The 125,209-nt window shown below is 42.0% G+C and overlaps 5 protein-coding genes and 1 long non-coding RNA gene across 7 annotated transcripts; 4 read left to right on the top strand and 2 right to left on the bottom strand.

Annotated features, from left to right (window-relative positions):
- Positions 1-28,297: 28,297 nt before the first annotated feature.
- LOC138975146 (dynein regulatory complex subunit 2-like) lies at positions 28,298-48,620 on the bottom strand. The gene is made up of 10 exons (XM_070347807.1): positions 48,519-48,620; positions 47,548-47,726; positions 46,745-46,997; positions 39,008-39,231; positions 38,083-38,280; positions 36,971-37,048; positions 35,233-35,373; positions 34,000-34,152; positions 31,895-32,112; positions 28,298-29,072 (listed from the first exon to the last, which is right to left on the bottom strand). Exons 2-10 carry the CDS (start codon positions 47,683-47,685, stop codon positions 28,976-28,978), a joined length of 1,500 nt encoding a protein of 499 aa, XP_070203908.1. The 5' UTR covers positions 47,686-47,726; positions 48,519-48,620; the 3' UTR covers positions 28,298-28,975.
- A 140-nt stretch (positions 48,621-48,760) lies between these two features.
- Positions 48,761-97,629, top strand: LOC138975143 (ESF1 homolog). Of its 2 annotated transcripts, XM_070347804.1 has the most exons (4): positions 48,761-49,218; positions 55,340-59,357; positions 80,834-81,156; positions 97,472-97,629. In XM_070347804.1, the coding sequence occupies exons 1-2, from the start codon at positions 48,834-48,836 to the stop codon at positions 57,046-57,048; spliced, it is 2,094 nt and encodes a 697-aa protein (XP_070203905.1). In that variant the 5' UTR covers positions 48,761-48,833; the 3' UTR covers positions 57,049-59,357; positions 80,834-81,156; positions 97,472-97,629. The 2 variants fall into 2 exon arrangements, with proteins under 2 accessions (XP_070203905.1, XP_070203906.1); XM_070347805.1 differs by lacking the exons at positions 80,834-81,156; positions 97,472-97,629 and adding an exon at positions 65,533-65,696 and having other exon boundaries at positions 55,340-57,684.
- On the top strand, positions 70,694-73,410 carry LOC138975145 (uncharacterized). The gene has a single exon (XM_070347806.1). The coding sequence runs from the start codon at positions 70,724-70,726 to the stop codon at positions 72,422-72,424; it is 1,701 nt and encodes a 566-aa protein (XP_070203907.1). The 5' UTR covers positions 70,694-70,723; the 3' UTR covers positions 72,425-73,410.
- LOC138975147 (uncharacterized) lies at positions 74,258-74,506 on the bottom strand. The gene is made up of 2 exons (XR_011458524.1): positions 74,388-74,506; positions 74,258-74,301 (listed from the first exon to the last, which is right to left on the bottom strand). It is a non-coding gene; the product is annotated as an uncharacterized lncRNA (long non-coding RNA).
- LOC138977024 (tripartite motif-containing protein 2-like) lies at positions 84,104-85,209 on the top strand. The gene has a single exon (XM_070349914.1). It carries the CDS (start codon positions 84,139-84,141, stop codon positions 85,207-85,209), a length of 1,071 nt encoding a protein of 356 aa, XP_070206015.1. The 5' UTR covers positions 84,104-84,138.
- A 5,207-nt stretch (positions 97,630-102,836) lies between the features above and the next one.
- Positions 102,837-104,814, top strand: LOC138977023 (uncharacterized). Its single transcript, XM_070349913.1, has one exon. The coding sequence runs from the start codon at positions 102,837-102,839 to the stop codon at positions 104,550-104,552; it is 1,716 nt and encodes a 571-aa protein (XP_070206014.1). The 3' UTR covers positions 104,553-104,814.
- The last annotated feature ends 20,395 nt before the right edge of the window (positions 104,815-125,209 follow it).

Here is a 125,209-nt window from a genome sequence, read left to right as displayed (position 1 = left end):
GACTTCGCCAATCAGCAATAGGACATTTTTCGTATGGTTACAATTAGGCTGAGCATGTATCGATATCGAATATCATTAATGGCGTTTTCGGCGAAAATATCAATTGCTGTTCACCTGGTAGACGGAGTCCCTGAGACATTATACCATATGTCCTTTTTCACTAAGAAAATACAAGTACGGAGGAATCTCTAAGGTCTGACTAACTTAAAGTGCAAGTGACCTTGACCAGTAGGGTAAACATAGAGTCTTGATCGGTCAGCCAAACAGTGCAATTTCGGTATCGTATATCATTAAAGTATAAATGGCCTTGAGCAGTAAGGCAGACACAGAGTCTGGGTTAGCCAAGTTGTGCATGTATTGGTATTATATATCATTAAAGTACAAAAGACCTTGAGCAGTAGTGCAGACGTAGAGTCTCGGTCAGCCAGGCTTTCCGGCAGCTTGACCTTGACCCCGTCAGTCTCGGTCTCCTGTCGCACCATCTCGCTGGCCGGCTTCTTGCGGTACCTGACCTTCATCGTCTTCGTCCCCGCGATCTCAAGGTCAACCTCCGCCACGTTCTCGGTCAAGGTCACACCAAGGTCAAGGACGCTATTCTCCATGGACTGAATGTTTTTATTTACCTTCGAAAGGAACAAACAGAAGCTTTGTATTAAAAACAATATGTTCCCCCTCTGTGCACAGTTGGGATTTTGTAATAAATTAATTTTGTAAATGCAACCATTGTGTTGTTTTTAATCATACAAGATTCCCACTGTGGACACAGAACAATCAGGCTGTTCTTTGTTGGTATGTGACCAAGTGACCTCTCTCCCCTCTCTGACTCTCTCCCTCTCTCTGACTCTCTCCCTCTCTCTCTCCCTCTCTCGCTCTCTCTCTCTCTCTCTCTCTCTCTCTCTCTCTCTTTCTCTCTCTCTCTCTTTCTTTCTCTCTCTCTCTCTCTCTCTGTCTCTCGCTCTCTCTCTCCCACACACACACACACACACACATAGACACACACACACACACACACACACACGCTATGAGAGCAGAACTAGAGGCTACAAGGGGTAGGCAAAACAAAGCTAAAACATGCTGTCAATGGTTGTTTTTACTGTACATATATATAGTGCATGGGATGTTGAGAGCCTGACGAAATGACCTACATTTGTTGTCTGCGAGCACGTGCCGTCACACTTTGACAGTGAATACACGATCTTGTCAACCGTCTGAATCACCTCTGCAAATACAGGATAGTGCATACATTTTACGCAGACAGACCGATAGGGATTAATAGATAGATAGATAGATAGATAGATAGATAGATAGATAGATAGATAGATAGATAGATAGATAGATAGATAGATAGATGAGGCATTGCACATCGCTCAGACCGCACAAACCATACAGTCCTGGGCCCGCTACACAGCAGCTCACAGTATACGTTCTGTACGTTCAGCGTATAATTTCTGGTGGTATCAGCGAAAAATCCTTATTGGAACTACCAGCTGAACGTATACGGTCTCTTAGACTCTTTGGATAGATAGATTGACGTGACGTCACACGGAAAGAACGGAAACTCGCAGTAAAAGAACAAATTCGCATATTTCAAAAACAAAATTTCCGAGGTCTGGCTATTCCTAATCACACGTCTCTCTCTCTCTCTCTCTCTCTCTCTCTCTCTCTCTCTCTCTCTCTCTCTCTCTCTCTCTCTCTCTCTCTCTCTCTCTCTCTCTCTCTCTCTCTCTCTCTCACATGGGGTGGAAGATGAATACCGTCTCTGGGTCTGCACATAAAGTTGACCCGTGTCCGTCGCTTCCAACCATAGCTACTACCGTATACGCTGACAGTACACACAGAATACGTTCCCCTACTGTACTGCAAGATAACATACATACGTTATGTCTGCTTATACCGAGATGCAATGGGTGCAGACGATACGCTTACATGGCATTTATCACATACGGATCTAACTGCTATACGGTCACAAAATAGCTTGTTGTAACCTTACAGAACACCACCATTAACTGTTGCCCCACAGAACACGCCCCTTTGCAGATTTCACATGAACATTAATTTGTAGGATGCTTTCTCCATAATTACCCCTTCCAGTTTGCGTTCTGTCGCCATCGGACCAGGTGGAAGCGTTGTTGAGCTTGCTGACTGTGGCAGTCACTATATCCACGTAGCTGTTCTGTTCACAGACATAGAAACACAGGTACTGAGGTAGGCGTATAGGGCTGGAGAGAGAGAGAGAGAGAGAGAGAGAGAGAGAGAGAGAGAGAGAGAGTGTGTGTGTGTGGTGTGTGTGTGTGTGGTGTGTGTGTGTGCGTGTGTGTGTGTGTGTATGTGTGTGTGTGTTTACGAGAGTAATGGCATAAACAAACAGAGAGAGAGAGAGAGAGACAGAGAGACAGAGACAGACAGACAGACAGAGACAGAGACAGACAGATGGACAGATAAACAGGCATACATACAGACAGACGGAGAGAGATAGAGAGAGGGGGAGACAGTAGGGAGAAAAAGAGAGAGACTTTGTTTACGAGTATGTGGTAGAGTGTGTGTGTGTTCGTGCATGCATGCGGAAGGTCGTGTGTCAATAAACGATTTTCGGAATAAATTCCGTCGACTTTGTATGGGTTTTGAAAGAGGGAATACCCAAGGTTGCTTTTCCTCTGTCAAATAACTTCACTGGGCACGTGCTTCCGATACATCCCTCGCTGGTGATTAGCCCCTTCAATGTTTGTCAGAGAAAAAAAACCAAGGGCATTTTCTGGTTCACAATCCATACAAAGCCGACAGAGTTATTTTATCGTTCACAACCCATACAAAGCCGACAGAGTTATTTTCTCGTTCACAACCCATACAAAGCCGACAGAGTTATTTTCTCGTTCACAACCCATACAAAGCCGACAGAGTTATTTTCTCGTTCACAACCCATACAAAGCCGACAGAGTTATTTTCGTAATTCGTCTATTGCGCTGATAAAGGCTATACTTGCCTTGTGGCAAAAGTGGAGAACACAAATGTATTTTAGTGAAAGAAAACCCGTACATACACAATTAAGAAACCAAGTTATTTTTTGGGAATTCGTGTATTAACACGAAGATGTTACTTGAGAATGTTGAAGTAACTCATACCACTGCTGTAAAGTCTGTAGTGAGATTGGTGGCGCCATCTTGAACATCGCCGAGGGTGGTGCCGATCGTTGCCTTGGCCGTCACTGTATCGCTCATGTTTACTGCGTGGATCTGTTTCAGCCCTTCTCTCTAAAAACCAAAGAGTTAACACAATTCCAAAAACAGATTGACTGCTAAAGTTCAAAAATCAGAATGAAAAAACCTCGCCTTCATCTTGCAAGCGAGTTTCATCGACGACTTTGAGATAAGTCCATTATTTGTATCATGAGTGTTTGGCTGTCTGTGCACTTAAAGGCTGCCATATTCGTAGCGTTCATTAATTAATTCATATTGTTTACATGTGCCGATAATGTTATAAAACTGTACCTAAGGGGATATAACAACGATTGGCTGTAGCTTTCGAACACAGAAAAAATTATTTCAGTATTGCAAAGTGGTGTTGATAGTGTCGAATGAAAACAGAACAGTCTCAAACGCCATCTTTGGTTTACGAAACGTCACGAAGTGACGTAAACGGTCTAAAAATAGCCCAAGTCCTGGAGAACTGTTGCTAAACAATGCAATAAAGAATTAATTATTTCTCGTAATTGGTAAGGACTTCAAACCTAAAACTTTGCAGGAAGCTTAATTTATACATCCCCGCAACGATGGGAAAAGCCTTGGAAGTAATTAAACTAATTAAATAGGACTATGTCAGCCTTTAAAAGACCACTGGGTCGACGTGCTATGAACGTAACGTTTTGTTTTGTCAATAATTAAATGTTCCAATAGTCTAAAATATTCTTGGTTTTTTTATTCACACAGGGTCACGTTCAGATAATGGCTTTCTAAAGAGTCGAACTCCGCAAGAAAAATAAAAGCTGTGCTTCCACTGTATCTCTCGTGTCTACGGACTGATCTGTTTCAGCCCATCTTTCTTCTCTCATGTCTACGGACTGATCTGTTTCAGCCCATCTTTCTTCTCTCATGTCTACGGACTGATCTGTTTCAGCCCATCTTTCTTCTCTCGTGTCTACGGACTGATCTGTTTCAGCCCATCTTTCTTCTCTCATGTCTACGGACTGATCTGTTTCAGCCCATCTTTCTTCTCTCATGTCTACGGACTGATCTGTTTCAGCCCATCTTTCTTTGACCGAGTGCACGAAGCACAACAATCACCTATTTGGAGGCAAAGCCAGTCAAACTGGATTGAGATTTTAGAGCTAACATTTAAGTATGGCGTTCCAAACAGAAGGATTCCGGAAAATAAAGATGTGTTTCCACACAGCGACGCAATGGCGGCGCGGCATCGGCGCAAAGTTGGCGGTAGCGTCGAAACCTCACGTGCAACAATTGGAATAAACAAAGTTTGTTGAAGCGAAATTAATACATTTAGTCAATCTTTCGACTACTGAAACTGAACGCACAGCAATTGTTTCATGATATCTTTCTATCACTCCATGGAAATCGTGCCTACAGCGAGTGGCCGCCTGTCGATCGCTTGAAATGGCAGTGCATGTATAGCGCAGTAGCGCTTGTTCTACAGAGGAAAGCGCGATTTTCTGTATTCTTATGAACTATCTGAGCTTGTCCTCCGAAATCGGCGTATGGCTGCCTAAATGGCGAACTTAATTAAAACGGTCATACATGAGAAAAAAACCTACTGGGGCCCATCAGTCGTGTGTCGCCTTATTAAAACCGTGACCCACTTACCAATTGACAGGTCGTACCGTTGAAGCCAGGTTGACAGGTACAAGAGAATACTCCAAGCGGCGCCTCCTGACAGGTACCACTGTTGGTACACGGGTTCGGGGAACATGGGTCGGAGGCTGGGGACAGGAAACAACTACATGTAACAGTATCGTATGAGCGAACCAACAAACCAACAAACAAACCAACCAACAAACACACAAACAAAAACCAATCACAACAAAGCAGCAAACAACAATCAAAAAGGGTTATTTACACATTGAAAAAATAAAATGCAATACTAAACTCTCAAAAGAACCTCGATCTGTTGGTCCTACAATGGAATATTAGGATGCACAAAAGACAGATTTGATAATAAAGAGAAATAAAAAAACCGCGTCTTAGGTTTTGCTAGCTTGCTCAAATGAGTCTTGGTTTTGGATCGTCAAGAGTCAGTAAAGAAACTCAGAAGGATTACAGAAGAGAGGGACGCACTTAATCAATAAACACGAATTGTAGGTTATAGGATCGTCAAGAGTCAGTAAAGAGACTTAGAAGGACGCACAGAATCAATAAACACGAATTGTAGGTTATTGGATCGTCAAGAGTCAGTAAAGAGACTTAGAAGGATTACAGAAGAGAGGGACGCACAGAATCAATGAACAAGAATTGTAGGTTATTGGATCGTCAAGAGTCAGTAAAGAGACTTAGAAGGAATAAAGAAGAGAGGGACGCACAGAACCAATGAACACGAATTGTAGGTTATTGGAACGTTGAGTTATTTACACACTCAAAATCGTTACGTTTACAGTACGTCGACCCGGTGGTCTTGTAGGTCGACACAGACAAACACTTATGATAAAAATAATGAAATTATCTCAAAATCGTCGATGAAACTTGAAATTACCTTGCCGGCATCGTGCAAGCAAGTTTCATCGACGAATTTGCGACAAATTCATTATTTGTATCTCACGTGTTTGTCTGTCTGTCGACTAATAAGACCAGCGGGTCAACGTACTGTAAACGTAACGATTCTGTGTGTGTAAATAATGAAAATATACCAACGTTCCAATAACCTAAAATTCTTGTTTTATTTTATTCTGAATTTTGGAACATTAGCAGGCTATCTGATTTTCGGCAGAGAGGGACAGGTGGAAGGTCCGTACCTGTTGTAGATAAGGCTCTCGTCGTGGTGGATGAACGACTCTGAGTAGTTGTGGTTGGGAAATTGGGAGTGGTGGTAGACAGATTGGTAGTGGTGGTGGTGGTGGGAACATTGGTAGTGGTGGTGGGAAGATTGGTGGTGGTGGTGGGAAGATTGGTAGTGGTGGTGGGAAGATTGGTAGTGGTGGTGGGAAGATTGGTAGTGGTGGTGGGAAGATTGGTAGTGGTGGTGGGAAGATTGGTAGTGGTGGTGGGAAGATTGGTAGTGGTGGTGGGAAGATTGGTAGTGGTGGTGGGAAGATTGGTAGTGGTGGTGGGAAGATTGGTAGTGGTGGTGGGAAGATTGGTAGTGGTGGTGGGAAGATTGGTAGTGGTGGTGGGAAGATTGGTAGTGGTGGTGGGAAGATTGGTAGTGGTGGTGGGAAGATTGGTAGTGGTGGTGGGAAGATTGGTAGTGGTGGTGGGAAGATCGGTAGTGGTGGTGGGAAGATTGGTAGTGGTGGTCGGAAGATTGGTAGTGGTGGTGGGAAGATTGGTAGTGGTAGTAGGAAGATCGTTAGTGGTGGTGGGAAGATCGGTAGTGGTGGTGGGAAGATTGGTGGTTGTGGTGGGAGGATTGTTCGTGTCGGGAGGGAGATTGGTAGTGGTTGTAGTGTTGACTTGACGCACTAGCAGCACGACAAGCAAAAGCATGCCGTACCAACACTTCCACACAGATGGAGTCTTCATGGTCAGGTTTGCTGTGGAAGGAAAAATTGTGCACGCAATATTTTTAACTTTGCATTTTATTATGGGAGCCAGGAGGCCCCCATTCATACGGTTAGTTTCGAGGTTGACCATGGGCAGCGCCATTTTGTTGTGAAATACGTCATCAGTTTGTGTACACAGGAAGTTGTGACATCCGTCACCCTATGGGAGGGGTGAAGGCAAAATTGGTCATCACTGAGTTTGTGTAACACAGGAAGTTGTGAAACACGTCACCATATGGGAGGGGTGACGGCAAAATTGTTCAACAAAAACATCATAGGTCGAACTGTGCACGGTCAACCGCAACAAACTCAAACCATTCATACTATACTGCATTTGAGTGATTTATATACCAACATTTTTATGTCTTATTTTCAGCATAGGTGTAGGAAAAAATCATGAACCAAAATGTTACTTATTTTCTAATTTAACATTTGTTTTACAAATGTGACCATGGTCTTTCAAACATACAGTGACATTAAACATTGTTATGTTAAAAATAATAAGAAAAAGAAAAGATTTTGTGCACAAATCAGAAAATACATTGTACATTTTACCTACAGGCCAAACAAGAGATCCAAGCAAGTTGCACTGATCTAAAAATATATTTTTAGATCAATGGCAAGAAACAAGAGATCCAAGCAAGTTGCACTGATCTAAAATTATATTTTTAGATCAATGGCAAGTTGTCAAGAACAGGCGCTTGCATTTGGTTGTGATCAATCAGAATAATGTAGGAATAAAAATGTATGACAGTTTGGTATGATGACATGTAATTCACATATGCTGAAATATATTACTAGATGATTACCCGCTTCGCCGGGTACCGGCTTCGCCGGGAAGAAGTAGAGCCGAATACGAGGCTGCGCCTGGGACCCGGCTTTGCCGGGTGTACGCCGGCGCACGAAGGAAAGGAGATAAACGCGCAAAACACTGGAGACCTTCTAAAAATAGTAACGTGCAGTGACCTTCTAAACATAGTAACGTAGTAACGGGAATATGGATTGACGCCACACGGAGGAAGGGAGATAATCGCGGCTGAAAACACTGGAGAAGATAAGGAAGAGTTACTGGTAGTGGATCCCGACAACAAACAAAAAAACCAAACAAAAAATCGGTTCAGCGCGCACAGCGCTGCGCGCTGAGAGCACGTGTTGAAATATCTCATCGATGAGGTTGTGTTCGGGGTGTAGCTGAATACGGTGTCCAAATTTGAAAAAGATCCACCGAGAACTTTGGCCGTGCATCGCGAACAGACAGACAGACAGACAGACAGACAGACACTAGTCGTATGTATCTATATAGATACATCATATAATATTAATATGGCTGTTGCCATGACCATGAACCCCAAGAAAGGTTTAATGTTATGTAAATCAAAATACCAAAATCAAGCACCTATTAATCTGGTGTACGGCGCGGGAAGATTGAGGCCTTTGTTAAAGGCATATGTACTCGATGACTATACACGCTAATTGCTTTACCAACAGCTGGAGACATGCTAAATTAAGTTCCCTGCAAAATATTGTGGTCTAGGACCCCTTCAATGTTGAGATATGTTAATTTTCATTTTGATCTGGATCGTCCTATTTATAGATTTGGCAACACATGTAACGTTGATGCAAGGGAGCTAACACCGCGGCTTTGTTGACATCCTCACTTTTTCAGAGGCTAGAACAAGCTGTAATGCATGTATTATGGTCCGCGCATGGTGACATATCGTCATTATATGGTCTTATGGTGCGTTTGACATCGATTATGGGCAAACTACACTTTGTAAACACGGGAGCGCGTACATATGCCTTTAACGTTCAACGTTGGCCAATAATGATTTTAACAAAGTTGTGTCGTTTTGTATTATGTTTTATTTTGTTGATCAATTGATAAATATGTCTTCCCAACATATTACAAATCAAACAGAAATAGAGTCTCAGAGAACTACAATAATAATTGTTGCCGTCAAAACCTTGCAAGGCCTCAACCGTTCTCACGAGATCAGTTTCATTTTTTCTCTCTCTCTCTCTCTCTCTCTCTCTCTCTCTCTCTCTCTCTCTCTCTCTCTCTCTCTCTCTCTCTCTCTCTCTCTCTGTATGTATGTATGTCTTTGTCTGTGTCTCCCTCTGAGTCTCTCCGCTTCTGTGTTTCTGTGTCTGTCTCTGTCTATGTGTGTGTGTGTGTCTCTCTCTCTCTCTCGCTCTCGCTTTCTCTCTCTCTCATCTGACTCTTGGCACACAGGTCAAAGCAGAAGTTAACTTGAGTGCACGTGTACCTAGCAGGAGGGGGTGATTTCTTGAATTAGCTGAGGGCGGTAAACATTTGTCTCAAAGCAGAGGTTGGGCTATTTTTAGACCGTCAACACAGACAGTACAGCGTCGTCAATCCCCGCGTGAAGGAAATCGCTCACCTTCCACGTCCAAAACGTAGTGATATTGACACGCCAGATTAGCGCAGTAGCGTATTGTGCTAAGCAGGAAAGCGCGCTTTTCTGTATTCTTGTTAACTTCGCAATTTCCGGAAAACATCCACTTTCACTATGAGACTGTTCTGTTTACATTCGACACTATCAAAACCACTTTGCAATACTGAAATAATTTGTTCTGTGTTCGAAAGCTACAGCCAATCGTTATTATATCCCCTTAGGTACAGTTTTATAACATTATTGGCACATGTAAACAATAGGAATTAATTAATGAACGCTACGAAAAGGGCAGCCTTTAACCTCCCTGTTGTCACTCAGCATTTTTTTTTAAATTCTCATCCACACTTTCAGCACTTCCCCCACCCGCCCTCCCCATCTCAGATGTAATTTGTAAATGACGTTTTCAGCCTTCAATCCACTATTTAACATAGTAAGTCAAGCTTTTCAATTATTAATAATTTCTTTGATGTTTTGCTAATGTTCAGTTTATTATTTAATAAAGATCTCATGGTTCAAAATTTCATATTGTTTTTTCAAAAACGTGCGCGTGTCCCATTTCAAACTAACCTCACTGATGTGAACTCCATTATTACTGTCACATCTGTTTTACAAATTAAACCCATAATCCAAACCAACGCGCAAACACACACACACACACACCACAACTACACACATATGTACTCGTTACCATTAGCCAACGCTCGTCACAACACTGTCAGTCTCAAGTCTAAATAATAATAGTATAAATCATAACTAATTTTCTTCACACCATCATAGACATAATGTTGCCAAAAAGGCACATGAACTCAAGCAAAAGCGTATATAACGTGACCCAAACAGATGTAACATTACACGGATTGTATGACATCATAGCTAGTACTTCTTCTTCTGCGTTTGTGGGCTGAAACTCCCACGTACACTCGTGTTTTGCGCGAGTGGAATTTTACGTGTATGACAATTTTTATCCCGCAATTTAGGCAGCCGTACGCCGCTTTCGGAGGAAGCATGCTGAATATTTTCGTGTTTCTATAACCCACCGAACTCTGACATAGATTACAGGGTCTTTTCCGTCCGCATTTGGTCTTGTGCTTGCGTGTACACACGACGGGGGATAAGCCACTAGCAGGTCTGCACATAAGTTGACCTGGAAGATCGGAAAAATCTCCACACTTAACCCACCAGGCGGCCGCGGCCGGGATTCGAACCCTCGACCTTCCGATTTAGAGGCCGACGTCTTACCACCACGCCACAGCGCCCGTCCCATAGCTCGTACTGATATAGATAATTAACCAAAATCAATACAATACAAAGAAAGGAGAGACGGGGAGGAGGGAGAGAAAGAGTGAAAGTTGGTTGGTTGGTTGGTTGGCCGTTGGTTGGTTGGTTGGTTGGTTGTTATTTTGTATTGTCTCTTAGACTGATATTGCTTTTCGAGGCCGATGCAAGTGTTTCCTGTCTCAGTTCACGCGGCAAGCTCCATGCTAAAAACCATTAACAATCAGGTCTATCACTGTAAAATGGAGGTTCTAAAAGTTCATACCTTTATTTCACATGTGTTATTTCAAATCTTGTTACAAACTCTTGATCTCCTTTAACAAATGAACAATAGAGAGAGAGAGAGAGAGAGAGAGAGAGAGAGAGAGAGAGAGAGAGAGAGAGAGACAGAGAGAGAGAGAGACAGAGACAGAGAGACAGAGAGACAGAGACCAAGGGAGAGACAGGTCGGAAACAGAGAGAGAGAGACATAGAGACAAGAGAGAGAGACAGACAGAGACAGACAGACAGACGCTTAGACAGCTGAAACAGAACACTGTTAAGAGAAATACTATTAGCCTAACTGAAAATAATTAGCAAGACAGTCTGCCAATTAAGAAGACGGACAGAGATTGATGAGCACAGAATGGATAAAAGAAGGGAACCGGACAGACGTACGTATGTATGTAATTGTAAGGAAAATGGATGAAGAAAATTTAGCAACATGAAAGAAAATTAAGCCGCACAATATAAAATCGAGCCTCACTAAAACAAACAGCAAAATAAATATTTACATTTTCATTCACACTCAGACACGTGGACACGCGGACACACACACACACACACGCACGCACGCACTCACGTACGCACGCACACACACACACGCGTAGATTTTTTCAATCGCTCTCTCTGAGTCCTCTCTCTCTCTCTCTCTCTGGTATGTGGGAGGTGTGTTTATAACCTGCCCTGTTATATAGTGCTATATGTCTTATGTAAAAACAATGTCCTGTTTGTATTATTGTTATGTACCACGCCTGAATTTCTCTATGAGATAATAAAGTATTCTTATTCTTATTCTTATTCTCCTCTCTCTCTCTCTCTCTCTCTCTCTCTCTCTCTCTCTCTCTCTCTCTCTCTCTCTCTCTCTCTCTCTCTCTCTTTCTCACTGCTAAATCACACTCCGTTACCTTGCGAACCGAATCAAAGTTGATCACCAACAGCCACTGTGCCTCTCAGTCCCACTGTGTTCTCTCCCTTTGTCAATCACACTCTCAGTGAGGTGTGCACCAGTAGTTGGAGTGACGATGTCATCTGAACTCGGGCAAAAACTCCAGACATCATGATAAAGCTACGGCTATTTCCAGCGTCCCCGCCTCTTTCATACACTACAAATAATGTAGGGAGGTTTAGTGAACGCGTTAAAACGTACTCGTCGCATGCAGGCTGAGCGCGACTGAGACAGCCTTTCTGCAAGTTATCTTGCTTTTGTTTTAGCGTTCGTGGACAACCACTCCAGCGTTCACTCGTGATCCGCAAGAATAGGGGACTTACGTATACGTGTAGGACCTTTTTTTCTGTCCTCCTTTAAGGCAGTCATGTTTCGTTTTCGGGGGATTTCAGTAGGTATGAAAGGATCGGATCTAAAAACAAGTCGCGTAAGGCGAAAATACAATATTTAGTCAAGTAGCTGTCGAACTCACAGAATGAAAGTGAACGCAATGCCATTTTTCAGCAAGACCGTATACTCGTAGCATCGTCAGTCCAACGCTCATGGCAAAGGCAGTGAAATTGACAAGAAGAGCGGGGTAGTAGTTGCGCTAAGAAGGATAGCACGCTTTTCTGTACCTCTCTTTGTTTTAACTTTCTGAGCGTGTTTTTAATCCAAACATATCATATCTATATGTTTTTGGAATCAGGAACCAACAAGGAATAAGATGAAAGTGTTTTTGAATTGATTTGGACAATTTAATTTTGATAATAATTTTTATATATTTAATTTTCAGAGCTTGTTTTTAATCCGAATATAACATATTTATATGTTTTTGGAATCAGCAAATGATGGAGAATAAGATAAACGTAAATTTGGATCGTTTTATAAATTTTTATTTTTTTTTACAATTTTCAGATGTTTAATAACCAAAGTCATTAATTAATTTTTAAGCCACCAAGCTGAAATGCAATACCGAACCCCGGGCTTCGTCGAAGATTGCTTGACCAAAATTTCAATCAATTTGGTTGAAAAATGAGGGCGTGACAGTGCTGCCTCAACTTTCACGAAAAGCCGGATATGACGTCATCAAAGACATTTATCAAAAAAATGAAAAAAACGTATGGGGATTTCATACCCAGGAACTCTCATGTCAAATTTCATAAAGATCGGTCCAGTAGTTTAGTCTGAATCGCTCTACACACACACACACACGCACACACGCACACACGCACATACACCACGACCCTCGTTTCGATTCCCCCTCGATGTTAAAATATTTAGTCAAAACTTGACTAAAAACAAAACAAAAGGACGTATACGTAAGCGCCCGAAATATAGACAACAACAAGTGAGAGTTATGTGGGAACCATTTTAGTCAATCTGTCAACCAGAAACTTAAATATCAAGACTAAAAACCAGTCGTCACGAAGACTACAAATAGTAAGTCTTGGCTAGTAATACCCGAAGACCGAGACGGGCCACGCCTGTCTCCCCGAAGCATGCGAACCTTATTAACCTTTTTTCTTTTAATTGAGTGTATAATTTCAGAGTAATAATAACAAATGTAAATATGTTTGGATTCAGGAAATCATAGGGAATACTTTTGGATCTATTATTAAAATGTAATTCACAAAGTCATGAATTAATTTTTAAGCTTTCAAGCTGAAATACAATCAAGTAGTCTGGACTCAGTCAAAGATTGCTTGACCAAACTTTCAATCAATTTGGTTGAACAATGAAGTCGGCACAGTGACGCCTCAATTTTCGCAAAAAGCCGTTTACATAGACAGTTATCGAACCATTGAAGACGAAAAAAAAAGAAAAAATCCCATCTGGGGATATCGTCCAGAAAAACGTGTAGACTAAGTTTCTTTAAGATATGTCATGTAGTTTTCTCAGAATCGCTCCACAAACACGCACGAGCGCGCGCACAGACACAGACAGACACAGACACAGACACACACACAGACACACACACACACACAGACACACACACACCCCCACACACACACACACACACACACACATTCACCACCACCATCCACGTATCGATTCCTGGTCTTTTTGAAAATATTTAATCAAAACTTGACTCAATGTTATAATTAAAAAGTAAATTAATTTGTTTGAACATTTGGGTGCCACACTGACGTCTCAATTTTTTGTTTAAAGGACGAATGTGAAGTCGTCCGTTTTTGTGTTGAAATAAGTGACATTTAACAAAATAAAGAAAAATATAAATAGAAGAAAAAATGTATGACGTTTCCTGCAGAATTTATATAGAAAAGTGCATTAACATCTGTCCAGCAAATTATTTTGGGGATTGGGGGGTGGTGTGGGGGTTTTGGGGCTAGGGACCACTCTACACACACGCGTTAAACACACACACACCTACACACACACACACACACACACACACACACAGGCACACATGCACACACACACGCACACACACACACACACACACCTACACACACACACACACACACACACACACACACACACACACACACACACACACACAATTGACCTTAGGGCTGCATAAAAAAATACAGTATAACTAAAATAGAATGTGTTTCCGTGAACATCGGTCAGATTTTTTCAAATGCGCTATTGCTCGCAAACAATGTACAAATACATCTAAACCTCCCGAAAGAGAACGTTCTCGTACAGCTAAACACGTTGAAGGGGCGTACATTTATAATCAACCTAGCAACCAACCAACCCGAAACAGAAACAAAAGGCTGAAAAAGCCTCATAAATAGTGCGTGGTAAACCGCGGTACCTGGCATAAACCACATTATTCTGGGACTTTCTATGCGTCCAGCCTGAAACTGGATACTTCGCTCTTAGTCTCCGTGTTCCATTCCCTATAGGTGAGAGGCCGGGGGGGGGGGGGGGGGGGGGGCGTGAGAAGCGCTGTTTAGAGCATGTAGGGGAAGGGCTCCTAATATGGACCGGCTCCCAATGACGGCACTAATGCTTAAAAAAATGATTCTGAGAAAACAGCGTCAACTTTTCCAAAATGGTGTCGAATGTTTATAACATATGAAAATAATCATTTTATTGCAAGAAAGAGGTTGACAACGACAAAATTACATTACACAACGATTATAATATGGTGTTCAAATTACCTAATAAAGCTGAGAACCCAAAACACGTTTTTGAACCAAACTTCCGTCCCATCTCTGGCCTTAAATAGCAAAGGAACCAGAAGAATCTAAAGCTCATGCAACAAGTTAACCATTATTACATAAATAAACATATTATTTTCTTTCTAAACACTTCTTAACTCCTTTATTTTGTGAAAACAAGTTTTCATTGAAATTCCAAACTTTGGGCATGTACTTCTAACCCAGCGGTTGCTTTAAGAAGTGGCGATTCTGTGGAAACGCTTTGGTCAGACTTTCAAAATTCTTCCTACTTTGAGTCACAATTGATGTATAAACGTGTGACAGCACAAGATTCCTTTATCAGTGTTTTGTAGGGACTTAAATAAAACTGAAAAAGAACGGAACATTTAGATTTTCTTTTTTTCATTACATGCCACAAACATTACGTCATTTGCACAATGACGTCATGGCATTGACTTTATTTTTTGCGATGAGTAAACACTTCAAACATATGCCGTTAGTTTTGCTTCAGACTTTGTACACCAAAAATGCATTGTGAGCAAAATTATGTGTCTTTTAGAAAGTAACCCCCTTTTTCTAAGTTGAGCATTTTTGCAGACAGTGACCCCCTTTGGAGACACATTCTGTTATGAAAGCTGCCATTAGAAGTTCTTTTGAGGCCTGTTTAGGATGGCAGAGGTACACTACTTCACAAAGCAGCTTAGCATATGGAGGATTCCTAAATGATAACAATTCACCTGTTTGGTCCACTCAGATCACGGACTAATTGACGTGTAAACACTAAAAGAGATGTTTTCTTCTTCTTTATTTGGTGTTTAACGTCGTTTTCAACCATTCAAGGTTTTATCGCGACGGGGGAAGGGGGGAGATGGGATAGGGGAAAGGGGGGAGATGGGATAGAGCCACTTGTTAAGTGTTTCTTGTTCACAAAAGCACTAATCAAAAAAATTGCTCCAGGGGCTTGCAACGTAGTACAATATATGACCTTACTGGGAGAATGCAAGTTTCCAGTACAAAGGACGTAACATTTCTTACATACTGCTTGACTAAAATCTTTACAAACATTGACTATATTCTATACAAGAAACACTTAACAAGGGTAAAAGGAGAAACAGAACCTGTTAGTCGCCTCTTACGACATGCTGGTTAGCATCGGGTAAATTCTTTCTCGTCCCAACCAATACTAATTATGGGACTCCCCCTAACCCGCGGGGGGTGAAAGAGATGATGACAGGTCACGAATGTTGTGAATTTTGAGACTCTCTGAATTTGCAGGTTCGCTAACTCCAGTGTTATTGTGAAAATTGCTGAGTGTGTGTGTGTGTGTGTGTGTGTGTGTGTGTGTGTGTGTGTGTGTGTGTGTGTGTGTGTGTGTGTGTGTCGGTGTGTTTGTGCGTGTGTGGTGCGTGCAGTGGTTTGTTTGTATGTGTGTGTCACGTATGTGAGTGTGTGCAGTGTGTGAGGTGTGTGTGTGTGTGTATGTGTGTGTGTGTGTGTGTGTGTGTGTGTGTGTGTGTGATACTATAGAATTAATTTTGTCGAATAACGTATTCCTTTTGTCTTCATGTCGTCAACGCTTTACTAAGCGAAGTTCTTTTTCTATTTATTGTCTCATTATTATTTGTCATTCCGTCCAGTATAAGGGCCACACAATTGACGTTGACCGTTTATTTTGCATTTGCATGTGAGAGACGATGTTCGGAAATAACTCTGTCGGGTGTGTATGGGTAGTGAAAAAGTGAATGCTCTTGCTTTTAGTGAGGCAAGCTTTCCACAGTGACATTGCAGGCCAGTCATCAGCGAGGGGTGTGTCTGAAACATGTGGACAAGGAGCATAATTTACTCTTATCCTACACACGTGAGAGAGATACCCGTGAGATAATAATCGTTCAAATCACACGTGTGTATATCATGTAAATGAGGTCATGTCAAGCAAGTCTGGCAGGGACCTGTTTTTCCACTGCCGCTATGATGTCAAAGTCACCGAGACAAACGTCATTATAGAAAAAAAATTGCGCTCGCTAATTACCCTCGATGATTTTTTTAAAACTAACACGTCACGCCACACTTTCAGAGTGACGTTTCTTTGCTTTGACGTAATAGATTGCACGAGGGTTTAGAAGAGATCCAGGTTCCAAAACAAGCGTCTTCAATCTAGCTGCCTCGACTGCAGGACATGTTCAGTAAAATACACGTAAGTACAGTATGTAGGATAAACAGAATACTACATGGCTTGCTGTCTCGTACCAGATTTACACTCGCTGCTTGCTTTTTCAAATAGTGAACAACTCGCTTTCGCTCGCAGTTCAATATTTAAAAAAACAAGAAGGGCAAAGCCCATACGACTCACATGCTTTACACATTTTTCCTACCAAAATACATGTGACCTTGACCCAAGGTCAAGGTCATCCAAGGTCATGCAACACAAAGCTGTTAATTAAAGACATAGGAAGTACAATGGTGCTTATTGGCTCTTTCTACCATGAGATATGGTCACTTTTAGTGGTTCACTACCTTATTTTGGTCACATTTCATAAGGGTCAAAGTGACCTTGACCTTGATCATATGTGACCAAATGTGTCTCATGATGAAAGCATAACATGTGCCCCACATCATTTTTAAGTTTGAAACAGTTATCTTCCATAGTTCAGGGTCAAGGTCACTTCAAAATATGTATACAATCCAACTTTGAAGAGCTCCTGTGACCTTGACCTTGAAGCAAGGTAAACCAAACTGGTATCAAAAGATGGGGCTTACTTTGCCCTATATCCCAGCTAGCAAGCTTTCGTCGGCCGACTGACGATTTCAGTCGGGTGACGTCGTCATATGTCGTGTGTCGTCGTCCGTTGTCGCGCCGATACCGTTTGACTGTGTATAAATGTACGTAATAAACCCCGACATCGGCCCGACGCAATGTTGCTGTCGATAAAATTATGCAGAGTTACGGGAGATAACAAATTGATGATCATTATTTTAACATTTGTTACGTCCCCTGTTCAAGCGTCGGTCCAGCAACGGCGTGACATTATGAGACTGACCATGCAAATGCGAAACTAAATTATTCATATTTGTTGACTTTTTCACATAGGAGTAGGATAATTAATTGTAAGTTTTATTTGCATATTTGCAATCAAATACAGCATGAGCTCAAATCATGAGTTTTACATTTTAAAAATACGCCATCATTTACTTGAAATATTCAAATAGCTTTCCTTACGGTAAACAAGATTGAGTGTGCAAATGGCTGCTGCTTTCCCGCGTGAGCGAATTTTATTTGTTTTCTTAGTTCAAGTTAATATCGAAAGAAGAGACATTTTTGGGAATGTTGGACAGCACATTGATGATATGTTATCCGAGACGAATGTCGCCTCGGGATCTCAATCTGAGTGCTGGTCCCAGTGCCACGTGGTGGCGGTGAGAATAGTTGTGTAGCCAGTGAGTCAGGCTCTTGGCAATGACAATCAGATTCAGACGTCAACTCGAGGACAACCGACGGATGGAGCGAGTAAGTGATTTCGGGTTTTTTTGGCTCTCAATGTTAGTTTTGCTGTTACAGTGAGGGGGGGGGGGGGGGGGGGAGTACATACTGCTGTATCTTATTCTGTATATGTAGATGTAGGTGTGTTTTGTCCTGTTACAGTGGGGGAGGGGGGTGTTGTACACACTGCTGTAAATATAGATGTAGGTGTGTTTTGTCTTGTTACAGTGGGGGGGGGGGGGGGTGTGTGTGTACATACTGCTGTAGATGTAGGTGTGTATTGTCCTGTTACAGGGGGGGGGGGGGGGGTAACATACTTCTGTAGCTGTAGGGGGAGGGGGGGTACATACTGCAGTAGTTGTTGGTGATTTTTGCACTGTTACACTGGGGGGGGGGGGGGGGTGGAGTACATACTGCTGAATCTGTAGCTGTAAGTGTGGTTTGCACTGTTACACTTGGGGGGGGGGGGGGGGGGGGGTGTACATACTGATGTATCTGTAGCTGTAGGTGTGACGTGTATTGCATTGTAACACTTGGGGTGGGGGGGGGGGGGGGGGGTGTACATACTGATCTATCTGTAGCTGGTGGTGTGTTTTGCACTGTTACACACTTGGGGGGGGGGGGGGGTGTACATACTAACTGCTGAATCTGTAGCTGTATGTGTGTTCTGCACAGTGACACTGGGGGGGGGGGGGGGGGGGGGGGGGTTGTACATACTGCTGAATCTGTAGCTGTAGGTGTGTTTTGTACTGTTACACTTGGGGGGGGGGGGGGGGGTGTGCATATTGATGTATATGCTTGGCGCTGGTGGACAATATTCACTTTTTTGGCCAAAAACACACTTTTTTGGCCAAAAACGTACATTATTGGCCAAAAAGTGTGTTTTTGGCCAAAAACATGTTTTGGCCAAAACTTTTAAGTGCAAAGTTTTGGCCAAAAAAATATTTGGCCAAATCTAAAACATTTGGCCAAATCTTCACTTTTTTGGCCAAATGTTTTAGAGTTGGCCAAATCTTTTTTGGGCCAAATCTTTTTTTGGCCAAAACTTTTGCATTGAAAGTTTTGGCCAAAAAATAGTTTTGGCCAAAACTTCATTTTTTGGCCAAATCTTTGAGTACCCCTTGGCGCTGATAGACAATATTCATTTTTTTGGCCAAAAACGCCAGTTTTGGCCAAAAAAGCAAAGTTTTGGCCAAAAAAGTATACTTTTGGCCAAAAACGCCAGTTTTGGCCAAAAACGCCGGTTTTGGCCAAAAAACGCCAGTTTTGGCCAAAACCAACAGTTTTGGCCAAAAAATTATAGTTTTGGCCAAAAAAGTGAAAATTGTCCACCAGCGCCAAGCTGCTTGGCGCTGGTGGACAATATTCACTTTTTTTGCCCAAAACACACTTTTTTGGCCAAAACTGGCGTTTTTGGCCAAAAAAGCAAAGTTTTGGCCAAAAAAGTATAGTTTTGGCCAAAAACGCCAGTTTTGGCCAAAACCGCCAGTTTTGGCCAAAACCACCAGTTTTGGCCAAAAAAGCAAAGTTTTGGCCAAAAAAGTATAGTTTTGGCCAAAAACGCCAGTTTTGGCCAAAAAAGTGCGTTTTTGGCCAAAAAAGTGAATATTGTTCACCAGCGCCAAGCAGCTTGGCGCTGGTGGACAATATTCACTTTTTTTGGCCAAAACACACTTTTTTGGCCAAAACTGGCGGTTTTGGCCAAAAAAGCAAAGTTTTGGCCAAAAAAGTATAGTTTTGGCCAAAAACGCCAGTTTTGGCCAAAAACGCCAGTTTTGGCCAAAACCACCAGTTTTGGCAAAAAAAGTGTGTTTTTGGCCAAAATAGTGAATATTGTCCACCAGCGCCAAGCTGCTTGGCGCTGGTGGACAATATTCACTTTTTTTGCCAAAAACACACTTTTTTGGCCAAAAACGTACATTTTTGGCCAAAAAAGCAAAGTTTTGGCCAAAAAAGTATAGTTTCGGCCAAAAACGCCAGTTTTGGCCAAAACCGCCAGTTTTGGCCAAAAAAGTGCGTTTTTGGCCAAAAAAGTGAATATTGTTCACCAGCGCCAAGCTGCTTGGCGCTGGTGGACAATATTCACTTATTTTGCCAAAAACACACTTTTTTGGCCAAAACTGGCGGTATTGGCCAAAAAAGCAAAGTTTTGTCCAAAAAAGTATAGTTTCGGCCAAAAACGCCAGTTTTGGCCAAAACCGCCAGTTTTGGCCAAAACCGCCAGTTTTGGCCAAAAAAGTGCGTTTTTGGCCAAAAAAGTGAATATTGTTCACCAGCGCCAAGCTGCTTGGCGCTGGTGGACAATATTCACTTATTTTGCCCAAAACACACTTTTTTGGCCAAAACTGGCGGTATTGGCCAAAAAAGCAAAGTTTTGGCCAAAAAAGCAAAGATTTGGCCAAAAAGAGATTTGGCCAAAAAAGTGAATATTGTCCACCAGCGCCAGCAAATACAAAAGATTTTGCCAAAAAAAGATTTGGCCAAACAAAAAAGATTTGGCCAAAAAGTGAAGATTTGGCCAAATCTTTTTTGTTTGGCCAAATCTTTTTTTGGCCAAATCTTTTTGTGGCAGAAGTTTGGCCAAATCTCCCGTTTTAGCTAACATAAACAGTTTTGGCCAAAACTTTTACATAGAAAGTTTTGGCCCAAAAAAAGTTATAGCCAAATCTATTTTATTTGGCCAAATGTGTGGGTTGTTTTGGCCAAATCTTTGTCTTTTTTGGCCAAAACTGGCGGTTTTTGCCAAAAAAAGTGAATATTTTCCACCAGCGCCAAGCATAGATGTAACTAGCTGAAGCTGTAGGTGTGTTATGTACTGTTACAGTAGGGGGAGGGGGGGGGGGTGAACATACTGCTGTTTTTGTAGCTGTTGGTGTGTTTTGCACACAGGGGGGGGGGGGGGGGGGGGATTGGGGTTGTATACTGCTGTATCTGTAGCTCTAGGTGTGTTTTGCGCTCTACACGAGGGAAGGGGGTGGAGTGTTGTATGTTTGGTACTGTTACAGTGGTGGCAGCGGGGGGAGGGGGATGTACATAATTCTGAATCTGTAGCTGTAAATGAGTTTTGTACTGTTACAGTGGTGGGGGGGGGGGGGGTTGGGGGTTGTACATACTGCTGTAGCTGTAGGTGTGTTTTGCACTGTTACTAAGGGGGAGGGGAGGTGTACATACTGCTGTAGCTGTAGCTGTAAGTAATTTTTGCACTGTTACACTTGGGGGGTTGTATATACTGCTGAATCTGTTGCTGTAGGTGTGTTTTATACTGTAATACTGAGGGGGGGGGGGGGGGGGTGTATACGGCTGTATCTGTAGCTGTAGGTGTGTTTTGTACTGTTACAGTGAGGGCGGTACGCGGTAGGGGCGGGGGGTTCTACATACTGCTGTATCTCTAGCTGGTGATTTGTTTTGCACTGTTACACTGGGGGGGGGGGGGGGGGGGGGGGTTGTACACACTGCTGTATCTGTAGGTTTGTTTGCAACTGTAACACTGGGGGGAGGGGGGGTTATACTGCTGTAGCTGTAGCTGTAAGTGAATTTTGCACTGTTACACTTGGGGGGGGGGGGGGGTGGTGGTGGTACATACTGCTGTATCTGTAGCTGCACCCAGCCAGCAAGACATTAGCGGCCGATAGTCGGCCGAACACCCTTCAAAAAGTCGGGCAGGTGACGTCAAAAGATACGACGCGGGTGTTGGCCCGACTAACTTTTGCAAAGAGGCAACGAGGCGGCCGACAGGCGGCCGAACACCTGTACTATGGCGGCACGCATCCGGTCCGATGTTAATCGGCCCGATGGCTTGTTGGACCTGCGGCCCGACACCTTATGCCGACATCGTCCCGATGTCTTCCCGCTGAAATCGATATCTTCCCGATGTCGGCATAAGGTGTCGGACCGCAGGTCAAACAAGTCATCGGGCCGATTAACATCGGACCGGATGCGTGCCGCCATAGTGCAGGTGTTCGGCCGCCTATCGGCCGCATCGTTGCCTCTTTGCAAAAGTTAGTCGGGCCAACACCCGCGTCGTATGTTTTGACGTCACCGGCCCGACTTTTTGAAGGGTGTTCGGCCGATTATCGGCCGCTAATGTCTTGCTGGCTGGGATATCATATATAGGTGAGGTATTGAATCTCAAAAACTTCAGAGACAAGAAGAGCAAACGCTCGATCGAGTCACTTTCGCAGTTCTGAATATTATATGAGGCATCAGATGGACAGGAAGAAATTGCTATTCACAACACAATACAGATGTAAATAATTTGATGTAAAGAATAATCCTATAAAGTTTGAATCAAATCCGATGAATAGTTTCAGAGATATGATATTTCAATTTTTTTCCTTCAAGACATACCTGTGACCTTGAAAAAGGTCAAAGGTCACCAAAGCAGACGTCAAAGTGTAGAGGTCACTGGGAGTCACGTTCACATAAAATTTGAGCCCGGTCACTTTTATAGTTTCCGAGAAAAGCCCAACGTTAAGTTGTGTGTTGCCGAACAGAAAAGGCTAGTTATCTCCCTTGTTTTTCTGATAACGTTCGTAAAAGGCTACAGATGTAAATACTTTGATGTAAAGAATAATCCTACAAAGTTTCAATCACATCCGATGAACTTTGTCAAAGATATAAAATGTCTAATTTTTCCTTTGACGCTGACCTGTGACCTTGAAAAAGGTCAAAGGTCAACGAAACCATCGTTAAAGTGTAGAGGTCATTGGAGGTCACGACTAAACAAAATATGAGCCGGATCGCTTTGATAGTTTCCGAGAAAAGTCCAACGTTAAGGTGGTGTCTACGGACGGCCGGCCGGACGGCCGGCCGGACGGCCGGCCGGACAGACTAACACTGACCGATTACATAGAGTCACTTTTTCTCAAGTGACTCAAAAATGGGAAAAATGTGAAAAATAGCTGTTTTTTAGACAACATTTATGGCCCCTGCGACCTTGACCCTGAAGCAAGGTCAAGATGCTATGTATGTTTTTTGGGGCCTTGTCATCATACACCATCTTGCCAAATTTGGTACTGATAGACTGAATAGTGTCCAAGAAATATCCAACGTTAAAGTTTTCCGGACGGACGGACGTCCGGACGGACGGACGGACGGACGGACGTCCGGACGGACGGACGACTCGGGTGAGTACATAGACTCACTTTTGCTTCGCATGTGAGTCAAAAAAAACTGTGTAAATCTGGTACGACACAGCAAGCCATGTAGTATTCTCTATTCAGTTCACACCCCATAGAAATTCGACAGTCAAGTCAAGTTATTTCCGGACTTCGTCTATTTAAACGTGCGATACAATCATTGTTTTGTGCGAAATTTAGAATTTAGAAAAAAATCTCTTTGAACAGGAAGGAGTGAGGGTTCTGAATCTTGGTATGAGTCTTAGTGGAGGGATGTTAGAGATCGGACATGGTGAGCTGAACGGGACGGACCGTGACTTTAAAGTTGAAACATTTTCATCAACTATCACAGAATTGGGTTTTGTTGTGTTCGCCTCTTTCAGTTGCAGAGCTTGCAAAACCGAGACAAAGCGCTCAGAAAAAAAAGCATTAAGTATACATCCGCTCACCGACAAGCCGCCTTTCAATGCATGGTTTCCTCCCGTCACGCAATCGACTCCAACAAATACCGACAGAGAGACACAGACTCACTGACATAGACGCACAGAAAAATGCTTTCTTTCTTTATTTGGCGTTTAACGTCGTTTTCAACCGTTCAAGGTTATATCGCGACGGAGAAAAATGCTAGCGCGCACACACACACACACACCGCGCGAGCGCGCACTCAAGCACGCACGCACGCACACACACACACATACACACGCGCGCACTCAAGCACGTACACATTCACGCACGCACGCACGCACGCACACGCACACACACACACACGCACGTACTCACGCAGGCACACACACACACACACACACATCGACATATAGACACACACATTGACACACACACACACACTGACTCACTTCATCGTAAACTACTTTTTTGCAATCGAAACTAAACCCGTTTTAATTGTTCATGCATGGAGACTGGCTTTGTGACACACACGGTCCTTTGTGCCCAGCTCTCTCCTCACTTTTATCATTGATGATTTTCTGTAAATGAGCCGGACATAAATTGTTTTGCGCTCAGGATTTAAGCCACAGGTCGATTGCATTATAGATGAACACGTAATTCGAGGAGTGCGCGCATGCTGAATTAGAAACAGGTTTCCTGTGGATGGCTGCAGTTTCAGCATTGTCTCGACCCGAGAGATTTGATCGCCCATCAGCGAATTACAGTACAGTGGAACCCCCCTTTTAAGACCTCCAAAAATATGAGAAAATCGGGGTACCCACTTTCGGGCGACAGCAGACGAACACATGCAGTCCCCCGAGAGCGGCGTATGGCAGCCTAAATCAGTAAATGGCTGGGTAAAAACGGGCAAACACGTACCAACCCACGCGTACAAAATAATCGAGTGTACGTTGGAGTTTTAGCCTATGAACGCAGAAGAAGAAGGAGAAGGAGAAGAATAACAATAACAATAAGAACACACGCAGCGTATTTAGATCTACATTTACATACTTGAATCATCATTATAAAGTGATTTTGAACGAAATATATCTTTCTTTCTTTCTTTGTTTGGTGTTTAACGTCGTTTTCAACCGTTCAAGGTTATTTCGCGACGGGAAAAGGGGGGAGATGGGATAGAGCCACTTGGTAATTGTTTCTTGTTCACAAAAGCACTAATAAAAAAATTGCTCCAGGGGCTAACGAAATATATGGCGATTTGAAGTTAATGAATATATATACTGAAGCCACAAACGATTCAAAAGCAACAAGTCGCGCGAGGCAAAATGATTGTATTTAGTCAAGGTGTCTAACACACAGAATGAAACTGAACGCACTGCATTCTTTTCACCAAGACCGTATAGCATCGTCAGTCCCCCGCTCGTGGAAAAGGCAGTGAAATTGACAGGCAGGAGAGCGCGGTAGTGGTTGCGCTGAGCGAGATACGAGGGCTGTTCTGGAAGTCCTTAGAATCTCCTATTAGCGCACAGCTCACCGTTAATTTGACCACTCCATTTTCTTGAAGGATCCTTCCTGAGCTGCGACACACTTTAACATTCTGCAGAAATATCTTTCAAACATGTCGGCGCCAGCGTTTTTGCCGATACCCTGAATGACCCTCGTTTACTCTCGGACTGCAGTATCAGGGCTCTCGTAACGGTTTCCTGGGAGCTTTTTCTTTAAATGTAAAAACAGGAAAACGTCGAAAGGGGCCAATTCAGGAAAATATTGTGAACGGAACATCAGGCAAACATCCTAATCTGTTAGTAAATTGGACTGATTTGGAAGCTGTGTAAAACGGGACATTGCAATGGAGTAGCATCAGGCAATGATGCATGTACTGCTCTAAGGTATATTTACACCCCCAGTATAGGGGTGTGTATAGGTTTCGGTCGATGTGTTTGTTTGTTTGTTTGTTTGTGTGTTTGTGTTCGCATATATATCTCAAGAATGAACGGACCGATCGTCACCAAACTTGGTGAACACGTTCTCTACATTCCTGAGACGGTCCTTACAAAAATTGGGACCAGTGAAACACACGGTTAGGGAGTTATTGCTGGATTAAGATTCTACAAGGACTTATAGAGGGACATATTAATGGTCAAAGGGAAATAACCTTCTCAGTTGGTGGCAGTGAGAATGGTTATTTCCCTTTGACCAACGGGGGTGTTTTTCCTACCTCGGAGGAATTTCTTGTAAAGGTTTGGGATTGAACTATGGGGTGTGTCTGGTGGGTTAGAGATGGAGATATTTTTCCGCTCGCCGCCGGGGATCAAATTACGTGTAGACCTGCTATGCCCGCTTCAGTCATTCCCCTCCTTAGTGTGCACGCCAAAGCGCACGAAGAACAAATATGCACTGAGAGATTGTGTAATCCATCTCAGCGGTATAGGTGGATTATAAAAACTGGAAAATACACAACATCCATCCCCGCCAAAAAATGGAGCGTACGTGTGAGTGCTTGTTAAATAATTCGGGGAAATTAAGAGACCGCAGTCATGTCCAAGCCTTTATCTTGCCCCGTGGGGTATTACGGCCCATTAGCAAATGGCAAGTGCAAAACTGTCATTACAGAACGCGGCTTCACTAAATGATCTGTACATTTTACAAGGGATAAGAGCATTTTAAAATGTTTCCCGTCGTGGACAGGGTGGGCCGCTTAAGTTATTTATTTCCATCCCCCCTTCCCCTTCCACTCCTCTTATTACACCCCCGGTATAGGGGTGTGTATAGGATTCGGTCCATGTGTTTACACCCCCGGTATAGGGGTGTGTATAGGATTCGGTCCATGTGTTTGTTTGTTTGTGTTCGCATATAGATCTCAAGAATGAACGGACCGATCGTCACCAAACTTGGTGAACAGGTTCTATACATTCCTGAGACGGTCCTTACAAAACTTGGGACCAGTCAAACACACGGTTAGGGAGTTATTGGTGTGTATAGGATTCGGTCGATGTGTTTGTTTGTTTGTTTGTGTTCGCATATAGATCTCAAGAATGAACGGACCGATCGTCACCAAACTTGGTGAACAGGTTCTATACATTCCTGAGACGGTCCTTACAAAAATTGGGACCAGTCAAACACACGGTTAGGGAGTTATTGGTGGATTAAAATTATACAAGGACTTATACAGGGACATCTTCATGGTCAAAGGGAAATAACCATTCTCACTCAGTCACTGCCACCAACTGAGAAGGTTATTTCCCTTTGACGGGGGTGTTTTTCCTACCTCGGAGGAATTTCTTGTTATAAATGTATTAAGGCATACGTTTAATTGTGACTGGTGTGTGTGTGTGTGTGTGTGTATATGTGTGTGTGTGTGTATGTGTATGTGTGTGTGTGTGTGTGTGTATATGTGTGTGTGTGTGTATGTGTGCATGCGTGCGTGCGTGAGTGCATGCGTGTGTGTGTGTGTGTGTGTGTTCGGCAGAATAATCGACAACTGAAAACGATTGTGGTCGCAAAACGTTTGCAGATGTCTTGTGCGCGTGTGCGAATTCCTGTTTGTTTACCGCTTTTTGTTTGTCTGTCTTTTTGGGGTATAGAAAGGGGGTGACGGTATGTGTGTGTATGTGCGTGTGTATGTGTGTGTGTGTGTGTGTGTGTGTGTGTGTGTGTGTGTGTGTGTGTGTGTGTGTGTGTGTGTGTGTGTGTGTGAGTACACATGCCATGTGAATGCCGCGAGAAACACCAAGAAAAAGGAAAAAGACACGAAAAGAAAGCTCCATTGGCTGACGAGCAAACAAAAGAAAACAGAAAGAAGCAAAAAGGTAGACTGACATAAATGTGAAGATACCAGCAATTATTATTATTATTATGGTGAGCTTATATAGCGCGAACCACAATTAACTATGCTCTCCGCGCTTTACATATTAATTTCTGCCATGTGAAATGGAATTTTTTACAGACAGACAGACAAACAAACATTTTTTACACACAATATATAACGCATTCACATCGACCAGCAAACCTCAAGCCTGTTAGGCGAGCATTCACCTTTCGCGGCCTTTATTCCAAGTCACACGGGTATTTGATGGACATTTTTATCTATGCCTATACAATTTTGCCAGGAAAGACCCTTTTGTCAATCGTGGGATCTTTAACGTGCACACCCCAATATAGTGTACACGAAGGGACCTCGGTTTTTCGTCTCATCCGAAAGACTAGCACTTGAACCCACCATCTAGGTTAGGAAAGGGGGGAGAAAATAGCGGCCTGACCCAGGGTCGAACACGCAACCTCTCGATTCCGAGCGCAAGTGCGTTACCACTCGGCCACCCAGTCCCAATTCACATACAGAGAGAGAGAGAGAGAGAGAGAGAGAGAGAGAGAGAGAGAGAGAGAGAGAGAGAGAGAGAGAGAGAGAGAGAGAGAGAGAGAGAGAGAAGAGAGAGAAGAGAGAGAGAGAGAGAGAGAGAGAGAGGGAGAGGAGGGAGAGAGGAGAGAGAGAAGGGGGGGGGGGGGGACAGACGGACAGACAGAGGATCATACCAAAATGAAGTACTAAACACGTTATTGTCACAGTACACATAGCACAAAATGCAAAATGTTAAAATTCAAGTTTGTATTCAAACTTCAAATTGATTTTTTCATGGACACATGATTTCACAGAATCTGAAATATACAGTTCTAGTTCATGGCATTAAAACTCATTTCGTCAAAGTAACTTTTTTTCACCAGCATGCACTGTCATCAAAATGTTCTTTATCTTTCTCGAAAAACCAAACAGACTCCACAAATATCATTATACACAAAGACGCGCAGGAAACACTGAGTCTGTCTAATCTGTTTTTAAAAATAATTTTCGCTACAAGAAAACAGACTGACAAAAACACCATTTTACATAGAAACTTAGAGGAAGCAAGAAGCAAATCAGTTCATAAGAAAAGGCACATCCTTGAACAAGACCGATACAAGGACAAAACAGACAGGGCAATTGGGGGGGGGGGGGGGGGGAGAGGGAGAGAAGGAGGTGATTGGTGGTGCAGGGGGAGGGGGGGGGGACGGAATACTGACAAATATCTTGGACGAATGCAACAACCATATCCGCACAGAGAGGAAAAAAGGGCAAGAGGGTCTTGGGGAGAGGGGGACAGGGAGTGGTGGTAGCGGGGAGTGGAAGGGGGGGGGGGGTGAAAGAAATACTGACGATAACCTTGGACGGAGACACCAAAAAGGAGTACACAGATCGAGAAGTGGGGGGGGGGGGGGGGGGGGGGGGGGACGTCTATGAGGGGAGAATGTGTTTGACGACGTGAGCGGCCTCCACCACAGTTGGGATTTGAGGGCGTCGCACTCTGGGGTCTCCCACTGGAAAGTTCATCCTGAAAGACAACAACACAAGTCTTATTAGATATTCTTCTTCTTCTGCGTAATCTTGGGCTGAAACTCCCTTGTACACTCATGTTTTTGCACGAGTGGATTTTTTCGGAGGAAGCATGCTGGGTATTTTCGTGTTTCTATAACCCACCTATAACCCACTGAACTCAGATGTGGATTACAGGATCTTTTCCGTGTGCACTTGGTCTTGTGCTTGCATGTACACATGAAGGGGGATAAGACACTAGCAGGTCGGCACATAAGTTGACCTGGGAGATCGGAATAATCTCCACCTTAACCCATCAGGAGGGGCCGGGATTCAAACCCACAACCTTCCACTTTGGAGGCCCCCGTCTTACCGCAAAGCCATTGCCCCCGTCTTTATTAGATATAATACACACAACTCTGTCGTGGGCGGTAGTCACAAACCATAAGTCAATAATATAGCCACATTACTAAAAACGCAAGCATACAAGCAAAAAACCCAATATCTTCATTGATTTCAAAATGACAACAAACATACACTGTTGATGGAACAGACATGCAGATCATACAGTCATAAGGCCAAAAAAAAAAAAGTCTGTTTACGGTAACATAGGCCAACAAAATAGGGTCGGTAGGTCGAGATTTTTTATTTTTATTTTTCTTCCCCAAAAACCATATTTTTACGTTATTTTGCAAAAAAACCAAGATTTTTTTTATTTTTTTTAATTTTTTTTTAATTTTTTCCCCAAATGCCAAAAAAACGTCTAGGGTCGCGCGAAAAAAATAGGGTCGGTCGGGTTACCGTAAACAGACCTTTTTTTTTTTGCCTAACAAATAACCTATGCAGCTTACAAACAGGAAAAGAGACAGACAAATGAATCCCTTCTTAGCAGCCCTCCCTCCTCGCGACCTACACACATACAAACACTCTTTGCTCATACGTCCTCACCTCTCTTTCTCGATTTCAAGTCTGCGAGAACACATATTGAGTCACACGTTGACTAAAATGAAAACAAGTCGCATGAAGCTAAATTAGCAAATCTGTCCAACTCGAAGTATGAAATTAACATGCAGACGGCATTTATTTCACCAAAACATTATGGCTTTGTTTCCCCGCAGCCTTCAAAAAGAAAGCGCTGACACTTTCACGAAAAAAAGGTACAGAGAGTGACAAACCAGAATAGCACTGTAGCGTAAAGCACTTCACAGGAAAGCGCCCTTTTTCTGTGATCTTTTCAACTTTCTGAGCTTGTTTTCAATCCAAACATAACATATCTATATGTTTTTTGAATCAGGAAATGATAAGGAGTAAGATGAAATCCTTTTAGATCTATTACTGACATTTTAATTTTTATTAGAATTTTGCAATTTTTAATGACCAAATTCATTAATTAATTATTAAGCTTCCAAGTTGAAATGCAATACCATAGTCAAAGCTTCATCGACGATTGCTTGGCTAAAATTTCAATCAACTTGATTGAAAAATGAGGGTGTGGCAGTGCAGCCTCAACTTTCACAAAAAAATGGATATGATGTCATCAAAGTCATTTATAAAAAAAATTAAAAAAATCTGGGGATATTATTCTCAGGAACTCTCATGGGGGCACTAAGGAGCCTCTATCCACCTCAAGGATATAGACTCCAGGGTACGAATGTGTGCTTGGTGTGTGCGGGTAGTGGGGTATCAATAGGATGCCCTCCCTTGGACCACCCTAGTCTAGGGTTGTAGGCTGTGTCATGATGGTTGGTTGCATATAGCCTGTACCTGCTTGCTGCTCTGCCTGCGCTTGTCTGTGTTGTATGTGACGGCTGTTATGACATTAGCTGCAGTCTAAGCAAGGTATCCATTGTGGTGTAATCCCTCCGGACTAGATAAGTACTGCTTGTCTCAAGACCGACCTTACGCCTCCACGCTGGCAGCTCTGGAAACTGGGTAGCGCGAGCCCCCAGGCTAAGCAAGGCGGATCGGGGAGGAGGATCTGCCCCCATGACGTGCGACATCCAGGCCCCTCCAGGGTGTGGATACGCCCTGGTGTCCACGAACAGACCACCCAGCTATGGGCAAATAGCACCTTCAGGGCATCCCAACGGTGGAACAGGCGGATGAGGAAGAGAATTCCCAACGGCTGTGAAGGCGGAGGAGGATGTCCTACTGAGTAGACCAGACTCAGTTTGTAGCCATGGCAGGCAACTGGTCTAGGAGAAGCAAACTCCAAAGTCAAATCCCTGCACCGGCGGGATATCCGGGCCTCAACGGCAAGGCAGGCGGAAGAGGAGATGTATTTATTTACTTTTTCTCCCAACGGCTGCAATGGCGGACGAAGGCACTCCAGCTATGGGGAACTAGCCGGGCAGAATGGACTCGTCAGCCCAGTAAGGCAGCCATTCTTGGGGAGGGAGCAACCCGAGTAAAAGCTTCAACCGGGGTGGGATCCTCGGAGAAACAACCCCCCTTGTGCTCCCAGGGTAGGACATACGGGCCAGGAGCTAGGGGTGGGGTAACCCCTACAGAAAACCTAGAGGGCTGAAGACGGAGGTATGGAGCCTGCATGGCGCTTCTCGAACAAATCACTGTACCACGCATTATCTGCCATCGTGAGAAAGTGGCGAACGACAAGAAGAAGAAGGAACTCTCATGCAAAGTTTCATGAAGATCGGTCAAGTAGTTTTCTCTGAATCGCTCTATGCAAACACACACACTGACACAGAGACACACATACACCACCCAGACCCTCGTCTCGATTCCCCGTCCATGTTAAAACATTTAGTCAAAACTTGACAAAATGTAAAAAGAATTAAAAAGAAAAAAGGAAACGGCGGATGATTTCACTCATGCACTCACTTGACGTTGGTCTTGCTGTTGATGACGAAGAGCGGGTTGACCTGGGAGAGGATCTCATCATTGACGGAGATGCCGTCCAGATACTGCTTGAGGAGCGTCCTCAGCTGAGAGTTCTCGCCCGCCAGGGTCTGGCGCTCCTTGTCCAGGGCTAGTTTCTCTAGGAACACCTTGTTGTAGCGCTTCCAGAAGTTCTCCAGGGCTGTGTACTCATGCATCACCTGGTTGGAGAAGGAGAACATTCTTTAAACGTTTTGCTGCCTGTAGGACGTACGTCAGGACTTAATTGCTTTAACAGGCAACAAACCATTTTCATTTTAATTTCATTTCATTTTCATTACTTTATTGTCCCATCGCTGGGAAATTCGGGTCGCTTCCTCCCAGTGGAAAGCTAGCAGCAACGGAGTCGCGCTACCCAGGTGTCTGCGTGTTTAGGTGTATTCAGCCACCTGCACTTATGGCAGAATGACCAAGGTCTTTTACGTGCCATTGTGATGACACGGGGGTGGGACATGGCTTCCGTCTCTGGGTCTGCACATAAAGTTGACCCGTGTCCGTCCCGGCCCGAATTCGAACCTGCGACCTTCCGATCACAAGTCCAGTGCTCTACCATCTGAGCTACCGGACCATTCAATAAATAACATAGAAGAAGAACAACAATAAACAAACAATGTGTGCGTGTGTTCATTTACACATCAAGGGCATGTTGTAAGTTGTCAATTCAGGTATATACGGGTAGTGCTTTGTATGCAAATATTTACTGGCAGAGAACAGATTCAACAGAAAAATGCAACAAATTAAATTCAAACTTGATACCTAACTGGCTAAGTATCCTCTCATTAACTTGGATAACTAATACCTCACTCTCCTTCATGTGATTGTATTCATCATCACATCCATTGTTTGACTCGATCGAAGCACTCAATACTTTTCTTAGAAAACCACTGAGTCAACTCTCATGCCCATCTGAGTCATTCCTGTCACTGTCTAGATTTACCCTTCCTTTGTAGTCGAGGACCTTCCATTACACTAATGCTCTGGTTCATTTTTATTTTCTCACTTGCAGACTGTTGCCATGGCTATGACAAGAAACTTACTGCTGCCAGAAGATATGATGGAGGTACCAGACTTTGCCAAGGTTGTGACACCACCCTCAGGCAAATCTTAGATACCGCTAATAATTATGCTACACATAGCATGTAATCAGCACACTGTGCGTGTGGCACATGCTAAACATCAGTGCAAATTTGGAACTATAGACTCAGAACTTGGACAAAATCAATGCACTAGAAAGTTGCTACATAAGTCTGGTATATTAGGAGTATGTGCCACAAAAGTTTCAATTTGGCACTTTCGTGGCATATTATAAGATGTTTGGTGGCTTGTTGACAGACCAGCTTTTTTGTTGGTCCAAGGGGACCATATCGTCTTTTGTTTCATCTTTATCGACCAAGGCCGAAGGCCGCGGTTGATAAATATGAGACAAAAGGCGATATGCTCCCCGAGGACCAACAACAAAGTGCTGGTCTGACAACAAGCTACCAAACATCGTTTTTGTCATCATTTTGGTTGTGCAACAAAATGCACAATAACCCACAGGGAGACGAATTTTTAGAATCCAACTCCGGGCCACAAAGCATCGTCACAGTAGCACGAGATAACACGTCAAACTTGTATGTGACGTCAAACGTAGCTTGTTGACGCTTTTCTTCCAGTCTGAAAATGTACAGAGCTGCGATCATACCTGTGAATTCAGTAAATGTTGAGCATATTTCTTTTCTTTTAAGTGTTTATGACTTTTCGTTGTGGATTTTGCGATTACAGAGATAAGTTGCAAATTGACCATGAGTCGCCTCGGTAATTATCAACATTGATTGGGTCTTTGAGAGTGAATGCTTACAATCGTTGTCCTCGGAAACACAAATCCAAAGCCACGATGGTTCCACACATCAAACAATCAGCCTGATTGGCTTTTACTTTGACAAGCCACGTTTCACATGAAAGCTCAAACCCATTCACCACCTCGAGTTATTGCATGGGGAACATGAGATTTATTTACCAGGTGTTTGTGAATGAAAACTCGTGAAAATGATGACAAAGAAACTTACCGCTACCAGAGGTTCCGACGGAGGGTCCAGAAATACGACTTCCACATCATCCTGTTCCTCCTTGGTGAGCGACGAAGCGTAAAACGGCAACACCTTCTCCTCCTCCGTCTCCAGTTTACGACCCATCTCTGCCAGGCGCAGGATTTGCTCCCCCTGTCAACATTTCATATTTAGCTGAAAACAAATCTGGACATTCAGGGGTCGCATTTTACAAAATGTTTGCCCACCTGACGCATTGGAAAACTTAAAAAAAAAAAAAATTTTTTTATTTTACATGCGACACATTTTGTATATATATGCCTCTATTTTTCAAATGCAGATCATACATGGAAAATACCCTTGGCTTTCAGAAATATGAGATACATATTACCTACTGTTCAGTGATTATTTTGTCTCTTGCATAAAAGGTTGTTCCGGCATACAAAATTCAGCACGCAAACTATTGCTCCATGGCAGATTTGTTCTACCTCGATCATTGCATGCACATGCCTTGCACATTCTTTTAATCTATTTGTTATTAAAGCTATAATTCGATCTGGGTTGTCTTCTCTTCTTCTTCGTTCATGGGGTTTATTTATTTATTTCTTTATTTGGTCTTTAACGTCGTTTTCAACCACGAAGGTTATATCGCGACGAGGGAAAGGGGGGAGATGGGATAAGGGAAAGGGGGAGATGGGATAGAGCCACTTGTTAAGTGTTTCTTGTTCACAAAAGCACTAATCAAAAAATTGCTCCAGGGGCTTGCAACGTAGTACAATATATGACCTTACTGGGAGAATGCAAGTTTCCAGTACAAAGGACTAAACATTTCTTACATACTGCTTGACTAAAATCTTTACAAACATTGACTATATTCTATACAAGATAGAACCACTTAACAAGGGTAATAAGTGAAGAATTTAATGGGTGAGAAAAGGAAACTAAAAGGACTTTGGGGAGGCAGAAATAGAGAAGAAACAAGAAAAAGATCCTAATTAGGTTCACGGAATCGAGAGTGATGCGACCTTCTCTCAGAAGTTAGTAGAGAAGGCTCCCCCATCCACCACCCGGGGGACGCGCCTCTACGCCAATTAGGGGCGCGAGGGTTCATGGGGTGAAACTCTTAAACCTTCACTCATTTTTTTTGCACGAGTGGATTTTTACGTGTATGACCGTTTTTACCCAGCCATTCAGGCAGCATACACTGATTTCGGGAGACGATCTCTGTTCATTCTATATCCTTGACCTTCCCACCTTTTCTTTCTGTCGCTTGATCTCCTTGATTGCAGCACGGCTTTCCAGCGTCAGCTTCGTCAGTTTTTCGCGCTCACAGTCGCGGATCTTGTTCATCTGGGCCTTCAGTTCCTGGAAGTGAGCCTGCATCCTTTCTCGCTCCTGCACAGAAATAAATGGCGATATTATTCAAATAATTCAAAACACATTTCTAGTGAGCGAGCATCAATTCTCATCTCTGCACATAAATAAATTTACAATATTATTCAAATAAATAATTCAAAACGCATTAATTTCTAGTGAGCGAGCATCAATTCTAATCTCTGCACAGAAATAAATTTACAATATTATTCAAATAAATAATTCATAACACATTTCTAGTGAGCGAGCATCAATTCCCATCTGACTGCACAGAAATAAATTTACAATATTTATTCAAATAAATAATTCAAAACACATTTCTTGTGAGCGAGCATCAATTCTCATCTCTGCACAGAAATAAATTTACAATATTATTCAAATAAATAATTCAAAACGCATTAATTTCTAGTGAGCGAGCATCAATTCTAATCTCTGCACAGAAATAAATTTACAATATTATTCAAATAAATAATTCAAAACGCATTTCTAGTGAGCGAGCATCAATTCTCATCTCTGCACAGAAATAAATTTACAATATTATTCAAATAAATAATTCAAAACACATTTCTTGTGAGCGAGCATCAATTCTTATCTCTGCACAGAAATAAATTTACAATATTATTCAAATAAATAATTCAAAACGCATTAATTTCTAGTGAGCGAGCATCAATTCTAATCTCTGCACAGAAATAAATTTACAATATTATTCAAATAAATAATTCAAAACGCATTTCCAGTGAGCGAGCATCAATTCTCATCTCTCATTCTCTGCACAGAAATAAATTTACAATATTATTCAAATAAATAATTCAAAACGCATTAATTTCTAGCAGGGACCTATATTTAGATATGAGCGAGCATCAATTCTAATCTCTGCACAGAAATAAATTTACAATATTATTCAAATAAATAATTCAAAACACATTTCCAGTGAGCGAGCATCAATTCTTTCCTCTGCACAGAAATAAATTTACAATATTATTCAAATAAATAATTCAAAACACATTTCCAGTGAGCGAGCATCAATTCTTTCCTCTGCACAGCTACAGGGGAATCCCCCCTTTCGACACCTCCACACATCTGACAAAATCAGGTCTTAACAAGTCGCGTAAGGCGAAAATACAACATTTAGTCAAGCTAGGTTAGGAAAGGGGGGGGGGAAATTGCTAACGCCCTGACCCAGGGTTTGAACTTGCAATCTCTTGCTTCTGAGCGCAAGTGCGTTACCACTCGGCCACCCAGTCCACGCACATGCACAATACGCATGCACACACACAACATTCATAGGAATAACATATATCCTTTTGCTTTGTCCCATCACTAGGACATTTGTGTTGCTGTGTCCCAGATCGAGCTAGCAGCCACAGAGTTGCCCTACCCAGGTTTTTGCATAGGTGTAATCAGCCACGCACGATTTTTGCAGAAAGAATTAAGTCTTTAACGTGCCACAGTGGTGACATATGGGTTCAACACGAAAACTTTCTCTGAGTCTGCATATAAAGCTGACCCATGTCTGTCTTGGCTTGGATTTGAACCTATGACCCACAGATCACAAGTCAGACGTTCTACCAACTGAGCATCCAGGCCCCCCCATAACATAAGACTGGGAATTACCAACCTCCTTCAAGTACTTGTTCCTTTCTTCGCATTCTTTAGTGTTGGATGCCATCTTTGCCTTGAGCTGTGCAATTTGGTCCTAGAAACAGACATTTCTCATGCAGTGACCAACAGAAAGTTCTCAGTAACAATTTCTTCTCCAATATGGAGCAGTGTTAGTATGAATAATAATAATAATAATAAATGAGCATTTACATAGCGCAACATCATAACTTTACAATTATGCTCTTTGCGCTTGACACATTTAAAATTAAAACACAGTTATACAAGCATTTACATCTACATTCATAGTCGGCAACGCTTAATTAAAAGCATACACCATCAAACATACATTACAAAAGATTCTTCCACTAACTAAGTAATAAAAACATGAATAAAATAGGTAGTGAAAACAAGGAAATACCAGCTGAATACCCTTAATCAAACAGAACATGTTATCAACAATACTGAAAACAGCCCTAGATGTTTATAATATATACATTATCACTAAAACAACAAATACACTACATGTAGCCTACTGATGGACTGAGAAAATAAAATCAGGGGTTGTATTTCTTGAAGAGGTGCGTTTTAAGTGCTCGTTTGAATGCTTGGGGTGACTGAGAGTGGCGGATGTGAAAGGGGAGAGAATTCCATTGTGTGGGTGCGCAGAAAGTAAAAGTGCGTTGTCCGTATGAATGACAGTTTGACTCAGACTGTCAAATTTATTTATAAACACCAGGTCTTGCATGACTTCTCTAATGAAACACTTATACACTTTCAACTCAAAACTTAGGAATACTGTAGTAATTGTTAAAACATTTCTTACATTTAGTTGAAACAACTTGGGACCAATCTGCATCAGAAACAAACAACAGACAGAACAAAAAGTAAAATAAGAAAAGAGAAATGTTACTGTTTACTTCAGTTAAAATTCTTATTTTTATTCTGCATTCTGGACTTCAGTTGAAATTATGACTGCGTTTCTTGTTTTTCTTCCTTTTTTTGAAAAGAAACAATAGACAAAAAGAACAGATATAGAGATAGACAGTCAGGAAAAACAGACAGACAGAGAAAGACAGAGACAGAGACAGACAGACAGACACACACACACAAAATCCCCACTATACTCACAGATATTCTTTGAAGTTTTCGCATCTGTAGTTCAATCTCCTTAGCGCTCTTCTCATCCTTCAGCTTCAGAGCCTCGAACGCTGTTTTACGTTCCTCCGTTGTCTCGTTGTAGTTCTGCAACGCCTGTCGGAACTGCTGCCACAGTTCGTCAACCTTCATCTCCAGCTGAACACGCAGCGCATGCTTCTCCTCAAGGTTCTGTGCAAAAATGTTAATCAGAAAAATGATAATCGCAAAAATGTTCATTGTAAAAATGTTTATCGCAAATGTAACCAGTGAAGCTAGTGCCAGGGATGAGAATTCTCCTCGGATCCGAGGATTTTTTTAGAAAAGCTACACATTTCAGAGAAAACAACATTCTTCTTCCGAGAATACACGATCGAGAGAAAAAAAATTGAGGAACAAAAATCGGACGCGAGTAAGTGTGTTCAAATAAATTTCATTCAGTTAAAGGATTAAAATGAACGTTGGTTACTGGCAATACAAAACATGCATTAATTTCGGTCAGTTTTTTTTCATGTGTAAAATTCATAAAACATACTCCTAGAATGCGCCAGATTGCAAATATTTTAATGTAGATTTCAAACAAATTCTGGACCCCCCATAGTTTTCAGAGATTTTTCTTTAAATCAATCCCATGCCTGTAGTGCATGAAACACTCACGTTTGGAGGCAAAGGAGTGATTTTGGGAAAAATAAATAGCCCTAAGAAAACTGCTACATGAATGTGAAGGCGAACATTTGCAAGAGTATATTATACCAGCTGGGTGAAAACAGCCAAACCCTATCACAAACAGCTCTCCACATCTCACGGATATGTTGTCTCTATCGATATAGCTCAAGCATGCAGGTAATATAAGGTATGACCTCCACTACTGTACTTGCACAGAAACTTACAATTAACATGCTCTATCCCAAACCCTGACCTTATTCTTGATCTCGTCTCGCATGCTCTGGAAATCGACCTTGGCGTCGTTCTCCCGTTCCAGGAAATTTTGTTCCATGGCGAAAATAATGTCGGCGATGTCGTTCATCTCCTTGTTGTGCTGCTCGGTCAGCATGGCACGCTCCGTGTCGAACTCTTCGCGCACGATCTCCAGCTCCTCCGCACACTCTCGCTCCAGCGTCGCAAGGCGCTGCTTCTGAATGTCTGAGGAAGTGTTAAAAAAGATTAACATAAATACGGAGGATACGCCCCCCTCCCCCCTTCAGCACATAAAAGACCTCGTTCATTCTACCATAAGTGCTGATGGCTGTTACCACCTAAACACACATACACTTGTGTATCTCATCCAAAGTCGGGGTAAAACCCAGGTTAACCCCTCATAGCTTTGCCCTGAGGGTCTTAAAAGTGGGGTTCCACCAGGCCTGGACCTTAGCAGTCGCCCGACCGCCCGGGGCTGGTTCAAATCACATCGCTCGCCCGGTGGGTTCAAATTTCGCTGAAGAACAATCGTCAATCGAAACGGCCTGCGAACAAAGATCTCTCGCGGGCGATCTCAAAATCTGTCACTTCTCTACTGCCCACTCATCCCCCCCCTCCCCCACTTTGAGAAGGACTCAGGACTACCACCAATCAAGCCTAGACACTTTGGCTAGACAGCTACCCCCCTCCGCCTCACTTGACCGTGTCATCAACCCTCCAGTGCCACTAGCCGCTGGCGATTGCATCAGCAGTCAAAATAGCTACGCACCCCCCCATTCCCTCGATCCCCCCTCTCTGCGCTATTCACCTCTTTTTTTTGCTTCGCTAGCCAGTCCTTGAGAGACTTTCACATGTTGTGAAAGAAACAGTTTAATCCTCTCAGATAAAACTGGTCATTGACTCCCGGTAAGAAGGTCAGTGTCTCTAAACTGGGTCAGGCAGCTGTGTTCAGATTGCAAGTACCGGTCATTAACCCAGGTCTCAAGGCCAACCAGCTATTAATTAAAATGCATCTGTCTTTGATCTGACCGTCCATCCAGAGCAAACATATTTCCCCTCTGTTTTTTTCCTTAGATGTGTGAGCTATACACACTACCTGCACTGACCCAGTTTCTGTGAAATGTATAGGTCACTGACCGCAGGGAATCTCACTGAGATGGTTTTCTAAGATATGTTAACACCAGCTTTGCTGACCAACCTAGTACAAGTAGTGACAGTACTACTGCTGTCAACTATTTCCCTTCAACGATGGGGGGTCCTGATGTGGCCTATATGGTCCGCTGGACCCAAAAAGCAACAACTAACTAACTAACTAACTTCAACTAAGGAAGTAAAAAAAACCAATCTAATATATGTGATACAGATGAAAAGACAGAGCTTCAACAATAGGATAAGGGATGCAATAGTCCAGGCATATTAGAGAACAACGTTGAAGTGACAATGACTAGGTTTAAAATGTCCCTTATCAGAAAGTTCAACCTCATTCGTTTGATGTTTATTAAGCACATTTTCATATAAAGTTGGCGCTTCATACGGAAAAATGGCTTTGAAATTGACCCAAATCCTTCTTTGGGCTCTGTAAATGTCGTTTGGGGGTATGGTTGTAAAATGGTATCTACTGGTCACCCCAATGTATAAACTGAAAACTCTTTCTGCACCAGAACACGCAGAAAGGATTGTATCTGCCTGATGTCTGATGCTTTTCAAAATCCCCAACCACTAACACCTTCAAAACGGACTTTAACTGACACTGTTGTTTTTCCCTATATAATCCTTACTATTTTTCCGAGACGTCGTCGTGTTGTGTATTTAGCTTGTCACAACCTCATACATGGTCCTAAAAGTTAAAGTTGAAGAAAATACTAAAGATAAATGAAAAAGCTGACGCAGTGTCATTCGCACCGTGAATCCCCCCATGGGAACATACTAAAGTCTGGTTCCAAGTAGGCTCAATTTCCTTCTATTTCTTTGTATTTCTGCCTCGTAGGGGTAGGGGTGTTCAAACCAAAGGCACCTTTAAACCAAAATTCAAATCACACATCTTACAATACTAAGACACTCAGCAGTAAAAGGGTGTCTGCTGGTAAAAAATTCCAAACAATCCTAAAAGTACTTCACTACTAAAAGTGCTTTTAAAAAGAGCCGTTATTTTTCCCTCTATATTCAGTATTGTGTTTTCTGCAAACATGTAGTCTATTTAGATGGTTGTCGTGTGCACTTGAGTTGCTAAAGCGTTTTCAGTTGGGCATATGTCGAAAAGCAAAGAATTAGCCCTTTGAAAACCATCAGAACTGTCACACAAAAATAACATTTACCTATCTCACCAACTGACCAAACATAGGGCTTTTCCTTATGTATTATGTATTGTCGTGTTTTTTGTAGCATACTTGTGAAAACAGCCACCACTGTTGTAAATGATACTTTAAAGAGCATTATTTCATTTTTACAGTTGAAGGACAACCTGGACTGCCGTATATTACAGCTGTTTTACAATCAGCCAAAATTTTCTTAACAAACGTATGTTAAGAACAACTCCCATAGTGAAATTGAAGGAAAACAAATTGAAAATCCCCCTGCCATAGAGGAGCTAAATAATCAACAATAAACGACTGCATGGATAGCTTGATGCACGAATGCATTGCGGACATGTTTGTCTCCAACCAAGAGAAAGTTCCAAAAAATCCCTTTTGTGCTTCTTATTATACAGTGACGTCAAAGACAGCCTTTTCTGCTGTTCATACATTCAGGGGTTATGGTTACACTAAACGACGTAGTTGTAGCCATACTGCCATCCAGATTTATTTTTTCCTTGCGAGCAGTCACAGGGTGTTTGTGCTGTCTGCCAACCGTTAGATGACCCCGCCCAAGTCTGTTAAGGGACCGTTTGACCGTTATAGAACGCGTCTTTTTGATTTTTTGGCACAGTTGGAAACGGTTGATTTTTATCCCTACCATTGTTTCCAAACATTATATAGGAATGTTTTGTGAACAACGGATAATAGCCGCTACTCGCATGTGTAGCAAAAGTGAGCGTACATACTCACCCTGGTCGTCCAGCCGTTGTCCGTTGCCCGTCTTTATCTGTCTGTACTGAACATTACCTTTGGATATTTCTCCAACGCTATGAAGTGAAGAAACACCAAATGTTGCAAAATGTTGTATGACCCCAAGAGCTCAAAAAAGATACTTGAGAACCTTGACCTTACCTTAAGGTCAAGGTCACAGGGAGAATGAATGTGGTCTAAAAACTGCAAAATTTCACATTGTGCCAGTTTTCTGGAAAACAAATTAAAAACAGCGGGCTTAGTTTTGTATGGTATACAAGAAAAAGAAAGCCTTATCTTCTGATACCATTTTGGTTGACCTCGCTTCAATGTCAAGGTCAGAGGAGCCCTTCAAAGTTGAATTGTAGACATATTTTGATGTGAGCTTGCCCCTTTAACTTTACTATGGACGATATCTCTTACAAACTTAAACACTGAGTGGGGCGTTTGTTAGAATTTCATAGTGAGCCACATCTGGTCACATATCGTTAGGGTCAAGGTCACATTGACCCCTATGAAAAATGTGACCAAGCCGGGTAAAGAAATCCATGTCTCTTGGTAAAAAATCTTAACAAAGCAAAGCCCATGCGACTCTCATGCTTGACCTTTGTCTTAAAGTGACCTTGACCTTCAGGTGACCTTGAAGGTGAAGGTCTAACAACTGAAGCTGGCAAGGACATTGTACACTATTAGAACTGGTTTACAGATTTTTCCTACCAAATTACACATGACCTTTGGCCAAGGTCAAGATCATCAAAGGTCACACATCACAAGGCTATCAATTCAAGACATAGGAAGCATAAACATACTTATTGGCACTTTCTACAAAGAGACATTGTCACTTTTAGTGATTCAATTGCCCGTTTCAGTCACATTTCATAAGGGGCAAAGTGACCTTGACCTTGATGATATGTGACTAAATGTGGCTCAATATCAGTATATAACATGTGCCCCACACAATTATGAAGTTTGAAAGATTTTTTTCATAGTTCAGGGTCAAGGTCACTTCAAAACATGTATACAATCCAACTTTGAAGGTCCCCTGTGACCTTGACCTTGAAGCAAGGTCAACCAAACTGGTATCAATAGATAGGGCTTGCTTTGACCTAAATAACACTTGTAGCTAAGGTCGTCATTCTCAATAACGTGGGAGAAAATTGTGAAAATGTGAAAATTTACTGTTTTTGAACAACATTATTTTATGTCCCCTGTGACCTTGACCTTGAAGCAAGTTGTGCGCAGTGAGTTGGTTTACGACATTCACCCTTCGCTGTTATAGACAGGCACTTAGTAAAACCAAGTATACAGAGCTGGATCCTCTATAACCAAGGGGTACCGTAGAAGAAGGCAAAAGAGAAAAGGCATTTCAATGCAAGAAAGCGTTAGGCCCGTAGGACTTGTCTTACAGCTGGTTCATAAAATATACATTGAAACATGCTAACTGTATCCTTTACATGACTTTCACCTTTATGTGACCTCGAAATTCAAGGTCAAACAATTGAAACTGTCAATAGCATCATTCGATACAAATTGTTTTACACATTTCTCTTACGAAAATACATATGACCTTGACCCAAAGTCAAGGGCCAAGGTCACTGAACATAAGACCAGTAATTCAACATAATTATACAAAGGATAATGGTGCTTTTTAACACTTTTTATCAAGACACATGGTCACTTTTAAATAGTGATTTCTTTACCCGTCTTGGTCACATTTTTGATAGGGGTCAATGTGACCTTGACACTGACGACATGTGGCCAGATGTGGATCACTATGAAATTCTAACAAAGGCCCACTCAGTGTTTAAGTTTGTAAGAGATATCATCCATAGTAAAGTTAAAGGGGCAAGCTCACATCAAAATATGTCTACAATTCAACTTTGAAGGGCTCCTCTGACCTTGACATTGAAGCGAGGTCAACCAAAATGGTATCAGAAGATAAGGCTTTCTTTTTCTTGTATACGATACAAAACTAAGCCCGCTGTTTTTAATTTGTTTTCCAGAAAACTGGCACAATGTGAAATTTTGCAGTTTTTATACCACATTCATTCTCCCTGTGACCTTGACCTTAAGGTAAGGTCAAGGTTCTCAAGTATCTTTTTTGAGCTCTTGGGGTCATACAACATTTTGCAACATTTGGTGTTTCTTCACTTCATAGCGTTGGAGAAATATCCAAAGGTAATGTTCAGTACAGACAGATAAAGACGGGCAACGGACAACGGCTGGACGACCAGGGTGAGTATGTACGCTCACTTTTGCTACACATGCGAGTAGCGGCTATTATCCGTTGTTCACAAAACATTCCTATATAATGTTTGGAAACAATGGTAGGGATAAAAATCAACCGTTTCCAACTGTGCCAAAAAATCAAAAAGACGCGTTCTATAACGGTCAAACGGTCCCTTAACAGACTTGGGCGGGGTCATCTAACGGTTGGCAGACAGCACAAACACCCTGTGACTGCTCGCAAGGAAAAAATAAATCTGGATGGCAGTATGGCTACAACTACGTCGTTTAGTGTAACCATAACCCCTGAATGTATGAACAGCAGAAAAGGCTGTCTTTGACGTCACTGTATAATAAGAAGCACAAAAGGGATTTTTTGGAACTTTCTCTTGGTTGGAGACAAACATGTCCGCAATGCATTCGTGCATCAAGCTATCCATGCAGTCGTTTATTGTTGATTCTTTAGCTCCTCTATGGCAGGGGGATTTTCAATTTGTTTTCCTTCAATTTCACTATGGGAGTTGTTCTTAACATACGTTTGTTAAGAAAATTTTGGCTGATTGTAAAACAGCTGTAATATACGGCAGTCCAGGTTGTCCTTCAACTGTAAAAATGAAATAATGCTCTTTAAAGTATCATTTACAACAGTGGTGGCTGTTTTCACAAGTATGCTACAAAAAACACGACAATACATAATACATAAGGAAAAGCCCTATGTTTGGTCAGTTGGTGAGATAGGTAAATGTTATTTTTGTGTGACAGTTCTGATGGTTTTCAAAGGGCTAATTCTTTGCTTTTCGACATATGCCCAACTGAAAACGCTTTAGCAACTCAAGTGCACGCGACAACCATCTAAATAGACTACATGTTCGCAGAAAACACAATACTGAATATAGAGGGAAAAATAACGGCTCTTTTTAAAAGCACTTTTAGTAGTGAAGTACTTTTAGGATTGTTTGGAATTTTTTACCAGCAGACACCCTTTTACTGCTGAGTGTCTTAGTATTGTAAGATGTGTGATTTGAATTTTGGTTTAAAGGTGCCTTTGGTTTGAACACCCCTACCCCTACGAGGCAGAAATACAAAGAAATAGAAGGAAATTGAGCCTATTTGGAACCAGACTTTAGTATGTTCCCATGGGGGGATTCATGGTGCGAATGACACTGCGTCAGCTTTTTCATTTATCTTTAGTATTTTCTTCAACTTTAACTTTTAGGACCATGTATGAGGTTGTGGCAAGCTAAATACACAACACGACGACGTCTCGGAAAAATAGTAAGGATTATATAGGGAAAAACAACAGTGTCAGTTAAAGTCCGTTTTGAAGGTGTTAGTGGTTGGGGATTTTGAAAAGCATCAGACATCAGGCAGATACAATCCTTTCTGCGTGTTCTGGTGCAGAAATAGTTTTCAGTTTATACATTGGGGTGACCAGTAGATACCATTTTACAACCATACCCCCAAACGACATTTACAGAGCCCAAAGAAGGATTTGGGTCAATTTCAAAGCCATTTTTCCGTATGAAGCGCCAACTTTATATGAAAATGTGCTTAATAAACATCAAACGAATGAGGTTGAACTTTCTGATAAGGGACATTTTAAACCTAGTCATTGTCACTTCAACGTTCCCTTCACTAAAGTGGCTAAGATGCCTGGACTACAACTCTGCAACTCTTCTGAATCAAAAACATAAAGATCACCTGAAAACAATTCTAGGATTTTACACTTTTTTTCACACAACAAAAAACATAATTAAAAAAACCACATTTTTCTGATTTACTTTTTTTTTTAATTTAAAAGTGTGTGTACGTGTGTGTGTGTGTTTATGTGGTAAGTAAAGTTCCATAGTAAATTACTTTGTAAATGGTGTGGTAGGGGGTACATAAAGGGGGTAACTTTCAGTGAGGTTTATTGTGTGATTGTGTGACAGGGTGTGAATGAGGTTTTGTTTTCTTGTTTCTTTGTGGCGGCTTTTATTTTTAATTCTAAAACAAGGTTAATTATCATTATATTAAAACATAACATTTTTGTCATAAAGTCTTGTGTGTGTTTGTGGTAGTTATTAATAGTGCAAATCCACATGTATGCATTATAAGTATGAATGTAAATTTTTTGTGTATGTGCTTAGTACGCGACGAGTCCCTGAGGTGGTTGTAAGTAATCCGGGCTGGTTGGGGGCCGGTTGGTATTTTGGGGGGGCCGGTTCAAATTTTGACTTACCGGCCCCCCTGGCCGGAAGCAAAAAAAGTTAAGGTACACCCCTGTTCCACTGTAGTAAAGATAATAATTACATTACATTTATGCTTTCCTACAACACTCCTCATTACTAAGACTCTCCTGATTACTCAATTGAGTCAAAATGTATATAAACATAGAAAAAAATGAATAATTAAGGTAGTTAATGTCTTAAAGATGACTTCAGAATAAAACAAATGGCAAAAGAAAAGTAACATATTTGCGAACATACCAATGAGGTAGTCAATGTTCTGAAGATGACTGCGGAATCCCATTGAGTATTGCTCTTCCGCCTCGCCCAGGTCCTTCGTCAAGGACTTGATAACAGCATCCTTGCGGTCAATAACACGCTCGAAGGTCTGACTCAGGATCTCAATGTCCTTCTTCAGTTCACGCGACTTTGACTCGCGCATGATGTTACGCCACTGGTGGTTCAGTTTGTTCTGGTTGAAATGCGTTGCACGCTCTTCCTTGTTCAGTTTGTCCTGAAAAAGTGAAAGAAATCGCTCAGTATGTGAAATGATGCAAAGAAACGGCAGGCTAGTAGTACCACAAGTACTGCACATCTGAAGACATTAATTTAATTCGATACATTTGGTTGGCTTGAAAGAAATATCAATAAATAGGATCTTTCTTGTCTTAGCTTGATAACAACAAATTTTCACATAGGTATTTCTGTTTTCTTTTTCAGTGTAACCACACGCACACTCACACACACCTTCCCGGGCTGAGAGAAAAGAAAGAGAGGCTCTTCAACAAAAACAGAAGAAAAAAACTCGCTCTGTTGTGATCTATTGAAGCCGACTCGCTCTTACCTTGTGGGAGACTAGAGGGAGGCAAAGTGAGGGAAAAAGAGAAATAAAGATAGACATAGAGACCAAGACAGAAAGAAAAAGACAGAGACAGAAAGAGACACACAGACAGAGAGAAACAGAAGGTTAGGTCACTGTTTATAAATCTTTATCATTAAATACAGGCATTCACAAATCTAGAAATACACACCCAAATCCAAATGAAAAAAAAAATCAATGTTACCTTCAAGAACTGTGACAACATGTCTTCCTTTTTCTTCCTCATCTCTTCTTCCGCCAGACGCTTCTGCTCCTCATAGGCGATCTTCTCCTCCTCTGTCATCTTCGACAGCTTCCCCGACTTCTTCTTTTTTGCCGGCATCTTGGCGGCTTTTCAGAAAGCAATCTCAAAAAAGCAAAAACCTGGCGGGATAAACAAAACGTATATGAAGGTTATGAATATTAATTCATGATTGCATGTCATCTTATACCTTGTATATCAACAACAAAAAAGGACACTTTTTCAGAACAAGAACGTTCAATGGTAAGATAGAACAGTAGACTGGCCGAGTTTGGAACTTAATTCTGTCAACAGCTAACATATCTAAACTCAGCAAAATGCATGTATAACCATTTTGCAAAAGAAAAGTCTCTGCTGTTTTTTAACACGCACAAAAAACAAAACAACAACAATTGGGAGAAAAAAACACACAACTAACATTAACAAATACTTTTCAAGAGAAAATAAAATAAAACTGTTATTAGCAACTCTTGACAGTAATGCATGGAAGTTTGAGAGTGAGTAAACTCTGTGTGTGTGCGTGTGAGTGTGTGTGTGTGTGTGCTCATAGTGACAATTAATCAACATATTCATAGATGTTGAATAGATTGCAAAAGTAGCATGCAATACAGACTAAATCCTCCCAAAGAGACAACAAGGGGACTCCGTAAAAAGCCATGAGCCCTAGGCTATATGACAATCCCTATTACTACTACTTTTCAGAGCTAACTCTTCATCTACTGATTCATCATTGTTATTTTCAAAACAAAATCGACAGGTAGTCTACTAAAATTGCTTCGTGCTAAATGCAAACACGTCGGAACAGATCAGTGCTAGTAAGAAAACACAATATCTGGCTACAAGTAATATAATTTAGACGAGTTTAACCACGATCAAAATGATACAAACTAGCGCTGTGAGAGTAAAACACTTACAAAATTGAAAGTATGTCAGTCCTCGGCAGAGTAAATTCTCAAGCTGTAGCCATGACAGCACCGGAAGTAGTCGTAGTGAAAAGTTAACTCGACATGGTAGCGAATAAAAGCGTTTGAAGAATTAGACCATACTGCATTAAACACTTTTGATACCATTTCTATCAATGAATTATATAACGTTATGATAAAAGTATTCATACTGTCTTTGAAATTTGTAACTATTTGACACATTTTATTTGCAATATAAAACCACGACTTCCGGCTACTTCCGGTTTCAGTCCTACACGTGAAGAGAACGAAAGAAAACATCGCAGCATGGAAGACGTGGAAAGCGATGCCCGTTTCGCCCATACTTTGACAGATCCTCGTTTCAGACCTCCTCACATCAAGCAGAGGAAAATCAAAATCGACTCCAGGTTCAAGTCTATGTTGAAAGACAAAGAGTTCACTGTCAAGGTAACTGTCGACAAACGGGGTCGTCCGATCAGCTCTTCGACCAAGGAGAACTTGGAACGACTGTACGACTACGAATCAGACGAAGAAAAAGATTCAGATGAAGAAAAAGATTCAGACGAAGAAGACGAAGAAGAAGATGATTCAGGCGATGTTGAAAGAGAAGAGGAGGAGGGCAAGAAGGAAAACGTAGGCAGTGTTCAACCTGACTCGAAGGAGGAGGAAGGAAGTGAGGAGGAAGAGGAAGGTAAGCAAACAGACTTGTGCAACTCCAAGCAAGAGTCTGAATCTATGTATAGACCTTTTCGGTATCTGAGCAGCTCTCGCGAGACACGCTCTTTGTTATGCTTTGAACATCGCGAGAACTTCGAACTTTGGCTTGTGCAGCTCGCACGAGATCGCTGTACCGCATGCTTTGCTATGCTCTGAAGTTTGCGAGAGATCACGAGAGCTTGGAATACCGATAGGGTCTATTCGAAGCAACTAATGAAGTATCATCGGAGTAGATCTGATCAATTTCAGTATACACATAAAGTACAAGTACACTGAGCCCAAAAAGTTAAGGATATTTTTTCAGTGGTTTCCCAATTCAGCAATTGCTTCATTTCTGGCCGATTTATGTGGAGCACGTGATGCGCACAAAAAATATTGGCGGTCTAGAAGTGTAGTCTGCGCAATGATCGCGGCGGCTTTCTTGACCGCCTAGGACAACCACGCACGTTGTGAGACGTCATTCGTTAGACCTCAATACCCCAGATGTTAAACAGCAATTTTTGGGTCAGAAATTTATATATACCGTACTTTCTGGGTTACAAGGCGCTACAGCGCATAATGCGCACCCCCCTCTTTTTAAACAAAATTGTAATCCAGTCACCCATTGGGCGCAGGGGGCCCTGCAGGGGGCCGATAGGGCGCACCAAAATTAAAAAAGTATACCGGTAACAAACGGTCGAAGAATGAAAATAAGCCGCACATCAAAGGAAGAATACAGAGTGGAAATATGTGTGCTCTGTGTGTGCGGCGAGATCAAAGGCAGGTCCATTGTGATAGCTGGGTTGCCTTGTTTAGACACTGACCTTCTTCCCAGGGGTCAATGACCCAGTTTTTGCTATGAGAGGTGGTTCCCCTGTCATAGATCTGAGAGAGGGTCAGTGACCGGGGTCAGTGACCGAGTTTAACCTATGGGGCGGTCTCTTTGATGTCTTGAGAGGAAACTTGGCCAGGGTAGTACCTAGTAGCTGAAACATGCATTATCACAAGTTGTTTGACTGGTACTCAGGCGGTCTCTTTGATTTTTTTCGTATTTCATACACGGACTAGGCGCTTCCTTATACAAGACGCAGGGGTCAAACTCGAGGAAAAAAGTCGCGCCTTATGACCCGGAAAGTACGGTACATGTATTTGAAGATCAGTCTTTCTTCTGCTTAAAAATGTGTTTCTTGAATCTGAGCAATATTTGGGTATGACGTCACATGTCCGTGACCACGCCTACCCTAAAAAATGGCGTTTTTTGACGGCATGATTCACCTTCAACCGTCGAAACGGAAACTGAATAATGTTTTACATTTTTTTTACGCCAAAAGGTTTATTTGGTGTCTTACCTAACAAGTCATACAAATTTTGTTCAAATCCGCCGCGCAGTTAGGCTGATCCAACGTGTAAAGGAAAGCGACAACAATCCTGAAAAACAGCAAAACATCTAGGGTTTTTATGGTGTTTTTGCTGGGTAGCCGCAGTTGATATGCAATAAATCTAAAACTACAAATAGCAGCCTCTCCAAATTTCACAGAGTGATGACAAAAACCCTCATCTGGATATGTTCCAGTACTTAGGTCAAACAGAACCCAAGAAAGGACATTGTAACGGTTTTCCGTTAAAAATTTGGAAACGTTTGTAACGTCTAAGAAACAAATGTAACATGCACGCAACTTTGTATACTTTGCAAAGAATGGTGCCATTACATGTGTGCCGAGTTTCAAAAACATTCTTTCACGGGCTCAAAAGGTATGATCGTTTAAAAAGAGGTGAAAAATACTGCCCCTGGTGTCTTTCGCGCAACTTTTTTAAGGACTTTTTTTTATAATTTTGATTCTCATTCTCCGATAGGATGCGTATAGCAGGGTTCGACACTAGCGGGGGCGGGGGGCGGAACGCCCCAGAGTTTTGTGTTCCGCCCCAAACATTGCCGAAACTTGGGGCCCACTCCGCCCCAGGATAAATTCCAACTGACAATGACAAACCGAAAATTCCAATGCCAGAGCCAATCACTAAAAATTGCCAGTCAAAGTCGTCACTGAAATTTGCTTTACGATCAATGCCGCAGTCAAGAAAAAAAACCCATTGAAATCGTCGAAGGATATGCCACAAGGGAAATAACTCCCAGATTGCGCTCTTTAGCGTGAGAGATAAGTATCGCCTTCAAATGCCAAACGCAAAATGTGGCGACACATTCCTGGTGTAAAAAGACATGGAAATGAAGATGAAGAACAGGGTGGAGAGTAACGAAAAAAGGAGACCGATGCAGCCAAAAGCGCGAAGCGCTGTCGTAATTTCAATGTCAAATGGTTGAAAGAATTTCCCTGGCTTTAGTACGATGAAAAAAAACAGACAATGCATTGCCGCACGTGAATACTGAGAGTGGGCCTCAGACTTTTTGTTTTCCGCCCCAGCAATTTCCATCTCTAGGGCCAGTGTGGCCAAATAAGTTAGTGTCGACCCCTGGTATAGCCTTTCACGGATGATGCAAATCACTTGCTCGGTAGAAGTTGCAAAAAAGAACTTTTCGCGTGTTTTGAACACAGCTGTGCAGTATAAGAAAGAAGTAAAGAATACAAAGAATCAAATAACAGAAGAATGCAGACATGACGTCATATAATTCCAAAAATATGGCGTCAGATGGAGGCAACACTGTGTTTTTCTCATCGTCGTCTTGATAGCGGCGAGACACAATCTGGCATTTGCTGTGACGAATTTGAAAGCGACGAAATGGAGCTGTGGAGATGGACATAGCCAGGTTTTTAAGAGTCTGTAAGAGCATTGTCTCGATAGTGGAAAGTGTGTGTCCTGATCACTCAGCCACCTTGATATGAGTTTTGCAGACGTCATTGTCTAAAAATAGAACAGCAGAGCGGAGTGAGATTTTACTTTTTATTTCTTCAAAGTCATGAGGCTATATCTTTTGAGCCCACGATAGAATGTTTCTGAAACTTGGCACACATGTAATGGCACCATTCTTTGCAAAGTACACAGAATTGCGTGCATGTCACATTTGTTTCTAGGACGTTATGAACGTTTGCACATTTTTTACGGAAAACCGTTACAACGTCCATTCTCGGGTTCTGTTTGCTCCAAATACTAGCGCGAATCCAGATGAGGGACTTTGTCATCGTTCTGTGTAATTTGGAGAGGCTGCTATTTGTAGTTTTATATGTATTGCATATCAACTGCAGCTACCCAGCAAAAGCACCACAAAAACCCTGGAGTTTTTGCTGTTTTTCAGGATAGTGGTCGCTTTCCTTTTCACGCTAGATTAGCCTGACTGCGTGATGGATTTGAACGAACTTTGTATGACTTGTTAGGTAAGACACCAAATAAACATTTTGGTGTAAAAAATGCAAAATATTGTTCAGTTTAAGTCGCCGTTTTGACTGTTGATGGTGAATCATGCCGTCAAAAAACGTCTTTTTTGAGGGTAGGCATGGTCACGAACATGTGACGTCGTGCCCAAATATTGCTCAGATTCCTGAAAGGCATTTTTGAGCAGAAGAAAGATAGATCTTAAAATACACGTTAATTTCTGACCCAAAAACTGCTGTTTAACATCTGGGGTATACCACTGAAAAAGTATCCTTAACTTTTTGGGCTCAGTGTAAGTAAGTACAAATATAGTGCCAAGGAAAAGAAGAAAAATCAATGTTAGTGATGGCAAAATCTTATCAAATTTAACTCACCAGACAGGCAAGGAACTCCTTGAAAGTCACTATTTAGCCAGAAATTCCACAAGCCCGGCAAACAAAGCACAAAACAATGTTAGTATTAATTATATACACTAAATAGCAGTGGTACATACGATCGACAACACGACCGCACTCACCAAGCGTCTTGTCTGGCTTTTAATTATGCTCTGTTCTTAACAATCACTGACGCAAGTTGTAATGAAAAATCTTTGTGACGCACGACTTGAACTGTTCAAACTTGTTCCAAAATTAAACTCGCCAGCTGGGCGAGTAACCGGAAGAAAGTTCCTAGCCCATCAGAAATTTCACTAACCCGTTTCATACCACACAGAAGAACTATGATAGTAACACTGACACATGCAGTTAACCTTCACCATGCTTCGTGGGTCGTGGACGACCCAGAGCCTCATAAAATGGTCCTTATCTCTGAAACTATTCGGAGTTTTGGATTGAGACTTCATGTAATTTTCAATCACCTTACGACCTTCCCATTGCCCAACTTTTGAAAGATTATCTTTGTAAACAAACAAATAAACGATGACGTAATTTGAACTACACACCCGATGATGTGGGTCGTGGACAACACATATAGAATTACGTAAGGAATTTGACACTGGTGAGGGGTCAGAAAAATGATACAACTTGATTTTACTTTTCTTCGACATCCAGGGTACAGCTCGCACCGTTTCCAGCCAATAAAATTGTGAACATTGAGCCCCATACACCTGTGTAAATAAAAAATAAACTTCAGTTCAATAAAAACAAAAGCAACTGGCATTCCAGCGCTAATATTTATACTTTTAGGCTTGTCTGATACCAACGTTTTTGGTGGGTGTGTGCCTAAACTCCAGTGTTTTGCCTGCCCCGAGTGCGGTTGATTGAACTAAGGACCACGTTCTTGTTCATGCTGTTGGGGTCTGAATTGTGATGACTAATTATAGCAGCAAAGTCCAAAATTATAACCCAGTGGAAGAGTCATGTATCACATGTGGAAACTGAAAGCCGAGCGAACTTTTGAGATTCACTCAGTGGAATTTAGATTGTGATGCCTTTATATCTGCCTCGCTGGTATGTCATGCAACAGCTTACCAGAAAGAATAACTACATTAAACTTAATCAGGTTAATGTTAATATCTACCACCCATCCCTTGGGAAGAAAAAGAGACCCATTCTGATTCCTACCCTCCCTCCACACACACACTCATAACCTCCGGTGTCCTCCACATCCATCTCCACAATTTCACATGCGGGAGGAAAATCCCCCCTTAACAAAAATATAATAAACTAGATGATTACCCGCTTCGCCGGGTGGATCGCGAGACGGAGTATGCAGCGTGGCGGTTCGCCGGCTTAGAGCTTGACGTGATTGACGCCACACGAAGGAAGGGAGATAAACGCGCAAAACACTGGAGAAGATAAGGAAGAGTTACTGGGAATGGATCTACAGAAAAACCAAAATCGGTGCGCCGCGCTTAGAGCACGTGTTCAAAATTTTCATCGACCAGATTGTGTCTGGGGTCTACCTGAATATGCCCACCAAATTTGAAGCAGATCCATCGAGAACTTTGGCCGTGCATCGCGAACACTCACACACACACACAGACACAAGTCGTATATATATATATGTGAAAAGGTATGTGTGGTCTCCGCAACTTCAATGACCTCCCTCTCTTTACCAACCAACCCTAAACTGTTTCTGTGACAAAATTTGTTATTGCATAAAAAAAAAGAACACTATGCACACTTAGTATGGAGAAAGAACAGGCTGGCCACAGACTTATTAACCCTTACACTGGTGCAATTCTGTAACACAGGTTACATAGCCACTGGTGAATTAACAGAGAGAAAAATAAAGAAAAAGGGTCATATAGGTTTTCGCATCCATTGGAGGTACCTGTAATCGGAACCGACCAAACAGACTGAGCCAGTAGTGCGACATATTATGTCGTGACAACCAGGTGACAGTATATGTAAAGTAGCGCGACATATGTTACGACAACCAGCCTAAGGGTTAATACAACAATACTATGCTTGAGCGCTTGTTAAAAAAACCCAAAAAAAACAGCGTACTTACTTACCCTATTTTATACAGAGACATGCCATGTAGCAAGAGAGGTTTACAAATGATTTCTGTTACTAATTTTGGGTCGATTTATTTTTACCTTCTGTTTCAGTTGTAACTTGTATACTGTGAAATCTGTGTCTACATTTAAAAAAAATGAAGACCCCCATCCCCCCAAGATTACCACCTTGTTTGTCAAGATTATCATTTAAACAGGTGTGTACGTACCTCATATAAAATAAAAGATCCATTTTGTCAGATTTCAGAGGGTATTACTATTAAACCAGAGGTTTTACTGTATAAACTGTTTTGTGCTACCTGTTAATGAAATCTGTGTCTGTCCGTTGCAGAGATTCCTCAAATTACAGAAGATGGCCCCGACTACGCCAGGGGGGGAGGGACGCTAGAGTCATCAGACGATGATGATGATGACGACGACGATGACAAGGAGGTGGGTGAGGACGGTATTCTGGACCACCACTGGAACGAACCTGAACTCGACGCTCCTGAGGCAGGGGAGACAACTCACCGACTTGCGCTGTGCAACATGGACTGGGACAGAATCAAGGCCAGCGATCTTCACGTCCTCTTCAGCTCCTTTGTGCCACAAGGGGGCGCTCTGCGTGCTGTCACCATCTACCTGTCGCAGACGGGGCAGGGGAAGATGGAGGAAGAGGCAAAGCTTGGCCCGAGGGAATTCCGGGAGGGGGAGACAGAGGAGGAGGGTGGGGGGAACCGCGGTAAAACGGGGGGTCTCAACCGTGCAAAACTGCGGCAGTATCAACTCAACCGCCTCAAGTACTACTTCGCCGTTATCGACTTTGACAGTAAAGAGACGGCTAACGCAGTGTATGAGGAGTGCGATGCTATGGAGTATGAGAAGTCGTCGTGTCGTGTCGACTTGCGGTTTATCCCCGATGAAATGACATTTGACGAGACAGTGAAGGAGGCTTGTACAGGTCTTTCGGACTTGGCGAGCTTTGAACCCTCCACTTTCACAAGCACAGCTCTGTGCCAGGCCAAGGTCGAGGTCACCTGGGACGAGACAAACATCGATCGTCTGAAGAAAACCATGAAGATATTCACAGAGGAGGACCTAGACAAAGAACAGTTTGACGACCTCATCGCTTCGTCTGAAGAAGAAAGTGGAGACGATGACAAAGACTCAAAGAAAGGCAAAAAGAAAGGCAAGAAAAGTCGGAAGAAGAAAGTGAAGAACTACAGAACGCTTCTTGGTCTCGAGGGTGGCAAGAAGTCGAAGAAGAAAAAGAAGCTTAGCACACTGCCTGTAATTGGTAGTGATGATGAGGATGATGAAGATGATGAGACAGAAGAGGTGCAGCTAGCTTCAAAGAAAAAGAAAGACAAAGGTAACAAGAGCGCAGGTGAAGAAATCTCCATGAAGGAACCTTTCGAAGATGAAGACGAGAAGCAGGAAGGGGAGGAGGGAGACATGCAATTCACGTGGGAACCGGCCGCCAACCAATCAGCGCTGACGAAAAAAGGGAAAGAGAAGCTGACCCCTTGGGAAGATTACCAGCGTAAGAAGAGAGAGAAGAAGAAAGGGAAAAGAAAGGAGAAGAAGAAGGAAAAACTGAAGTCGCAGGGCGTCGAGGACACCACAGAACTTGGCTTCGACGACCCCTTCTTCAACGACAACTCCGACGGCGAAGGAAAGAAGAAGAAAAAGAAAGAGGGGAGGCGGAAGAGAAAGCAACGTGAAGAAGCCTGCGTGGAAGAAGAAAACGAGGAGACGAGAAAAGAGAAAGCGGCGCTAGGTTTGCTTATGAAGGACAGTGATGAGCACCTGAATCACTTCAGCTTGGAGAAGATCATGGACGAGGAGAAGGCGGCCAAGAAAAAGAAGGGAAAGAAACGGAAACAGGCGGAGACGGTTAACGCAGACACTTTTGAGATCAAGGTGGACGAGTCCAGGTTTGGCGACCTGTATACCAACCCCGAAATGCACATAGACCCTACCGCACCAGAGTTCAAAAAGACAAAGTCTATGACGACTCTGATAGGTGAAATTTCCAAACGACGAAAGAAAACGTCGTGATGCTGACTGTGTAGATGATGATCATGATGAAATAATTAGGTACAGGATTAGGTAAAGGATAATTACAGTTCTTATGACTTTGGTTTGAACAGTTTTATTCAGATAATTACAAATAGCAATGCCGCATACAATCAATGAAATAAATGGAGCACAACCAGCAAAGTTTATGAATTTAGTTGATGGCTTGATAATTTTGAATGGAGAAATTTCAAAAAGGTAAAATGAAAATCTCTTGCTGCATGTTTATTGACTGATAGGTATAAGCAGGGATGGCCAAATCTCAAAATGTTCTTGCCAGCCGGGCGAGTAACTTCAAGAAAGTTACTAGCCCGACAGAAATGTCACTGGCCTGGTACATACCACAGTTGATCTGCAGTGTTTATATGGCTTGAAAACTCGATATTAAAACCAAAAATGTTGCATTTGACCAGACCCCCCGCGGGTTAGGGGGAAGAATTTACCCGATGCTCCCCAGTATGTCGTAAGAGGCGACTAACGGATTCTGTTTCTCCTTTTACCCTTGTTAAGTGTTTCTTGTATAGAATATAGTCAATGTTTGTAAAGATTTTAGTCAAGCAGTATACATGTAAGAAATGTTAAGTCCTTTGTACTGGAAACTTGCATTCTCCCAGTAAGGTAATATAGTACTACGTTGCAAGCCCCTGGAGCAATTTTTTGATTAGTGCTTTTGTGAACAAGAAACAATTAACAAGTGGCTCTATCCCATCTCCCCCCTTACCCCGTCGCGATATAACCTTCGTGGTTGAAAACGACGTTAAACACCAAATAAAGAAAGAAAGAAAGCATTTGACCAGGATTTTCATTGGCCAGCTGGGCGAGTTGCCAGGCGGTTTCTACTAGCCCGGCGAAAGTTTTACTGGCCCCTGGCGATTGGGCAGACGATTTGGTCATCCCTGTGTAAGGTTATTAGTATTACCCCATTTATGTATTGGTTGATGACTCGATCTGTTAAAGGCTTGGATGGGAGGTATTGTAAAAGGACAAAAGAAAACTTGTCCGTGCATATTCACTGATTGTTATTTATTAAATAATTGGAGTTGTTATAAGTTCATGACTCTGTTGAAGGCTTTGGTGGGCGAAAATTCAAAGGGACCACAACGTTGCAAGCCCCTGGAGAAAATTTTTGATTAGTGCTTTTATGAACAAGAAACAATTGACAAGTGGCTCTATCCCATCACCCCCCTTCCCTCCGTCGCGATATAACCTTGAACGGTTGAAAACGACGTTAAACACCAAATAAAGAAAGAAAGAAAGGGACCACACACACCCCAATCTGTTGGTGCCACCCCCCCCCCCCCCTCCCCTTCCCCACCTTTTAAGACCTAAAATATCAGAGAAAATTAGGACTTAAAACGGAGGCAGTCATAAATAAAAGGGGATACATTATCAGTCAACCAATCAATATGAGGCTTATATCGCGCATATTCCGTGGGTACAGTTCTAAGCGCTGGGATTTTATTTTTAATTTGTTTAAAAAATTTTATGCAATTTATATTGCGCACATATTCAAGACACAGGGATTTATTTATGCCGTGTGAGATGGAAGTTTTTTACACAATACATCACGCATTCACATCGGCCAGCAGATCGCAGCCATTTCGGCGCATATCCTACTTTTCGCGGCCTACTATTCCAAGTCACACGGGTATTTTGGTGGACATTTTCATCTAAGCCTATACAATTTTGCCAGGAAAGACCCTTTTGTCAATCGTGGGATCTTTAACGTGCACACCCCAATGTAGTGTACACGAAGGGACCTCGGTTTTTCGTCTCATCCGAAAGACTAGCACTTGAACCCACCACCTAGGTTAGGAAAGGGGGGAGAAAATTGCTAACGCCCTGACCCAGGGTCGAACTCGCAACCTCTCGCTTCCGAGCGCAAGTGCGTTACCACTCGGCCACAACAGAGGTTATGAACAGTACAGATGAAAAAGCAAGTTCTTAAAATGGGGCAAATCTAAAATGTTGGGGTCTTAAAAGGCGGGTTCCCCAAATCTGTGGGTTTTTTTTTTTAAATGAGGGATTCTTAAACCCGTGGTAAAATTAAATGTACAGAGGTGATGAACAGGAAATCTCAGAAAAAGAGAGGGTTTTTAAAAAAAAGCTGGTCCAGCGTGAGACGAACTATGCCCGCCTATGGCATGGAAAAGAATACACAACGACAAATAAATCAAGCAAACACAAGCTAAACAGTTGAGTTTGCAAACTTCTTGAAAGAATAGCGTACATAATCAGCAGCAACAATGACATTAGATCCAAAGCGACAAGAAGGCATAAGTACACTACAGGCACGTTTCATGATATTGAGGATTGCAGTTTCCCCCTCACACACAATATTCCAAAATAATAAATAGTCAAACAGGGGCCAAAAAACAGTTTGCACCAAGAGTTCAACTTTTTATCTATCCAAAACAGTAAAAAAAATTATATGAACATTCGTATTTCCAAGATGATTGGCGTTCCAAGACGCTATATCCTAAAAACCCCAAAACATGCTTTTACAACTTCAGTGCATAATAACTGCCCAAAGGTGCTGTTTAAAGCAACCATTGATAATAATTTGTAACATACTCCTTGAACACATTAAGAAAAATGGTTAACTTGCAAATAAAGGGACAGCATTGATCAGAACAATGGTAAGATAAAGGACGCTACTTATATTTTGTACATTTTTTATCTTTATCGTTTCCTGTAGACCTCAGAAGTTCTAGCCAGCTTAAGAAATCATTCTGAAATCGAAAAACAAACATCTATACATTTTGTACGCGAAGTAGATTGATATTTGACACAGTCACACAGACATACGTGGGCTATGGGGCAACCCTACCCCCTAAATTTGAAAACGGGGTCAATTTCTTAACTGCATGCATTCAGCAAAACAATCCCTAAAAAAAAAATTCACAAATGAACTTATGACTTTAGAAAAGCATTCAAAAATGCATATATACAACGCTTTTTCTTTGGTCCCAATTCAAGGGGGGGTGCTATTCTCAGGTAACACTGTGAACGCTCAAATGAGACTTGGTCACATGTCAAAAAAAATAATCCCCCCTGTTGTTCATGGTTGGTTGGTGGGATTTTTTTTTATCTGAGCCATTGGCAAGCATGAAATGTCATCAACATTAGGAAAGACATAGTATCTCCCATTGTCTTTTGCGCGCAAACACTTCACACAGATCTCCTCTCGATCTGGCCCATCGGGGAAATGGGTTGACTTGGGGATGATCACCGCCCTGTATCTCTCCACCTTTCCATCCATGCTGACAAAGTCAGCGGTCACAAAGTCCCCAACTTGAATGTCTCACTGTGGGACAAATAACCTGGTTTTCACGACTGGCACCACATGGTTGGCTGACCACGCGGCATCCAGTGGCGTGTTGTGGGTAGACGTCCATTGGACATAAATTGGGAAGGACGTCGCTGGATCATCTGGTTTGCATACTTTGTTCATGTACAACATTTAGTCAAGCTGTCGAACTAACAGAATGAAACTGAACTCACTGCATTTTTACAGCAAGAGCGTATACTCGTAGCATCGTCAGTTCACCGCTCGATGCAAAGGCAGTGAAATTGACAAGAAGAGCGGGGTAGTAGTTGCGCTGAGAAGGATAGCACGCTTTTCTTTATCTCTATTCTTTTTAACTTTCTGAGCGTGTTTTTAATCCAAACATATCACATCTATATGTTTTTGGAATCAAGAACCCACAAGGAATAAGATGAAATTGTTTTTAAATCGATTTTGGAAATATTGTTTTAATAATAATTTTTATATTTTTAATTTTCAGAGCTTGTTTTTAATCCGAATATAACATATTTATATGTTTTTGGAATCAGAAAATGATGAAGAATAAGATGAACGTAAATTTGTATCGTTTTAAAAACAAATTATGTTTTTTTACAATTTTTAGGTTTTCAATGACCAAAGTTATTAATTAATTTTTAAGCCACCAAATTGAAATGCAATACCGAAGTCCGGCCTTCGTCAGAGATTGCTTGGCCAAAATTTCAATCAATTTGATTGTAAAATGAGGGTGTGACAGTGCCGCTTCAACTTTTACAAAAAGCCGGATATGACGTCATCAAAGGTATTTATCGAAAAACAAGAAGAGCAAACGCTCGATCGAGTCACTTTCGCAGTTCTGAATATTATATGAGGCATCAGATGGACAGGAAGAAATTGCTATTCACAACACAATGAGTCACGTTCACATAAAATTTGAGCCCGGTCACTTTTATAGTTTCCGAGAAAAGCCCAACGTTAAGTTGTGTGTTGCCGAACAGAAAAGGCTAGTTATCTCCCTTGTTTTTCTGATAACGTTCGTAAAAGGCTACAGATGTAAATACTTTGATGTAAAGAATAATCCTACAAAGTTTCAATCACATCCGATGAACTTTGTCAAAGATATAAAATGTCTAATTTTTCCTTTGACGCTGACCTGTGACCTTGAAAAAGGTCAAAGGTCAACGAAACCATCGTTAAAGTGTAGAGGTCATTGGAGGTCACGACTAAACAAAATATGAGCCCGATCGCTTTGATAGTTTCCGAGAAAAGTCCAACGTTAAGGTGGTGTCTACGGACGGCCGGCCGGACGGCCGGCCGGACAGACTAACACTGACCGATTACATAGAGTCACTTTTTCTCAAGTGACTCAAAAATTAAAAAAATATCCGGGGATATCATTCCCAGGAACTCTCATGTCAAATTTCATAAAGATCGGTCCAGTAGTTTGGTCTGAATCGCTCTACACACACACACAGACGCACAGACACACACACATACACCACGACCCTCGTCTCGATTTCCCCTCTACGTTAAAACATTTAGTAAATAAAATAAAAAAATTAAAAAAAATGGGATAGCGGCGAAACGGGATTGCGCCAAAATGGGATGCGGTAGTAAGATGACGCTTGGCCTGTGAAATGTCGCCAAAATGGGAAGGCGGCAAAACGGGATTGCACGTAAATGGGATATTGCGCGAATTATAAACGAAGGAGTAGGCCCTAAGTTTCTCGTACGAGATGTTTACTGGGAGTAAATATTTGGGGAGTAAAAATTCAGTTCCTTGTGGAGTTCTTTTTTCGTACAAGATTTTTACTGGAAGTTTACTCCGGAGTCAATTTTTCGTGGAGTAAAAATTTCGTGTTACACCGGTTCATGACCGTTGTGGTAACGAGCGCACATTGCTGTCTCCATATTGTGTTCCTACGAATCGAAAGTACGATCGCCAAGCCCTTCTGTCATTGAAGGCAACGTTCGATATTTCCGTCTGTCAGCGTCGCCAACGTTCGACAGATTGTACTACTGTTACTCACAAACTTTCAATTTACACAATGAAATGCCAATAACATGCAAACACAACAATGGGAGACGAAGGGAAAACCTACTAGCGATTGAAATTATGCAAACGAACTCACAAATCCCTCACTTTCCGAATGCAAACGCTGCAAATCCGTATGCGTGCGTCGCTGTGTCGAACGTTGGGTTGACGAACGTTGCTGACAGACGCAACAAAACTTGATCAAAAGGCACTAAAAACGATTAAATGTTTTACTCACTGGGTATCGCATTCCTCTTTTTATGGGGGCGAGGACGCCCCCATTCTATACGGATAGTTTAGAGGTTGACCATGGGCAGCGCCATTTTGTTGTGAAATACGTCATCAGTTTGTCTACACAGGAAGTTGTGACATCCGTCACCCTATGGGAGGGGTGACGTCAAAATTGTTCATCTGTAGAAAGTTGTGAAATCCGTCACCCTATGGGAGGGGTGACGTCAAAATTGGTCATCACAGAGTTTGTGTAACACAGGAAGTTGTGAAATACGTCACCCTATGGGAGGGGTGACGTCAAAATTGTTCAACAAAAACATGATAAGTCGCGTTGTGCAGGGTCAACTGCAACAAACTCAAACCGAGCCATTCATACCTAGCTGTATTTGAGTGACTTATATACCCGACATTTTTATTTCTTATTTTTAGCACAGGTGTAGGAAAAATCATGAACCAAAATGTTATTTATTTTCTAATTTAACATTTTTTTTACAAATATGACCATGGTCTTTTAAACATACAGTGACATTAAACATTGTTATGTTAAAAAAAAGAAAAAAGAAAAAAAGCTTTTGTGCACAAATCAGAAAATACATTGTACATTTTACCTACAGGCCAAACAGTGTCTGTTGGCAGCAAAGGGCCCAGCAAGTTGCTATTTTTAGATCGATTAAAAGTTGTCAAGAACAGGCGCTTACATTTGGATGTGTCCACTGATAGTAGGTTTGGTTGTGATCAATCAGAATGATGTAGGAATAAAAATGTATGACAGTTTGGTATGATGACATGTAATTCAAATATGCTGAAATGTAATATTATACATGATATAATATTATTATGGCTGTTGCCATGACCATGAACCCCAAGAAAGGTTTAATGTCATGTAAAATCAAAATGCCAAAATCAAGCACCTACTAATCTGATCTACGGTGCGGCTTGGACCAAATAATTATGGATGGACACGCAACTCGCTCAGCCAGCCAGCGCTGCGAGACTTACAGCGGCCAACTTCGCCGCGGCGCGCTCATTGGCTCAGCATTGAACTTGCGTCAAGGCCGATGCGCGTAGATTCCCAGAATGTTTACTTTCGGTTAGATTCTTCGACAGCATTCGCAGATGTGACTGCCGTTACAGAGGTGAGTAAAACTGACCATCGAAAGGAAAATAAGATTCATATTGGTAATACTAATAACATACTTGCACAAGCATGTATCTACCAAAACTGTATGGGAGCACATAGTTGGAAAGGCGTGGTGAAGCGATCAAATCGAATCGTCCGTCAGCACGCGGTGTTCTTCTGGAAAAGACCGAAACGACATGTGACGTCAGTCGTTCAGCCCGCGAGCGGTGGGATTGGGGGGGGGGGGGGGGGGTTCACATGGTTTGTTTGTTTCAGAACCACACCCATATACACACATTTCACATGTAAACCATTTGTCCGACCCCTGTCGATATTTATCGACTAAGTTCCTTGTTCTTCCTGCAGACGATATGAAGCGGTTGAAACGTCGTTTCCGATGAAAGGCTCGGTTATTTCCGTTAAAAACGAAGTTTGCCGAACGTGTGATTCAGTCTACAGACACCGGTCGGATCACAACAAAAATGTTCATTCTTTGCGATTTTGTGATACTGTTGATGTTACACCTGCTTTCCAGTGAAGAACATCAATAAAATGATGTTCACAAGCAAGAATAACAGACAAAAGCACGCGATGTGTAAAATTAGGCTTTGCTTTTCAAACAAAGCACGTGTTTTTTTTTACTGACAGACACTTTTGGTGGCGATTGAAAATTTTTCCAGAAACGGTTTTATGCTCCCATTTGATATTTGTTCCCTATTTTATCTAGTCAGAGACTAACCTTGTGCATTAATTGAATTAATAACCCCATTATCATAAGTTTTGTGTGTTATTTTCGTGTCTGCTTGAATCACACTTTGAGATGGGGTCATGTGACAGAAGGAAATGGTGTCTGTCAGGATTCACACGTTCGCTTCGAAAAACTCGCTCAAATAATTGCTCAAACACAAACATTTTAGCTTTTATTTATTTTTTTGTATTGCAAATATCATACCAAGCAGAAAAAATTATGAAAATCAACACAGTAAGCAAGTAATTTGAAGGCAAAGTTTACACACATCAAAGAGTCTGATTACCGTGAAACCTGCCTACAGTCAAACCTGTTTATAACGATCACCCAAAGTGGTCGTTATGGGAAGTCAAAGGTGAAATATATTGAGCAGAAACACTCGCCTAGGATCCTTGGGAGTGGTCGTTATGAGCAGGTGGTTGCTTTCGAGAGGGGGTCGCAAGGGCAGGTTCAACTGTACAGCATTTTGCAAGCGTTCACTGTTAGCTGGAAGTGTCTGTGACGGGTGTTCGAGAGTAGGCCTGAATTTTGATGTGTGCGTAAGAGGAAGTGTGTGTGAATGTATACACAGTGTGTTTATTTAAAAGCTTGATATGTTGACTCTTCTGCTGCTAGTTTTTCAAATGATCGATTTGTTAAATGGAATTGACGTGTTAACGATTTATTGACGTGGTATTATTAAAATGATGGAATAGTTGAAATTATTTTATATGTGATGTGTCTGTGTGATTGAGTGAATGTGTCTGTTCATTGTGTGTCTATGCGCGCGGACTGTGTGTGTGTGTGTGTGTGTGTGTGTGTGTGTGTGTGTGTGTGTGTGTGTTTTCACATCCCTAGGTTCACAGAACGAGGATTTCACGGTAGAAATAAATCATCCCACAGAGATTATTGACTTGCATCACAATAGTTCATGGCTTCGTGTGCAGACAAATATTTCATATAATTGTATTAGTACTGCCAAAGTTTTGTATTGTAAAGATTTTAGTCAAGCAGTATGTAAGAAATGTTAAGTCCTTTGTACTGGAAACTTGCATTCTCCCAGTAAGGTAATATATTGTACTACGTTGCAAGCCCCTGGAGCAATTTTTTTATTAGTGCTTTTGTGAACAAGAAACAATTAACAAGTGGCTCTATCCCATCTCCCCCCCCCCCCCCCTTTCCCCGTCACGATATAACCTTCGTGGTTGAAAACGACGTTAAACACCAAATAAATAAAAATAAATAATAAAGTTTCATAAACACATGTGAGAACAACATATGAGAGAACGAAAACCCGGAACGTTCACTCTCTTTTCCAGAGACATCGAGGTAGCACAGCAATGATTCACAAAATGGCGATCGTGTTTACAGGACTAGCACATTCACATCACTGGTCGTACTCAAATGAAACTTTGGCACTTTTTGTGTCAATCATAATTTTCTGTATGCATGCGAAGTCATGGGTTTTTGTGATGTTAGTCAACAATCCTAATTAATTGATTGGAATCCTATGACGGGGTTTTAAACTCTTTTCGGATCATTACATCACATCTGAAAAAATACCTATAACCATCCGAAATTGTACTTAACGTACGTCTTGTATGTATAGGCATAAGATCCTGAAACTTTCAGAAACCAAGAGGACTTTCCCGAAATACAGCGCTTTTTGTCATGGTACCTTCAACTGAATTTGACGCAAACATCTCCCGTTTTTGACTGCTCATGCGACCGTCACGTGCATCAGTAGGAATGTTATTACCCCCCGCGGGTTAGGGGAAAGTATTTACGGATGCTCCCCAGCATGTTGTAAGAGGCGACTAACGGATTCTGTTTCTCCTTTTACCCTTGTTAAGTGTTTCTTGTATAGAATATAGTCAATGTTTGTAAAGATTTTAGTCAAGTAGTATGTAAGAAATGTTAAGTCCTTTACATTCTCCCAGTAAAGTTGCAAGCCCCTGGAGCAATTCTTTTATTAGTGCTTTTGTGAACAAGAAACAATTAACAAGTGGCTCTATCCCATCTCCCCCCTTTCCCCGTCGCGATATAACCTTGAACGGTTGAAAACGACGTTAAACACCAAATAAAGAAAGAAAAAGAAAGGAATGTTATTCCAGATGTGCAAGATAACTAAACAAAGCAAACCGTTCTGGATAGATAGTCGAGTCTCCTGGTGTGTAAAAATGGGCAAGTTGAGCATAATAATTTATGAACTTTTGTCGAGTTTTAATTGGTACGCACCGTACGTTTTATTCAGGTGGATTTTGGGCCGGGTACCCCGATTTTTTTTAGCGGCGGTCACGTGATCCCTTAAAAAAAAGAAATCTTTGATAATGATCCTAAATTTGTGTCAGACAGTCAAGTGGACGGACTGCCTTAAATAACATAGAAAGTTTGAATAGAATAAAAAAGAATTATTGCTTCACTTGGAGCCTGTTCGAAATGTGTTGCAATAATTGTTTGGCACAGTTTATACAACGTGTATGTGAGTAGCTACTTTAGAAGAGTAGTACGGAACGCCCAAATTGACTTTATAACCAGTAAAATCAGCCGGTAAATTTCGGAGAGTTTGAGGCTCTCATTGGCCCAAATTCTTCCGGTATTGTTACGAGGGCCAATCCGGTGCAGAGATACCCGGTAGATTAGCAAATTTACAAAATCTACCGGAAGATTTAACCACCTAGTCAGTTTTGAAGTTCCATAGAGTAGAGTTTTCGCACCCTAACCACGTGACCACTCTGAGTGTCATGTGTCTGTGGTTGGCACCTTTTATGACACATTAATTCAGCTTCCTTGTCACAACTATTTCAAATCGGCTTCGACCATCTTGCGGTATGATATTTGTACCGTACTTTAAACGAATATTTCCCTACAACATATGATATAGAAAATGTGTATACTTTTTTGTGATGAACAGAAAAACGGCGTTAGCGTGTTTGTGCGCGTGTGTGTGTGTGTGTGTGTGTGTGTGTGTGTGTGTGTGTGTGTGTGTGTGTGTGTGACTTTGTTTTTCGCCTTTATTTCCGTCGTTGACAACGAAACTATGCGGAGTTTATGCTTGAGACTTCAAATAATCCTCAAACAACATTATTAACTTCCTACTGACCAAATATGAAATCAGTTATTTCGTTTGTAAACAAGCAAATACACCATAATATAACAAAATACGAAACAAATTTTGTCCATGTTAGTGAAACAGCTGTGTTGTTAGTACTGAATGGCTTTAATCCAGGGCTCCCCAAACTGTGCGCCCAGGCGTCCTGTCCGCACTAGAAGCCGAAATCACGTACTACTTGTAGAAGTTTATTGAGGGGGTCGCGGGGCGACACATATGAAGAGCGGGTCCCGGGACGCACTTCATTTCCGCTATCGTGCGAACTGAAAAAGAGTGTGTGTTTTTCATTAAACAAGTTATAGTTGAAGTGTCCTCTTAGAATATTCTGATGAAAAAGACACTTCATATTAGACCCCGACACTTCATATGACACTATTCGTGATAACAATGCGTTATATGAACACAGGGGGTTTGCCGGGACCATGACATCTTGGAACCCTCTAAACCTCCGCTTAGGGGGTCCATGGACCCTCTAAACATTAAGAGTGGGGGTCACCGGACCCTCTAAGACGGGCGTCCGTGGGGCGCCCTGTTTAATCAGTCTGAGATACCCACAAGGAGAAATGGACACTGAATTTCTTGGGCTAAGGCAAACCATCCTGAACTCAGGTCAAAAATGAGTTACTTCCGGCTTCGGGTCTCAGTCTATGAAACTGGCAATTGCCGTGGACCGATGATTATCAGAATGAAGGCAAACATGCACTCAAGATGTTTAGCACAGCACACACTTCAGACCTGGCTGTGTACACTTCCTGTTAGCTTGGAAGAACGGTCTGACATTCCTCGGTGTGGTCTATCTTGCACAGTCAGTGCTTGCAACTCGAGGAGAAAAGTCTACCGACGGGACTCGAGTAAAAAGGTAAGATTTATATATGTATCTGTGGATACTAATACCAAAGAAGGATACTTTAGTGGTATCTGTGCTTCGTGGCTAAACTAAATTACTGAATAATTGACGCCTGAAAGACCGACCTTGGAGGTGACAGTCAACCAGGTGTATTTCACAACAGTCTCATATTAGCTTAGTTCCAACAAACGTTTTTAGAAACATCTGTACAGTTTATTTGCACATGCAGATTTTTCTTTTTAAACCAAGAATTAACAAACCAATCTTGTTTTATTTTCATTCTGAATTTTGGAAATGTATGTCTATTTGTTTTTGGATTTCTGTGTACGCCTAGATGTATATTGTTTTCTTTGTACGCCTAGAAGTATATTGTTTTCTTTGTACGCCTAGATGTATATTGTTTTCTTTGTACGCCTAGATGTATATTGTTTTCTTTGTACGCCTAGATGTATATTGTTTTCTTTGTATGCCTAGGTGTATATTGTTTTCTTTGTACGCCTAGATGTATATTGTTTTCTTTGTACGCCTAGATGTATATTGTTTTCTTTGTACGCCTAGGTGTATATTGTTTTCTTTGTACGCCTAGATGTATATTGTTTTCTGTGTACGCCTAGATGTATATTGTTTTCTAACATAAAAATATCTACAATTTAACTGTTTAAAACCCCCTTTGGCCAAAAAGCTTTAAATAAATAACATTTAAAATGAAAAGCGGTCACATACAGATTTGCACCAAAATGGCGATAGCTGGAGACCTTCCTTCCAGAAACTCAATACAAGCTTATGAGGCAATGTCAATGTTGACAGACGGGTACAGGTGGTTAACATGTTACTGCATGAGTTGAGTCTAGTCATTCATTGAAACCAATCTTTTGACGTCTGTCACAAACTCACTCTGCACAGACACCACACAAGTGCAGCCATTCGCTCACACTGCTACTGATCAAACACTGGACAAACTCTTCGATGTAAGATACAAAATGATATTTCATTGCCGTCTGAAAACTAAACTCTGAGAACTTGATGGAGTCATCGATGATTTCAAAACAAAGTTAAGATTTAGCTACCAATAATTTACTATCTCTGCTGTCTCTCTCCCTTTGTATGGATTGTCTACAAACTTCTTAGAGAAACATTAAATGAGATAGGTTATAAAAACAAATTTGCGCACTTTCTACAAATGGATTTTGCTGAATCAAATTACATTTCAAATTGCTTTCTAAATGTCTTTCTAATAACGTACTTGATGTCTTGGAAATGTTTTTTTTTTTAGAGTACATTAGTAAGGGCCACTTTTAAAATATTCACATGCTAGTTGAAGTAGTAGTAGTAGTGTGTGTGTGTGTATGTGTGTATGTATGTGTATGTGTGTGTGTGTGTGTGTGTGTGCATGTTTATGTATGTATGTGTGTGTGTGTGTGTGTGTGTGTGTGTGTATGTGTACGAGATGCAACAAGCTTCCAGACAAACGCCCACTTCAATGTTAGATTGTTTGTTTGTTTGTTTGTTTGCTTAACGCCCAGCCGACCACGAAGGGCCATATCAGGGCGGTGCTGCTTTGACATTTAACGTGCGCCACACACAAGACAGAAGTCGCAGCACAGGCTTCATGTCTCACCCAGTCACATTATTCTGACACCGGACCAACCAGTCCTAGCACTAACCCCATAATGCCAGACGCCAGGCGGAGCAGCCACTAGATTGCCAATTTTAAAGTCTTAGGTATGACCCGGCCTGGGTTCGAACCCACGACCTCCCGATCACGGGACGGACGCCTTACCACTAGGCCAACCTTACCACTAGGCCAACCTTACCACTAGGTCAACCTTACCACTAGGTCAACCTTACCACTAGGTCAACCTTACCACTAGGCCAACCTTACCACTAGGCCAACCTTACCACTAGGCCAACCTTACCACTAGGTCAACCTTACCACTAGGCCAACCTTACCACTAGGCCAACCTTACCACTAGGTCAACCTTACCACTAGGTCAACCTTACCACTAGGCCAACCTTACCACTAGGCCAACCTTACCACTAGGCCAACCTTACCACTAGGCCAACCTTACCACTAGGCCAACCTTACCACTAGGCCAACCTTACCACTAGGCCAACCTTACCACTAGGCCAACCTTACCACTAGGCCAACCTTACCACTAGGCCAACCATGCCGGTCTTCAATGTAAGATGTTTAAATATTGAAATAGTTGCTTTATGAAGGTTTTGGAGCAACACTTATTCTCTTTATTTTCATTTCAGGTTACCGAGGCTTTGACCCTTTAGCACAAACACAATCACCATGGCAACAGGCGGAACCCCAGCCCACGAGGAGAGAAGGGAAGCTCTGACGTGTTGTCTTTGTCTGGAGATCTACACCTCCCCAAAGCTGCTCCCCTGCTCTCACTCATTCTGCCTCAAATGTCTGCAGGACTTAACGACATATCTTAAATCCGAGTCCTTCCCCTGTCCTCAATGTCGAGAGCAGGTTACAGTCCCTCCGGGTGGAGTGGCCAACTTCAAGAACAACTTCTACCTCAATCTTCAAGACCTGGACAAAGCACGGGACGGAACGTTGTGTCTGACCCATTCCAACGAGAAACTGGATCTGTACTGTGAAGACTGCAAGCTAGCGGTATGTCGAAAGTGCATGCTGACCGATCACAAGCTTTACAGCACCAAGGATCTGTCGGAGGCAGCCAGCGAAGCCAAGTGTGAGCTGAAACAGAGCCAGGTTCGTCTGCAGAAAGCGGTGTCCTACATGACTGACGAAGTGTCGGCAGAGAGCAAAGAGCTGAAAGATGTGCAGGACAAGAAGGCAGCTCTGCAGGCAGCCGTAACAAATAAGCGCGCCACTCTCGTTGCCATGGTGAACAAGATATGCGATGACACACTGGCTTCCCTCGACACAGTCAGTTGGGAGATTGAGAGTCAAGTCAGCAATGAGCTGGACATCAAGCAGAGCAACCTGGATGAACTGAGTCAACTGCAACAACAGACACAGCAAGCCATCGACAGCGGCACCAGCCTTAAACTGCTCACTGTTGCCAAGGAGATGAGAGAGGGGCGGGGCAGTCCCCAGGCTGTGACGAACCTGACTCCAGCCAAGAGAAGATACGCCTGGCGACCCGTGCTGAGCCGTGCAATGGCGGAAGATACTATGAAGCAGTATATCACAAAGTTCTTCGGCAGTGTCCAGAAAGTCCAGATGGAAGCGGTAGCACCAGAGGTCACGGTGAAAGAGTTGTTTCGCTGTGGAGACGGGGATGACGCGGAAGTGTTCAGTCTCTGTCCCAATGATGATGACACGGTGTGGGTATCGTTTGCAAAAGAAGATGCACCATGCGAAAGATTTGACATAAGAGGAGCCAGTGTAATGACAGATACGACTAACCTCGGAAAACAGTCGTTTAAATGTAGAGGTGGATCAAAGGGTTTCAGCACGACACTGAAAAAAAGAGATTTAATGCAAACGTTCGACAAGTCACAGAAGAGAACAATCTTTTATTTAATCAAGACTTCAGCCTACGACGCTAACATTAGAACAGTCAAAGAAACATCAGAATACCCATTCAAAACAGAACACACACTACTCTTCAGCATCAAGGCTGGAACTCACCGTGCGTTCGACGTGGACAGCAGAGAGCAGGTGTTTGTTGTGGTGGAGGAGGCTCAGGCACCTGGCGGTCAGCGTAAAGTCCTCCTGTACCGCCGTGACCAGCACACTCCCGTGTCCACCTACACTCCTCCCACCGCCGCCTGTCGGCCGTCCGACGTGTGTTGCTACAGGCTGGGGGGCAGGGAGGTCCTGCTGGTGGCTGACGAAGGCACGGACAGTGTCCACGTGCTGCACGTGCGGGGCGATGAACTCAAGTTTGACCGCTACCTGGCCCCGGGCTGTCCCCTCTTGGTGCAGCCCACAGCTCTCAACACGGACACTCAGGGTCGCCTGTGGGTGGCCTGTAGAGGGGGCTCCATCCTTACATACACTTCCATCGAATGAAAAAAAAGTATTTGTTTAAGCTCATGAACAGCCAGAATTTCGACTTTCAAGTTAAAGTGATGTTTCATTCTACTTGATTTCTGAATATGATAGAAACAGAAAGATGTAGAATAAAAATAATGATAGGAGACAGGTACAGATTTCAATGTATGACTCTTTACTTATGATATCGTAAACCATTCATTAATGAATTATCTCTGTGGAGTAAATAAAGCTTTCAGTCTGCCAAAACCGGCAAATGCGATAAGTAACGCAGAGATCCCCAAGCAACTCACCCCAGGTACATGTACTATGTTCACCACACAATAAAATAGCAATGGGGATCGAATGTTCGCACAATATGTACAACATCGAGTTCTTTTGTTTGTTTTGCTTGATGAAGGAATCATTGAGAAGCTGACAGGTAGCCTTGCCATCGGGCAACTACTGAAACCATGCCTTCGGCAGAAACGTATTAGGTCGTGCGGGTTGGTTTTTGATTTTAATTATCTCTTAGTTGTTCCTAACTAAATCTGTTGTTGTTGAAGTAACTCTGGGTAACTGAGGATTTGTATTATATATCTCTTGTTCGTCTGTTGTTGGACTGCTGTTCTCAATAACTGAGGATTTGTATTATATATCTCTTGTTCGTCTGTTGTTGGACTGCTGTTCTCAATAACTGAGGATGCTGTTGTTTTTGCACCGCTCAGTAACTGAAGATTTGAATATCTTCTTTTCGACAGTTGGTGCACTGTTGGTTTAAGCGTGTTTTTATTAATTTCTTGTATACATGTTATATACAGTAACAACATTAAGAACGTTAACAAGCAGACTGCTTATGGACACGTTCCAAAACTAATAATCAATACACATTCTGATAACAAGACATGGCGAACAAGTGATAACTTCAACCCTTTTCTTTCAAAATATTTCATAATATTTTATACAAATAAAGAGAGAGAGAGAGAGCGAGAGAGAGAGAGAGAGAGAGAGAGAGAGAGAGAGAGAGAGAGAGAGAGAGAGAGAGAGAGAGAGAGAGAGAGAGAGAGTGCTTTGCTACATCTATTGCTGTCACTGTTAATATAATATCAGCCTGCACTGTTGCTCTGACTTGCGCTGCTGTTGCCGCTGTATAATATGTACCTCTCAGTTGCTGAAGGTCATTTTGTATATAATATTTGTTCTGTCCAGTTGAACTGATTGTAATGTTTGCATTACAGGAAGCGCTCAGTGACCGAGGCTTGCTGGTGGTGGCGGTGCATCTTTCTTGTGGGTCGTTTTGTAGACTTCAGTAACCTAGGCTGTGTAGCCCAAGGCCCGAGTGTATTCTGGGCCGACAAAGTTGTGACAATCGTGAGGTTGCTATCCAAGGCTGACTAGAGAAGAAAGGGTAAGGTAGCTGACAACCAATCACACGTGTGTTGGTCGCCACACTGCCTTTTGATTGGTCAGGTTGTTGTGTGGTCAGGTGGTCATGACGGGGTTTCAGCATAACTAGCAGCTGATGCAAACTGCTGGCTTGTTGTAGTGGTTGTGGAAATGTTGTGTTTCTGTTGTTGTTGCTTATCTTAAAACTTCTTCTGTGTGGTACTAATAATCCAGTTTTTGTGTGTGCTTGGTGCTTTTGCATAGTCTCCTGATTTAGAAGACTTATAATAGCAACGTATGTTTGTCGTTGGAATCCACAAACAAGAACGGCCAGTTTATTTTCAGACGAATCGAAACATTCACGATTACGTCGACCTATCCGTGCAGTCGACAGACATAAAACAATTAAGGAGTCAAATGAAATACCTATTCTCAGTATACGTTGAATTCGACCTCAAGGATGGCGAGAGGCAGGGATTTTTGCAGGCGTATAAAGTCAGTATTCTCGGATGACTTCGGGTTCCTTGCACCTAGCTGGTTGCCCTTCTGTTGATGACTTCGGGTTCTTTACACCTAGCTGGTTGTCCTTCTGTTGATGACTTCGGGTTCCTTGCACCTAGCTGGTTGCCCTTCTGTTGATGGCTAGTGTTTCAGTGTGGACGGTTCTCTGTAACTGAGGATATATAGTTGTTGTATTGGTAGTGGTTGTACTTGGTCAGTCTTTCCCTCGTTGGTTGACGTCGTGGATGTTGCTGTTGTTGATGCAGTCGATGTTACGTGTGCATCCATTGGTGATGGTATGCAGTCGTTTTCCCAATCCAGCCATGGACATTTTGGGGGTTTGATTGTGGTTGTAGAGGTTTTGTGTTTCTGTTGTTGGTTGTAGAGGTTTTGTGTTTCTGTTGTTGGTTGTTGTTGCTGTCAAGTTGTTCTCTGTTGTATCCTTTCTTCCAGCTTCTCCTCACTGGTATTGAAAAAACAATGAGTTTGTTTGCGTTGTTCTTTCACATAGTCTTCTGATTTGGAAGACTCATTTCAGTAAATTATGGCTGTTCCAGGAGTATGATTTGCGGCTGCATTAATCGGTATTTGTCTTTCTTTCCTTTGTTCCTTCTTCCTTTCATTCTTTCTCTCTTTCCCTGCCTTTGGTTCTGTGTCGTAGTCAGTGCTTGTATAAGTCACTTCAGAGTACAGAGACCAAGGCTAGCGTTTTTCTGTGTGGCTGCATTCCTTTCTTCCCCTTCTATTGTCTTGTTTTTCTGTTTTCTGTCTGTCTGTCTGTCTTTTCTTCTTCCTGTTCGTCTTCGTCTTTCGGTTTTTCTGTTTTTTGCTTTGTTTTGTTGTTCCTTTTACCATTATGTGAAAATCAAGGGTCTGCCTCCTGTAAACCATTCTCTTGAGCACCAAGGTCTGACGAGGGAGGGGCTGAATCATGGTCAGTATATATTGACCAGTTCTCTCTTCATCTCAATTATCTTCACCTGTCCATAAAGTAGACCCCAAATTTGGTCTTATTGAGTTTTAAATGCTTTACATCAGCCTGCCTGATTGAATCTTCCCATGCAAGTTACAATTTGCATCAGCGTCGAACAGTTGTACTTCAGATTCAATGTCCTAAATAATGTGGTTTATTAATTAATTAATTATTCATTAAGATCAGAAACCCGGCAAAGGGGGAAAACACAGATCCATACAAAACGGTTTTCACGCCAGTTGACAGGTGCAGAACTCGCGAGAATTTAAATAACACAACCTTCTTGACTAAGTAAAGTTAAACAAAGAAAAATATGTGTACAAAGTATTAAGAAACCAAACATCCGCGTGAGTTTATTTATCCCAATCGCTTTGCTTTTGAGTAATTCATTAAGAAGTGTGTATGAAAATGCTGTATTCAAATAGAACACTTGTATTGTATTCGACTTGTATTCATTGTATTCTATTAACATTTTATTCAATGTATCGTATTCAAATCGTAAGCAAATGTGAGAAAGAATAGAGGCTGTAATAATCTTGAAAGGCTGGCAAGAAAAGAAATGTCTTTATGATAAAAAGTGTCTTTGAAACGTCGGCTGATTTCACTGACAAAATGTGTACTGTGCTTTGTGGGCGATGGTCACTGCTTAGTGTAATGTTGTTGGTGTTGAGTGCGAGAGAGTTTATACAGCAGCACAAGCACACGTGAACATGAGGCTGATCCAGTTCAACAGTGTAATATCAAACAAAGAAAGGCACAGATCTGTGGTGTGAAGTCGTTGGACCTCGTGCAGACATCGCATGTAAAGTTCCCGGATGTACATCTAGATCCTGCGCAAAGATGCGCAAAAGCCTAGGACACTACATCCCTCCTCACCTCTGAATAAAAACACATTTGTAAAACTCCGTTGAAAGCAAAGCTGAAAAATAAAACAAGTAATACATCTCTGACCGACACTTAGGTGAGATAGGATGAAGTGAAATTAAAATAAAAGAAACGCATGCAAACTTTAAATTTTAAAACTAACAAATGAAGCAAAAGTCATTTCGCAAAATTGAATCCGCAAAGGTCATTCATAGTCTTGCAAGTACTGTGGCAGACGCCGCACCCTGGACGACCTTCTGGGTAAGTCAGGCGGTGGCTCAGGTGACTCAGGTGGGCAGGTATCAAACTGTGGCACAGTGGGTTCTACATCTTCCGGCTCTGCATCAGGACTGACTTCGGGCGGCTCTGCATGAGGAGGCATTTGCAACGGGATCTTCTTGAAGAACGAGGAGTTGCGTGTGACCTTGCGACCCCCTCCATCAGCAGTGACCATGGACCCTTTGCGTGAGGTCACTTTCATGGGGGTTGGAGAGTAGTGAGGGCAGAGTTTGTTTTCTGGGCGCTGTCGGACGAGAACTGGGTCACCGACTTGAATGTCAGGTTCTGTAGCTCTGCGCTTCACATCAGCATATTCCTTCATCTTCTTTTTGTTGACTTCATCCTGAAGTCGGATCTTCTTGTCAAGCTTTGTAGGGGACGTCTTCTTGCTGATTTCAGGCAGCTTGATTTTCATCTTCCTGTTGAAGAGCGCTTCAGCGGGGCTCACCCCAGTCGTGCTGTGGGGAGTTGCACGATAGTTACGCAGAAACCGATACAGTTCCTGCTTCCAGGCTTTCTTCTCCACTTGTGCTGCCTGGACGGTCTTCTTGATGGTGGACATGAAGCGTTCAACACCTCCGTTTGCTTGAGGCCACAGAGGTGTAACTTTGCGATGCTGAAATCCCAAGTAGTCCGCAAACTGTGCAAAGTCATGGCTGTTGAAAGGCGGACCATTGTCGGACTTGACAATGTCTGGGACGCCGTGGCGAGCAAATATTGCATCAAGTTTTGGGACTGTAGCCTTGGCGCTGGTCGAAGTGAGGATTTCAACCTCTGGAAACCTGGAATAAGCGTCAATAGCAACAAGGAGGTATTCTCCAGAGGGGAAAGGTCCACAAAAATCAATGCTGACTTCGGACCAGGGACGATCTGGAAGGGAGGTCATCTTGAGGGGTTCTGCGGGGTGATCTGGGGTTGTCGAGAGACAAGCAAGGCAGGACTGGACTTTCGTCTCGACAAGACGATCGATGTGAGGAAACCACACCTTTTCTCGTACGAGCTGCTTCGTTTTGACCATACCCTGATGGCCTTCGTGGGCAATATCGATTGCTCGTGACTGTAGGCTTCTAGGGATCACAATTCTACTCGAACGCAGGAGGACGTTGTGTTCGTCACTGAAGGAAAGTTCATCTCGGACAGTCTTGAAGATGTTGAACGAAGTGATGTCAATGTCAAAGTCATGCGGTGTGCACCACTGTCCGGACTTGAGAGCTCTAGTTACTGCTTTGAGCGTTGGGTCAGTTTTCGTTGCTTCAGTGATTTCTTGCAGAGTCATGGCCTTGGGGACAGTGTGACTCAACAGGAAGCTGATATATTCGTCTGCTACTTTAGACTCATGACGTGTAGTAGCGTTGGCGTTTTCAGTGGGATGACGACTGAGATAGTCAGCTGGGTTGTCACTCCCAGGTCGATACTTGAGAGTGAAGTCGTACGCTTGCAGTCGAAGATTCCATCGTTCGATGCGACTCGAGGTTCTTGATGTGGGCTTGTTGTAGATTCCCTCTAGTGGCTTGTGATCTGACAACACTGTGAAGTGATGACCGAAGAGGTAGAGATGATAGTGTTCGCACGCCCAGACGACTGCAAGGGCCTCTCGCTCCGTTTGAGAATATCTGGACTCCACGTCTGTCAGCGCACGGCTGGCGTAAGAGATGATGTGTGACATATGCTTGTCGCGTTGTGTAAGAACAGCTCCGATGCCGAAAGGACTGGCATCCACCAGGACCTCTGTTTCAAGGTTGGGGTTGAAGTAGGACATCGTTTTCACTCCTGTTAGTTCAGTCTTAAGGCGGTTGAAGGCGGCTTCTTGGTCTGGACCCCATGTCCATTCCACGTTGCTCTTGGTCAGATCTCTCAAAGGTTTTGTGATGTTGGCGTAGTCAGCGATGAAACGTGAGACGTAGTTGGTGAGACCGAGGAAGCTCCGGACTTCTTTGACGTTGGTTGGAGTCTTCATGTTTTGAATCGCTGTCACCTTCTTGGGGTCTGGGGAGACGCCCGTCTTGCCGAATATGAAGCCGTAGAACTCAATCTGATCCTTGTTGAATTCACACTTGCCTTTGTTCAAAGTGAGATTCTTCTCCAAGAGCCTGTCGAACACCCGTTTCAGCGCTTGATCATGTTCTTCTTGGCTCTTGCCGTAGATGAGGATGTCATCTGATGTGTTGAGAGAGCCAGAAATGTCTGTCAGCAGTTCAGCGATGTGATTTTGGAAAATCTCAGCTGCAGACGTGACACCAAAGTTCAGGCGTTTGTAGCGGCGAAGCCCTACATGTGTTGAGAACGTTGTTATGTTGCGCGATTCTTCATCCAACTCCAACTGATGATAGCCAGAGTTAAGGTCAAGCTTGGAGAAGACAGTGGCTTGGTTGAGCTTTGACAAGATGTCGTCAATCGTAGGCATGATGTGACGTGTTCTCTTGATGGCTTGATTCGGAAGGCGCATGTCGACGCAGATGCGAATCTCTTCTGGCTTCTTCGGCTTCGGTGCGACGACGATCGGAGACACCCAGGGCGTTGGGCCGTCTACCTTTTCAATGACATCAAGCTGCTCGAGTCGTTTGAGTTCAGCTTCAACTTTCTTCCTCAGGTGAAAAGGGATTCGACGATGAGGTTGCGCTGTGGGCTGAACTGACTCATCTACGTAGAATTTGACCTTGACATCTTTCAGCTTCCCCATCCCTTCAAAGAGTTGATGAGTGTCTTCGACAAGATGATCAGCGACCGTTTGGGGTGGTGCTGATGTTGATGTGGCAAACGTGTAGTGTAGGAGTTCAAGTTCTTGTGCTGTCTTTGCGCTGAGAAGATTTCCACATCTGGCGTGTGGTGTTGACTGAACAACAAAGAAGGTCGTGGTGACCCTGGTCTTCTTGTACGACACTGTCGTCTCGAAGGTTCCTCTGACCTTGAGCGGCTGGCTGGAGCCGTAGGCAAAGATGTTGGTGGAGGTTGGCTTTATTTTCAGCGCTGGGGCATTGATTTTCCGGAACACGTCGTCATCGAGGATGTTCACTGATGCCCCCGTGTCGATGAAGAAGGGAACAGACTCCCCGTACATTTGAAGGTTGACTTTGGGCGTCTTGCTAGTGACAGATGAGACCCCATAGGCATACTCTGACTCTGAGCGTTCTGAGTCTGACGAATGTTGACTGGGTGAATCTGCCCGTGTGTTGATCATGCGAGCGTCGTGCGATGCGTTGGAACGACCTTGAGGTTTCGAGCGACAGACCTTGGCAAAATGTCCCATCTTCGAACAAGATCTGCATTGTTTGTCGCGAGCGGGGCAGCTCGTTCTTGAGCGACAATGACCTCCACACCAAGCGCAAGGACGAGAACTGGTTGTGCCTCCGTGTTGGTGTGACCATGTCTGACCACGGTTTTCTTGAAACGGCTGCTGCTGACTCTGAGTGTTGCTTCTTCGTCCGCCTTGCTGGGGGTGCTTGTTTCTGTAGACTGCATTCACAGCCTCGTCAGCTTCCATTTCTGTTGCTTGTACGTCAGAAATTTCAAGTGATCTTGCTGTCTTGAGAAGATTCTCTAACTCCATTTCATCTCGCAGACCTCGGCGGCGCAGGCGTGTTGAGGTGCAGCCTTGCAAGATTTGACTCTTGAGTTCACGATCTGTGTTGGTGAAGTCACAAGTTGCAGCAAGAAGTCTGAGTCTTGTGCAAAAGTTGTCAACAGTTTCACCAGGTTCTTGTTTCATCTGACGAAATTTGAAAACCTCAAACTCAACATTCTTCTTTGGTTCAAAGTAGGTTGATAGAGATGTCTTGACTTTGGCGTATGAATCATCAGCATTGCCCTCATCTTCTCCCTTCTGTGCAGCCGAAAATGATTCAAAAATGTCAAAGACTTCCTCCCCAGCATAGTGGAGCAGTAGAGCTTGCTTTCTGGCACCATCAGTAATGTTCATTGCTGTGAGCAACACTTCGAATCGTTTCAGCCATTTCTTCCATCTTTGGCCTACTGTGTGTTCAGTGGAGGATGAAAAGACAACAAACTTGTCGAAAGTTGGAAGAGCAGTAGCCATGTCGACAGGTGCAGCAATATTTAAGTCTAGATTTACTGCCGCTTCGTCGTTGTAACTGAATGTTCGGCGTACCACAATGACAGCGTGACGTCACTTACCTGTGTGTCGATCTATTTTCACTGTTTTTCTCGCCGGAATGACTCGTCGCCAGTGTAATGTTGTTGGTGTTGAGTGCGAGAGAGTTTATACAGCAGCACAAGCACACGTGAACATGAGGCTGATCCAGTTCAACAGTGTAATATCAAAATAGAAAGGCACAGATTTGTGGTGTGAAGTCGTTGGACCTCGTGCAGACATCGCATGTAAAGTTCCCGGATGTACATCTAGATCCTGCGCAAAGATGCGCAAAAGCCTAGGACACTACACTTAGTTTGACTGATTTTAGCGACAAGAAGGCATACGTACACTACAGTCGAACCTGTTTATAACGATCGCACAAGGGACCGACCCAAAATGGTCGTTACAGGCAAGTGGGCGCTATGGAAAGTCAAAGGTGAATTATATTGAGCAGAAACACTCGCCTGGGATCCTTGGGAGTGGTCGTTGTGAGCAGGTGGTTGCTGTCGAGAGGGGGTTGCCAGGGCAGGTTCAACTGTACAACACTTTGCCAGCGTTCACTGTTAGCTGGAAGTGTTTGTGACGGGTGTTCGAGAGTGGGTCTGAATTTTGATGTGTGCGTGCAGTGTTTGAAGAGAGAGTGTGTGAATGTAGACACAGTGTTTGTGTGTTTAGAAGGTTGATATTTTGATCAATTTTAACTTTTGTTGAATATACTTGACTTGGTATTATTAAAATGATGGAATAGTTGAAAGTATTTTATATGTGATGTGTCTGTGTGATTGAGTGAATGTGTCTGTATGCGCGCGGTCTGCGTGTGTGTGTGTGTGTGTGTGTGTGTGTGTGTGTGTGTTCACATCCCGAGGTTTACAGAACGAGGATTTCACGGTAAAAATAAATCATCCCACATAGATTATTGACTTGCATCACAATAGGTCATGGCATCTTTACTCACTGTCCATTATGCCGGTTGACAACGAAACTATGCGGAGTTTGTGCTTTAGACTTCTTATAATCCTCAAACATTAACATATCAACTTCCCACTGACCAGATTATGAAATCAGTAATTTCGTTTGTAAACAAGCAAATAAACCATAACAAAATACGAAACACATTTTGCCATTTTTGTGAAACAGCTGTGTTAACAGTACTGAATGGCTTTAATCGGTCTGAGATACTGCATGACTCGGACAAAGCGACACTGAGTTTCTCGGGAAAAGGCGCACCTGTACCCAAGGTGGATTTTTGACGGTACACCCTAGCTGGTTATACTTCCTGTTAGCTTGAAAGAACGGACTGATATTTCTCGGTGTGGCTTCTCTTGCGCAGTCAGTGATTTCAACTCGAGTGCGAAAGTCTACTGCTGGGACTTGAGTAAAAAGGTAAGGGTCTTATATCTCTGTTGATACTAATAGCAAACTGTTGTGGTATTTGTGCTTTGTGGCCAAACTGACTTTTCTGAGAATCGACGCTTGAAAGAGCGACCTTGCTAGTGACTGTCAACCAGGTGTATTTTACAACACTCTCCAATGCTTAGTTCCAACAAACCTTCTTAGAAACACCTGAACAGTTTTTTGCACATTTATAATACAAAAAAACAAACAATCACAAGAATGGTTCCATTTACAAGCCAATCTTGTTTTTTTATTCTGAATTTTGGAACTTTGACATTCTATCTGTTATTCAATTTCCGCTTTGAACGTGTACATACATTTTGTTCAGACTTGAAAAGATAGCCAATGTTATCTATTCAAAACCCTCTTTGGCCAAAAAGCTTGATGTAAATAAAACTCAAATAGAAAAGCGACCACAGTTTTGCACCAAAATGGCGATAGTTGGAGACCTTCCAGAAACTCGAAAGACTCAGGGACAAAGTTCATGTCAACAGACGGGTACAGGTGGATAACATGTCACTGCATGAGTTGAGTCTAGTCATTCGTTGCAACCAATCTTGTTTACGTCTGTCACAATCTAACACTGCATAGATACCACACCATTGCAGCCATTTGCTTACATTGATACTGACTGGTCAAAGACTGGGACACCTCTCCAAGAGAAAATACAAAATGATATTGCCATGTGAAAACTATTTTTGACGAACTTGGAGTCATCCATGATTTAAAAACAAAACTAAGTTAGCAACAGCTGGATTTAGCTACCAAGAATGTACTCTCTCTCTCTCTGTATCTCAGTCTGTGTCTCTCTTTATATGGAATGTATGGAACTCACTACACAAAAACTTCTTAGAGAGACGATAAATAAGAAAGGCTATAAAAACGAACTTGCGCACTTTCTACACATGGATTATGCTGAATCAAATACAATAGTTTATTGCTGACTAAATTTCTTTCTATTTACTAGATGTCTCAATAATGTTTTGTAGAGTACATTAGCCTAAGGACCACTTTTAATAAAATATTCACATGCTAGTTGGAGTAGTATGTGTGTGTGTGTGTGTGTGTGTGTGTGTGTGTGTGTGTGTGTGTATGTGTGTCTGTGTGGTGTGTATGTGGCGTGTGTGTGGCGTATACGTTTAGCCTGTGTGGAATACGCTTTGGCTAAACGTTAAACATACATCAATGACTAGATTTTCTGCACGCCTATTCAGTGTCGCATTCACAGCCGCTCGCCAACTGACAACCGAAGTCAGAAAGGGTGAATATCGTATGACGAGTCGTTTGTACTTTATTCGAGTCAACGGTGCGGGGGGAAGGGGGGGAGGATTAGGGGGGGGGGGGAGGCGGGTTTGCAAAGCAGTTCTTAGCTTTGATATCACAGAAGCGAACCTCAGTCCCGGCGCCCCCACCCCACCCCCCTCTGCTGTAACCTTTGCTCTTTGATCAGAACAACCCTGTGTGCAAATAGCCCTTAGGGAAGATTGTTTAGAGGAGTTGAGGGGGTGGGGCTGGGGGGGGGGGTTGAAGAACACAAGACAAACATATTTTAACTGTCCAACATCTCTTTTACTTGAGGCATATCAAATTGTAGTAAAGTCTTTTGTTTGGGCCTGGACACATTGACTCAAACAAGAATAAAAAGATTCCGAACGGCGAATATTTTTCTTTCCTTCCGTCATAATCTTGCCCAAAACCGATGAAACCGTTTCTGCAACCAAATGATATTGTTGGCAGTCGCTCCGTTGACATTAAAACCACCACCACCACCACCACCACCACCACCAACAACAACAACAACAACAACAACAACAACATCAACATCAACAGCAACATAAAATGGTTAATGCAGAGTACAGGTCGACAGACAAGACCTCATCTCGTTTTTCAAATCATTACAAACCCCCATACAACTGAGGCACCACACACGTTAAAAGAAAGAAATGATGAAACAATGAGTGTGTAGCATCATACCATGAACAAGCTTGCACGGTAGGAATAGAAAGCTTGGAAAGGTCAGCTCACATAACTTAGCAGATTGGCTACACTATAAAACAATCTCCTCTATGAAAGTTCACACACAAAAACTATTAACAAGGAAATAACAAGATGCAACAAGCTACCAAACAAACACCCACTTCTATGTTAGAGTTTTAAGTATTGACATATTTGGTTTAGGATGGTTTTGAAGCCAAGTTAAACTTATTATCTGTATGTTTACTTCAGGTTGCGGAGGCCTTGGCCCTTTAGCACAACACAATCACCATGGCAACAGGCGGAGACCCCGCTCACGAGGAGAGAAGGGAAGCTCTGACATGTTCTCTTTGTCTGGAGATCTACACATCCCCAAAGCTGCTCCCCTGCTCTCACTCCTTCTGCGTCAAGTGTCTGCAGGACTTGACGACACACCTTAAATCGGGGTCCTTCCCCTGTCCTCAATGTCGAGAGCAGGTTACAGTCCCTCAGGGGGGAGTGGCCAGCTTCCAGTACAACTTCTACCTCAATCCCCAAGACCTGGACAAAGCACGGGACGGAACCTTGTGTCTGACCCATTCCAACCAGGAGTTGGATCTGTACTGCGAAGACTGCAAGCTAGCGGTGTGTCTCAAGTGCGTGCTGACCAAACACAAGCTGCACAGCACCAAGGATCTGTCGGAGGCAGCCAGCGAAGCCAAGAGTCAGCTGAAACAGAGCCAGGCTCGTCTGCAAGATGCGGTGTCCTACATGACTGACGAAGTGACGGCAGAGAGCAAAGAGCTGAAAGATGTGCAAGACAAGAACGCGGATCTGCAGGCAGCCATTCAGAAAAAGCGCGCCACTCTCTTTGCCATGGTGAACAAGATCTGCGATGTCTTGCTGGTTTCTCTCGACACCGCCAGTTGGGAGATTGAGAGTCACGTCAGCAAGGAGCTGGACATCAAGCAGAGCAACCTGGATGAACTGTGTCAACTGCAACAACAGACACAGCAAGCCATCGACACCGGCACAAGCTGTAAACTGCTCACTGTTGCCAAGGAGATGAGAGAGGGGCGGGGCAGTCCCCAGGCTGTGAAGAACCTGACGTCAGCGAAGAGAAGCAACTTCTGGCGACCAGTGCTGAACCGTGAAATGACGGAAGATGCTATAGAACAATCAGTTACAAAGTTCTTCGGCAGTGTCCATATAGTACAGATGGAAACAGTAGCACCCGAGGTTATGGTGAAAGAGTTGTTTTGTTGTGAAGACGGGGATGACACTGAAGTGTTCAGTCTGTGTCCTTATGATAATGACGTTGCCTGTGTGGGTGTCGTTTGCACGACGAAAAGGAAAGGACGATGCACCATGCGAACAATTTGACATAAAAGGAGCCAGTTTAGCGACACAGAAAAATAGGTTTGGAAAACTGACGTATAAATGTAGAGGTGGATCAAAGGGGATGTGGACGGCAACGGAAACAGGAAGTTTTCTGCACACGTTCGACAAGTCCCAGAAAAGCACAACCTTTAACCTAATCAAGAGTTCGGCCAAAGACGACGCTAATATCGAAACATTAAAAGTAACATCAGTTGACCCGATAAAAACAGAATCCACACTACTCTTTAGCATCAAGGTTGGAACTCACCGTGTGTTCGACGTGGACAGCAGCGAGCAGCTGTTTGTTGTGGTGGAGGAGGCTCAGTCACCTGGCGGTCAGCGTCAAGTGCTCCTGTACCGCCGTGACCAGCACACTCCCGTGTCCACCTACACTCCTCCCACCGCCGCCTGTCAGCCGTCCGACGTGTGTTTCTACAAGCTGGGGGGCAGGGAGGTCCTGCTGGTGGCTGCCCAAGGCACGGACAGTGTCCACGTGCTGCACGTGGAGGGCGATGAACTCAAGTTTGACCGCTACCTGGCCCCGGGCTGTCCCCTCTTGGTGCAGCCCACAGCTCTCAACACGGACTCTAAGGGTCGCCTGTGGGTGGCCTGTAGAGGGGGCAACATCCTCACCTTCACTCCCATCGCGTGAAGAATTCCTTTTGTCCATTTGTACTCAAAGCGAGGTTTTGGCCTTGTGGTTTCAAACTTGTTTTCAATAGGCGATTTTCGGAAATAACACCGTTGGGTTTGTATGGGTTGTGAAAGTAAAAATAAAGTGACACGTGCTCCTGTCCACGTGTTTCCGACACACTCCTCGCTAGTGATGAGCCCCTGCAATATGTGTCCGACACACCCCTCGCTAGTGATGAGCCCCTGCAATATGTGTCCGACACACCCCTCGCTAGTGATGAGCCCCTGCAATATGTGTCCGACACACCCCTCGCTAGTGATGAGCCCCTGCAATATGTGTCCGACACACCCCTCGCTAGTGATGAGCCCCTGTAATATGTGTCCGACACACCCCTCGCTAGTGATGAGCCCCTGCAATGTGTGTCCGACACACCCCTCGTTAGTGATGAGCCCCTGCAATATGTGTCCGACACACCCTTCGCTAGTGATGAGCCCCTGCAATATGTGTCCGACACACCCCTCGCTAGTGATGAGCCCCTGCAATGTGTGTCCGACACACCCCTCGCTAGTGATGAGCCCCTCCAATGTGTGTCCGACACACCCCTCGCAAGTGATGAGCCCCTGTAATATGTGTCCGACACACCCCTCGCTAGTGATGAGCCCCTCCAATGTGTGTCCGATTGAAAATCAAGGGCATTCACTCTTTCACAATCCATAAAACCCGTCAGAGTTATTGTTGGAATTCGTCTATTCAGTTGAGAAACCAATATCGTGGCTCATGTACATACATTTTACTCTCTTCTTTTCGTTTGTATGTACGTAGATGACGGTCCGTACTCCAGCTTACGCTTAATAGACTCTTATCATAATTCATTAGAATTTCAGTATGCAGAAAGTTAGCTCGATGGCGGACATACTTAACAACATTAACTTGATTTTCAAAGATGATAAAAAGACTTGAAAAATCAAGTAATAGAGGACATGTAACGTCTACTTATAAATAACGTCAACCATTCATTTGTGAAATATCTCTGTGAAGTAAAAGCCAAGGGTCTGCCGCACAAGGCAACTGCAGCCAGGAGATCCCGAAGCAAATCACCCCAGGTCATATTGTTCATCACTAACACGAACTAATAGGGTGTCGAATTTTTGGACAGAATTAACAGAATCGAGTTCTTTGGTTGGTTTTTGTTTGATGAAGGAATCATGGAGAACGTGATTGGTAGCCTTGTCAGGGGACAACTATCGAGACGATGCCTTCAGCAGATATGTATGTGGTCGTGCCGGTTGGTGTTTTGGTTTGATTATCCAAGTTAACTGTTACTATACTCAAGTTAGCTGTCAGTAGTAGCTGTTGTTGTTGAAGTACCTCTCCGTTACTGAGGGTTTGTTTATATCTCTCGATTCGTCGGTTCTTGGACTCATGCTCTTAGTAAGTGAGGCTGCTGTTACTATTGTACCTCTCAGTAACTGAGGGTTTGTATATGTTACAGTCAAATCGGGAAATCAGGTATTTCACGAGAATGTCTGAAAGTTTAGGCATTCATGGTAAATTCCTGGTTTGATCAGGCAATTCCGGAAATGACTGAATTTTTTTAGGCACTATACATCTCGTGTTCGTCTGTTGTTGTACTGCTTCTCTCAGTAATTGAGGCTGCTGTTACTATTGTACCTCTCAGTAACCGAGGGTTTGTATATATCTCTTGACTCGTCTGTTGTTGTACTGCTTCTCTCAGTAATTGAGGCTGCTGTTACTATTGTACCTCTCAGTTTCTGAGGGTTTGTATATATCTCTTATTCGTCTGTTCTTGGACTGCTTCTCTCAGAAAGTTAGGCTGCTGTTACTATTGTACCTCTCAGTAACTGAAGGTTTGTATACATCTCTTGTTTGTCTGTTGTTGGACTGCTTCTCTCAGTAAGTTAGGCTGCTGTTACTATTGTACCTCTCAGTTTCTGAGGGTTTGTATATATCTCTTATTCGTCTGTTCTTGGACTGCTTCTCTCAGAAAGTTCTGAGTGACCGAGGCTTGCTGGTGGTGGCGGTGCATCTTTCTTGTGGATCGTTTTGTAGACTTCAGTAACCTATAGGCTGAATAGCCCAAGGCCCGAGTGTATTTTGGGCCGACAAAGTTGTGACAATCGTGAGGTTGCTATCCAAGGCTGAGTTGAGAAGAAAGGGTTGGGTAACTGACAACCAATCCCACGTGTGTTGGTCGCCAGACTGCCTTTTGATTGGTCAGGTTGTTGTGTGGTCAGGTGGTCATGACGGGGTTTCAGCATAACTAGCAGCTGATGCAAACTGATTGGTTGTTGTAGTGGTTGTGGAAATGTTGTGTTTCTGTTGTTGTTGCTTATCTGAAAACTTCTTCTGTGCGGTACTAATAATCCAGTGTGTTTGTTTTGCTTGGTGCTTTTGCATAGTCTCCTGATTTGGAAGACTTAAAATAGCAACGTATGTTTGTTGTAGGAATACAAAAAAACACGAGAATAAATTGTTTTAGACAAAACGGAGCATTCACGAGTACGTCAACCTAACGTTCTGTGCAATAAATAGACATATACATATTTAAATGGTTAAAGGAAAGTACTATTCTCAGTATACGTTAAATTCGAACTCAATCTGGCGAGAGGCGAAAGGTATGTTGTTGTATGAGTTCTTTTTGTGGGTGTATATATAGTAAGTATTTTGGAATACTCCGGATTCCATTGTATTTTGTTTGTGCTTCCGTTCTTAATTGTGGTTTCAGTTTTTAGTTTTATTAGTAACTGTGGCTGTAGTTGTCGTATTGGTAGTGGTTGTACTTGTTCAATTTTTTCATTGCTGGTTAATATCGTGGATGTTGTTGTGGCTGTTGGTTTGCCGTCGATGTTACTTGTGCATCTATTTATGATGGATTCATGTTTTTTTCCCAATCCAGCCATGGACATTGCTGGGGATTTAATAGGTGTAAAAGAGTTTTGTATTTCCGTTTTTTGTTTCTTTGCTGTTCATTTTTCTTCCGTTGTAACATTGTTTTGGCTTATTATATCTGGGATGGAAACCTAGCTTGTTTCTTTGCATGGAGCTTTCATATATAGTCTTCTCATTTGGAAGATTCATTTCAGCAACTTATATTGTTGCTTTTGTGGCTGGATAGAATCGGTATTTGTTGGAAGACTTCTGATTCCCTTGTCTTTGCATTTCTTTTAATTACACCCCCGGTATAGGGGTGTGTATAGGTTTCGCTCGATGTGTTTGTTTGTTTGTTTGGGTGTGTGTTTGTGTTCGCATATAGATCTCAAGAATGAACGGACCGATCGTCACCAAACTTGGTGAACAGGTTCTATACATTCCTGAGACGGTCCTTACAAAACTTGGGACCAGTCAAACACACGGTTAGGGAGTTATTGGTGGATTAAGATTCTACAAGGACTTATAGCGGGACATATTAATGGTCAAAGGGAAATAACCTTCTCAGTTGGTGGCAGTGAGAATGGTTATTTCCCTTTGACCAACGGGGGTGTTTTTCCTACCTCGGAGGAATTTCTTGTTTTTGTTAGTTCCTTCTCTCTGTGTTTCTTTCCCATTGTCCCTATATTTACCGTTGTGCGTCATTACCAATTCAGTGCCCCATATGGCTTTTTGACCAATCAGGACGGATTCTAGGTGACCCTCTAAATGTTATAACGTTCAGGCAGGGACCCTTTTTGTTTATCAAGCTAAAAATTAACAAGACAAAGTAAAAATTGAAATCAACAATATCAGCGTGATTTATTCTAAAGAATGACACTTTAAATGCTGTCAGATAATACTCTCTTTATCTAAAATATACCGAAAAGCGATTTTTGTCGGTGGGTGCTTTAAGACATGTCTCACAAACGATATCAGCATTCGCCTAAAAGGCACATGCATGATATCTTTTTTCTCGACATGTCTGTTATCATTTGCTAACAGTCAGCATATTATGAATAACTCATATAGTTGGTGCGTGTATAAGTAACTTCGGAATTCAGATCACATGTGTGGTCAACAACTGTAGGCGTTTGTTCTCTCTGGGTGCGCATTCCTAAACTACTGTGGATCCTATTAGTGGCTTCCTACATAGTTTTTTTCCCGATCGCTCTCCAGTCCACCCAGCTGGAAATGGGAACCAGATCCTAAATGATTTAGGGCCGGGGAAGGAAAAGGCAGCGAGCGAGAGGAGATGGGCACCGCCCTCATAAAGCTGGCCCCAGAATAGTTGAGATCTCTAACATCTCTCTCCCCTATGACCAGATGGTTATGGGCATACCTTTACCTTTTTTTAATATATTTTATTTACATAGTTTTAGTTGTTTGGGTCTTAACGGACCCAGCAAGCAGTGGAGTGAAAATTGAGAGTCTGCCAAAGGCTGCAAGTGTAGACAGCAGATATGAAAATCGGATATTTTGTTGTCCCAGATTGTTATAACTTTTTGGTATATGTTTTTTTCGTACAAAAAAAATCCCTTTCTGTCATGCAATCTTCATGATTGTCTTCTTCTTCCCTGTTTTTTTTATTTTTTTAATTATTATAATTTTTTTTTTTTTGGACCTCAGTTGCATGCAAGGTTGCTTCAACCCATCTTTTTTTGCCTCTTTCCCTGTTTTCTTTGTCTGTCTTGTTTCTCTGTTATCTTTCTGTCTGTCTTTTCTTTTGCGTGTTTGTCGAATCCAATTTGTGCTTTTTCTCATTGTTTCTGTTGGTTTTCTTTTCTTAACAACAACAAACTTAAACAGAAACAACAAGAAGAATTACAGGATGGAAATGACGGACAAGAATTGTGAAAACATTAAGGGTTTGCGAAAGGTTAATGCAGGTCTGAGTGTAGCATAACGTATGAATTTGTTTTTGAGTGTGCCATATTTTTTTCTGAATAAAACACTTGAAGGATAACTCATTATATTTAGTCAAGTTTTGACTAAATATTTTAACATCGAGGGGGAATCGAAACGAGGGTCGTGGTGTATGTGCGTGTGTGCGTGTGTGTGTGCGTGTGAGTGTGTGTGTGGTGTGTGTGTGTGTGTGTGTGTGTGTGTGTGTGTGTGTGTGTGTGTGTGTAGAGCGATTCAGACTAAACTACTGGACCGATCTTTATGAAATTTGACATGAGAGTTCCTGGGTATGAAATCCCCGAACGTTTTTTTCATTTTTTTGATAAATGTCTTTGATGACGTCATATCCGGCTTTTCGTGAAAGTTGAGGCGGCACTGTCACGCCCTCATTTTTCAACCAAATTGGTTGAAATTTTGGTCAAGTAATCTTCGACGAAGCCCGGACTTCGGTATTGCATTTCAGCTTGGTGGCTTAAAAATTAATTGATGACTTTGGTCATTAAAAATCTGAAAATTGTAAAAAAAAATAAAAATTTATAAAACGATCCAATTTTACGTTTATCTTATTTTCCATCATTTGCTGATTCCAAAAACATATAAATATGTTATATTCGGATTAAAAACAAGCTCTGAAAATTAAATATATAAAAATTATTATCAAAATTAAATTGTCCAAATCAATTTAAAAACACTTTCATCTTATTCCTTGTCGGTTCCTGATTCCAAAAACATATAGATATGATATGTTTGGATTAAAAACACGCTCAGAAAGTTAAAACAAAGAGAGGTACAGAAAAGCGTGCTATCCTTCTTAGCGCAACTACTACCCCGCTCTTCTTGTCTTTGCCATGAGCGGTGGCCTGACGATGCTACGAGTAAAATGGCATTGCGTTCAGTTTCATTCTGTGAGTTCGACAGCTACTTGACTAAATATTGTATTTTCGCCTTACGCGACTTGTTTTTTTTGTTACTGCGTATGCGATTTTACGTGTGTGTGTGTGTGTGTGTGTGTGTGTGTGTGTGTGTGTGTGTGTGTGTGTGTGTGTGTGTGTGTGTGTGTGTGTGTGTGTCTGTGTGTGTGTGTGTGTGTGTGTGAGTGTGTTTGTGTGTAAAATATATCAATGGCAAAAGATGTATGACCTTTCATTGCGAAAGAAATAGCAAGCAAACACTTGACCTGATACGCTATCCTTGTTAGACCAGAGGGAAAAGAGAGCAATGATGAATTCAATAGTCTCGACATCAAACCCAAAACCTTACCACACACACACACACACACACACACGCACACACACACACACACACACACACACACAAATAGACACACACACACACACACACACACAAACACACACACAGACACACTCACACACATACACACTTTTTGAATTCGTAACTCATTTTTCCTCTATCTGTTTTCCAAAACTCTGTGTGTGTGTGTGTGTGTGTGTGTGTGTGTGTGTGTGTGTGTGTGTGTGTGTGTGTGTGCGCATGCATGTGTGTGTCAGTTTGTGTGTGTGTGTGTGTGTGTGTGCGAGCGCCTGCGTGTGTGTGTGTGTGTGTGTGTGTGTGTGTGTGTGTGTGTGCGTGTGTCTGTGTTTGTGTGTGCGTGTGTGTGTGTCTGTGCATACCTCATGTTTGCTTGTCTGTCCGTCTGTCTGCCTGTCCGTCTATCTGTCTGTCAGTGTACTGTTTCAGTCCTCTCCTTCGCGGAAATGCTGACTACAGCTCATAGTCTACTCCCATCAACAACCGTAACAACCCATGAGCTGTGATGTGTGTTTATGTAATGAATACAAACGCTTCCCACACCTGGAGACTAATGACCAAATGACGGCCGATCAATCGATCTCGCCCATCACAACCCACCGACAAGGTCTCTGTCCATGCATTCAGTTTTTTTGACTGCAGCTGCTGGTCGAGATGCGGATGCGATTTGATTTAAAGATGCAACGTTATGTATTGACTCAATGACTCATTATTTTGTCTCTAAGAGCACATGTATTATACGTTATTTGCGTGTTTGACCAAAATATGACATTTTACACAGATCGAGACAGTCATTGTTCTCCGAGACCGCGCTAGCGGTCGAGGTGAACAATGACTGTCGAGATCTGTGTAAAATGTCATATTTTGGTCAAACACGCAAATAACATTTATGTATCGATCGAATTCCTTTCAGGTACTTATGACTTTGTTGTTGTTTTGACGATTGAACGAGCACACACACACATGCATGCAATCCACATGTATGCAATCAAACACATAAGCTTCATATTTGGGCGTTTCAGGTTGACCGAAACTTCAAAGGAACTACAAAACACACGTCATGTACTCACTTTGTTGTTGTTTTGACATTGAACAGCACACACACATGCAATCAAACACATGACGTTTTTTTTTTTTTTAGTTCCTTTGAAGTTTCGGTCAACCTGAAAAGCCAAATTATAAAGTTTTGTCGGCCTCTGACGTCACATGACTCAAAGAAGGGAAATCCAATCTCCAATCGATACATAGTCTTATGTATCGATTGGAGATTGGATTTCCCTTCTTTGAGTCATGTGACGTCAGAGGCCGACAAAACTTTATAATTTGGCTTTTCAGGTTGACCGAAACTTCAAAGGAACTAAAAAAAAACAACGTCATGTGTTTGATTGCATGTGTGTGTGCTGTTCAATGTCAAAACAACAACAAAGTCAGTACATGACGTGTGTTTTGTAGTTCCTTTGAAGTTTCGGTCAACCTGAAACGCCCAAATATGAAGCTTATGTGTTTGATTGCATGTGGATTGCATGCATGTGTGTGTGTGCTCGTTCAATCGTCAAAACAACAACAAAGTCATAAGTACCTGAAAGGAATTCGATCGATACATAAATGTTATTTGCGTGTTTGACCAAAATATGACATTTTACACAGATCTCGACAGTCATTGTTCACCTCGACCGCTAGCGCGGTCTCGGAGAACAATGACTCTCTCGATCTGTGTAAAATGTCATATTTTGGTCAAACACGCAAATAACGTATAGTCTTGTTGTGCTCCTTTGTAAAAACATTTTTTTTTCATGGCTTTGTAAATTTGTATTTGAACATAAAACACTGTTTAAACCATTGACTCTTTGTCAGGACATGAGGTTTTTAGAGCCTTCTTGATTTTACAGCGACTGTTACACTTTAACGTAAATGATTTCAAACACGGAGAGTTCCCTATGAGTTGAGAAAGGAATTAAACTTGCACCGGTACCGCATAGCCATACCGGTTGAAGGGACGTTAAACAACAACCAACCAAACATTTTGCTGGTCGGTCGGTCGTCGGAAAACGGGAACTGTCGCACAATGAGAATTCATCACACACAAACAAACAAATAAAAATAAAACTTGGAAGAATAGAACAGTTCGCAGTCAGGGCGTTGATATTTTTGATATTTTTTTGGAGGAATGGTCTTATTTTCTCCCATGTAAAAACCTGAGCAGATCCGAGATGATGAGCCGAACTGAGAGGGAGCGCGCCTTTAAGCTAATTAGTGACCCTCCACCACAGATTGAGTCGCATGTCACCTTTGCATGATTTTCATATTTTTACATTTTCCTAAAGAGTGTGTTATGCTCTATCCAGTGGTGAAAACCGTTTTAGAAAAGAGCGAAAACTGTTTGAGTTATAAGCCTGTGACTAAGGTGACCCTCACACTGTTACCAGACACTCCCGGGACTTATATTAAGCCTGGCGCAGAACCGCGCGAGGTGACATGCGACTCATTTCATGGTGGAGGTCATAATTTATTCAGACAACATTGTGCGATTGTTCAGCTTGGAGCCTGTTTATTATGCAGTTAATCTCTGTGTTAACACTGTTTTTGAATTCAGCGTAGCTCTTGTATATGTGAGTTTTCTGGTAAAAATAAGCTTGGTAAATAGCGGTTATAACGAGCGTAGCTTCACAAAACGTCCATGTGATTGATGACAACGTGGTGAGAGTTGCAACGGGTGTTTACCACTGTGTGTGTGTGGTCGTGTTCTTTACTTCCCTCTTTCTTCGTCAAGTTTGCAGTGAGTTTCCTCACTTTGTTTTCATTTTCATTTCATCTGTGTCAGAAGCCTATCATAATAGAAGCAGCTAGGTACTATTACCAGCAGTCGATAGAGCTAATGAACAATGTTATCTACTTATAGCATTTCATCCACTTGTTTCTGTGCGTATTAATTTGTGAGTTCACAACACTTCTCTCTGACAGTCTATGAAGCACCGTCAGTGTATGTACTTATGCAACACAAACTTATGGTGGTCATCTTGCCAGGACCATTCCAGTTACCAGAGAGACTAAGATGGTACTCTTTTAATTGCGCAAAACAAATATTGTTTCGCCTTTTTCAGTCATGCTCAAACACCCTTGAAGATGATACAAAGTCTGTGTGTATATTGTGCAGTTCAAACAATATCCATGATACAAAGTCAGTGTGTATATTGTGCAGTTCAAACAATATCCATGATACAAAATCAGCGTGTCTATTGTGCAGTTCAAACAATATCCATGATACAAAGTCAGTGTGTATATTTTGCAGTTCAAACAATATCCATGATACAAAGTCTGTGTGTATATTGTGCAGTTCAAACAATATCCATGATACAAAGTCAGTGTGTATATTGTGCAGTTCAAACAATATCCATGATACAAAGTCAGTGTGTATATTGTGCAGTTCAAACAATATCCATGATACAAAGTCAGTGTGTATATTGTGCAGTTCAAACAATATCCATGATACAAAGTCAGTGTGTATATTGTGCAGTTCAAACAATATCCATGATACAAAGTCAGTGTGTATATTGTGCAGTTCAAACAATATCCATGATACAAAGTCTGTGTGTATATTGTGCAGTTCAAACAATATCCATGATACAAAGTCAGTGTGTATATTGTGCAGTTCAAACAATATCCATGATACAAAGTCAGTGTGTATATTTTGCAGTTCAAACAATATCCATGATACAAAGTCAGTGTGTATATTGTGCAGTTCAAACAATATCCATGATACAAAGTCTGTGTGTATATTGTGCAGTTCAAACAATATCCATGATACAAAGTCAGTGTGTATATTGTGCAGTTCAAACAATATCCATGATACAAAATCAGCGTGTCTATTGTGCAGTGCAAGGTATATCCATGCGTATATTATGCAGTGCAAACAGTATCCATGTGTATATTATACGATATTTGTATTTTTCACCAAAATATGACATTTTACACAGATCGAGACAGTCATTGTTCTCCGAGACCGCGCTAGCCGTCGAAGTGAACAATGGCTGTCGAGATCTGTGTAAAATGTCATATTTTGGTCAAAAATACATTAACATTTATGTATCGATCACAAAGTAAGGTTTTATTTATCATTTGTAAAGCTAAATATGTCAGTTAGGATTACGCTAAGAATCATATTTGACCACCCCCAGTACGTAAAAACAATTGTAAAAAAAAAGTTAATAAGGCGACCCCCTTTTTTCTTTGCACAGATGTGTTCATATTGCTTAGAGGAACATGTGCAGAAAATGTGTAATAGATTTAAGCTGCGGTTTGAACACACTAATAACCCCTTAAGTACGCACTTTAAAATGAGGGAATCTTAGAACCGTGGTAAAATTAAATGTACAGAGGCGATGAATAGGAAATCTCAGAAAAATAGAGGGAGTTTAAAAAAAGTTGGTTTAGCGTGAGACGAACTATGCCTGTCTTGCATATTAAAAAAATATCCAACGACAAATAAATAAAGCAAGCAAAAGCTAAACAGTTGAGTTTGCAAACTTCTTGAAAGAATAGCGTACATAATCAGCAGCAACAATGACATGAGATCCAAAGCGACAAGAAGGCATAAGTACACTACAGTCAAACCTGTGTATAACGATCACCCAAGGGACCGACCCAAAGTGGTCGTTACAGGCAAGTGGTCGCTATGGGAAGTCAAAGGTGAAATATATTGAGCAGAAACACTCGCCTGGGATCCTTGGGGGTGGTCGTTATGAGCAGGTGGTTGCTTTCGAGAGGGGGTCGCCAGGGCAGGTTCAACTGTACAACACTTTGCCAGCGTTCACAATGAGCTGCAAGTGTTTATGACTAGTGTTCGAGAGTGGGTCTGAATTTTGATGTGTGCGTGCAGTGTTTGAAGAAAGAGTGTGTGAATGTACAGGGTGACCCAAAATGAGGGCAACCCATAACAGTACTCACAACTGCTACAAATGTGAATGGATGGAGTTTATTTTAACACACATCAACGTAAGATGATAACAATTGAGTTCGGAAAGTTGGAGTCATTTCGGTTGGGTGGTCCGCATGTTAGCGACGTTGAAGGATATGCTCCAAATGTCCACCGCGTTAACGGAGACACTCCTGAATGCGCCGTGCAAAATTGTCCACCTGACCTTAACCCCCCCGATTTCTATTTGTGGGGTTATTTGAAAGACCACGTCTATGAGGACAACCCCCAGACAATCATGGACTTGAAAGCTGCAATAACAACAAAGATCAGGAGGATTCCAGGGGCAGAGTGTGTCCGCGTGGTGGACAATTTTGCACGGCGCATTCAACGCGGTGGACATTTGGAGCATATCCTTCAACGTCGCTAACATGTGGACCACCCAACCGAAATGACTCCAACTTTCAGAACTTAATTGTTATCGTCTTACGTTGATGTGTGTTAAAAAGAAACTCAATCCATTTACATTTGTAGCAGTTGTGAGTACTGTTATGAGTTGCACTCATTGTGGGTCACCCTGTATACACAGACACAGTGTGTGTGTGAGTGTTTGGAAGCTTGATATTTTGATTAATTTCAACTTGCTTAATCATCGAGTTGACTCTTCTGCTGCTGGTTTCTCAAATGATCGATTTGTTAAATGGAATTGACATGTTTACAATTTGTTGAATATACTTGACTTGGTATTATTAAAATGATGGAATAGTTGAAAGTATTTTATATGTGATGTGTCTGTGTGATTGAGTGAATGTGTCTGTATGCGCGCGGTCTGCGTGTGTGTGTGTGTGTGTGTGTGTGTGTGTGTGTATGTGTGTGTGTATGTATGTGTGTGTGTGTGTGTGTGTGTGTGTGTGTGTGTGTCACTGTGTGTTTGAGTGTGAGTGTGTGTGTTCACATCCCGAGGTTTACAGAACGAGGATTTCACGGTAAAAATAAATCATCCCACATAGATTATTGACTTGCATCACAATAGTTCATGGCTTCGTGTACAGACAAATGGTTCATATAATTTTATTAGTGCTGCCAAAGTTTCATCTGAGTATATCAACTTGCAAAAAAGTTTTGTAAACACATGTGAGAACAACATATGAAAGAACGAAAACCGGAACATTCACCCTGCTTCCCAGAGGCATCGAGGTAGCACAGCAATCATCACACAAAAATGTGGAAGATGGACCTTGGAGGTGACAGTCAACCAGGTGTATTTAACAACACTCTTAAACGCTTTGTTCCAACAACGTTTCTTGGAAACATCTCAACAGTTTCTTTGCACGTGTAGAATTTTAAAAAACAAGAAATTCCTCCGAGGTAGGAAAAACACCCCCTGTCCTTACCATTCTCACTGCCACCAACTGAGAAGGTTATTTCCCTTTGACCATTAATATGTCCCTCTATAAGTCCTTGTAGAATCTTAATCCACCAATAACTCCCTAACCGTGTGTTTGACTGGTCCCAATTTCTGTAAGGACCGTCTCAGGAATGTATAGAACCTGTTCACCAAGTTTGGTGACGATCGGTCCGTTCATTCTTGAGATCTATATGCGAACACAAACACACAAACAAACAAACACATCGACCGAATCCTATACACACCCCTATACCGGGGGTGTAAAAACAAGAATTAATGAACCAATCTTGGTTTTTTAATCTGAATTTTGAAACATTAGCAGTCTATTTGTTTTTGGATTTCTTTGTACGTGTATATGTATATTTGTTTCTAACTTGAAATCTGAGATTGACAATTTTAACTGTTTAACCGCTTTTGCCAACAAGCTTGATATAAATAAAACTCAAATTAAAAAGCGTCCACAAACCCATTTGCACCAAAATAGCTTGCTTGCTAGCGACCTTCGAGAAACTCGATACAGGCTTATGAGGCAATGCTAATGTTGACAGACGGGTCCGGGTCGATAACATGTCGCAGCATGAGCTGAGTCTAGTCATTCGTTGCATCCAATGTTTTTCACGTATGTCACATGCTTACACTGCACAGACACCACAACAGCCATTTGCTCACACTGACACTGACACCTCTTCCAGGTATAATATACTTTTTCTTCACGGGCGTGGGCTGATATAGTTACAATGCAGCATTTGCTTATTTATATCACTAGTCACTTCAATAAAAGGTTATCTCATCTCATCTTATTCTTAAGAGTGGATGCGCGCGCCTGTGTGTGTATGTGTGCTGTGTTTATGTGTGTGTGTGTGTGTGTGTGTGTGTGTGTGTGTGTGTGTGTGTGTGTGTGTGTTGTGTGTGTGTGTGTGTGTGTGTGTGTGTGTGTGTGTGTGTGTAATAGCTTCGTATACGTGTAGCCTGTATGGGATACGCTTTGGCTAAACGTTGATATTAGCAACCAGCTGTAAACATCTATATCAATGAATATTGCTATTTCATATCTTACGTAGATGTCCATTGGTCAATTTGACAAAACTGAGGTCATTGCAAAATGTAAAAGTGATATCGACGACATTTCCGTCGATATCAGTTTTGATATCGACGACCTCTTTATTGCTTCCCCACTTCAAAAACAAAAATGCATAAATCTTAAAACAAACAAATATATATGAAAATGTAATTATCCCAGAATTTAGTTGAGCAAGTGACTAATTAATTTTTGAAAGAAAAGACATTTGGAAATACTGGAAAGTACAAGTAAAGAGTGAGAAAAAAGAAATAATAATCAGAGGGAGGGATATGGAACAGCCAAAACTGAGACAAATATGTCTCGATTTTGATATTACTGTCTCAACAGACCATAGCAGATGATATTATCATCACACAGTCCGTCAATATTGGGTACTAGAAGTTCTGCACGCGTATTCAGTGTCGCATTTACAGCCGCTCGCCAAGTGACAACCGAAGTCAGAAAGGGTGAATTGCGTATCCTTTTTTGGCTCACGTAAGTGTAGCCTATGCGATGATAAACTTTGTCTGTCTGTGCGTGCGTGCGTGCGTGCGTGCGTGCGTGCGTGCGTGCGTGCGTGTGTGTGTGATAGAAACTTTAACATTTCCGAGTCTATGGATAAAGCTCGCATAAGAAGATTACGTCTCGGTCAAAAGTGTTTGACGTGTGTGATAGAAACTATTTGAAGACGTCACATTATGACGTAAGAGGGTTGGAGGTCACGCAAAGGAATTACTGAAAGTCTCGGTCATTGTTATTGTGAGCGGGCCGAGACTAATTGGCAGATCCAGGGTCTCCCTTTCTTGCACAGTTTCACCCACAGCTCCTGTGGTTTCACATATGCTTACTGTGAGTGTGTGTGTGGGTGTGTATGTGTGACAGAGTGATTGAGTTTGTGTTACTGTTTGTCGATTTCTTACGTGAGCCTTGAAGGCTTCGCCTCTTGTTATCTTTGCTTTATTCAACGGTGCAGGGGGGGGGGGGGGACTAGAGGGAGGAGGATTAGGGGGGGGGGGGGGGCGCGTTTGCAAAGCAGTTCTTAGCATTGATATCACAGAAGCGAACCTACCAGCGGCCCCCTCCCCCTCTGCTGTAACCTTTGCTCTTTTATCAGAACAACCCTGTGTGCAAATACCCTTTTGGGAAGATAGTTTACAGGGGGAGGCATATTATATTGTAGTAAACTCTTTTGGGCCTGGACACATTGGATCAAACAAGAATAAAAAATATTCCAAACGGCGAATATTTTTCGATCCGTCCGTCATAATCTTGCCCAAAACCGATGAAACCGTTACTGCAACCAAATGATATTGTTGGGAGTCGCTCCATTGACATTAACAACAACACCACCACCAACAACAACAACAACACCAGCAACAGAACATGATTACTGCAGGGTACTGGTTGACTGAAAAGACCTATATGATCTCGTTTTTCAAAGTATGACACGCCCCTATCAGGGCCGGACTTAATTTGGGTGAGGGGGGGGGGGGGTACAATTGTGGCAGGGGAACATCAGTTGAGAGTGCGAAGGCCAGGGGAGGGGGGAGGGGTGGGGGGTCACGGGCAACAGGAAAAAACCCTTGGATCCGGCCCTGCGGCTACACCACACACGTTGAAATAAATAAATGATGCAACACTGAGTGTGTAGCATGAAAAACCTTGCTAGGAAAGGTTTAAGATCCTTGGACTGTGGTTTACAAATGATTTGACAAAAATGGCAGAAATGAACATGATGGATAAGTTCAATGAAGCCAAGAAATTATTCAATATTTGGATGAAACGTTCTAGTACACCGTTAGGCAGAGTTGCAATATTGAAATCATTAATACTGTCAAAACTGGTCTATTTGTGGATTCTGCTTCCAAATCCACCACACAATATGATTCAACAGTTGCAGAAGATGTGTTTTGATTTTGTTTGGGACAGAAAAAGAGATAAAATGAAAAGAACTATTGCAGTACACTCCGTGCAAGAAGGAGGTATATCTATTCCAAATATAAAAACATACATTATGTCTTTAAAATTATTGTGGATGAGAAAAATTTTTCTTGGTCCAAAGTGGAAGGAAATTCTCTTGCGCAACTGTCCGGAGGTTGAATCAGTCCGAAATTTCGGACCCAAAATATTAGCAAGAACAAATGTCAATCCTTTTTGGAGAGATGTTTTTGAAGCATATTTGGAATATTATGGAACATTGGAAGTTACAACTAAAGATGAAGTTCTTGCAGAACCTCTGTTCTTCAACAACAAGTTTAAAATTGGTAATAATTCCTTTCATTGTAAAAATTGGTCAGACAAAGGTGTTTTTTATGTGAAAGATTTGTTACAAGAAAATGGAGTGTTTTTGGATGTGGAAAGCTTTAACACAAAGTATTCACTTTCTGTCCATTTTTTGGAATACTATGGATGTATTAATAGTATAAAATCATACTTGCTCAAACATAACACTGTTGTGGAAGATAACCAATGTATGCCCTGCATAAAGGCTATTAACTGTATTACAAAGGATTCAAAAGGATCTAAGGTGTTCTATGACGTGTTGATAGGTAAAGCTTGTATTCCAAACGCATGTACAAACTGGGAAAAAATACTAACACAAACACCAGTTGAATGGCCAAAAATATTTAACGTTACTAGGAAAATTCAAGAAACAAAATTGAAGTGGTTTCAGATAAAAATAAATAACCGAATACTTGTAACAAACTCAGTCCTTAAGGAAATGAAAGTTGTTAATAGTAATTTATGTAATTTTTGCAAAGTTGAAAAAGATTCGATTTACCATTACTTATGCAAGTGCCAACATGTCAGAACCTTTTGGGCTGAGTTTGAACAATTTCTAAAAAGGAAATGTGACAACTGTATTAGACTAAACCTTACTGATAACTTGATACTTTTTGGTTTTGACAGTAACATAAAGACAGATCAAGGCTTTGATTTCATACTCTTGAACGCTAAATTTTTTGTTTATAAATGTAGAATCAATAACATCAGACCATGTTTACGTGTATTTTTGAAAGAATTATCTTATCTATATAAAATTGACCAATATGTTTACAGTATTCATATGAAACAATATCAGTTTACCCTTAAATGGGCTCCATATAATGCATTATTAGCTGCCATATAAATTATGTATTATGTTGTTTTGTCAAATATTTATGTACCTTGAATTGTTTGACAATTAATTCATGCATGCCTGAATAAAAAATGTTGAAGAAAAAAAAAAACCTTGCTAGGTAGGAGTGAGAACACTGAAAGGGTCAGCTCACAAAACTTGGCTAATTGGCTACACTATAAAACACTCTTCTCTATGAAAGTAAACACAGACAAAAACTACTAACAAGGAAATAATAAGATGCAACAAGCTACCACGCAAACGCCCACTTCAATGTTAGATTTGTAAGTATTGAAATATTTGCTTTAGGAAGGCTTTGAAGCCAAATTAAACTTATAATCTGTATTTTTACTTCAGGTTGCCGAGGCCTTGACCCTTTAGCACAACACAATCACCATGGCAACAGGCGGAGCGCCCGCTCACGAGGAGAGAAGGGAAGCTCTGACCTGTTCTCTCTGCCTAGAGACGTTCACCTCTCCAAAGCTGCTCCCCTGCTCTCACTCTTTCTGCCTCAAGTGTCTGCAGAACTTGACGACACATCTTAAATCCGGGTCTTTGTCTTGTCCTCAATGTCGAGAGCAGGTTAAAGTCCCTCCGGGTGGAGTGGCCAACTTCCAGAACAACTTCTACCTCAATCTTCAAGACCTGGACAAAGCCCGGGACGGAACCTTGTGTCTGACCCATTCCAACCAGGAACTGGATCTGTACTGTGAAGACTGCAAGCTAGCGGTATGTCTGAAGTGCGTGCTGACCAAACACAAACTGCACAGCACCAAGGATCTGTCAGAGGCAGCCAGCGAAGCCAAGAGTCAGCTGAAACTGAGCCAGGCTCGACTGCAAGAAGCGTTGTCCTACGTGATTGACGAAGTGACGTCAGAGAAGAAAGAGCTGAAAGATGTGCAGGACAAGAAGGCAGCACTACAGGAAGCCATTAAAAATAAGCACGCCACTCTCGTTGCCATGGCCAACAAGGTCCGCGATGTCTCAATGGCTTCCCTCGACACGGTCAGTGGAGAGATTGAGAGTCAAGTCAGCAAGGAGCTGGACATGAAGCAGAGCAACCTGGATGAACTGAGTCAACTGCAACAACAGACACAGCAAGCCATCGACAGCGGCACCAGCTGTAAACTGCTCACTGTTGTCAAGGAGATGAGAGAGGGGCGGGGCAGTCCCCAGGCTGTGAAGAACCTGACGTCAGCAAAGAGAAGCAACTTATGGCGGCCGGTGCTGAACCGGGAAATGACGGAAGATGTTATCGAACAATCTATTACACAGTTCTTCGGCATTGTCCAGATAGTACAGATGGAAACAGCAGTTCCCGAGGTTACGGTGAAAGAGATGTTTTCTTGTGGAGACGGGGATGACACTGAAGTGTTCAGTCTGTGTCCCAAGGATGACGACACTGTGTGGGTGTCGTTTGCACAACGTAAGGCAAAGGACGATGCACCATGCGAAAGATTTGACATAAAAGGAGCCAGTTTAGGGACACATAAAAATAACTTAGGAAAACAGTCGTATAAATGTAGAGGTGGATCAAAGGGTATGCGCACGGCAACGGAAACAGGAAGTTTGCTGCAAACGTACGACAAGTCCCAGAAAAGCACAACCTTTAACCTAATCAAGATTTCGGCCAAAGACGACGCTAATATCAAAACAGTCAAAGTAACATCAGAAGACCCGTTTGAAACAGAATACACACTACTCTTCAGCATCAAGGTTGGAACTCACCGTGCGTTCGACGTGGACAGCAGCGAGCAGCTGTTTGTTGTGGTGGAGGAGGCTCAGTCGCCTGGCGGTCAGCGTAAAGTCCTCCTGTACCGCCGTGACCAGCACACTCCCGTGTCCACATACACTCCTCCCACCGCCGCCTGTCAGCCGTCCGACGTGTGGTTCTTCAGGCTGGGGGGCAGGGAGGTCCTGCTGGTCGCTGACAAAGGCACGGACAGTGTCCACGTGCTGCACGTAAAGGGCGATAAACTCAAGTTTTACCGCTACCTGGCCCCGGGCTGTCCCCTCTTGGTGCAGCCCACAGCTCTCAACACGGACACTCAGGGTCGCCTGTGGGTGGCCTGTAAAGGGGGCGCCATCCTCACCTTCACTCCTATCGTGTGAAGAATTCGTTTTGTCCATTTGTACTCAAAGCGAAGTTTTGGCCTTGTGGTTTGAAACTTGTTTTCAATAGACGATATTCGGAAATAACACCGTTGGGTTTGTATGGGTTGTGAAAGTAAAAATAAAGTTGCACGTGCTCCTGTCCACGTGTTTCCGACACACCCCTCGCTAGTGATGAGCCCCTGCAATGTGTGTCCGACACACCCCTCGCTAGTGATGAGCCTCTGCAATATGTGTCCGACACACCCCTCGCTAGTGATGAGCCCCTGCAATATGTGTCCGACACACCCCTCGCTAGTGATGATCCCCTGCAATATGTGTCCGACACACCCCTCGCTAGTGATGAGCCCCTGTAATATGTGTCCGACACACCCCTCGCTAGTGATGAGCCCCTGCAATGTGTGTCCGACACACCCCTCGTTAGTGATGAGCCCCTGCAATATGTGTCCGACACACCCCTCGCTAGTGATGAGCCCCTGAAATATGTGTCCGACACACCCCTCGCTAGTGATGAGCCCCTGCAATGTGTGTCCGACACACCCCTCGCTAGTGATGAGCCCCTCCAATGTGTGTCCGACACACCCCTCGCAAGTGATGAGCCCCTGCAATGTGTGTCGGATTGAAAATCAAGGGCATTCACTCTTTCACAACACACAAACCCGACACAGTTATTTTTGGAATTCGTCTATTCAGTTGAGAAACCAATATCGTGACTCATGTACATACATTTTTCTCTCTTCTTTTCGATCGTAATCACGTAGATGACAGCCCGTACTCCAGCTTACGCTTAATAGGCTCTTATCATAATTCATTACAATTTCAGTGTGCAGAAGTTAGCTCGATGGCAGACATACATAACAACATTTACTTGATTTTCAAAGATGGTAAAAAGACTTGAAATATAAAGTAATAGGGGACAGATTAAGCATGTAACGTCTACTTATAAATAACGTGAACCATTCATTAGTGAAATATCTCTGTGAAGTAAAAGCCAAGGGTCTGCCGCACACGGCAACTGCAGCCCAGAGATCCCGAAGCAAATCACCCCAGGTCATATTGTTCATCACTAACACGAACTAATAGGGTGTCGAATTTTTGGACAGAATTAACAGAATCGAGTTCTTTGGTTTGTTGGTTGATGAAGGAATCATGGAGAACGTGATTGGTAGCCTTGTCAGGGGACAACTATCGAGACGATGCCTTCAGCAGATATGTATTTGGTCGTGCCGGTTGGTGTTTTGTTTTGATTATTCAAGTTAGCTGTTACTACTCAAGTTAGCTGTTACTACTCAAGTTAGTTGTCAGTAGTAATTGAAGCTGTTGTCGTTGAAGTACCTCTCAGTAACTGAGGGTTTGTAAATATCTCTTGTTCGTCTGTTCTTGGACTGATGCTCTTAGTAACCGAGGCTGCTGTTTCTATTGTACCTCTCAGTAACCGAGGGTTTGTATATATATATATATCTCTCTTGACTCGTCTGTTCTTGGAAGGCTTTTCTCAGGAAGTTCTCAGTGTACCGAGGCTTGCTGGTGGTGGCGGTGCGTCTTTCTTGTGGGTCGTTTTGTAGACTTCAGTAACTTAGGCTGTGTAGCCCAAGGCCCGAGTGTATTCTGGGCCGATAAAGTTGTGGCAATCGTGAGGCTGCTATCCAAGGCTGAGTTGAGAAGAAAGGGTTGGGTAACTGACAACCAATCCCACGTGTTGCGGTCGCCACACTGCCTTTTGATTGGTCAGGTTGTTGTGTGATCAGGTGGTCATGACGGGGTTTCAGCAAAACTAGCAGCTTGCTTGTTGTAGTGGTTGTAAAAATGTTGTGTTTCCGCTGTTGTTGCTTATCTTAAAACTTCTTCTGTGTGGTACTAATAATCCAATGTGTTTGATTTGCTTGGTGCTTTTGCATAGTCTCCTGATTTGGAAGACTTAAAATAGCAACGTATGTTTGTTGTAGGAATACAAAAAAACACGAGAATAAATTGTTTTAGACAAAACGGAGCATTCACGAGTACGTCAACCTAACGTTCTGTGCAAAAAAATAGACATAATACATATTTAAATGTTTAAAAGAAAGTACTATTCCCAGTATACGTTAAATTCGAACTCAATCTGGCGAGAGGCGAAAGGTATGTTGTTGTATGAGTTCTTTTTGTGGGTGTATATATAGTAAGTATTTTGGAATACTCCGGATTCCCTTGTATTTTGTTTGTGCTTCCGTTCTTAATTGTGGTTTCAGTTTTTAGGTTTATTAGTAACTGTGGCTGTAGTTGTCGTATTGGTAGTGGTTGTACTTGTTCAATCTTTTCATTGTTGGTTAATATCGTGGATGTTGTTGTGGCTGTTGTTGTTGTTGCCATCGATGGTACTTGTGCATCTATTTATGATGGATTCATGTTTTTTTCCCAATCCATCCATGGACACTGCTGGGGATTTTATGGATGTAAAAGAGTTATGTATTTCCGTTGTTGGTGTTTGTTGCTGTTAATTGTTCTTCTGTTGTATCCTTTTTTAGGCTTATTATATTTGGGATGGAAACCCAACTTGTTTTTGCGCATGGAGTTTTTATATATAGTCTTCTCCTTTGGAAGATTCGTCATTTTCTTTAGTTCCTTCTCTCTTTGTTTCTTTCCCATTTTCTCTGTATCTCCCGTTCTGCGTCATAGTTGGTGCTTGTACGAGTAAGTAACTTCAGAGTTCAGATCACATGTTTGGTCAACAACTAGGCGAAGCGTCCGGTCTCTCTGGCTGCGCATTCCCACACTACCGTGGATCCCATTAGTTCCTACATTGGTTTTTTCCCGATCGTTCTGCAGTCTGCCTAAGGCTGCAAGTGTAGAAAGCAGATAAGAACATCGGATATTTTTTTGTCCCAGATTGTTATAGTTTGTAGTGTGAGTTTAGATAGAGCGGACAGCGTCAGATAAACTCTATTTAAACGAGACAGATTAGCCGCGGGTGGAGGAGGAGGATGTTAGATACTTGAGGTAGGCTTAAAGGGATCAGTGTTGGCAGGTAGGGAAGAGAGGGTAGTAAAGCAGGATATCAACACTTAGGCCCGTAATTAGAAAGAGAGGGGAGAGGACGACTTGTGAAAGTCAAGGAGAAGAGTCCAGCCGCAATGTCCATGTTGCCGGGGGGCTTGCACGTGTGATGCATCAGCGGGGGTCTATAAGAACGGGAGAGCAACACATTGTGGTCAGTCCTTACCAGCGCGGCGCAGCGGGCATATGCCAACTATTTCTTACCCCCCATCCACCCCCGGCATCCACCGTTGTATTTTGTTAGCAATCCGTTGCATGATGTTTTTAATTTTGAGGCAAATGCATGCCTGTTTGTGCCTTCACTTGAAGTGAGGTTGTGCATGAAGCGACTCGAACCTTGTTATGTAATCATTATTCACGGTGTTAAAATTTTTGAGTGAGGGCTCCTTGTGTTTGTTGTTAGTATAAATGCGGGCCGACAGAGTGATCGTGTGCGTGAGTAAGAAAACTGACTTGGTGAAGAGTAAGAATGACTCATGCTAGAAAACCAGAAAAAACTCAGGTCCGTTCAAATTTTAATCAGGGTTGCACATAGGTTTCAGTACACACGAGATTATTCACACCTTGAGTCACTTTACAACAAACGACAACGTTCAAGTTTCAACTAATGAAGTAGATTCCTTTCAATTCCAAACAAATACCATAAACCTAAGAGTTTCAAGGGGCTCTAACAAGTGACGGAATTTTGAGTTTAAGGGAATTCAAACAAGGTAAAAACTGACAGAAGAAAAAAAAACCACAGATTAGTCAATACATTCATAGAGTCAATGCAATGTCATCACGAAACTAACAACTATTAACTTATAAATACGTTGTTGACTCACTAGGACTATAGACTAGAGTCTTAAAGACAAAGTGTCTGATAAATGAAGAAAAACCGTCGTGTTCAACGATGAAGAAAAATATTGAAAATATCAAAATACAAATATGAAAAATATGAAGCAAAAGACCAAAAAAGTTATAAAAAAGAAAATGTAGTCAGAGTCCATCAACGGAGCAAAACACCCAAAAAGTTATAAATAAAATTAATCTGTCCAAGTCCAATAAAGGCTGAAAACACCAGAATAGTTATAGATTAGCCCAAGTCCAGTAATGAATAGAAGCATCAAAATTCTTATAAACAAACAGCAGACATCTTGTATTAAGGGACATAACGTCATTATACCTCACTAGAGTTATCCTCCCCAATCTCAAAAACGTTGATTCATTTATACAAAAGAGGCTTCAATACAATAAAATTCCACAAAGAAAAACGTTCCTAACAGCAGGCAAAAACAATTTGAGTTTGAGAAATAAAAAATGTTTCCAGAATTGTGAAAGCTCAACAATGGCCCACAATGTGAAGGTCACAAAGTCACATAAAACTAGCTTCTGTTACCTTTACCGGCCTCTCCAAGAAACAGCTCACATTTTCAAATTCAACAGATAATTCCATGTTTGACCTATCCATACAAAACGTAGCAATAAAGACAATACAATGAAAGCAAGACAAACCTTATGGCTCCACAGTAGGCTCACCACGATCACACCATTGGCATTAGGCATTTTAGAAAAGGTTAGAACTCACGTTTAAAACATATTTCCCTTCAACAAAATCTCCAGCTACAACAAAACAGTCCTCTCCGGTCAAACAGGAAAACAACACTAACAGGTGAGTACACAAAATTCCCAGAAGCCCTTGGGGCAAAACACAAAGCTATGACGATTTTCACAAGAACAATCTAGAAAGGTGTCAACACAAAAAGACAGGCACAAGGAAACAAAAGAAAAGACACAGAAAAGATAGAGGATTTACAGAACAAAAACCACACACAATTCCACCAAATTGCATAGCATCTCGAGTTACCACACAATAAGGTCAAATTAAATGCAGTTAAACTTCTAGAAAAATAAAGACATTATAGCTAAATATAACAACAACAAAAAAAATGAAAAATAAAAAATCGATAGGAAAATTACAAAAATCCCCAAAACGCAAAATGCAACAAACCACCCAAAACGAAAAATAAGGCGCAGAACTATGGCATTTACACTCCCACCTCCAGACCTAACACCCGACTATACTTATTCGGAAGGTCTGGACAAACAGAACACAAATCTCAGTATTGAACACAGTTTACACTACAACCGTTTACCAGACATAGCACGTTACTTATACAAAAGCTTTGCTATAGAAATCCGACTCAATGCTAGACAGAAGCAAAGTACCTTCAAATCATTTACCTTGCCACTGAAATTACTCTTGTTGAGAAAAGAACCGAGTACGCCGAAACGCATACTTGCCCCAGAAATTAACTCCCTTTTGAGCAAAAACAGGGTACGTTCGAAACACATTACAACGACAACAAAAAACGTTCATGACCATAATCATGTGCCTCGTTGGCAGTTACATGTACGTTACTTTCTTTACAGAACAACAAAAAACAACATTAACTTTAACACATGCCGCGTAGGCAGGTTGACTTTCTTTACCTTCAGGACAAACATCAAAACGTTCATAACCTTAATCAAAACCGCGTAGGCACTTTGATTCACTTTAAATAAAAAAAAAAAAATAAAAAAAAAATAAAAACACCTTCTTTTAACATTGATGATGGCAACTTAGCCATATACACTAACATTGACTTCTCTCAAAAATGTTAGGCTTAAACGTTAAGGTAGACTTCACTTTAACATAAAAATAAGTACATGTTCCGTTAACTTCAAATGTAAGTTGAACACACAAATTTACATTAATACACCTTCTGTGGCAAAATAACCATAATTTGCAAATATTCAAAAAACAAATCCTTTATTTACCATACTATTATTTCATTCTTATGCAAACTCGTTCCTCCCACCATTCATATACATACGTCATGAACAGCTTATTGAAAAACCAAAACCATCGCCTCTCAGATTTAAAGTTCATTTCAGTCCAGTTAATAATCTCTGCATTCAAACATTAAAATTCTTTAAGGCACATATCATTTGTGGCGAATGATCGTCTACAATGTTCATTCGTGTCAAGGTACGTAGCAGGTGGCGTAACAAAACTATTCTTTTAGATTGTTCATTGTCTTTGTTTCACTGATTGGTTGGTTTCGCGTGGGCTACCAAAAGATTCGTGCTGGAATATGTCCAAGTGCATGCTCGTTGGATGGTTCTTCTTACACTTGCTACAGACTTCGCGCTCCTTGCACTGGCTTGCAACATGCCCTGCGGCCTTTAAGCAGCCGAAACACAGTCTGTTCCTCATCACGTAGCCTCGTTTGTCTTCTTTTGAGAGCCCTGCAAACTTGCGGCAACTGGGCAGCTCGTGATTTGACATCTCGCAGTACATACAAGGTGATTTGTCTGTGGGCTGGCCGCCTGAAGCCAGATCGTTGCCTGTTGGCTGCACGCTGTTAAGCAGATGGTTGCTTACGGATTGAGCGCCTGATTCTAGACGGTTTTGTCGAAGACCTTTGTCCCTTCGATAGAGCTGCTGTTTCTGTGCGTCGACGGGATCAAACTTGGGTGCTGTCTTGTTGGCAATCATGCCAAACACAGGCTCATTTGAGATCTCGGCCTCTTCTTCGACAAAGTCCGAGAGCTCCTTGAAGGTTGGGTACCTTTCAGGATGTTTCACCTTGTCGTGCGTGACCTTCCGACTCCATCTGTTCTTAATGTACTTCGGCAACTTATCAACCATACGTTTGAGGTACTGGGCGTCATCAAGAATATGCAAACCTCCAATTTCGTTCTGGGCTACCGAGCACTGCCTCAAAAAGTCAGAGAAGAGACGAAGAGCGACTGGATCTTCAGATCTCACAGTGTCCCAGTTCTCTAGTTTCGTCCTGAAAGCTTGCCCTATGGCAAACGAGTTGCCATACCTTGCCTCCAGCATCTTCATGGCGCTTGTGAAGGCTTCCGGCTTTCTCATTAGGAAGAAACCACTGATTGATTCCAAGGCGCTTCCGCCAAGAAATCTCTTTAAATATAGTAGTTTCTCTGTCTCCTGAATGTTGTGACTCTCGATCAGGAATGTGAAGGCTGCATGCCACGAAGGATAATCCAAGGGATCTCCCACAAAAATGCTCGGTTCTTGCGTGGGTAGGCGGCTCAATGTCATAGCGTTCGAGAATGTTTGTGTGATCATTCTTAGCTGATCTTCACCTGATGCGTTGGTAGAGTTCATTTGCTCAGAGGTGTACGATGGTCTTTTGGGGTGCGGCGTCACCACGAGAGGTTCAGCCTCGCTATTCCCGTAGATTACGTGACGTGCTTCATCGGAATGGGCGGTATCATACAGCTGTCCAGCGGCGACTTGCGTAAAAATGGGTGCATCATGGCGCAGCTTGCTCTGTTGCGGTGAATCTTTCTGCGGCGGTTCATAATTCTTCGCCATGTAGTAGTCGACGTAACTGCCGACACCCGCTGATGTTGTCAAGCCGTGTGGCTGGTGAGGCTCAGCATTGTAGGCCGCAGCAGCGTTGACGTGGCCGCCGACAGCCTCTGACGTCGCCAAAACGCGTGGCTGATGAGGCTCAGCGTAGTAGGTCGCAGCAGCGTTGACGTAGCCGCCGACGTTGGCTGTAGTCGTTGACACCCCAGTCCAAGTCGACTGGGTAAACGGAGGTCGTGGCGCAGACTGTGTCTTTGTCAGTTGCCTCTCTCTAATGGCTGGTATTCCGCCATAGCTTGGATTTAGAGAGGCTGTGGTGTAAGCAGCCTCAGTGAAGTGATGCTGCACTCCAGTCGCAGTCTGCGTTGGTTGACGACGGACGATCTCTGGAAGCACCTTCTTTGTTGTCGTGGTGATGTTCGAAATGGGCACGAACGTACCGTCCCTGGCGCTGAGGCCAGGATTCTGGTCGCGGCTGTGGTCATCGGTCTTCTCGGTGGCCGCCGTCGTCCCATCAGTGGCGCGCACCTCTTGTTGGTTAGAGCTCCTGTCAACCTGCAATACCTGTCTGCTTTTACCTTGTTTGACTAAGGGGCTTAAGGGAAGTTTCTTTTCAGTTGTAGACAACTGATCAACGGTACTTTGAACCCAGTCAGCAGTGCTTCTTTGTTTTCGCGACAGATCTGGAGTCGGGTCTTCCATCTCATATTCTGAGAATATTGTCATCGATGACTCAGAGCTCCTGCTATTAGCCACCAAAGCATTCATGGCGTCATTGTTTGCTGCTTGAATCACAAGCAGTTTCCTTTCCTCGAAGAAACTTTGTCGTTCGGCCTTTCTTTTGCTGTCCACGAGTTTTTGTTGAATTCTTTCTATTCTCCTTTTATCCTCTTCTTGAGCCTCGGCTTCTTCGAATTCTCGTCTCCTTTTCTCTTTCCTCCTTTCGGATTCTCTATGTTCTTGCTCTTCTTGGAGGGCCCTCAAGCTGGCTTCGGCTTCCTCTTCCTCCCTTTCAAGTTGCGCTTCCGTTTTGAGCTGCAGAACTTGCATTTCCATCTTCACCTTGATAGATTCTTGTTCTGTTCGCTGGATTCGCGAATGAGTTGAATGTGAGATGTCACTGCCTCCCTTTCTTCTTCCACTATTTGTCGAAGGTCTTCCAAGACGTCCGGACGGAGGATTATTTCTGGCAATCTCGACGACCAGCTGGCTGACTAATGTAGCGGCTTGAGTCTCTATCTCCTCCAAGGCTTCGACAGTACGTGGGTCTGAGCGCAGCTCCTCTATTCTTGCTTGTAGAGTTCTGATTTCGGACATCTTCTTCACTAGCTTTGTTTGGACTTGCCTAAGGAAGACGACATCGTCGTGCTTGTCGTTGAGGACTGATACGGTGCTCTGGATTAGACGTTTGATGCTCTTGATCGCTTGATTGAAGTTGTCAATCCTCGTTCGCAATACGTCCTTAAAACCCTTCTCTGTCATCGCCCTTGATCTTCCAGAACGTCGTAAAAGGTCCTCGGGTCGATGGTGAGGTTGTTCCTTCAGAGAACTAGGTGGCCGCACGTTCGGATTTCTCCTTCTGGAAGTTGCTGGGCCCGCCGAAGCATGCTGATCGAGCTGAGCAGAAGGGTCGATGTAAGCACTGACGGACGGATTGTTCCAATTCTCGGCAAAAGTCCTCTGAACAAGGTCGACCATTACGTCAGAGACATCGACAAAGTAGACATTCTTCAAGCTAGTTTGGCCTCCATGCTGTTCATCAAAAGCTTGAACGGCGATTAAGTAGCTATCTGCGCAGATGTTTTGCGGGACTGCGAAGTTGGCCGAACTGATTGATGGGATGGCGATAGAAGAGAGTCCGAGAGTAGTGGCCTTGTTCAGACAATTGAAGACAGTGTCTATCAGATGTTGCTGACACAGAGCCTTGTCTTCATAGTCGCTCCATCTCGGTCCCACGGCATGCAGAACCTTCCGGCACTGCAGGAGTCCTCCTGTGGTCTCCATGACCTGGGTCACCTGAAGGGCGCCGTGACGTTGAATGTACTTGTCTCCTTCCTCTCTCAAAGTGTTCCCTGCGGCATCAGAAATTGCAGCAGCGACGCCTCTTCCATGAGCTAGGTTTTTGTTGGCTGCGTTGACTACTGCGTCCACTTGAAATCTAGTGATGTCCTTCTTGCAGATGGAAACTCTGATGCCAGATTTAGTGACGAAATCTTCTGTACTATTTCTCAGAGTTTCCTCTCTATTGTCGTCTCTCCCTAAGTGTGTTTCAGAGCTATCCGTATTTGCAGCAGTTGCTTCCATATTGTCGGTTTCTCCGTGAGTTATGAGAACAAAACAAAAAGTTGTTTCTTCAAAGATGACGACACCGTTGACTTGATAGTAGCGCTCAAGATGAAAGGAATACGGTTACGATATTCATAGAAAGCATCAGAAAGCTTATGCAAGTGAATAGTTTGCTGGTTAAAGAGTGTGTCCTGTTTGACCGACTAAATGGAGGAACGTAGTTTTAAAATAAGTGCTGGCTGCAATATTCATATACTTGCTGTGAAGTCAAAAAGGCTCCAAAATTTCATTTAGCCAGACACCTTTAGCTAAAATATTAAAACAAAGTTTCTTGTTCAACGATGATGACGTTTCTTGCTTCAACGACAAAGGTTCTTCTACTGGTATCACCTAAGTTTCATACTGTCAAGAGCAGAAGTTTTTACTATAAATGCGGGCCGACAGAGTGATCGTGTGCGTGAGTAAGAAAACTGACTTGGTGAAGAGTAAGAATGACTCATGCTAGAAAACCAGAAAAAACTCAGGTCCGTTCAAATTTTAATCAGGGTTGCACATAGGTTTCAGTACACACGAGATTATTCACACCTTGAGTCACTTTACAACAAACGACAACGTTCAAGTTTCAACTAATGAAGTAGATTCCTTTCAATTCCAAACAAATACCATAAACCTAAGAGTTTCAAGGGGCTCTAACAAGTGACGGAATTTTGAGTTTAAGGGAATTCAAACAAGGTAAAAACTGACAGAAGAAAAAAAAAACCACACAGATTAGTCAATACATTCATAGAGTCAATGCAATGTCATCACGAAACTAACAACTATTAACTTATAAATACGTTGTTGACTCACTAGGACTATAGACTAGAGTCTTAAAGACAAAGTGTCTGATAAATGAAGAAAAACCGTCGTGTTCAACGATGAAGAAAAATATTGAAAATATCAAAATACAAATATGAAAAATATGAAGCAAAAGACCAAAAAAGTTATAAAAAAGAAAATGTAGTCAGAGTCCATCAACGGAGCAAAACACCCAAAAAGTTATAAATAAAATTAATCTGTCCAAGTCCAATAAAGGCTGAAAACACCAGAATAGTTATAGATTAGCCCAAGTCCAGTAATGAATAGAAGCATCAAAATTCTTATAAACAAACAGCAGACATCTTGTATTAAGGGACATAACGTCATTATACCTCACTAGAGTTATCCTCCCCAATCTCAAAAACGTTGATTCATTTATACAAAAGAGGCTTCAATACAATAAAATTCCACAAAGAAAAACGTTCCTAACAGCAGGCAAAAACAATTTGAGTTTGAGAAATAAAAAATGTTTCCAGAATTGTGAAAGCTCAACAATGGCCGACAATGTGAAGGTCACAAAGTCACATAAAACTAGCTTCTGTTACCTTTACCGGCCTCTCCAAGAAACAGCTCACATTTTCAAATTCAACAGATAATTCCATGTTTGACCTATCCATACAAAACGTAGCAATAAAGACAATGAAAGCAAGACAAACCTTATGGCTCCACAGTAGGCTCACCACGATCACACCATTGGCATTAGGCATTTTAGAAAAGGTTAGAACTCACGTTTAAAACATATTTCCCTTCAACAAAATCTCCAGCTACAACAAAACAGTCCTCTCCGGTCAAACAGGAAAACAACACTAACAGGTGAGTACACAAAATTCCCAGAAGCCCTTGGGGCAAAACACAAAGCTATGACGATTTTCACAAGAACAATCTAGAAAGGTGTCAACACAAAAAGACAGGCACAAGGAAACAAAAGAAAAGACACAGAAAAGATAGAGGATTTACAGAACAAAAACCACACACAATTCCACCAAATTGCATAGCATCTCGAGTTACCACACAATAAGGTCAAATTAAATGCAGTTAAACTTCTAGAAAAATAAAGACATTATAGCTAAATATAACAACAACAAAAAAAATGAAAAATAAAAAATCGATAGGAAAATTACAAAAATCCCCAAAACGCAAAATGCAACAAACCACCCAAAACGAAAAATAAGGCGCAGAACTATGGCATTTACAGTTAGTGTAACCAAATGTTTGTTGTTTTTTGTTGTGGACTTATGGGACTTATCACTGCACAATGATATCTCTCATTGTCAGATGGTATTCTCTTGAATAAACTGCCCTCGTTATTTGCCCAAATCAATACATGACTTGGCTATGTGTGATGTATGTGCGCACGAGAGTGATTGCGTGTGTGTCAGGTGTATGCCGTGAGTGTGTGCGCGCGCAGGTGTGTGAGTATAACTGTAAGTAATAAGAGGGAGAGAAAGAGGAGTGTCTTTTCTTTGGGATTATCGTGTGCTCTTGATTTGCGCCGGGGGCGGGGGGGGGGGGGGGGGGGGCGATAAGTGAGTAGTTTAATATGCGTTTTACATTTAGTCAAGTTTTGACTAAATGTTTTAACATAGAGGGGGAATCGAGACGAGGGTCGTGGTGTATGTGTGTGTGTGTGTGTGTGTGTGTGTGTGTGTGTGTGTGTGTGTGTGTGTGTCTGTCTGTTTGTCTGTCTGTCTGTTTGTGTGTCTGTCTGTCTGTGCGTGTGTGTAGAGCGATTCAGAGTAAACTACTGGACCGATCTTTATGAAATTTTACATGAGAGTTCCTGGGTATGATATCCCCAGAATTTTGTTTGTTTGTTGATAAATGTCTTTGATGACGTCATATCCGGCTTTTTGTAAAAGTTGAAGCGGCACTCTCACACCCTCATTTTTTTAATCAAATTGATTGAAAGTTTGGCCAAGCAATCTTCGACAAAGGCCGGACTTTGGTATTGCATTTCAGTTTGGAGGCTTAAAGAGTAATTAATGACTTTGGTCATTAAAAATCTGAAAATTGTAATTAAAATTTTTTTTTTATAAAACAATCCAAAATTACGTTTATTTTGTTTTTCCTCATTTTCTGATTCCAAAAACATATAAATGTGTTATATTTGGATTAAAAACAAGCTCTGAAAATTAAAAATATAAAAATTATGATAAAAATAAAATTTCTGAAATCGATTTAAAAACAATTTCATCTTATTCTTTGTCGGTTCCTGATTCCAAAAACATATAGATATGATATGTTTGGATTAAAAACACGCTCAGAAAGTTAAAACGAAGAGAGGTACAGAAAAGCGTGCTATGCAGCACAGCGCGACCATTACCGCACTATTCTGGCTTGTCGATTTCACTGCCTTTAATTGGCCACGAGCGGTGGACTGACGAAACTACGTGTATGCGGTCTTGGTGAAAAAAGCAGTGCGTTCAGTTTCGTTCTGTGAGTTCGACAGCTTGACTAAATGTTGTTATTTCGCTTTACGCGACTTGTTTAATATTTAAATTCCCTTTCTGTCATGCAATCTTCATCGATGTCTTCTTCTTTTACTCTTTCTTCTTCGTCTGTCTTGTTTCTCTGTTATCTTTCTGTCTGTCTTTCCTTCTTCGTGTTCGTCGAATCCTTTTTATATTTAGTCAAGTTTTGACTAAATATTTTAACATCGAGGGGGAATCGAAACGAGGGTCGTGGTGTATGTGCGTGCGTGCGTGTGTGTGTGTGTGCGTGCGTGTGTGTGTGTGTGTGTGTGTGTGTAGAGCGATTCAGACTAAACTACTGGACCGATCTTTATGAAATTTGACACGAGAGTTCCTGGGTATGAAATCCCCGAACGTTTTTTTCATTTTTTTGATAAATGTCTTTGATGACGTCATATCCGGCTTTTCGTGAAAGTTGAGGCGGCACTGTCACGCCCTCATTTTTCAACCAAATTGGTTCAAATTTTGGTCAAGTAATCTTCGACGAAGCCCGGGGTTCGGTATTGCATTTCAGCTTGGTGGCTTAAAAATTAATTAATCACTTTGGTCATTAAAAATCGGAAAATTGTAAAAAAAAATAAAAATTTATAAAACGATCCAAATTTACGTTTATCTTATTCACCATCATTTGCTGATTCCAAAAACATATAAATATGTTATATTCGGATTAAAAACAAGCTCTGAAAATTAAATATATAAAAATTATTATCAAAATTAAATTGTCCAAATCAATTTAAAAAAACTTTCATCTTATTCCTTGTCGGTTCCTGATTCCAAAAACATATAGATATGATATGTTTGGATTAAAAACACGCTCAGAAAGTTAAAACAAAGACAGGTACAGAAAAGCGTGCTATCCTTCTTAGCGCAACTACTACCCCGCTCTTCTTGTCAATTTCACTGCCTTTGCCATGAGCGGTGGACTGACGATGCTACGAGTATGTATTACGGTCTTGCTGAAAAATGGCAGCTACTTGACTAAATATTGTATTTTCGCCTTACGCGACTTGTTGTGTTTCTTCTCGTTGTTTCTGTTGGTTTTCTTTTTTTAACAACAACAAACTTAAACAGAAACAACAAGAAGAATCACAGGAAGGAAATGACGAACAAGAATTGCGAAAAAATTAAGGGTTTGCGAAATGTATATATTTAATGATGATACATGTTCTCTAAAACACTCTCTTCAACATAAACAACTAATGAGGGAGAGGCATGGTTTACGTTCAATATTGATATATTCATGTCGATTCAATTCAACTTTCATCAGCGTGTGGTTGATATGGACCAGGAACTAAAGGGAGGCAAACACAGATTAATCGAACAAAAAATCAGCAAGCTTTTCCGTTTTAAACTGTGATAACTAAAGTCTGCTTACGGTCTCCGAAATGTTAACGAAAACAAAAACTACAACTGCACAGTCCTGTGATAGAAGTCCATGCCAGGCCGCCATAAAACGGCCTCGTGCCTTCTTCTGCCAAATGTCTTTAATGCATGAAGAACGCTGCTTGTGCAGCAAATATCAAGAACAGAATTTGAAGAAAACAATTCAACAACTCGAATTTCTAGGCAAGAAAAAGGGAAAAATAAAATAAAATTGAGAAATTACACATCAGCGTACGTTTTATTTATCCAACACGCCATGTATTACTTTTCAGTCATTCATTCAAAAGTGCGTACATACAATATTCATGTAGTATTAAAACTGTAATACGTGTGTTGTTTTCAAATGTTATTTATTGTATTGTATCAAAATTGTATTCATTGTTTTGTATTCAAATCTAATACGAGCAAATGTGAGAACCAACGGATTTAATGATGTCATAAGGCGTACAAGAAAAGACGTGTTTTCACGATACAAGCGTGTTTTAAAAGACGGATCAGCCGGTTTCACTGACAAAATCTGTACAAATTTGCGGTTGATGGTCGCTTCTCAGTTGGGCTTATTTGAGCTCTACTTTCTAGATGTGAAAAGGTTTGTTGTCGAACCGACCTTTTGTATTAAATCTTACGAGTTCACAGAACAATAGTACGTTTGCAAACAATGCATGTACTACCGATTCAATATCCCAGTATCAACTTCGACAATGTAACTGTTTGAATAGAGAAAGCAACTTCCGCCCCTTGGGTATAGCTGGGAGCTTGATTTACACAAGAAATATGTTTTAAGTTTTTATTTTTTTAGCTCCGTAATGAAAAAGATGTTTTTGGCGTGTGAAATGCTATTTACAGATCTCTATAGAATAAGAGAATAACGTCACGCTCATAAGAACAATACCAAGGCATTTCTGCAGTGAGACTACAGTGGAAGCTACTAGAAGGGTACATGTCATGTGTCAGAGAGTATAAACTCTCAGACCATCGGAAACCATTGCCACGGTTACGTAAGAAAAACTGCCGTTCTCGTTTCTGAGTTAGAAATTGTTTCCTTTTTGATACATAAAGCTTTGTTTGGAGAATATAAAGGTATGCAATAGATTTTTCAGGGTTGTTATGCAGTTGTGCTGATTGAATATGTTGCTATCAGCTCTTTATCTCACGCGTATACCTCTGTCAACCGCTCGAGATATGCAGTTTGAAACTTATAACTAAAATGAGATCGGCAGATTGTTCCGGAACCAAAATAGTTTTTTGCATTTTTCTCAAAACTCTAAAACATGACAGGCAATTATCTTATGAGCGTGACGACAAGCCAGGTTAGTCGAGTACACATCGATTTGTACGTGGTAATACGGTCTGAATGTAGCGTAACGCAGGTTTTTTTTCTGAATAAACGGCTTGAAGTATAACTCATATTTATGTTACTGTGATTGTGATTTTACGTGTGTGTGTGTGTGTGTGTGTGTGTGTGTGTGTGTGTGTGTGTGTGTGTGTGTGTCTGTGTGAGTGTCTGTGTGTGTCGTTGTGTGAGTGTCTGTGTGTGTGTGTGTGTGTGTGTGTGTGTGAGTGTCTGTGTGTGTGTGTGTGTAAGGGTTATTGAATGATTAATGCTATTTGATGTTAGAAATGCAATTGATCTGTAGTGGGTGCACTCTCTCTCTCTTTCTCTCTCTCAGTCTCTCTCGGTCTCTTTCTCTTCTTCTCTCTGTATATATTTAATACTTTATTTTTCGTGCTTCTGTGCTGTTTGTGGTTTTTTGTTGTTGTTGTTGTTGCAAGTTTTGGCCAAGTTTAATTGACAATACGTGGCAGAAATTAATATGTAAGCGCCTAGGGCTATATCTAGATTAGGCGCATAAAAATGATCACAATAATAATAATAATAATACGTAACATGTACTTGAACCTCAATCTTTCAATTGTTTACGTGCATGAACAAGATACACAACAGACACATAATGATGATGCACAGATAAACACTTCGCTTCGCTTCTTGGCTTTGCTCCTTCCACAATGCCAGCAAGCAAAATCACAGTATTTGATATTATTTATATACTTTTTTTTAATTCTTGGCATTCATTGTGGGGCCATGTGCAGTCTTTTGAGATGTGAATTCGACTTGCAAATTACGTTTTTATTTTTTTATTTTTATTTTTATTTTTTTTTATCTCAGTTGCATGCAGGCTGCTTCAACCCTTTCTTTTTTACTTTTTGTTTTTTTTTGTTTTTGGCGGGGAGCATTCTTCTTCATTGATCTTTTTTTTCCTGCTTTTTATATTAGTGTTTCTACTTTAAATATACCTATATCATTAACAATACTATTTCTAAATGTATTTTAAACAACTTTTCTATGTAACAATTCCTTCTCAAAAATGCATACAATATCCAGAGGGGAACCATATCTATAAATACCAACACACATTTTGGCTATCACAATCAAATAATTCACATAACTTATTAGTGCCTTGGAACTTTGTGAATTTTCAAACACGCCCAAAAAAACTTCCTTTACGGTAATTTTAATAATTATATTATATTTATAATTCACTTTATCCTCAACGCATTTCCAAATGGACATAATTTTCGGGAATTTTTTTTTTCATTTTTTTTATTATATTGATAATCAATTTCGTTCTCACAATAAGTACAACAATTACTCGAGGAAATACCTATTTTATACAATAAAATATTTGTGGGGTAAATATTGTGCAATATTTTCCATTGTAACATTCGCAATCTTGTTTCAGTGGTTACTTTGTTTACCATTAACCACTGCTTTTTTCCCGGCCTGAAATCAAATTTATTTTCCCAAAATTTAACTATAACCGGCTCCACATATTTTTTCTTCATAATTAATTTGCGAAATTGACAAGGCTTACTCAGATTCTTTAAACCGTTTAATCCACATACATTTCCATTTGCAGAGCGTACGTAGTGCAGCTGCTTTAACTGCTGTACAAATGACCCTATATTCAAAGAATCTTGCAGGCTTACATCCAACCTTCTGCTGCATAACATTAATTGGCAAAAACTCATTATTAACAGATACATCCTTTACTCGACAAACGCCTGCTTTAATCCATCTCTGAATCATGTCCTTATTTTTCAACCAACAAATTAACACTTGTTTCCACTGTTGTTGTTGTTGAAGTACTAGTTTTGTTTTCGTTATTCTTATTATTGTTGTTTTGATTGGTCTGAAATAAGAATTTACAATATCGTCAGCCAATTTATTATTTTGCCTCTAAGAGCACATTCATCAGTTTAACTTGTTTTGCTCCGTTATTAAATCATACATTCCATTGCTTTGTAAACTTGTATCTGAATAAAATACTGTTTAAACCAACGAGCTTGTCCTTTCAAGACCCCCTCGACCCATTGAGACGCGCGTGAGTGTTGACCTGATAATGCGACAGCTGACTGACGTGTGACCTATTTCGCTCTGCACTGTGCTTTAATCGTGTCATTTCGTCTTCTATGCGTGTAAAGTTTGCTCTCAGCTTGCAGTGTAACACGCCAGGGCCCGTATGCATGAACTAGAAGTAAGAAACACTGGAAGTAGAGGCCTCTTTTCGAAGTGGGAACTCCCGAAGTCAACTTTCTAACTGTTCACAATGCATGAACTGACTTGAACGCCAAAGTAGTGACAGCGAGAGTATTAAGGTCAAGGTCGGGGAAATTGGGGGAATCCCTACTAATACGCATGCGCACGTTTCTATCAACATTTCAGTCAACGAAAATGGCAAGGCACGTGTGCCGCTCAAAAAGAAAGTAGACACAGAGGGGCGTTCTGCGCCTTTTTCAGATGGTGAAATTGCTGTACTCTTGACAGAAGTGTTTTACGAAAGAACGGTTATTCTGTCCAAATTTCAGAACAGTCTAGTGTTAAACATAAAGACGCTGTCTGGTCCAAAATTGCCAAAGAAGTGTCGCTCTCTCTCTCTCTCTCTCTCTCTCTCTCTCTCTCTCTCTCTCTCTTACGACACACGCACACACAGACAAACGTACACTCATGCACATACTGACACTATGACACAAGTGACACTGACGGCACACATAAACACACACACACACCACACACTGCACACACACACACACACGCGCGCGCTCGCGCGCACACATATACACACACACACGCACCCATACACGCACGCACAGTCACAAACAAATAACCACACACTCACTCTCTCTCACTTTCTCTCAATCTACACTCATACACACACTGAAATTATGATGACACAAGTGACACGTCACACACACACACACACACACACACACACACACCCACACACACACATACACACACACACACACACACACACACACACACACACACACACACACACACACACACACACACATACTCACCGTAGTGACACACATATACACACGCGCGTACAGTTGAAAGTCAAGACATGATATGATTTTTTCAAAGCATAGGAAGGTTTCTTTTGCAAATGAATAAAATTAACACAGAGGCAAAACCCGGTTTTTGCAGCCGGAATGCAATTGCGGAGGCTTAAAAAGGAAAAGATTAATAAAAAATATATAGCTCCCGGCGGAACTTGAACCCGGAGCAAATGAACGAGAGTCCGGAACCGTTACCACTGCACTATGTTACTCGTGTAGAATAGAGGCATGATGAAAAAAGGCATTCTGAGTTATTCAGTCGTGCTGGTTTGAAAGCTCGCCACCTTCGCCGAATGACTCGAGCACGTTTTTTTCGGTCAGTAACTGATCGAACTGTCGCTTTTGAGTCACTCTGTTTTTGAGCATTTCACCTAAATTAAACAAGAACTAGTGGTACCCGTGCTACGCACTTTGTGTGCTGCGCATGCGATGTCATTTTGTTGGTTATGTGCTTGTGAAAATGTTGTTTGCACCCCTCCCCCCCCCCCCCCCCGCACATTATCCCGCATATAATGAATTATATTCTCTTGGTGAAAAATAAAATGTTAACCCTTACACCGGTGCAATTCTGTAACACATGTTACATAGCCACTGGTGAATTAACAGAGAGAAAAATAACAAAAAACAGTCATATAGGTTTTCGCATCAATGGGAGGTAATCGGAACTGACCAAAAAGACTGCGCGACCGCACGCGACTATACAAACAAACAAAATAAAATACAGCAGGTATGGCGTTTGCATGAATCCATGATTACGTCTACATGAACAACAGTGATAAAAGTGCGCATCTCTTCCCAGCCGTGCAGCGCTTTGAAAGTTGGAAGCATTAAAATTTAAACGGGTAAAAAGCCATCGTGAAGATACGAAAAAAAGTATGACGTGTAAAATACTTAATGATTCAAACGCATAGTATAACATATGTAACTGACAACAGAAAATATATACATGGTTCACACACACAATCGAGTGCACACATCCATGCTTATTTAAAGTCATGTACACACACACACACATACATACATGGCATCAAGCAACACACAATTAAATGACACATATGGAATATGGAAAACGTATAATGGACATGAACATGGCAAGTAATTTACACCGTTACCTACTATAAAATTGATGATATATATATACCACTCACTTGCTATTCGCCTAAAAGCTTGCAGTGTGCTGTGACACATATAAGAAACCAGAAGAAAAAAGGACTTTACTTTGGCGAAAAGAGCATATGCTGCTTATTTTTGTACATAACTGCTATAACTGTATTTTTTCCGAACACTTACATGTAAAAAACATAGAGATATATCTTATCATTTCACTAAGACAGCCAAAATAACGGTCAAATTAAGGGGAGATCATGATGACGTACATGTCTATGGTTGCACCGGGGGAAAATATTTAGTCGCTGGAACCTATAAGGTTATACGGCGACTTATCAGGTGATAATGTTTCGAACTTATCTTTTAAAAATTAAGTAAACAAATCTATGGAATATTTTGGAGTTCCATTAACAGATAAACAGATCTATCTATCTTCTTATATAGGTTTTCGCATCAATGGGAGGTAATCGGAACTGACCAAAAAGACTGCGCGACCGTACGCGACTATACAAACAAACAAAATAAAATACAGCAGGTATGACGTTTGCATGAATCCATGATTACGTCTACATGAACAACAGTGATAAAAGTGCGCATCTCTTCCCAGCCGTGCAGCGCTTTGAAAGTTGGAAGCATTAAAATTTAAACGGGTAAAAAGCCATCGTGAAGATACGAAAAAAAGTATGACGTCTAAAATACTTAATGATTCAAACGCATAGTATAACATATCTAATTGACAACATTGACAA

Source organism: Littorina saxatilis, linkage group LG9 (genome assembly GCF_037325665.1).
Source record: "Littorina saxatilis isolate snail1 linkage group LG9, US_GU_Lsax_2.0, whole genome shotgun sequence".
NCBI classification, from domain to species: domain Eukaryota; kingdom Metazoa; phylum Mollusca; class Gastropoda; order Littorinimorpha; family Littorinidae; genus Littorina; species Littorina saxatilis.
This window is presented reverse-complemented; position numbering and strand designations above follow the sequence as displayed.

What these genes read in the sequence shown, in the direction of transcription:
- LOC138975146 (XM_070347807.1), bottom strand. Translation starts at nt 47,685, where the DNA reads ATGCCGGCAAAAAAGAAGAAGTCGGGGAAGCTGTCGAAGATGACAGAG. An exon ending in GAAAACTTCAAAGAATATCT is followed by an intron (nt 37,049 to 38,082) that starts GTGAGTATAGTG and finishes GTCTGTTTCTAG; the next exon opens with GACCAAATTGCACAGCTCAA. An exon ending in CGTCGGAACCTCTGGTAGCG is followed by an intron (nt 32,113 to 33,999) that starts GTAAGTTTCTTT and finishes TTCTCCAACCAG; the next exon opens with GTGATGCATGAGTACACAGC.
- LOC138977023 (XM_070349913.1), top strand. Translation starts at nt 102,837, where the DNA reads ATGGCAACAGGCGGAGCGCCCGCTCACGAGGAGAGAAGGGAAGCTCTG.
- LOC138975145 (XM_070347806.1), top strand. Translation starts at nt 70,724, where the DNA reads ATGGCAACAGGCGGAACCCCAGCCCACGAGGAGAGAAGGGAAGCTCTG.
- LOC138977024 (XM_070349914.1), top strand. Translation starts at nt 84,139, where the DNA reads ATGGCAACAGGCGGAGACCCCGCTCACGAGGAGAGAAGGGAAGCTCTG.
- LOC138975143 (XM_070347804.1), top strand. Translation starts at nt 48,834, where the DNA reads ATGGAAGACGTGGAAAGCGATGCCCGTTTCGCCCATACTTTGACAGAT. An exon ending in AAGTGAGGAGGAAGAGGAAG is followed by an intron (nt 49,219 to 55,339) that starts GTAAGCAAACAG and finishes TGTCCGTTGCAG; the next exon opens with AGATTCCTCAAATTACAGAA.